We start from the raw sequence: 144179 nt of genomic DNA on the forward strand, positions 1-144179 counted from the left end.
TTACATCTGGATTCTCAATTCTATTCCATTTGTCTATGTATCTGTTATTGTACAGGTACCAGGCTGCTTTGACTACCGCGGTGGTATAATAGGTTCTAAAATCAAGCAGCGTAAGGCCTCCCACTTTGTTCTTCTTCACTGATGCTTTGTTTATCTGGGGCCTCTTCCCTTTCCATTTAAAGTTGGTGATTTGTTTCTTCATCTCAGTAAAAAATGTCATTGGAATTTGCATTTGAGATTGCATTGTATCTGTAGATCGCTTTGGGTAGAATTGACATTTGCACAATATTGAGTCTTCCTATCCATGAGCAAGGTACATTTTTCCATTTATGTAGGTCTCTTTTGGTTTCTTGCAGTAGTTTTCTTTGTGTAAGTCTTTTACGTCTCTGGTTAGATTTATTCCTAAGTATTTTATTTTCTTGGGGGCTATTTTTATTGTAAATGGTATTGATTTGGTGAATTTTCTTTCGAAGTTCCCTTTGTTGGTGTATGTTTTTGTATGTTTATCGTGAATCCTGATATTTTGCTGAAATTTTTTGTGAGTTCCAGTAGTTTTCTTGTGGATTCTTTGGGGTTTTCTGTGTGTAAGATAGTTTCATCTGCAAATAGAGATACTTTTACTTCTTCCTTACCAATTTGGATGCCCTTTATTTCTTTTTTCTAGCCTAACTGCTCTGGCTAGGACCTCCAGCACAATGTTGAATAAGAGTGGTGATAAAGGGCATCCTTGTCTGGTTCTTGTTCTCAAAGGGAATGCTTTCAGACTCTCTCCATTTAGGATGATGTTAGCTGTTGGCTTTGTATAAATGCCTTTATTATGTTGAGGAATTTCCCTTCTATTTCTATATTGCTGAGGGTTTTTATCGTGAATGGGTGTTGGACCTTGTCAAGTGCCTTTTCTGCATCAATTGATAAGATCATGTGGTTCTTGTCTTTTGTTTTATTTATGTGATGGATTATATTGATTGTTTTTCTAATGTTGAACCATCCCTGCATTCCTGGTATGACTCCTACTTTGTCGTGGTGAATTATTTTTTTTGATATGTTGTTGAATTCTATTGACTAGAATTTTGTTGAGGATTTTTGCATCAATGTTCATGAGGGATATTGGTCTGTAATTTTCTTTTTTTGTGGTGTCTTTACCTGATTTGGGTATCAGGGATATGCTGGCTTCATAGAACAAGTTTGGGAGTATTCCATCGTTTTCTATGCTCTGAAATACCTTTAGTAGTAGTGGTGTTAACTCTTCTCTGAAAGTTTGGTAGAATTCCCCAATGAAGCTGTCAGGACCAGGGCTTTTTTTTTGTTGAGAGTTTTTTTAATTACCTTTTCAATCTCTTGTTATGGGTGTATTTAGGTTTTCCACTTCTGTCTGTGTTACTTTAGGTGTAGATAGTGTGTTTCTAGAAATTTGTCCATTTCCTCTAGGTTTTCAAATTTGTTAGAGTACAATTTTTCATAGTATTCTGTTATGATTCTTTTAATTTCAGTTGGGTCTGTTGTGATATCGCCCAACTCATTTCTTATTCAGGTTATTTGCTTCCTCTCCTGTTTTTCTTTTGTCAGTTTGGCCAGTGGTTTATCGATTTTTTTGGTCTTTTCCAAGAACTAGCTTTTGGTCTTCTTAACTCTTTCAATTGTTTTTCTATTTCATTTCATTCTGCTCTGATTTTTATTATTTGCTTTCTTCTGGTGGCTGAGGGCTTCTTTTGCTGCTCTCTTTCTACTTGTTCAAGTCAATGTTTTGATTTTGGCCCTTCTTTTTGGATGTGTGCATTTATTTCTGTAAACCGACCTCTGAGCACTGCTTTTGCTGTATCCGAAAGGTTCTGGTAGAAAGTGTTTTCATTCTCATTTGAGTCTGTGAATTTCTTTATTCCATCCTTAATTTTTTCTGTAACTTAGTAGTTTTTGAGCAAGGTGTTTTTCAGTTTCCATGTGTTCGATTTATTTTTCCTTCGTCTGTTATTGATTTCTACTTTTGTGGCTTTATGGTCAGAAAAGATGCTTTGTAATATTTCAGTGTTTTGGATTTTGCTAAGGGTTGCTCTGTGGCCTAATATGTGGTCTATTCTGAAGAATGTTCCATGTGCGTTGGAAAAGAAAGTATTCTTGGCTGTGGTTGGATGGAGTGGTCTGTGTATGTCTGTGAGATCAAGCAGGTTGATTGTTTCATTTAGATCTTCTGTGCCTTTACTGAGCTTCTTTCTGGATGTTCTGTCCTTCACAGAAAATGGTGTGTTAAAATCTCCTACTATTATTGTGGCGCTATTTCTCTTTTCAATGATGTTAGAGTTTGTTTTATGTATTTTGGAGCCCTGTCGTTGGATGTATAAATATTTATTATGGTTATGTCCTCCTAGTGTATTGACCCTTTAGTGATAATATAGTGTCCTTCCTTATCCTTTGTGGTGGGTTTTGCTTTAAAGTCTATTTTGTCAGAGATTAATATTGCCACTCCTGCTCTTTTTTGATTGCTGTTTACTTGATATATTTTTTTCCATCCTTTGTGTTTTAGTTTGTTTGTGTCTTTAAGTCTAAGGTCTGTCTCTTGTAGGTAGCATATAGACGGATCATGTTTTTTTTTATCCATTCTGCCACTCTCTGTCTCTTTATTGGTGCATTTTCTCCATTAACATTCAGCATAAAAAAAATTTTTTTTTTTTTTTTATGAGTTTAGTGCTGTCATTTTGATGGCTATTTTTTTGTGTTGTTGACAGTTTCTTTGTTTCACTTAATTTTCTGTGCTGAGTCATTTTTGTTTATGTATTTTCTCTTCATTGTTGTTGCTTTTGTATTTCCTGAATCTTTATATGTTTTTCTTGTTTTTTATTTTGATGTGTAGGATTTTTATTTCCTTTGTGGTTACCTTAATATTTTCCCCTATTTTTCTAAGCTTAAGTTTCTATATTGCCTTGACTTTCTCTCCAGATGAAAGATCTATGACTATGTTTTTTAGTCCCTCTTTTTTGTTTTACTGTTGTCATCTTTTACATATTGACATCTCTGTTTCCCTATTTTCAGTGTCTTAACTTTGATTTATTTTTGTAACTTCCCTATCTGGGTTGATATCTGGTTGCTCTGTCCTGTGTTCTAGTTCTGGATTGTTATCTCATGTTATTGATTTTCTAATCAGAGGACTCCCTTTAGTATTTCTTGTAATTTTGGTTTGGTTTTTACAAATTCCCTAAACTTCTGTTTATCTGGAAATGCCCTAATTTTGACATCATGTTTGAGAGACAGTTTTGGTGGATATGTAGTTCTTGGCTGGCAATTTTTTTTTCCTTCAAGGCTTTGTATATGCCATCCCATTGCCTTCTTGCTAGCATGGTTTCTGCTGAATAGTCAGAGCTTAGTCTTATTGACTGTCCTTTGTAGGTGACTTTTTGTTTATCCCTAGCTGCTCTTAAAATTCTCTCTTTATCTTTGGTTTTGGTAAGTTTGATTATAATATGTCTTGGTGACTTTCTTTTGAGATCTTCCTTGTGTGGGGTTCAATGAGCTTTTTGGATAGACATCTTTTCATCTTTCACAGTATCAGGGAAGTTTTCTGCCAACAAATCTTCCACAATTCTCTCTGTATCCTCTGTTATCTCCCCTGTTCTGGTACTCCAATCACTCATAGGTTATTCCTCGTCCCTCATAATTCTTAAGGTTTCTTCTTTTTTTTTTTTAATTCTTTTATCTGATTTTCCTCAAATAAGTTGGTGTCAAGTGCTTTATCTTCAATCTCACTAATTCTGACTTCCATTGCCTCAATTCTGCTCCTATGACTTTCTATTAAGTTGTCTAATTCTGAAATTTTATTGTTAATCTTTGGATTTCTGTTCGCTGTCTCTATAGATTCTTGCAGCCTGTTAAATTTGTCATTATGCTCTTGTATAACCTTCTTAAGTTCCTTTATTGCTTTGTGTGTTTCTTGGCTTGTTCTGTGTATTGCCTCATCTCCTTCCTGATCTCTTGAGGAGTTGTGTATAGTAGTCTTTTGAACTCTACCTCCAGTAATACCAAGAAGTTATCTTCCTCTGGAAGGTTTCTTGATTCTTTGTTTTGGTGGCTCATTGGAGCCATCATGGCCTGCCTCTGTATGTGATTTGGTATTGACTGTTGTCTCCAAGCCATCAATAAGTTATTATATTTATTTATCTTATGTTTGCTTACTGTGTCCTAGCTTCTTGTTTAATTTTGTTTTGATATGCCCAAAGAGGCTGGTCATGTGAGCAAGTTTGATTATTGGCATCTTTGAAGCTCTCACATCCTGCCTCCAGGTGGCTAGAGCTGTTACTGGGTATCTGAGCCCAGGAGTCCATTTACTTTCCTTCTGTGGATTCAGTTCAGGTGTCCAGGTCATCGGTAACTGAGTGTGTGATCTACGGTCCTAGATGGGAAGGGGTGATTGAAGTAGGCACAGATATATGGCTGCATTAGGGGGTCATGTGCTCATCAAGGCAAGGGGCTGATGGCTGTCCCTGAGTGTCTGGGTGGAAGGGATATCCCGGTTCCCTAGAGCACGTTGGTAGGTGGATTTTGCAGCCGGACTGTGGGGACCTAATACTGTTGGTTGTAAGGACTGGGAGTGACCACTTATTCCTGGACCCCTGTCGTGGGTGGCAGGTTTGATTATATGTCTTGGTGACTTTCTTTTGGATCTACCTTGTGTGGGGTTCAATGAGCTTCTTGGATAGATATCTTCTCATCTTTCACAATATCAGGGAAGTTTTCTGCAAACAAATCTTCAACAATTGGAGTGGAGTGGAGTGGAGCCACCAGTCCTCAGGCCCGTGATGTGGGAAGGTGAAGACTCTGCTTAATGGGCGCAGTGGTGTCAAATGTCATGAATCTGCCACTCTCCCTTATAGCAGATACAGACGTAAATAGGCTTCAGGTATTTACCCTGTTATACTGTGTTAATGAAGGCCTATGCTGTTGAAATGGGCACCCACAGGTCTATGCATGGGTGAAAGGCATTCAGAGTCCGTGGACCCCTTATGCCTGTGCCTAGGTCAAGGGGCTATGTCTGCCCTTAGTTCCCAGCATAGGGGAGCTGGTAGATTATTTTTTCCTGTTTGTTAATTTTTTCCATCTCCACAGCTGATGGAGAATGGCTCAGAGCACATGATGGGTCCTACTTCCAGCTCAGGGAGTGCAGCAATCGCTGAAGCAGACCAGGACCCTGAGCAAAGCTGGGAAGGGACATGTAAATGGGAAAGACGTACTTCCCAAAAGGGTTTTTTTTTAATCTACACGGTAGATTAGACACTTGTACTTATCTTTTGCTGATTGAGTGCTGTTTCTCGCTCATTCTGGAGGTTTGAGCAGACTCTCTGCTACTCAGTCTCTTCCAATATGGAAAACCTGTCCTGAGTGCCACTGCTTGCCTCACCACTCACGCCAGCCGGTCCAGCCTACAGGGTGTCAGTGCTGGCCAGGTAAGGTCTGGCAACTCCTCGCCACTCCTGAACTGTCTCTCCCTAGCCCAGGTGCTCAGTCCAATTCCTCAACTTTGATATTTGGGGCTCCTAGATTGTGATATATAATAGATTCACTTGTTTGGGGGGGCCTTTGTTATAAGAGGGAACACAGGAAGCATCTGACTACTCTGTTGTCTTGGTCCTATCTCCAGAGAATATGAAATGTTAGCGCATGTTTAAAGGAGATGAAAAAGTGGTCTGGGCAGAAGAAACAGCCAGTGCAAAGTACCTAAGGCAGGTGTGTGCCTGATGTGTTTGAAGAACAATAGGGAGACAAATGCAGCTGGAGTGAGGGGGAGAATGGGAGGAGATTAGGTTAAAGAAGTAATGGATAATGGTGAGAGTGGGGGGTGTCACATCTTCTGGGGCCTTGAAGACTATTATGAGGACTTTGATGTTTACTCAAAACCACTGGAGAGTTTTAAGCAGGTGGCATAATCTAACAGACATTTTATAGAATCACGGTGACTACTGTACTGTGAATCAATTGTAGGGAGGCAAGGGTAATAGACCAGTGACAGTTTGTTGCAATAATCCAGGCAAGAGAAAATGATTGCTCACCCCAGGGTGTAGCAGTAGAGGTGATAAGAAGCAGCTGGATTCTGGATACATTTTGAAAGTAGAACCAACAGGATCTGCTGGTGTGTCTGATGTGCGGTGTGATAGTTGGAGAGGAGACAGGAATAACTGCTGGGTTTTTGGCTGAGCGCCTGAAGGATGGGGTTGCCATCAACTGAGAAGGGAAAGGCTGCAGGTGGGGCAGGTTTGGGGGGGGAGGGATATCTGGAGCTCAGTGTTTGACAAGCTAATTTTGAAATATGCATTAAATAAATGTAGATATTGAATATACAGTCTGCAGTTAGGTAAGAAGTCTGATCTGGAGATCTAAATTAAGGAATTGTCAGCATATTGGTGCCATGAAACTGGATGGGATCACTAAGGGACTGAGTGTAGGAGAGAAGGGATGAGCCCTAAGGCCCTCCAACACTAAGAGGTGGGGAGAAGAGTAGCAATCTGCATGGGAGACTGAAAAGGAACAACCAGTGAGATAGGAAGAAGCCCAAGAATGTGGCAAATGACCAAGGGTATCAAGGAGGGAGTGATCCGCTCTGTTAAATGCTGTTAATAGGCCCTGGTAACGCAGTGGTTAACAGTTTGGCTGCTAACCAAAAGGTAGACAGTTTGAGTCAACTTGATGGCAATGGGTTTGGTTTTTGGTTTTTCTAATAGCCAAGTAAGATACCTATGGCCATGGAGTCAATTTCAACTCATAGCAACCCTTTAGAACAGAGTAGAACTGCCCCCATAGGGTTTCCAAGGCTGTAATCTTTACAGAGCAGATCGCCACGTATTTCTCTCAAGGAGCAGCTGGTAGATTCAAACCGCCAGGCTTTCAGATAGCAGCCCAGTGCTTAAGCATTTGCCCCAAAATAAGGTTGGGCAAACCACTCAAAACCTATCCAACTTTACAACCTGTCACTAATAAGAACACCAATTTTAATAAAAATACTAGCACAGTTAAAAAGTTCTGTTACTCTCCTAAAATAAATACATATGTCAGTAAATAAAGGACTTCACCTAACAAAAAAAAAAAAAAAGGGTAAATATACCTTAGTAAAATTGGGTATACCGAAGGGTAGAAGCTGCTGAGGTGTACAATAAGCACTTCTAAGACAGAAACTGGCCAAACGGGACAGAGAGGAAGAATATGTGGTGAACAGGCAACATGGAAATGGTGAACAGGCAACAAGGAAAGTACCTGATTCTGCAGCTTGCTCACTCAGCCCATTTCATTGGTGTTCTTTGTGTTCATCTGCTCTTATCTGGTATACTAGGGGAAAACAGTATATTAGGGGAAAATAATCACTTATAAACCAATCCTATTTCCACATTACAGTGACATCATCCCCCTACTTAGCAGTGATATTTGAGCTAATACCCATTACCCAAAAAAAATTACAGATACACATTTTGTGGGAGAACAGCCTGGAAGTGGGAGCAGTTGCTGGAAGGTAGGCAGATGTGGTGGTGGTAGACTGTGGAGGCTCTCTTCTGATTGCTTCACTTTTCTCAGTGAAAAGTTTAAGGTAATTTCTCCGGTTCCTGCGTCTAGTTGTAATAGCTACCCTCAGGAACTTGCAGCATCCCCACAATGGCTTTCTGACCAATGGGAGTAAAGGCCTGTATTATCAGAAGGGCCAAATTCACACTCCTGGTGCTCCCTGTCCTACTGAATTAGTAAAACAAAAGCAATACCCTGTCTTTGTAGGGCCTGCAGAGATTAGTACCGCTAATAAGAAAGGGGCACAGATGCTTGATGGAACTCTTTGATGCCTGAAGGCAACATATGTCGTGCCAGGCTCTGCTGCTCTGACTCATATACTTTTAATAGAGGCTGGGCAAGAGAGGGCTCTCCTGCTGGTCCAGGCCCCACTGGAAGCAGCTCTGTGTTTTTGTCCTTATGGCCCTGGAGATGTAGTGGTGCTCAGAGTGTCTGGCAGATCTGGGTGCTGTGTGCAGCCTGTGCCAAGTCCCAGCAGGAGAAGCACAGCTGTAGTCCCTCAGCTATTGGAGCAAAGCCAAGCTCTCTTGTGCAAATAATTATTCTACTTTTTGAAAATAACTTTTGGCTTTCTACTGAAGGCTTACCCATGAGACACTAGGTGACCATGTGACCTAAACTGCCCATGATGAACTGGGGTTCATTTGATCCACCAGGTCAAAAGGCCAAGTGCGGGTAGCCCAGCGCAGGCCATCATCTGGTAGAAGTGGTAGCACAGCACTGAGCTCCAGCGCAGCTAACGGCGCAGGAGCAGTGGACGCCTTATCCTCACAGTGTGCCTCCACCACTCTTCTACCTCTCCCGCCCCTCTATGGCTTTCTGGGGAATTCTCAGTGAGCAGTTCACTAAGGAAGAAAAAACTCAAACCTGGTTTACAGATCGCTCCGCAAGCTTTCCCGGCACCTGCTAGAACCGTACCGCTGGACCCACTGTGAACAATATCACATGATGTGATGAAACCCATGTGAAATTTTTCACTACAGATTAGTAGGTAAGCACGAGTAAGCCCACGTTTTGCTTATTGGGCCATCTGACCCTGTCAGGGATTGTAAATTTGAAAAGAGGCTTCGATTCTGTCGCAAGGTGCTGTGGGGTTGGGAGAGAGACAAATGCGAGCCATACGTCAAAGCAGAATCTTTGATGTGCTGGAAAAACATGTGGAATTGTTCACTACAGATGATCTGGTAAGCAGGGTAAGCACAGTGCTTACCTTGCCCGTTGGGTAGTCTGCCCCCGTGCCTTTCCCCAGCTCCCGTGGTACTTGCTCAGTGGACTTAGTGGCTGCAGTCACAGGGATGGAGAGAATGCAGTGACCCAAAAAGGACTGCTTCTACCAAGGCTGATACATTTTCAGCAGCAGTGACCAACCCTGAGCCCTGTTCAGACACCACATCCAGGAGGGGGACTGTATTGGAGACCCTTCCTGTACAGAGAGGCCAATAATGTGTTCTCAGTAGAATACTCACCATACTCTGGATTTGGATTACCAATAATACCTTCCGTGGGATTACCAAATTGCCTTATTCACTATCAAGTATTTCCATGCAACAGTGCTCTGACCCAAGAGTTCATTTTACAGTGAAATGAGCAAGACAATGGACCGGCATTATAGGACTTCTCATCTGACCACTTCAAAAGAAGGCTGACAGACAGCACAGGGAATGGCCAAATGACACTCAGTTACTGTGCTGGCAGGAGATAACTCCCGAGGGGGTGAGGTGCCTTCCTACAGGATGCTGTGCGTGCTATGAAGCAGTGACCAGTAGATGGTGCTGTTTCTCCCACAGTCAGAATACAGGGACCAAGGGGTGGACGTGGGAGCAGTACCTATTGGATATCACCACTAATAACCTTATTAAAATTTTATCACTGTGACTCTGGGATCTGCTGGGTTAGAGGCTTCAAAGCCTCTTGTGCCAGATGGTACCTTCAGTGCTGTCATCTACTGCACAAAGGGTAGGACATATTCCACAACTTTCCCTGGTCTCCCCATCATCTCATGGAGAAATTGGCACATTCCAGTCAATAACCACACCACCAACCACCACCACCACCACTCCTGCCATGGGGCTCCTTTCTTATAGAACAAGCATATGGAAGGAGCCTTTTTATTGGGGAAATACACAAACTTCCTGGTACCAAGAAGTCTGGATTTGGGGTGCCAGCTCTTTACAGGAATTGTCTGGAAAGCCATCTGCTCTGTATTTGGAATATGGGGGTACTTGGGGATCTTGGGCATCCACATTATGTTACAGCCCTCTGCCAGAGTGAGGGTGAGAGAGGGGTATGGAGAAATCCACAGGTCTATGAGTTTGATTGCAGACAACCACTCTTTCTGGGAATAGGGATGCCCCCAAATTTCTAGCTTCTCATATTCTATGTAATCTATGCTGAGCATCAAGGGTCATTCATTGATAATCTGGTCATTCCGGGTCCCTGAACCCTGATGGCATAATGGTTAAGTGCTAGGGCTGCTAACTAAAAGGGCAGCAGTTTGAATCCACCAGGTGCTCCTTGGGAACTCTAGGAGGCAATTCTATTGAGGAGGAAATAGGGCAGGGCAAGGAATGTGTAGAACCCAGGTGTCTACCTAGGTTCCTGCCAAAACCAGAGCTGAGACAAGGATTTTCATGCATATAGCTTATTTGGGGGGTATGGCACTGGAGAAGTGAAATAGAGAAAGAGGGAAAGCAAGCAAGGCTGTGTCACTGAGCTTATCACCACTGTGAGAAGCTGGGATTTGATCCTGTGGGTCGCTCTGAAGGGTCATGTAGAATGCAGCTCAGAATTGTCCACCCGAGGGGCAGAAATTCCCACACTGGTCAAGGGTAGAGAACTGTTTAACTCCCTCCCACTTTCAGGGTTTCACCCCCACAATTTAATCCATAATGTACAGCATATCAAATGGAACTAGAGGAGGAATGGAAACCACCCAGACACTTATTCTTGAAATGGATGCGTTGTCCTTGTCAAAACGAGAAAGGATGGGCATGCTCTTGTTTGTGTGAAGGATAACTGCGTTATGTTACACGAGAACATTAGTTGTTAGGGTAAGTTTCAAAGTGGAATAGGATGAAGGTTGACGTTGGGCATCCAAAGAGTGCATTAAAATTGTAAATTATTAGGTTTTCAGGCTACCCAGCACCCCTACTTTTCTAACGTTTGGGGGATTCTCCACCTTTAAGACCTGCCTCTCTAGGTAGAAACCAGAACACTAGCTCTCCCGGCCTATCTTGTAGGTAGAGTGTAGGTCAGACACTGCTACGTGATCATTTCATTTAGACATGAGTTTTGTAAGGAATCAGGCACCATAATGAAACCCACTGTCTGGGAGGTGCTAGCATCTGGCTTCCGGGGCCTGCGGAGGCAGAGGGTGCGTTCTGGTTTCAGCATCAGTGAGTCTCTGAGCACCACAGTGGGTTTCTGCTGCAAAAGTCCTGTCCTATTGTTTGGATGTTGTTCCTGGTTTGTATAGGCCCCATGGAAGGGAGCAGTCTGAGCATAGCCTGCCACCTTTCCCTGTGACTTACAAATGAACCTTGTGCTTAGGACCAGATGTCTGAGCCTGGTGTCTTGGGTGGGATAAAAATGTGGGCTGACACCATTTTACTGGGGCACCCTGACCCAAAACGCATCCCGCAGCAGCTGCTGGGCTCTCAACTCATCCTTCCCCTCTTGTCCTGACTACATGTCAACATTTTCAAAAACTGCTTAGATAGGTGTGTGTGCTACATGGCCAATCAATCCCACTTCTATATCTGTTCCCAACAGGGAGAAAACAAAATCTCTCTCTTCTTTAGCACAGGATGGTATGAGCAGAACATTACCCCTGTGACAGCTGCTCTGGGGAGAGACTTCCTGGCCATGGCAGACCACTGCTCACTATTGAAACTCACCTTGCTCTGTCTCCTCTGTGTGAATGAAGTGTAGTTCCACCCACCGCCTGTGTGCAAGTCATTTCTCTATTGGCAATGTGACACCTGCAAGCCATGGGATAGGTTGACATCCTAGGGTTACTGTTCCTGATGGTAGGCATTGCTGTGTTCTTTACTACTCAACATGTGCTATCCTTTGTGGGGTGGTATTACCACCTCCTCTCTGGAGGTGTCACTTGGTCAACACCCCCCCCCAGACTAATTTTATGGCCCTCTTTAACACCCTCATATATATTTTAATAAATTATGCTAAACATAATTTATAGACTGTCAAATGGGTATATAGAGTGGATTCTGCTGATTGCGACTGAGAACCCTGACGAACACACCTAGGTTACTGAAAAATACTCTTGTGGTACAGGCACTGCATATCTCACTCCCATGGGACTACTTCCCTATCTTTTGCTTTTTCCTTTTATCATATTTTCCAGGTGTCAATTTTTATAATTCTTTGCTATCCCTCCAAAATTATTTTTAATGTTTCTGCCTCTCAAAGATTTTCATCAATACAGCCTTTTGTGTTTAAGCTCTACTTGCATTTTAGAAGGGAGAAAAAAAGTGTGTGGGTGGACATCTGTATATATCTAACCAAGATGCAGTAAACAGTAGGTGTAAAAAAATCTGTCTCTTCAATGACTTTACTGTCAATGGTGTAGATCATAAGAGGCAGCATCAGGGTTCTAATTATCTTAGTGTGCTTCTCAGAACTAACTCACATTTTAAGCTTCTGTTAAAATTTCCTTACCATCAAATGCATAAGACAATAAAGCCTTTTGAGACTTTTCTAAAATTTGAGGATTACAGTACTTTTCCTTCAGCACAGGACACACGGCATGGCACACAAAAACTGCTAACATTTCTTGAGCTGAATTGAGCTGGCTCCTGTTAAAGGGAACGAATGCCTGTGGATGTGAGAACAGTCAATCCAAGGGATGCTCAGAGAGCCGTGCGAAAGGCGCCAGCTGCCAAGGCAGAGCCCTACTTCCCTAGAAACCTAGCAAGCTGAGTCTTGTCAGGGATTCCATAGATACTGATGCCTGAGGAATCGCTCACTTAGACATCAGGTAAATATGGTGGTTCAGGGAGCTGTGCAAGAAAGCCTTTGGACTAAAATTAGGTGAGATGCAGATCTTCATGGGGAAATCCTGGAAAATAAGGCTTCTCAGCTGAGTGTATTTGTGCATTCTTCTATTTTCTCTTAGTTTTGAAGCCTTTTTGATTCTCTTACCCATTCATTCACTCTTTTTATAAGAGATGGGAACATCCCAGACCTCTGGAATGGAGGGATAAAACCACTCTTAAGAAAACCTTGACAGGGAAAGAAAGATGAATAGCCCGGGAACACATTTGAGAAAAGTAATGCGAGTTTAAAGAAGCAAATGAAATATGCTTAGGTGAATGAAGAGCTCAGCTTTATCTTTTCATTAAATTCTGTAAATTTATTATTCTCAAGAGAGTCAGGAGACGTGAAGTATGTTTTGCCATCTGAATGCCACAATCATTTAATATTGTCGGTTTTCATCAAGTTCCTTAATCGAGCCACTGCCTTCTCATGAGTGTAACAAATGAGAGTGTTTACTCTACTCCACTCCCACCTCCTGTGTCTCTCTTAACATAACATTTTGTGGTCACCCTTTGTTATGAGTTAAATTGTCTCCCCTCAAAAGATATGTTGAAGTCCTACACCCCAGTACCTATGAATGTGACTGTAGTTGGAAATAGAGTCTTTGCAGATATAATTAGTTAACATAAGGTCATAATTAGGGGATAGACCTTAATTCAATACACCTGGTGTCCTTATGGAGTCCTGGTAGTGTGGTGGTTAAGAGCTCAGCTACTAACCAAAAAGTCAGCAGTTCAAATCCACCAGCCACTCCTTGGAAACCGTATGGGGCAGTTCTGCTCTGTCCTGTAGAGTCACTATGAGTAGGAATTGACCCAACAGCAATAGTTTGGGTTTTTTTTCTTTTCTTTTTTTTTTTGTGTCCTTATAAAAAGAGAAGAAGAGACACAGAGGATAAAGCCACGTGAAGACAGGCAAAGATTAGAGTTATGCTGCTGTTACCAATTGCCAGTCTGACACAAAGGGTCCTTGTCATTTCCTGAGTAAGAATACATGCAAAAGACAAACTTTATCTTCATCAAGCTTTATTTTGCTTGAATCAAGCAAAAGGAGTCAGCAGGGGACTGAGCCTCTCCAAAAGGCTGACTTGAAAAGGGAAGCAAGGCTAGGGCTTATATGAATTCATTGGAGACAATGATGAATATTTAGTGGGTTTCTCTCCAGGGGCAGGTACTTCTTAGAATGGCGGAGCATGTTAATTATGTTGCACACACATCTGTAATCCAAGATGGAACCCACTGATATTCAAGATGGAGTCCTCTCGGCAGCCCTGGCATCACTTATTATGGGATATAGCACAAGCACACTGATCTTTGGCACTACATCGCCATTTTTGGAGGGCTAAGGAAGGTTAAACAGCAGTCACACTTTGTTCTTCCGCACACGCGGGAGCCTGTAAAGGGCGAAGGGACTAGAAAAACACTAAGAAGGAAATAGTAATTCAACCTTATCTCATGTTGACAGGGTGTGGTTCCTGTTTACCCAACTTCTAAATGGTAATCTTTTAACAGCTCTTTTTTCCACCAGCGTAGTTAACCCTATCTCTCTCACCTCCATAAACCAACGATTGCCTGGGGTTACCAGAAGCTGGAAGATACAAGGAAGGATTGCCCGCTAGACTTTGGAGGGTACATGACCCTGCCAGTATCCTAACTTCAGACTCCTAGCCTCCAGAACTGTGAGAGACAACCAGTTTCTATTGTTTTAAGCCACCTACTTTGTGGTAATCTGTGGCCACAGCCCTAGGAAATGATACTCTCTTTTAGCTGTCCTTTTGTGACTCCTGCCTTTGACATCCCTACAACCTTGGATACTGATTCCACCTTGGATGGGTGGACATATTAGCCAAGAAGCCCCTAGAAAACTTACATGGAAACCAAGGAAATTTAATTGACTCAACCAGAGTTTTTGTTACATTTTTGTTTTTATGTAAGGCAGATTGTATCACTCATTTATTCAAAACCCTACAATGACTTCTCATTTTACCCAGAATAAAATCTAAAGCCTTGATCTGGTCCCTGTACCCTAACATATTCCCTTTCATCTCACCCAGTCACACTGGACCCTTATTGTTTCCAGAATGTGCCAAGCTCAGTCACATCTCAGGCTTTTGTATTTGCTGTTTCTCTCCCTGGGATATTTCCCCCAGATTCGTGCATTGCTCAGGCTGTCTTCTCAAATATCCCCTTATCTGAGAGGCCTTCTCTGGCCTCGCTATCTAAACTAGCCAGCAGATCGCCTGGCACACTCTATTCTCCTAGCTGCCTCCATATTTCTTATAGCTATATACCACCACCGCATATAACATATGACATGTTTGCTTACTGGCCGTCTCCCCACCATTACAATAGTAGCTCCTGGAGGGCAGCCGCCTTGTTTGTTCACTGTATACCCCATGCAGTTAAATCAGTTTCTGGCACATGAGAGGTACTCAATAAAGATTTGATGAATGAACACACAAATGAATGAGCAAATGAAGAGAGTTGGTCATTCAATGACCACCATGTTCCATGGTGTTGGACATCAGCTTAGTTTCTTAGGACTGCCATAACAAAAATACCACAAAGTGGGTGGCTTTAAAGAATAGAAATTTTCTTTCTCACAGTTCTGGAGGCTAGAATTCCAAATTCAGGGTGTTGGCCGGGCTGTGATCTCCCTGAAAGCTCTAAAGGAAGACCCTTCCCTGTCTCCTTTGGTTTCTGGTCGCCCCAGGCATTTCTTGGCATTCCTTGGCAGGCAGAGCCTCACATGCTTCTTCCCCTGTGTGTGTGACTCTATTTCCCTACCTGTCCTTCTCTTTTATAAGATGCCACTCGGAAGGGGTTGTTAGGGTTAGGAGACTCCTTACTCCAGTACGACTTCTTTTACATAACTGATAACATCTGCAAAGAAAAACCTTAGTTCCCCAAATAAAGTCACATTCACAGGTACCAAGGGTTAGGACTTCAATGCGTCTTTGTGGGGACACAATTCAGTCCACAACAGGAGGTCTCTGTTTTCTCTGAGGCCCGAGAACCATTTTTACAACTGTGGGCCTGTTCTTCAAGAGACCACACAGAGTTCTGGTCTGGAATCACACATGGAGCTTCTGGATAACAAAAGAAAAGTTACTTGGGAAATACAGGTTATGAGGTAGCAAGTCACAAAGTCAGGGAACCCCTTCTCTATGGTGCTTCATTTATTTATTCCCTCTCTCCTTGAACAGGCATTTATTGACATGACTCCACATCCCACTGACCCCCACATAACATAAAAAAAAAAAAAACATAGGGCACCTTAATTTAATTTCATGGCCATCTGCCAGCCATTGGAACAGAGCTAGAAAGGTCCTGGATGCTAATGGTCCCCCCACCCCCCATTTAACCAAATCCATGCATTCCAATGTCACAACGGTACACACAAAATCGTCAGCTGTTATTGCTGAGGGAAGATACTCGTTTCCCTTTCTGATGTTGAGATATATGGAATCACGCAGCACAGAACCAGCTGCTCAGTCGTTAACTAGGGTAAAAGCTCGACATTTTCTGTGGCAACCTTCTGAATTATGTAGGCGTATCACAGACCCACAGGCTGATGCTTTAAAAACAGGCTGATGCTTTAAAAATATGAATTTGTACTCAATTTCATATTAACCCATCGCATTCTTCACTCTGGCTTGCCAGAGTCTCTGATGTTTCTGACAGGCTGTAAAAGGCTGCTCACATGTCCCTGTCTTTGTGGCTCCACAGAGCTCTTTGCCCCTCACCCCACCTAACTACCAACTTCCTGTCTTCTCTCCTCACCTTCACTTCATTTCTCTTGAAAACAGTTCCCTACTCCTGTGAACCCTATTTAAACTGTTACTTTATTTTGAAAAGTTCCTTGTTTAAGGACTGGCTCACCCATTGAATCAATACTGCATTAATCACTGTGTTATCTCCCCTAGATTACCTTTCACAGTTGGTTTAGTTTCAATTCCCAAGCCCATTTTATTTTAGAAACGTGTTGGCTTGATAGCGATTTACTGTAGTCACAGCAGAGGCATAAAGAGCAGAGGCTGGCTCTTCATTGACATGTTTGCAGGAAAACAGATACTTACTCAAATATGTTGACCTCACAGTCTACTTAGCTCATTTTCTGGGGAGTTAGACACCCTGCTAGGAGTCAGCTGAGGGAATCTTGGGTTAATGCCTGGGGTCTCTGTTTCCTACACTGTCATTGTCATTGGGGATGACAATTACAGTCTCCCTCTGAGGTTGTTTTTATTTTTATTTTTTTTTAAGTTGCTCCACAGTAATCCACCTCTCAAAGAGAAAATATAAAATGAAGGACTCTCTTTGCTACTTAATAAAAAGCTTCGAAGTTATCCTTGTGTTAACTCATCATTAGTTGGCTTTATTTCATTGTTTGTGAAATTTAACATGCTATGATTTTAAATTAGTTCACATTCAACTTGAACAAAGGAAATAAAAGTTTATAGAGGTGTTCAAAGTGCTTCGTGGGCTTTGTAAATGTGTGATTCTTGCCAACTTCCCTGGAAAGTGCATCAGTTCTGTGGCATCTCCAGTTCAGAAAGGATGTCTGAGAGGGCCCCTTGAAAGTCATGACTGAGATGACTTTTCAAAGTCACACATCCAGACAGTCACAAAGCAATGAGTCACATTCATGAGTTTCTGAGCTCCTATTCCACCCTCTAACCTAACAAGGCTATATAGCCTCCTTTTTTGAATAATTGCTTTCATTTAATAATTTTTTAAAAAGCCATCGGGGATGCTTTCACAGGACAAAGTAAGGAGGGCCTACCCACTTAAATATTAATCTTTGAGCACCTCTAATGACATGGGAATTTCTCAAAATGTTCTGTGGGGGAGTGCGAAGAAAGTAATTAAAATTGCTGTCATGCCTTTAGGCTACCTCAGACTACAGGGTCTCCTGAAGGTCAGTCATGTAAGGAGAGGTGCTGTGCTTATAAAAACAGGTCTGGCATTCTTTACAGAATTGCAAAGGGCAGTGTGTGCACTCTGGAAATGCAGCTGCTTGACTGAGAACTGCAGAACGGTAACTTCCAAGGGAAACCATGAAAAAATGGGGGAGAATGTGGCCCTATCTAGAAGAGATAAGCTCAGATATGGTTAGAGATGCACTATGGGTGTTTGTGCTGGTTGGCATGGACACTGTACGGGAATGTGGAAAAAGCAGTGACTTTGGAGTGAGCAGACTGGAAACCAAATCCTCCCGTTGAGTTGTTACATGACGCATGGCAGCCCCATGCACGATGGAATGAAACACTACCCAGTCCTGCACCATCCGCATCATAGGTTGCTGATAGGACCATTGTGATCCATAGGGTTTTCAATCGCTGATTTTCAGTAGGCCTTTCTTCCTAGTCCGTTTTAGTCTGGAAGCTCCACTGGAAACTGTTTAGCGTCATGCAACACAGAAGCCTCCTCTAACGAACGGGTGGTGGCAGTGCTTGAAGTGCATTGACTGGGAATCAAACCCCGGTCTCCCACATGGAAGGTGAGAATTTTACTACTGAACCACCACTGCCCCCATTACTTAGCACCTTAGGAAAGGTTATTGAACCTCCATGAGCCTTAGTTTCTCCATCCATAATGGAGGGTAGTAATAACAAGATAAAGAATGTAAAGGACATGGCCTGAAATAGTCACTGGGGACATGTCGGTTCTGTCCCTTTGACATCTCATCAATGCCAAGTGACAGATTGTAGAGGACTTTGAGAATCAGAGCTTCTTCCCACGTCTTATTGATATCTAACATTTACAAGAGTAAAGGAGACTAAGGAATTGACAGGAAGGTGACTCCAGTGCCGTTCTCTTTTGAGCAAGTGCTTTAAAACAGAGAAGTGGTTCATTTTGTTTTGTTTTGATGAGTATTCAGTATAGAAAACCCATTGCTGTCGAGTTGATTCTGACTCATAGCAACCCTATAGGGCAGAGTAGAACTGTTCCATATCCATAGGGTTTCCAAAGAGCAGCTGGTGTATTTGAACTGCCAACCTTTTGGTTAGCAGATGAGCTCTTGAACCACTGCTCCACCATAGAGTCCAGAAGTACTAAATGAAAAACTAGGGCTTAGGGGAGAAATGAGGAAACCTCAATAATTTATTCAGGTTCTTTGACTTGTTTTGAGTTCTTATGTTTAACAGGTTCCACGAGCATGATGAGGTTTGAAGTGCCGTATGTGCGGGGAATGATTTTGGAACCCATTAAACCTCCAGCTGAATGGAATTCAGTTCAGGCATGGCCACGTGTCCAAGGTGAGTATTTATGTGTTCATCACAGTCAGTTTGACTGACAGGCACAGTCATGATGAGAGAAATTAAAGGTGTTTTATAAATCAAGAATGAGATGCTCTGAGCATGAGATCTGGCTCTCTCTATGACCGACCTGGGACAGGATCTAGGGGAGCCTCCAAGAACTTGTGCCATAGTAAGCCTTCTGCACACTTTTCAGAATCTCCAGAGGATGCAGCACGACATATATGCAGATACCAGGGGAATTTACCTCTTAGGCCATGTGTATATTTTGAACACTTCCTGAAGAGCCTGAGGGTAGAGTTCATTTGTCCTCACAACCCACACTCAAGTCAGTAGCCTCCTCAATTTCTTGAACATCCAAGATGAGCAGATCATTGGGGCAGTGGTCTGTGTATTTGGTGCATGTCACTGTGCCATAAGACATCATGGGGGCTTGTTCTCAAAACAAGGTATCTGATAGGCACAAACGGTTTGCTCTCGGCTACTAACTGAAAGGTTTGTGGTTCAAATCCACCCAGCAGTGCTGCAAAAGAAAGGCCTGGCAATCTGCTGCTGTAAGATTATAGCCAAGAAAACCCTATGGAGTGCAGTTCTATTCTGAAGCACATAGAGTTGCCATGAGTCAGAATTGACTCAATGGCAGTAGGTTTAGTTTTGGTTCTCAAAACAACTCAGCACTCCCCAGAAAAAGGAAATGTTTAAGTAAACCAGACCAATAGTCTATCAGGCTTGATGTGGGCTAGGGGTGGCCCATGTGACATCTGCTTCTCCCATTCATTCACAATCACTCCGTTGTTTCCCCTCGTGCCTGGACTGAAATATTCTGTCACCACTAATTGATCAAGTTGGCACTCAACCCGAATCCTATTTGCCAACTCTGGTATAGATAGCTTCTGGAGAACAATCAGAAATCAAAGAGGAATAGGCTAGCAATTGGATCAACTAGAGAGGAGTATGGGGGTCATTGAACCACATTTTCAGCTACAACTCTTTAATACCAGCCTCTCCTCGTTTAAGGAGAAGTGCCATTATGTGTAACACTGAGTTTACTACGAACTTAGTGAATTTTTTTGTTCTTTTTCCCTCTTTCCAAATTATTTCATCCCTTTCTTGGTACCACAAGACCCATGGTTTCCTTAGGAAATGACCTAACTCGAAAATTAACTTGAGTGTTTTTTTAAATAATGTCCCTTCCTTCTCCTGCATCTTCCAATTTACCAGCAAGTCTTGTCAATTTCACCTCTAAAATATATCTGCCCACTTTTCTCCATCTTTATTGTCATTCTCTTGGTTCAGACTCCCATCACGTCTCCTGGATTCCTGCAACATCCTCCTTCCCCATTGGCTTCTGTACCTCCAGTCTTGCCCTCCTCCAATTCGTTCTCCATCCAGCAACAACGTTGATATTCTTAAAGTAAAAGTCAGATCACATCATTGGTCTTCTTTAAACTCCGTAATTGTTTGTAGTCCCAGAAGAAAACCCACACTCCTTACAGTGGCTCGTAAGGCTCTGCCCATCTGGGCAGCCTCATCAATATCCCTGCCCCCTTGCTCCTTCCACTCCAGCCACAATGCTTTCTGCAAAACATTTGCTCAGGGACCCGAGAGAGGGCAATGTGTAGCCCAAGGCCTTACACGTAGCTGGCAATAAATATTTATAGTGAACACTGAAGGGGAGAGAAAACAGAGAAAAGTATCTTCTTTTATAGCCAGCCAGTTTGTTTTCCCCCTTCTGCAGGCTCCAGGCAGACATTTTCTAATAGGTCTTAGAACAATCAGAAATCTTCCTTTGAAGTCAGGCAAAATATAGGTTGTGTGTTGAGAGGAAATCTACTGGATAGCCAAATTTCCAGGATGCAGAGAACTTCCTCTGAACAACTGAGTGCCCTGAGCATCTTCAAGCATTTGTAGTTGCCTAGCTGCAAGAACTTTCTAGTCAAAAGACTGGACTCTCTGGAAAAATTCAAATGCAAAGGGTTCTTGGTCAGTGTAGGTATTTGCATTCAAAGGAAGTCATTTCTGAAGCATTCCTTTCAGAATTCCAATTAGAGATTTAAAACACACCCACACATAAATGGGAAGGCTTTAAATTGAGGTGTCGAACCATACTGAGGTTACTAACTTAATACTTTTTCAGCCATCAAATAAATGTTCCATAGTATTTAGCTCATAACACATTTCAAGTTATGTCTGGGTTAGTTTGGGTTAATAGTCCCTTTAATTATTCTAATGATGCTTACTTGCTTGCCAAGCTATATTCTCATTCCATTTAGCCTCCTCATACTACTGTATATTTTTTATGGCTCCCTAAAATTGGTGGTAAGGGAGTCGGTTCTGTCCAGGGAAGATGAGAGTTTATCTCTAGCTCTCAATTCATTCATTCATTTACCCCACAAATATTTAAGAGCACCGACTGTGTTCCAGGCACTGGATTAAGCACTATTTAAGAGCACCTACTGTATGCCAGGCACTGGACTAAGCCCTGGAGGCAAAGCACGAACAAGATAGTGTCTAACTTGCAAGAGTATATGATCCAGTTAGGGGTGAACAGTCAATTAGCATGTGGCATGTAACTTGGTCAGGAAAGGGGTTAAAGAAGTGTAGTATGTTCAAAAGAAGGAGCCTTAGTGGTGGAATGGTTAAGTGCTCGGCTATTTAAGCTACTAACCAAAAGAAAAGGTCAGTGGTTTCAATGCACCAGCAGCTCCAAGGGAGAAAAGGCCCAGTGATCTGTTCTACAGCATACAAAACACTATGGGGCAGTTCTGTCTTATAGGGTTGCTGTGAGTTGGAATGGAGCACTGGGGGCGTACAGGTTAAGAGCTCAGGCTACTAACCAAAAGGTTAACAGTTCGAATTCACCAGCTTCTTAGAAACCCTATGTGACAGTTCTACTCTGTCCTATAGCGTCACTATGAGTCAGAGTCGACTCAAAGGCAATGGTTTTTGGGTTTTTTTTTTTTTTTTTGGTATGAGTTGGAATAGTTTTAACAGCACTCGACAACGATAACATGTTCAGAAAAGTCAGATCAGAGTGAGCCAGGTGGAGGAGGAGTGGGTGTTCTGTCCTGGAGGCAGGGACCAGGAGGCATTAATATCCTAGATGCGCTCACCTCCATTAGGTAGCTTACCTCGAATTGGCATGCTTTCCTTTATTTATCTGAGTCTCCAGGATGCTGGTTCCTCTTCAGTCTCCCTTAGCTCAGATAACTAAGGCTTACCTGTATTGTTGTTGTTAGTTGTCATCAAGTTAGCTCTGACTCATGGTGACCTTATAACAGAATGAAATGTTGCTGGGTCCTGTGCCATCTTCATGATCATCGGTATATATGAGTCTGTTGTTTGGGTTATTGTGCGAATCCATGTCATTGAGGGTTTTTGCTGTCCCTCTATTTAACCAATCATGATGTCTTTTTCTAGCAATTGGTCCTTCCTGATGACATGTTCAAAGCAAGTGAGATCACGTTTCGCCACCCTGGCTTCTAAAACTGATCGATTCGTTCTTCTGGCAGTCCACAGTGTATTCAGCATTCTTTGCTACCAACACAGTTCTGATATAACACATTTATCATTCTCAGATTTAAATTTGAAATGAGGAATCTTCCAGAGGCAAGCTCCCCACCCCACTCCAAAAGCTAATAACATAGGCTTTTTATTTTGCAAGGATAAATTCAAATAATGAGTTATGATAAAATGCCCAACCAATGGAAATTAATTCAAAAGAAACTAACTTTAATAACTGTATGAGTTATGTTAATCCTGTAATTATGAAATCAGTGAGGTTCTAGCAGGGTGACTCTAACTTTTTACTTGTACTTTACTAGAATGTAAGCCATACATGCGATCACCATGAATGGGTGTCAACTACAGCCATGGGCCTGGGCTTGGACAGGCTTCACAAGAGCAGGAATGTCTATTTCGTTTCATTGATGTTTCCCTAGTGCCTGGCACATAGTAGGCATTCAGTAAACATTTGTTGAATGATATAATGAATTTTCATGGGGAAAATTATATTCTATGGTGGCTTCCCACATTCTGGACTCTTCACTATCTGTAGTGCTCCAGAGAAGTCGGGGGAAGGCTCCCCTCAGAAGAATCTTAGCAGTTCTGATACAGCAAATAAACCCAGATAATGAGAGACAACAATTCCAAGCTGCTGAGGACAAGGCTGGTAAAAGGAAAATAAAAAAAAAAAAAGGGCCTGGTTATTTCATTGAGGTTTTGAGCAAACGTGTAGGATTTTTTCAGGGGGGATAAATGTTGTCTATATATGGCAGATGTGCATCATTCTTAGTCTACAATCCATGTGTTCAAGAAATATACATTTAGACATTTTCCTGTAAATCTGCTTACTTTCTATTCAGAGCCTTATCTTGCAGGACTCAAGGACTTTCCTCTCAGTCTTTATTGAGGACACACACACACAGTTTTGCCAAAGTCCCCTGGGCCTCTGAAGGGTCAGACTGGGTACCACTGAGAAGCCCACTGTCCCAAGGCTTGGTGTCTTCCAGCCCATTGGTTCTGCTACTTTGGAACCATGATTGGGCATGAGAGCCACTGTATCAAGGGCCCCAGAATCCAGGTGCCCCCACAGCCATCCTCTCTGAGGTCTTGAACACTTCAGGGAGTGTGTAGCCATGCCAACCATGAGGTCTCCATCCTCATCTCCATTTCTGGACTGCCCCTGAGCACTTCTAAGCCGTGAAGTCCCTTCTCTGGCCTGTCCTCCTGGACATGCTGGACAGTCACTTCGATGAACTCAGCCACCTCTGCTTTATCCCTGAGGCAAAGAAATACAAAGTCTGGCTGCATGCATGCAACTAGGATGGGGACAGAGAGAACACGGGGAAAACAAACGAATTATCTCAATAAATTATTCTGCCCCTACAGTACAGTGCAACTATTTCAATCACTGCTTATTCCAAGTCAAATAAGAGAATATCCTTAAGAGAAGCCCAAGGATCAGAGGCCAAATATCCAGTGCTGGCAACATTTGCTCATTCTTCAGTGACAATAAATAGCAAGCAAGGACCTGGGGCACATCCCTCCTTGCTCCAGGTTCCTTGCTGTGGCTGGAAAGCCGGGGAGGCTCAGTTGTTGCCAGCAGACATTTGAATCCCAAGGGAACTCCCCTGGCTTCTGGGCAAATCTTTCCCGGTGTGTGAACCATTCAACCTTCTGTTACTGCAAGGCTTTCTTCCATTCTCACCTCAAACCCCCAAGAAGCTTTTCCAAAACTTCAAAAGTCGCTCACTCAGATACTGCTTCGGTGGTTGGAATATAAATGTTTAAGACTCTTGACATTTTCTGTGGGGAATCTTTAAAGAAGACTTTAAAAAAGCACTCTCCTGCTTTGAGAATTTCCCACATAAATAATAAATGAAAATAATTGCTCCTTTATGTGTGTTTGTGATCTCGTCTAAAGGGATTGGTTTATTAAACAGGCCTGGGAGACTGCCAGTGAGCGTACCCACAAGTCTCGGCTGTGCCTGGACCCACAGGGTAAGTGCTTGTGTGGCCACCGGGATCATCAAGGCTCCTCCAAAGGCCTACCTGACAATACCTGGGCACTGTCGCTGGGAAATCAGACATCATCCTTTGGGATCAATTATCATTACCCATTATGACTAGCAAATCCATTTTTCATAAAGAAGAAAGAAAAGAAAGTACCCTTTACTAAATTAAAATCTGAAACACTGTCTTACTTCTGGAATGGCATTTTCCCCAATTTTACAGAGGCTCTTTATCACACGTGTAGAATAAAGGGTAATGGTGGAGTTAAAAGGGAAGGCATGCAGGTCAGCTAGTGGCCGCCCTTCCACTTACAGAGACATGATGGGAGTATTTTAACTTTTGTCCTATATGCATTCATAGAAAAGGACTGAGAAGAAATGAAGCAAGTATTTCAAGTACTTTCTTTGATGACCAAAAAAAAAAAAAATATTGTGGTAATTTTCTCTTCTTCCTTTCCTCTCTTCCTGCTTTCCTCCCTTCCTCCCTTCCTTTCTTCTTTCCTTCCTTTCTGGAAAGATCCCATCTATGCAAACTCCCCAGTGTAAACAGAACGCAGCTCTATTATTACACTTATGTCTGGTCCTCAGTTTCCTTAACAATAAAAGCAATATCTACCTCATAAAGCTTTTGAGAGGATGAAATGAAATAACACCTGGAAAAAATTCAGTCCAGTTCCTGGCACATTTGTTATTGTTGTTGTTAGCTGCCATCGAGTCGGTCTTCAACTCATCCTGTACCACCCAATGGGTTGTGACCCATAGGGTTTTCACTGGCTGATTTCTGAAAGTAGATTGCCAGGTTTTCCTTCCTAGTCCATCTTAGTCTGCAAGCTCTGCTGACACCCGTTCAGCATCATAGCTTCCACTGACAGGTGGTAGCAGCGCATGAGGGAGGAATAGAAGTGGGTTTCCTGATGGAACGCGAGAATTCTACCACCGAACCACCACTGCCCCCTCCTAGCACATACCACAAAATCAAATCCTTTGCCGTCAAGTTGATTCTGACTCACTGTGAGTGACCCTCCAGGACAAAGTAGAGCTGCACCATAGGGTTTCCAAGGAGCAGCTGGTGGATTCGAACTGCCGACCTTTTGGTCACCAGCTAAGCTCCTAACCAGTGCACCACCAGGGCTCTTCCTGGCACATAACCAAAAAAACCAAACCCATTGCCGTCGAGTTGATTCCAACTCATAGCAACCCTTTAGGACAGCGTAGAACTGCCCCATAGAGTTTCCAGGGGGTGCCTGGCAGATTTGAACTGGCGACCTTTAGGTTAGCAGCCGTAGCACCTAACCACTACGCCACCAGGGTTTCCCATAAAAAAAAAATGCTAAATAAGTGTTAGCTTTTACTAAGGAAATGAACGAGCTTGGCTGCTAACAAAAAGGTTGGCAGTTCAAATCCACCAGCCACTCCTTGGAAACCCTATGAGGCAGTTCTACTTTGTCTTATAGGGACACTATGAGTCAGAATCAACTTGATGGCATTGGGTTTTGTTTTGTTTTTTGGTACTAAGGAAATGAAGGAGCCCTGGTGGCACAGTGGTTGAAGTGATCATGTGCTAACCAAAAGTTTGGTGGTTGGAACTCACCAGTCACTCTGTGGGAGGAAGATGTGGCTGGCAGCCTGCTTCCATAAAGATTTTACAGCCTTGGAAACCCTATGGGGCAGTTCTACCCTGTCCTGTAAGGTTGCTATGAGAACAACTTGAAGGCAGTAGGTTTTTTTTTTTTTTTTTTTTTACTAAGGAAACAACCACAGCTCTGGGCCAATCACAGCGCTCTACCCTGACTGCACAGCAGAATCACCTGGTAAGTTTTCCCCGGAAGTATTCAAGCCCAAATGCAGCCGCAGAGACTCTGAGTTAATTGGTCTGGGGTAGGGCCTAGCTCAGGCATGGTTGAAAAATTTCTCAGGCAATCCTAATGTGTAGCCAAGATTGAAAACCACAGCCTAGGAGAACCAGAAACCATGTATCCTTATCACTGGATAAATGCCAGGCAGATGGTAAAGAAAAACAAAAAGAGGGAAAAGAAAATTTAGAATATTATACTGAAGTTTAAGGAGAAAGATGAAAACTACATCTTTTATCAGTAGCAAGTGTGTGGTTGCTGGAAAAGAGAAATGCTAACAACCAACCTAATTGAAATAAAGCAATCAGTAAATCTGATTAAGAGTCTTATTAAAACAGTGGCATTCTCATCTGTTAGTATAGCTAAGGAGACCTGTGGACACAGCTAAAGACCTAGGAAAACACACCCAGACTAACAAGGGGGCAGTCATTTAATGCAGAAGTCCAGTTAACATAAAGAGACAGAAGTGGCAGGACAGACACGACCTCCAACAATACTGCAGAGCGTCACGGAATAACTCTTATACACAGTGGGTCTGTTTCATCTTGTGTTTTGAGTCCAGTACAAAGACAGAGAAGAGACTTCAGTTAAAAATAATAATAAGGCAACAGAAGAAGAATCTTCCTGTGACAAGGAACAGCCACAAATAATGCACAAGTATTTGGTGCTGATGCAACAAGACGCCATCAGGACAAGTTCTGAAGATGCGTTCAAATTGAACAAGCATGGTACAAAGACAAGCAAATTGTACTCGCTTTGTTAGGAATCATTCTGCAAATAAAAATGACTCTCAGGTGATTGTTATATACAAACTTGCTGAAATTAATGGAAAACAAAGTTTTCCATTGCTGTCTCCTCTTTCCTGAACCTAGAGATATTCCATGGCACTGCTCCCCACTTCACACAGTCAAAGCGTAAATAGTCATTAAAGCACTTGAATCCACAGTATTCTTGTCCTTAGAAAGGTCGAGAGGTTTTGCATGATTTTATATCAGTCATCCAGGAAGGGTTGGCAGGCAACAGGCTGGAATGTTTTGATCGCTTTGTGCTTGGGATCCTGACGTGATCTCCGGCTCCCTCCCCTCAGGAGTCATCTGCACTGTGGCTGGGCCACAGAGCAGTGAACCGGTCGGCGGACAGTCAGACAGTGGAGTCCCGGCCAGACTTTAGGTGTGCAATCTTGGTCCGGCTAATAAATGGATAAGCGATGCAGAGACCTCCAGCTGCCACAATAAAGCCTAAACTGCACCAGGCGCAAAAGATAGACCAGCTGTAGCCGTGGTCCACATCATCAGGCAGGCTATAAATCAGCTTCGGGAGCCGGTTCAGATCATAGGAGATACTGGCGGCGTAAGTGCAGAGGGAAATGGTGCAAAATATGCCTGTAAATAATACAAAGAGAACAGAATGAAAGGTTACAGTTTTGCCTGCTTCAAGGCAAATGTCAGACTGGCCTTTGTGAACATCAGATCGGCCAATAAGGAGATCACTTTAACGTAATAAAGAATCCATATGTCTTTTACTTGAATTCATTCGTTCAACATTGACAAAGCTTCTAAGTACCAAATACTACCCTAAGTACTGGAGTGAAAAAGATCCAAAAAAAAAAAAAAAAAAATCTGAACCCATTGCCATCAGTTGATTCCAATTCATGGAGACCCTATACGACAGAGGAAAACTACCCCACAGGGTTTCCAAGGCTGTAATCTTTATGGAAGCAGACTGCCACATCTTTCTCCTGCAGAGTGGCTGGTGGGTTCCAACTGCCGACCTTTGAGTTAGCAGCTGAGCGCTTAACCACTGCACCACCAGGGCTCCTTGTGAAAAAGATAGGGCAAAATTCTGGTAACCTTAATTATTCAGAATTATCTTCCCGAAGTGGTATTTATATCTGAATTTATTTTTGCTTTCATTCTTTAGAACAATGCTGTCGTTGTTGGGTACCATCAAGTCAGCTCTGACTCATAGCTACCTCATGTGACAGAGTAGAAACGCCCCATGAGGTTTTCTTGGCCTAATCTTCATGGAAGCAGATTGCCACGTCTTTCTCCTGCAAAGCCGCTGGGTGGATTCAAATCGCCAACATTTATAGCAGCTGAGTGCATAATATTGTGCCACCAGGGCTCCATTAAAGCAATGCTTAATATTTTTAAAGGAGAAAGTCCTCCTCAAGCCTGCTGCAAATTAGTTTTCATTTCTCTTTGTTCTGTATTTAATTCGACACATTTTCATACAGTTGCAATCACCAAGGTTTGCTTTGTTTTCAATTAACATTATCATGGTATGTATCATGTTGCCTGTTGGTGGTTTACACCCAACCAGAGGCACCTCAGAACAAAGGCCTGGTGATCTACTTCCAAAAGGACACAGCCTTGAAAACCCAACGGAGCACAGTTCTCCTCTGAAAGACATAGGGTCATCATGGGTCAGAGTCAATTCGACAACAACTAGTTTTATAAATATTTTAAATGAGTTTTTACAAATGGCTACATCAGTTTTTAAGGCACAAAGACTGGCACATATTAGGCCCTCAGATCGTTTTTTGAACCAATGAATTAATAAAAGGAAAAGAATCACTGCCATAGAGTTGATTCCAACTCACAGCGACCCCATCCAGTTTCCAAGGCTGTAAATCTCTCAGGAAGCAGACTGCCACATCTTCCTCCCGAGGGGCTGCTGGTGGTTTCAAACCACCGGCCTTTGGGTTTTTTCAACCACTGTACCACCAGAGCTCCTTAAACAAATGAAAAAATGCTTTTAAATAATATAAATTGAATCCAGGAATTTGGAATTGATGTAAAATAGCTGAAGAGATCATTTATTTCATCCATTCCGAATAAGGGCAATTAAATTTTACTTTTTTATACCAACTCATGCATGAGTAATTGTCCTTCCAGACTCAGAAATCAGGACTCTGATAAAAATGCTACCTGAGCCCAAAACACAGGATTTTGAGTGATTCAAGTGATGCTCCAAGAATGTAGCTGCTTCTGTTCCACCATTACAGACCCCCCAGGAGGCTCTTTTTGCAGAGACCTGGGGTCAGAACGAGGCAACTGCTGAGCTGAAGGTGGGTGACGAAAACAGAAATGGCCATACAATCCAGTATCAGAATGCCCACTTGTGTTCCGAGTCCTACACAGACGGTGCATCTCGTCTTTATACTCTGGTTTACCCTGTGTACAATGTGTCCATCTGTTTGCTGGAAAATTGCTTTGGTATCCTTAGGGATGTATGCAGATCTCTGTAGGAAACAGACACAGATTTGGGAACTGGAGGGAAAGGGCTGAAAGTAACAAATCCCATATATTTTTTTTTTTTTTTTAATAAATAACTTTGAGGATCAGAAGTGATAGAAAAAAACAAGATTTGAGAAGATTGCAATTCAGAGGAAATAAAGACCCCCTTATCGCCATTTTAATGGCTAGAATTCTGCCTTCGTCTAGCCACGTCAGGGCACATTGCTTGAATCTTTTTCCAAATGTGCATTTAGAAAGAAAAAAAGAATGTTCTAAATTAAAAGGACACTTGATCTCAGACAATTTGATATTTCCTATTTGCTTAAGTCTGTTTTTAAGCTCTAAAGTGAGTCTGTTTTTTTTAGAAAGAATAAAATCTTATCTTCCTACTCCTTACTCCAGGTTACTACAACATCACTTTGAGTTCTCCAAACGAAAGGTCAAGATGGAACTATCATAAAGAAATGAACCATTCAAAAAAGAATACTTTGCTGTTTTTAAACCTCATGAAGAGCAAACGTTCTTATCCACATCAATATTTTCAGGGCACCAACACAAAGACAATGTTTATACATAACAAGGTCCTTTCCACAAATGCTGGTAATGGAACAATAAGGCAGTTAGAAAAAAAATCTATTTCTGGAGTATCAACAGGTAAAATATAATAGACCTGTTCATGGAAAAAAAAAAAAAAAAAAGCTCTAGTCTGCATTCAATTGTCTCACAGAGCTGAATCTAAAAGCAAGGATTTTTACAAGTAACATGGTTTTAATGACTGCTGAAAGCTTGAGTTCATACTTAGACTTTTTCAACGGCAACAGGTTTGGGTTTTTTTTTTTTTTTTTTGGTTTGATGTCTAAATGCATTGGGCTGGGATCCAGGAAACATGTATCCCAGTCTGTAGCTCTACTCTGACTCACTAGTACAACCTTGAAATCACCTAACCTCTCTGAGCCTTAGTTCCTTCATCTAGGAAAACAAGAAATGCAGGCTTGGTTACTGAAGTCCCACAAAGCAACAAATTTCTGTGATTCTGTTCCAAAATATGGCATGCACTAAGAACATTTCCCAAAACTTCCAGTGAATCTAGGACTTGGTGTTATGCAACTTAGTAAAAAATGGAATGTCATCCATATTTTTCCTTCTGCATAAACTCCCTTTAATTTTACTCTAAGCATTGATGTTATTAGCACCTCTGGCCTACCACTGGTTCACACTGAGCAGGAAAGCACTATAAGAAACCATCTAGGTCTCAAGGAACATCTAGTTCAATTGGCATAACATAGTTTGTAAAGAAAATGCTCTATATTCTACTTTGGTGAGTAGCGTCTGGAGTCTTAAAAGCCTGTGAGCAGCCATCTAAGATGCTTCACTGGTCTCACCCCTTCGGGAGCAAGGGAGAATGAAGAAAACTAAAGATATAACAGAAAGATTAGTCCAAAGGGCTAATGGACCACATCTACCCTGGCCTCCACCAGACTGAGTCCAGTACAACTAGATGGTGCCTGGCTACCACCACCAACTGCTCTAACAGGGATCACAATAGAGGGTCCCAGACAGAGCTGGAGAAAAACATAAAACAAAATTCTAACTCACAAAACAAGACCAGACTTACTGGCCTGACAGAGTCTGGAGAAACCCCAAGAGAATGGCCCCAAGACACCCTTTTAGCTCAGTAATGAAGTCACTCTTAAGTTTCACCCTTCATCTAAAGATAAGACAGGCCCGTAAAACAAAATGAGACTAAAGGGGCACACCAGTCCAGGGGCAAAGACTAGAAGGCATGAGGGGACAGGAAAGCTGGTAATAGGGAACCCGAGTTCGAGAAGGGAGAGTGTTGATGTGTTGTGGGGTTGTTAACCAATGTCATAAAACAATATGTGTACTAACTGTTTAATGAGAAGCTAGTTTGTTTTGTAAACCTTCATCTAAAGTACAATAAAAAAAGGAAAGAAAAGAAACCATCGAGCCTGAGGACATCAGCAGAAGGAAGACTTCCCTCTGCCCTTAGTCATGAAGGGTTGTGCTTCTCCCAGCACTTGGTGTGTGCTTACCTCACGGACACTGCAAACAATGTCAGCAATAGAATTTCTTCCTTTGCCCAAGAGCCAGAGAGAGTCAACGCTCCCCAAAGCTAAATCTGTGGTCGACCACAAGCAAAAGTATGGGACTTCGTGGCATGCTTTTTGCTACTAATCCCACCTTGGATCCATCCTACCTTGCAGACCTGATTGTTCCTTTGTCTTATTACTTATTTTGCATTTATTTTACCTTGAAATATGCATCTCTGTGCCACTGAAGTCCTTTCTGGAATAGGGCCCTCATCAAAACTTCTTGGCCAACACTTGCTTTATTTCCTGGCGCCTTTATTCACACAGCTAAGGGTGGTGAAAAACACTATTGGCCCACAACCATACCCTCCTTGCCTTTTCCCCTCCCCACAAATGCCCCTACAGGCTGCTCATCAGGGACATCTTTTCTCCTTCCAAGTTGCTCCTGAAGTTGTTCTGAGTAAGAGAAGAGCAAAGGAGAAAAAGTTTAACAAGAAGAGCGTACCTGAGAAGCCCCTGCTTTGCAGACCCTCACATCTCTAAAAAAGTTTGCAAATGTGTAGCAGCCACACTGGTATTTGGGGGATGGCAGCACTGTTTCCACTTTCTACAGAGAAAGGTGCTGAAAGGAGACAATCATTTTCAACTTTTCCAACAAGATTTTAAAAAACAAACAAAAAAGCCTAGTCCACTCAAAGTGTTTTTTAGAAAAAACCTTTCTAAATTCTAAGACATGAGGAAAAGGTATCATTTTAAATGATGAAAGCATGCTTGTTATAGCTGGACTATTAGCTTTAAGTCAGTTCTGATACTTGTGGAGCTCTATTTTAGGCTCTATGCCCACATCTTACAGTATGTATGATGTATGAAGGGTATTTCTATCCCTTTTATAAGTTTTGGCAAGATTTTACTATTTTAAATGTTATTTAATCTTTTATCCAACAATTATTTATTATCTACTACGTTCTAGACCCAATTCTGATTATCTTATAGGTAGTTTAGTTTAATGAGTTATTGTTGGTCACAGCCATAATTGGTTTGATGTCAATGATCAGGAAACCAAAGTGTTCTTTCCACCCTACTTCCCAGCACACAGCTCAGAGAAAGGTAGTAGGGACCTCCTGGACTTCCTGTAAATTCCTCACACTGTCTAACAGAGCTGAGCACATAAAACCTGCTGTCGAGTTGATTCTGACTCACAGCTGCCCTATAGGACAGAGTAGAACTGCCCCCAAAGGATTTCCAAGGAGCAGCTGGTGGACTCGAACTGCTGACCTTTTTGGTTAGCAGCTTCAGCTCTTGGGCTCCGGCCCAACAGCCAGTTCCTCCCAAATTAGTTCCTGGTACAAAAAAAAAACTTCCTTATTCATTGTCCAGGTTTCCCATCTATATAAGGTGATTAGTTCTCAAGGCAACATCTTTGCTTTTTAATACTTTTAAAAAGAATAAGGAAGACCAAAGAAGAATTGATGCCTTTAAATTATGGTGTTGGCAAAGACTATTGCCAGAAGAACGAACAAACCTGTCTTTGAAGAAGTACAGCCAGAATGCTCCTTAGAAGCGAGGATGGTGAGACTTCGTCTCACATACTTTGGACGTATTATCAGGAGGGACATCGTGCTTGGTAAAGTAGAGGGTCAGTGAAAAAGAGGAATACCCTCAACAAGATGGACTGACTCAGTGGCTACAACAACGGGCGCAAACATAGCAACAGTTGAGAGGAGACGAAGGACTGGGCAGTGTTTTGTTAAGCTGTACATGGGGTTGCTATATATGTCATAACTGACTGGACAGGACCTAAAAACAACAACAACACAATACCACTTAAATGCCTTGTAGGACTTACCTATGCAGCAAGTTATTTCAGATAATACTGCATTTTCATCAGTAGTCTTCGAATTAGCACGCATTAGCCCTGGTGGTGCCACGGTTAAGTGCTCAGCTGCTAACTAAAAGGCTGGTGGTTCAAGTCCATCAGCCACTCCAGGGGAGAAAAGACCTGGCGATCTGCTCCTATAAAGATTACAGCCTAGGAAACCCTATGCAGCATATAGACTCACTATGAGTAGGAATCGACTTGATGGCACCCAACAACAACATGTGAAAGGGGTATATTTAGAAAGATAAATAACGTACACCTTGCATTCAAAAAGCTAAGAATCTAATGGTCCTTTCTGAAGATTCATGGGAAGAGAGGTTGCCTCTCCTCCACTCTTCTGTTAGGCTTGCCCTTCCTTTTGCTTCTCCCCTGACTGGCCTGGAGTTACCAGCGGCTCATCTAGGATACTCAGCCTAGCTGGTAGCCCTGGGGGACAGAGAAGTTCCTGAGTCCAAGGAGGATCCTAGCTATTGTTGGTAGCATCTTCAAAAGAGGGACTAATTACTGGTTCCCTGAAAAGCCTGTATGCTTCTACTTTTCTTATGAAATATTCAAAGGTTTTCTGCCAATATTCTTAATTAGAAGGTACTATAAAATTCCAGAATTATAGGGCTAGAAGGGATATTTTCAGGCCAGAACAAAAGTAAATTTATACTACCATCCCAGATCATCATCCTAATTTCCATCCCTAGAATCTCCACGGTGCCTGTGGCCAGCTGATGAGCTGTAATTAGGGTAACTGGCTCACTCTTTGGGCCACCATCCTTTGATGAGCTTAAAAGGCTAAAAGAAGTGGAAGCTGCTTCACCCTGGTTAGCCTGCTTGACAAATAATATAACAGCTACACCCGAAGGCGTAAACATTGATTTCTTTTTTCACTCCTTCAAAAGATGGTTCCTGCCCATCATTCTGATCCCTTTGCTCGCTCAACAAAAATGCCTCGTGCTACTTTTCACACAGATTGCTCAAAAAACCATTCCTGGATTGTCTTAACTAAATAACTGGGCAAGACTAATGGAGACAGAAAAAATTTTTTTAAAAATCACAGATCTACAAGCTACAATTCCTAAATCCAAAACACATCAGATCTTTTCCTGAAAGATTGCTGCAATCTCATCTCGGGTGCCGTCTGATCCGACATGACCTAAGGCTATGTATAGTCTTTATTGATCCACTTAGTGTGAATATTCATATGCTTTGCTGTAGAAATGTCTATGTATTGGATTTCAAGCTGCCGCCCCAGATCTTACTGAGGGTGTTAGATAACGCAGGGTGGCTGCACCATGTTACCTTTCTAAAATGAAAATTTTTAAATCCTGAATTTCACAACTGTCTGGCTCCAAGGGTTTCAGATAAGGCATTACGGACCTGTATTTTTAGGTTATAATCAACGGATAGCCTAGATACTTCAATAGGCCTACTATAACCAAGGGAACCCTGGTGGCGTAGTGGTTAAGTAAGCAGCTAACCAAAAGGTCGGCAGTTCAAATCCACCAGGCATTCCTTGGAAACCCTATAGGGGCAGTTCTACTCTGTCCTATAGGGTTGCTATGAGTCAGAATCAACTCGATGGCAATGGGTTACTACAGAGGAGTCTCTCTCTCTCTCTCTTTTCTTTAATTCAACTGCATTGAAGCAAAGGACTGGATAACCCAATGCAGGTATTAACTGCCCCTGAAGCTTTGCTGGGGCTGCCTGGACAATGTCCCTTCTTGGTCTTCTGCCACCACACTCACTGGATGGCCCTGCCTCGGGAGTGTGGCTTGTTCTATGTTCTCTTCCAAATGGGCAGCAGCAGCTCATGGCACAGCCCGTGAAAGGGAATGGGTCCCATGGGCAGTGAAGCCCCCTTCAAGGGAGGCCCATGCTCAACCCATTTCTTCAGGCTCCAGGATATTAAAAGAAATTTACATTCTAAAACAGAAACTTAAAAATTGTATTTTAAAATGTTTGCAATGAATAACCCTTTTTAAAATATTTATCTTTATAATTTAAAGTACACTAAGTAGTGCAATCTAACAGACTGCTTGGAAACCCTGGTGGTATAGCGGTTAAATGCTACAGCTGCTAACCAAAAGGTCAGCAGTTCAAGACTGCCAAGTGCTCCTTTGAAACTCTATGGGGCAGTTCTACTCTGTCCTATAGGTTCGCTATGAGTCGGAATCGACTCGACAGCACTGTGTTTGGTTTTTTGGATTAACAGCCTGCTTAATAAAAAAAAAAAAAATTTTTTTTTTGTTTTTTATTAAGTTAAGCTTTATGAAAATGTGTGTTCACAGCACCCTGAAAGCAGTGTGGTCTACAAATGGGCAGAAGCTTAAAGCTGCAGGATGAGCAGCTCATTCCCTCGATCCTCTGGGTTGGCCTCCGTGGCTGTCTGTGTAACCTCACAGGCTGGTGCTGTTGTTAGTTACAACATTATGTGTGCAGAGTAGAACTGCTCCATAGGGTTTTCGAGACTGTGACCTTCCCGAAGCAGATCGTCAGGCACTTCTGGGTGGGTTTGAACTGCCAACCTTTTGGCTAATAGTTGACCGCTTAACTGTTAGCACCACTCAAGTCGAAATTTGAGGTCTTTGGCGAATGTGAGGCCTGCCCATGGCCCTGCTGAAGGACCCCTTCAAAGGCCCAGGAAGAGGGAGGGGTGCGAAGCTGGCTCCCAGATGTGAACTGACAGTCGGCAACACTGCAGTCCCACATGTGGGTGATCAAGAGCTGTCTGTATGCAACAAGGCAGCAGGAGGAAGGTTGTTTCAAAGTTTCCATTTTAACATCTCAGACTCACATCACTGATGTTCTGCATTGAAGGTTTGGCTAATAAGTTCAGGCAGAGAATGAAGATGCCGGCACATCAGAAGGGGCTAAGTTTAGCATCAAAAATCTGGGGGAGTGAGACTGACTGGAGCTACTGAGCAGACGCTTGTGTTTAATTAAAATCAATTCCTTTAACCCTGATTTGTGCTCCCCGCCTGCTATGCTTGTGAACACGTTACAGCTAATTCATTGCATGAGACGGATTAATGAAGTTATCTCTGTGGCTATGAAGGGAATTTGAATGTTGTTTGTAGTAGCAATAATAAAACCAAATTCCCTAAGTCCCAGTAAGGGAACAGAGGAAAACACAGTGTATCTGCTCCATGTGAGAACGTGTAGCTATTGAACCCTGTGAGCAGAAGAACAACGTAGTGACACGGGGAATACTCAAGAGATGATAAGTGGACGTGCAGAAGACTGTTTTCTATGCAATGGTCTATAGGGTCACACTGCAAGGCGCTTGGTCAAATCTTTTTCCTTTTTTGTTTTATTTTGTTTCTGTTTTTAATGAGGCAAGCACGTAGATAAGATTTGATCAAGAATAAGGAAAGACTTTTAAATAGCCCTATTTTTCAGGTAGTAGGACCATAAGCGGACTTTCCCTTTATTCCAATAACGTGGTTTTGGGTAACCAAAAATAAAAACAAGGTTATGTTGTGTCTGTCATTTCTCAGGACTGTGTGGTCAAAGTTGATACTTTTGAAGTATATTCTTTTTTGGTTGCTGTGGGGTTTTGTTGCTGTGGTTGTTGTTTCTCTTATTTGTTTTGTTTTTGTTCGTTTAACAATGGCATAGCTGCTTTCAATGATGAATCCTGAGGGCCGCTAAGCTGGGAGTTACGGCCCACATACGGATCAGAAACGAGGACTGAGAGCAAGGAAAGGTGGAAGTGGCCCTGGAAACAAGGCCCCTGGCTCTCTTCTGCGCCTCCCCAACGCCTTACATGTGGCTTCCGAAAGGAACTTCCACGTACTTTCATTTAAAACCAAACCAGCACCTCTGCCTCCCAAGAAATGCTTTGTAGGCCTGGCTTTTATGGCCCTGTGATTTATTTTAATACTAACAATTGTTTTATATGCTAAGAGCATGCTAAATTATTTCTGCATTATCTATATGAAAAGCAGAAACCCTGGTGGTGTAGTGGTTAAGTGCGATGGCTGCTAACCAAAGGGTCGGCAGTTCAAATCCGCCAGGCGCTCCTTGGAAACTCTATGGGACAGTTCCTCTCTGTCCTATAGGGTTGTTATGAGTCGGAATTGACTCAACGGCACTGGGTTTGGTTTTTTTTTGTTTTGTTTTGTTTTTTATATTAAAAGTGTCCTTTAAAGAGGTACTCCTGAAGCTTTGGTCCAGCTGCCCTCATTTTTCACCACAAAGGAATGTGATGTCGGGACCTTTGGGGCTGGGTGAATCTGGGACACTCTGCACTGGATTGATGTTTATGGGGATAAGGGCCAGGGAAATGGGGCTCGGCTAATAAAGAGAAGGAAGAAAAAGAGGGAAGAAACCTTTCCTTCCTCTCCCCCTTCACAAAAATTAATGGTTTCATTATTAGTAAGGAGGGCCCTGGTGGCTCAGGGGTTGAATTCTCACCTTCCGTGCGGGAGACCCAGGTTCCATTCCCAGCCAAGGCACCGCATGTGCAGCCGCCACCTGTCAGTGGGGGCTTCTGTGTTGCTCTGATGCTGAACAGACTAAGACAGACCAGGCAGAAGTTTAATGGGGAGACTCTGAATGGCCATCAGTCCTCAGCAGAGGTTTAAATGAACCCTCTGGGCAGCACCATCCTCTCTGATTCCTTGCTACTAAGCGCTCCTCTTTCACCTGCTTATGTAATTAATACCTTGGATTATAAATGAATCCTCTAGGCAGGCACCCAGTGTCTGGTCTTGAGGGTTCAAATCCTCCTCCCAAAACTCGGGAACTAGTATTTTAGCCTCCCTGTGCTCATGTTTTGTGCTCATAGGGTCGCTGTGAGTCAAAATCAACTTGGTGGAGATGGGTTTTTTGGTTTTTGTGCTACGCAGCCACTCTGTCTTCACCAGAATCTAGAAACCGAAATTGGTTTTCTGCCCAGGGCCATTCAGGCTCCATTTCTGAATTTTCTTTAGGGATGCTTGCGATGATGACCCACCTTCTGGATCACAGCCTCTAACGGTCATTTCATGGACCTGAGAGACAGACAGTAAACTGTGTCGGCCACATAGGGTCCTGCTGTTGTTCTTGTGTGCCATTGAGTGGACCCCATATGACAGAGTAGAACTGCCCCACGGGGTTTCCTAGGCTGTAATTTTTACAGAAGCAGATTGCCAGGCCTTTCTCCCAAGGAAATGCTGGGTGGGTTCAAACAGCAAACCTTCTGGTTAGCAGCCAAGTTTTTGACCATTGTGCCACTAGGGCTCCTGCTGCCATTGAAATCCAGTCCTGGCCACTTAAGTATCAGAACTCCAGTGGGAATCAGCTTATTAAAATGGTCACATATCTGGGGTAATATTAGTTCTGGTATCAGGTATACTGTTTGAAACTGTTAGTCTGGCATTCAGTAATCGTTGTTGTTAGCTGCCATCCAGTCAGGCCCCGACTCATGGCTACCCCATGTACAACAGAATGAAAAGTTGCCAGGTTCCGTGTCAAGCCTGTTGCCAGTTGGACCATTGTGATCCATACGGTTTTCACTGGCTGATTTTCAGAAGTAGATCGCAAAGCCTTTCTTCCTAGTCTGTTTTAGTCTGGAAGCTCCGCTGAAACCTATTCAGCATCGTAGCAACAAGAAACCTTCCACTGATAGAAGGACGGTAGCTGTACGTGAAATGAACTGGCCACAAATCAAACCGCAGTCTCCCGCATGGAAGGTGAGAATTCTACCACGGAACCACCACTGCCCTCATCACTAATCATTAAAGCATTAACTTTTTGTGAAGCGGGAGAGGAAAGAAAGATTGCCTCCCTATCCTGCCCTTTAGTCAGCGTTAGCTGTCAACTCAGCTCCTGACTCCTATTTAGGTAAAAATATCCTTTATCTGTTAATCAAAAAGACTCCACACAATGCTCCCAACGTCCAGCTTTCAGATCAAATCACTCCTCTGCTTAAAGACTTCCAGTGACTTCCATCACCCTTAGATCAAGACCCAACCTGCTCACCATGACCAAGAAGGCCTAACAAAGTGGGCTCTGCACGCTTCTCCCACCTCCTGTGATGCCATCCTTTCCTTCCCTCCCCAACAGCCACACTGGTCTTCTTCCTATGGCTCAAATGCCACACCCAGGCTGCCTTAGGGCTCAGCACGTGTGCCTGCAGCACACCTCCAAGGACCGGCTACTTCTCAGAGTTTAGCTAGAAGCCTCTGTCTCAGCAACGGCTTCCCTGAGTCTCTCATTCCACCCTCTGTATTTTCTTCATATCTTTTGTCACTATCACAACTTATTGTTTGTTTATATCTCCCCATAATAGAATAGACAAGGATTTTGTCTGCCCTGTTCATTGTGTGTCTCTAGTACCTAGAGGGAGCCCTGGTGGTGCAGTGGTTAAAAGCTCGGTGGCGAACCAAAAGGTTGGCAGTTCAAATCTACCAGCCCCTTCTTGGAAGCCCTATGGGGCAGTTCTACTCTGTCCAATAGGATTGTTATGAGTCAGAATCTACTCAACGGCAACGGGTTTAGTTTGGGTTTAGCACCTAGAGAGGAATCCCTGGGTGGTGCAAACAGTTAAGCATTCAGCTGCTAATCAAAAGGTTGGAGGTTCAAGTCCACCCAGAAGTGCCTTGGAAGAAAGGCCTGGCAATCTACTTCAAAAAATCAGCCCTTGAAAACGCTAATGGAGCACAGTTCTACTTTGACAAGCACAGGGTCGTCAGGAGTCGGAGTGGACTCAACGGCTACTGGTAGAACCAAGAGCGTGCCTGAGACATAGTAGGTCCAATAAATATCTGTGGAGTGAAGGAATGAATGTTTCATGTGTAAAAATGAGACCATCACTAAGGCATGCCCTTTGAGTTGACTCTCCAGCATGGCGGATGGGTTGTGCAGATCTAGCACCCTCTTTCTCCTTGAGGAATCCTGAGTCCAGGCCAAGGTTAGGGGTGCATTCTGAAAGACCAGGACAGAGCAAATGATCTTGGCTCATACGTAGGTCACACCCAAGGCATTTCCATCTAACCTTCTAACAGGCCACAGCAGGGAAATCAGGGCTGCATTTTTAGCATTGTTTTTTCCTTTAAATTCTATATTATCCACCAAAACCTAATGGTCTTCTGGTTTCTGTTGTCACAAGTGAAACCAAACTTAACCGGGAAATGACAAAGTGAAGCTGCCCACAGGAGAGCAGCATGCGCCGTGGCAGGGGAAGCCTGAGGTGTCCGGCCTACCTGTCATGAGGAAGAGGAGCCCAGCCACATGCTGGGTCAGGCTCTCCTCCCAGAAGAAACTGACCATGGCCACGATGCAGCCACAGAGCAGGACAGCTACGGCCATGCCCAGGAAGCCGGCAGTGATTCTTCTTAAATCTAGTCTCGAAACAGAAACAGACATGGAAAAGAAGAAGAAAAGTTATTGAAAATTAGAGAGCAATTGGCTCTGTATACATTTGTAAAAATTAATAAGCTACATGGGGAGGCTTAGGGCCTACAGGAACAAGGTGGTTTAGAGAATTCACTTCCCAGGTATTTCCTAAGAGGGCGGATGGAATGTAACAAATCAAGGGGTCATAGTCTGCCCACTCTGAGTCCACCAAGAAGGCTATAGCAAGTAGAAAATGGACTAGAGGACAGCCCTAGGGTGAACTTACGCAATAAATAGCTGGTTATTTAGTAAACTGAGCGTGAGGTAGTATTTGAGAAATACTTTTATTATCCAAAAAAAAGTGGTGCAAATGCAGGCTAAGCTGGCTTTGTGAGCTATGCTGAAATATGGTTTGACAGGAGCACCACAGATGCCAATTATTCTATTTTTAATTTACATATACGCCTACCTATTTTCAGGAGTCCCTGGGTGGCATGAATGGTTAAGGGCATGGCTATGTAAACCGAAAGGGTGGTGTTTTGAATCTACCCAGATGCACCTCAGAAGAAAGGCCTGGCAATCTACTTCCAAAGAAAAAAGAACCAGCCACCGAAAACCCTATGGAACAGTTCTACTCTGAAACACATGGGGTCACCATGAGTCAGAATTGACTCCACCACAACTTGTTTGGTTTTCTACCTATTTTCAAAGGAATCCTGGTGGCACAGAGGTTAAATGCTTGGCTGCTAACTGAGAAGTCAGTGGTTTGAAAGGAGAAAGATGTGGCAGTCTGCTTCTGTAAAGATTACAGCCTTGGAAACCCTACCAGGCAGTTCTAGCCTGACCTATGGGGTTGCCATGAGTCAGAATTGACTTAACAACAACAGGTACCTATTTCCACAAGGCTCTGGGAAACCGAAGGCGATCACCATGACTCAGATAGTGGCCCAGCATCCAGATATGAGGTACCTGCTTATAAATACCCTCTCCCCCAAAACACAGGCCCCACAACCGAGCACCATTTACCCAGGGTAAGGAGGGACTATTTCCATGGGTCGAGTCACCACGGTATTCCCAATTACCAAGTTGCATCTATCCCAAAAACAAAATAGTGTTTGCTGAGCCAGGAGCTCAGTCTCTACCCCACTTCTAGGCAAGACCAAGGATGGACTGATTACATGTGCCTGGACTTACTTCCACTCTGATTGCTGCCCTAAAGCCAGGTCCTACACCCTCTGCTACCTTCTTTTCTTTCTATTTCCTTCCTACCTTTTTTTTTTTTTTTTTAAACAAAACTAAACTTTAAAAAGTTATTTTCTAAATGTCTATGGTCTTTCTTAAAGAGATTCCAAATACGTATCTGCTGACCTGGCCAGTCAGCAGGTGTGGGCAAATGCCCGAGGATCATGCACCCCTGTGAGTACATGGAAGCAAGACAAAGGCCTCTCACCCCGCTGTAGGAGGAAGTGCCCAGGCAGCTGCCACTGCAAGGTGTTTCTGTGGCTCCTGGCCATCACAGGGGTGCTGCAGAGAGGGCAGGTGACTGTAGCTTCCTTAGCATCTTAGTCTCACAGGCACCATCCCTTTTTAAAGGGAGGTTTCTCATTTCTGGCTCAGAGCATCCAGACTCAAGTGGTGCACCTCTGCCATTTGTGCCTAGAAGAGGGCGTGCAGACAGTACAGAGCAAGGGGCCAGGGGCAGGGGTAATTTAGAGAGGCTGGGTTTAAGGTTAAGGGTGTAAGTAGTTTTGAGACATCTACATCTGAGCAGGGAAAACATGATAACAGCTCAGCCACTATTATTTCACAGCCTCTCAAATTCCCTGTGGTTCAAGTGATAGTTCTATTTTCTGGTACCATTAAAAGGCACAGGCTCAGCTACAATCCACATGGGATTCGCATTAGTACCAGCCGTCAGGCTCACCTAGTAGACATAGTACAGATCACCAAGTGTGGCTTTCTTAGAAAAAGCCATGCCTGAGGCTGCTGAAAGTGTCTTTCCAGCAGAACTCCAAAAAAGGAATAAGAAGAAGAAAGAAAAAAAAAAAACTCATTGCCGTCAAGTCAGTCCTGACTCATGGCAACCCCACACGTTACAGAGCAGAACTGTTCCATAGTATTTTCTTGGCTGTAGCCTTCATGGAAGCAGATTGCCAGGGCTTTCTTTCATGGTACCGCTAAGTGGGCCTGAACCACTTGTCTTGAAGTCAAGCGGAAAATATTTGTACCACCCAAATATCGTCTTCCTGGACAATTACAGTGTCCAAGTCTTGGAATAAAGAAATAAGGTTCTTTCTCATGATCCTGTGATCAGCTTTTCCCACCTCACCAAAGTCAGTAAGTATGTGGCCCTCTCGACAAATGATTAAGGCAAAGAACTCCAAACATGCTCATAAAGAATTAAGACATAAGAACACTTACATAAGAATCTGATTCAGACCTGCTGAGAAATGATCGTTAAATTCAGCCAGCGAGAAAGAACTTTCAGGAAGTTGGGCTATTAAGAAATAAACCACATTTTACGCTAATGACTTTTAAGTCCAAAATTTTGCCAGTCATAATATTTATAAATATTAGGGCATTGCTGATGCAATATCGCAAGAGCTTTTTGTTTATGTGTTTGAGATACAAAACAGAGCCTTTTCCGTTGGTCTGCTGAAGGGTTTACTTACAGACCAAGACTCTGCTTGGATTTCTGCAGCGGCCTTGGTTGCCAGACAAGATCTTTGAAGTCTTTGCTGCTTATTTCATTGGAAAATGACAAGGTCAACTTCCGATTAGGGTAAACATGGAAAATAATTCAGTGTAGCCTTTTGCTTTCATGAGCTATCACTAAAAAAAAAAAAATCACTAGGCAGCTTAAATCAACAGTTTTCAGGTAAACATTGGCCTTCTTTAGTTTCACATTGTGTGACTCTTTCCAGAGCTTCATATTTTCCTGACAGTGAAAAAGAGCAGTTCCTGCCTCTGAGACATGCAGGTAAGAGACTGCCTCTGAGAAAATTACGACATACACTCATAAAGATATTCTAGCAGAAACACCAGGGTCTGAGATAGACACAGTAGCTAAAATAAATATTGTGTAAACAAAACAAAAGTAAGAGCACCTGAGGAATAATCTCCTTGGTTTTCTAAGACTATGGGGTAGACCAGGCCCTTGTACCCAACGACTCGGTTAAAAAAAAAAAAGTTTCAGTAGGTTGCCTGCATCCAGGCAGCACCAGTGTGGACACGGACACTGCACCAAATCACGAAGCCTCCTACCTGATTTCCACACATTTGGTTTGCAAACAAGTTGTATCCACATCACAGTGAAATGATCCTCTCAGTGTCTTACCAAGTTTGAGTGGGCCCAGGGGCCCCATGTGATAGCACAGCATCTTCCATTCAAACCTGAAAGAACTGGTGGGAATATGTTTTTGTTCAGAAAGGCACCATTTCCTCTCTAACCCTGTCCCAAAATACTTACGAAGCAGGTGCCATTCATCTTGCTGTATTGTCTTGGTCAAATTGAAAGGAATGTTTCGTAGGCGGATTGGCTGAGAAAAGTGGTACTTGATGGCTGTGCATCGCTGTGCGATACCTTGAAAGAAATGAAAAACACAGTTCACTAGTCTGTTCATTTGTAGTAGAATTCTGGAGAGCTAAAACAGAAGAATGAACAAATCTGTCTTGGAAGCAGTACAGCCAGAATGCTCCTTAGAAGCGAGGGTGGCGAGACTTTGTTATCAGGAGGGAGCAGTCCATGGAAAAGGATATCATGCTTGGTAAAATAGAGGGTCGTGAAAAGGAGAGAGGTCCTCAACCAGATGGACTGACACAGTGGCTGCAACAGTGGGCTCAAACATAGTAATGACTGTGAGGATGGCGCAGGACTGGGCAGTGTTTCGTTCAGTTGTACACAGGATAGCTATGAGTTGGAACCAACTCGATGGCACCTAACAACAACAACAAGACAGAATAATGTATGCTAAACTGGGTTAAATGGGATGTGGAGGGGAACAGTCTCTTGACTACCCTCATGAATATAGGCAAACCAGAGCAGTAAAAAGCTAAAATAGCGAATAGTTTTTAAAATCACATTTCATTTTTGAATGCATTAAATTTTATATGGACCGAAACCCTGGTGGCGTAGTGGTTAAGAACTATGCCTGCTAACCAAAAGGTCAGCAGTTCGAATCCACCAGGCACTCCTTGGAAACTGTATGGAGGCAGTTCTACTCTGTCCTATAGGGTCGCTATGAGTCGGAACCAACTCCACAGAAAAGGGCTTTTTTTTTTTTTTTTCTCCTTATGGTCCCCTAATTGTTTTTCAACACTGAGTTTGTATTACCTAAACACAAAGCTCATCGTGGAGAAAGGTCCTAAAAGTATACAGATGGTTGGGAGTAATTAGCTTCAAATTTTAAGTTAACACAGATAAATTACACATGTCTAGCTAATATTTGACCAACTCTCAAATGAGTTTTATCCAACAGTTCGTCAGGAAGTTGATTATTTGAACACCAGAAGACATTTTTCCATAAAGACAATCTTCTACATGGCGGTTTTGGTAGTGATAATCTCTCTAGAATACCCACAAAAGCCTACGTAACCCATTGTTGCTGTTAGCTGCCCCTGAGTCAGCACTCCCTTGTGGCAACTCCGTGTACAATGGAACAAAATGTGCCCAGTCTCGAGGCATCCTTATGATCAGTTGCAGACTGGACTGTTGTCATTCACAGGGTTTTCACTGGCTGATTGTCAGGAGTATATGGCCAGGCCTTTCAGCATCAAAGCAACACCCAGACCTCCACTGCCAGATGAGTGGTGGCTGCGCACAAGGTGCATTGGCCGGGAGATCGAACCCAGATGGAAGATGAGACTCCTACCGCTGAATCACCAGTGCCCCCCATTTAACCCTAGAACACCTGCATGTACTTCCTTAACACTAATTGTCCTGGCCTGAATTCTGTATCCTGAGAAAAAAAAGGTAATATTAAAAAACAAAAGGGAAAAAAATACCTCCGCAATTCTGGTCACAGAGCCAGCCCAGAAACAATATTGTGAAATAGGCAAGTGTGCCCATTGATTTTTCCAATGCCACCTTCCCCCTAGGCTTTTATTGCAGCAACTCACATGGACCCAGGGGCAGATTATCCAATAGGCAAGGTAAGCACAGTGCTTACCTTGCTTACTAGATCACCTGTAATGAACAATTTCACATTTTTCACCACATCAAAGATTCTGCTTCTAGGTATGGTTTGCATTTGTCTCTCTCTCAACCCCACAGTACCTTCCTCCAGAATCAAAGTCTTTTTTCAAATTTACAGTCCCTGACGGTGGATGACCCAGTAAACAAGGTACCCCACTGCTGTCAAGTCAGTTCCAACTTCATAGCAGCCCTGTAGGGTTTCCAAGGCTGTAAATCTTTATGGAAGCAGACTGCCAAATCTTTCTCCTGTGAAGTGAGTTGGGGGATTTGAACCACTAATCTTTTGGCAGCCAAGTGCTTTAACCACTGCACCACTAGCACAGGCTTCCTTACTAATCTGTAGTGAACAATTTCAAACGGGCTTCACCACGAAACCCATGTGAAATTGTTCACTACAGATTAGTAAATAAGCACAAGTAAGCCTGTGCTCACCTTGCCTATAGGATAATCCACCCCTGCATGGACCTGTTCTCCCAAAGCCTTCCAAATCTCATGAAAAGTACCTACTTCCTCTTCAAATTAAAAAAAATAAAACAAACAAAAATTCTTCCTTGTCTCAATGCAAATGATCTTGGCCAGTTGTTAGGAAAAATGCAATCTGATTAAACTAATTTTTAAAAAGGTGTCAGTGAATGTTAGTCTTTTAACTCTGATGCGATTTTTAAAAAATCATCTAGACAAATGAATCTCTAAGTAGTGGAATTTGAATGTTAAAAAAAAGTGAAATAAAAACAAGTCAGGCATTGAAAGTGGTAGATTAATATTTGAGCAAAGTTTGCATCATGGTCAGATGCCCGTCCTATAAATGCACCTATAGGATCATCTTCCCTAAAGAGTCTCTCTTATGTACACACTAGTATGCATAAGAATCACTTGCTTGTTTACTATGTAGATTCCTGGACCTAATCACAGAGATTCTAAATCAAAATGTCTGGGTTGCCACCTAGGAACCTAAATTTTAACAAATTTTAACACCCAAATAATTCTGATCTAGATAGTCCTTGAACCTCACTTTGAGAAAAAAAATTGCCCAACTAAGCTCTGATTTTTGGAGGCTTCTTTTTCCTTCTGAAACCACAGTTTCTCTAAAAGCTCAAAGCTATTTTATACCTCTCTTTGTTCGGCATGGGCTCATGGCAGTGGTTGTAAGGTCTAAGGCACTGGGAGTGAGGGACTGTCAAGACAGTGACAGCACAAATAGTCTGCATATGAATTAGGTCTTTGTGAGTCAGGAAACAACTGGATTTGAAACAAACAAACAATCTGGTGTGAGAAGAATAACAGATGAAAGTTGCCAAATGTATTAATTGCTTCCATTTTGTTTTTAAAAACATAAGGAGTCCCAGTGGCACAGTGGTTGAGCACTTAGTGCTGAAAGGTCAGCGGTTCAAACTCACCAGCCACTCCATGGGAGAAAGATGTGGCAGTCTGCCTCCATAAAGATTTGTAGCCTTGGAAACCCTATGGGGCAGTTCTACTCCGTCGTATGGGGTTGCTATGAATCGGAATCAACTCAACAGCAATGTTTTTTTTTTTGCTTATCATTCCATTTTTTCCTCATCCACTGGCTAACGTTGAGGATCTGTGCAAGCAGGAAGTAAGCTAAAACAGAGTTGAAGGTGTACCCCAACACACACACAGAGCCCCTCAGCGAAGGCTGGGAGACTTACTGATCCCAGGTGGTTGAGGAAACCTCTATCCAATCATTTGCTGACCACTAAGCTAACTGAGCAGAGGCTTCAGTGGCTGCATATGACAAAGAATACAGATTTTACAGAATTAGTTCAGGAAAGTCACTAAAGAAACAAGCAGCTAAAACAGGACAAACAAACCCTGGGGATGGGAGAGAATCTAATTTCCAGAGTTGCCACATAATATTTATAATGTCCAGTTTTCAACCAAAAATTATTATGAGACATGCAAAGAAATGAGAAAGTATGGCCTATACACAGTGGGAATCAGTCAATAGAAATTGTCCCAGAGGTGACCCAGACATTGGACTTAACTAAGATTTAAATCAGTTATTTTAAATATGTTCAAAGAACCAAAGGAAACTATGTTCAAAGAACTTTAAAAAAAAAAAAAAAGGAGAACATCTTACTAAATAGAGAATGACAATAAAGTGATACAAATTATTTTTTAAAAAATGGAAATTCTGGAGTTGAAAAGTAAAATAGCTGAAATAAAAAATTCACTATAGGGGCTCAAAAGAAGATTTGAGCAAGCAGAAGAATCAGCAAACTTGAATATAGGTCAATTGAGATTATCCAGTCTAAGAAACATAAAGAAAAAAGAATGATGGAAACTAAACAGAGCATCAGAGACCTGATGGTAGGACACCAACAAGCATACCAACGTATGTATAATAAGAATCCCCAAAAGAGAGAAAGAGGCAAAAAGAATATTTGAAGAAATGATGGTCAAGAACTTTCTGACTTTGATGAAAAACACAAATCTACACATGCAAGAAACTCAAAGAATTCTGAGTAGGATAAACTTATAGAGACCCATACCTAGACACATTATAATCAAACTGGTGAAAGCCAAAGGCAAAGAGAGAATCTTCAAAGGAGCAAAAGAGAAGTGACTTATGACATACAAGGAATCCTCAATAAGATTAACAGCTGATTTCTCATCAGACACCATGGAGGCCAAAAGGAAGTAGGATGACATGTTCAAACCACTGAGAAAAAAACTGTCAACAAAGAATTCTATACACAGCAAAGTTACCATTAAAAAATGAAGACTAAATTAAGACATTCCCAGATAAACGAAAACTGAGATCTGTCACTAGCTGACCTGCCCTACAAGAAATACTAAAGGAAGTCTTTCAGATTGAAATGAAAGAACACTAGACAGTAATTCAAATCCACGTGAAATAAAGAGTACCTGTAAAGGTAACTAGATATGTAAACATAAATAACATTGTAAATATACTTTTAACTTTTTTCCCCCTATTTAATTTAGAAGACAACTGCATAAAGTAATAATTGTAAATCCATGCTGAAGGGCATACAATGTATAAAGATATAATTTGTATGATAATAATAACAGTAACAGCAAAGGACAGGAGAGGGAATGGAGCTATATAAGAGCAAAGTTTTTGTATACTATTGAAATTAAGTTGTATTAATCTAAACTAGATTGTTATAAATTAATATGTTAATTGTAATCCCCAGTAAAACCACTAAGAAAATAACCAGTAAATGCACCTATAGGATCATCAAGAAGAACTGGATAGATCACAGCTTCTATTATGGAACATTTTGATTAAAAATTCCACAGAAGAATCCTGATCAAAAGGGGGAAAATACAGAACGAGATTTCAAATCCTTATGGACTCTAGACTTTCTGGAGCCATGGAAGGTGGATAAACACCTGAAACTATTACCCTGAGATAATCTTTGAACCTTGAACCAAAAATATCCCCTAAAGTCTTCTTAAAACCAAACAATAGTTTAGCTTAACTAGTAAAAAAGGCCCACTCTGAGCATTGTGCTCTTATAAGAACTATCTACATGGATCAAATTGACAACATCAACTCAAAAGATTGGATGGAAACCTTAGGGGGGAGTGAGTTTATGAAAATGAGGGAAGAATAACTCAGAAAAAGAGAGAATGGTTGCACAGCATGAAGAATGTAACCAATGTCACTAAACGTTACATGTAGAAACTGTTGAACTGGTTTATGTTTTGCTGTGTATATTCTCAATAACAACAACAAAATAAATAAAATTTAAAGAAAAAATACAGTAAATGAAACAAGGGAATTAAAATGGCATACTAGAAAACATCTATTTAACACAAAAAGGGGTAAGAGTGGAGGAATAGAGGAACAAAAAAAAACATAAAGCATATAGAAAACAAATAGCATAATGGCAGGAATAAATTCTTCCTTATCATCTATTACATTAAATATAAATACATTAAACACTCCAATTAAAAGGTAGAGATTGAAAGAATGGATTTAAAAAAGCATGATCCAACTTTATGCTATCTATAAGAGACACACATTATATTCAAAGACAAATAGGTTAAAAGTAAGAGGATTAAAAATTATATATACCATGCCAACAGTAACCAAAGAAGAGCTAAAGTGGGTATGTTAATAATGGAAAAATTTAGGGCAAAATTTTTTTAAGAGACAAAGAAAGGCATTTTATAATAATAAAAGGGTCAAGCCACTGACAAGCTATAACAATTATAAACCTAACACAGGGCCCCAAAATACATAAAGCAAACTAACAAAACTGAAAGGAGAAATAGACAATTAAAAAATAATAGGTGGGGGAGGGCCCAAGATGGCGGACTAGGCAGATGCTACCTCGGATCCCTCTTGCAACAAAGACACGGAAAAACAAGTGAATCGATCACATACATAACAACCTACCAACCCTGAACAACAAACACAGATTTAGAGACGGAGAACAAACTAATAAGGGGAAGCAGCGATTGTTTTCAGAGCCTAGAGCCAGCATACCAGTCAGGTACGGCACAAGCACAGAGAGCTGCTCCACCCCCCTGAACTAACCCCGGGAGGGGGCCCAGCCGGTTCGCATGGGCGGTGTGGGACGCAGCCGGTAGGAGAAGTCCCCGGGAGGCAGCAACTAGTACTGGAGCAGGGAGAGCAGCGTCCCAGTCGGGACACTCGGTCACGGCACAAGCACGGGGAGCTGCTCAACTCACCTGAACTAACCCCGGGAGGGGGCCGAGCCGGGTCGCGGGGGCAGCACAGCGACGCTTCTGGCAGGGCGAGAAGTCCCCGGGAGGCAGCGACTGATTTTGGAGTCGAGAGTGCACCATCCCAGCAGGGGAGCCTTGACCCTGGGCATGGGGCTGGAAGCGGAAGATCTGACCGTGACTCCAGCGGGCCAGACCCCCCGGGGGCAATCTCCACACAGCCGGCATACATAGGCAACGCGCCCCGCGGGAATCTCAGATATAATAGTCATTCCAAGCAAGACAAGCAACTCTGGCTATATTCTGAGGTGCTACTCTCCTATCTCTCTGTTCCCTCCCCCACCCTCCCCAGGCAGCTTCATTAACATCCGAATAGCCTAAGCCAGAGGGAGAACTCTGATAGGGATCTGACTGAATTTTTTTTTTTAGCAGATTTTCTGGAAAAACTAGTTTCCCAGTGATGGCTCGGAGACAGCAATCCATATCAAACCACTTAAAGAAGCAGACCATGACAGCTTCTCCAACCCCTCAAACAAAAGAATCAAAATCTTTCCCAAATGAAGATACAATCCTGGAATTATCAGATACAGAATATAAAAAACTAACTTACAGAATGCTTCCAGACATCACAAATGAAATAAGGCAAACTGCAGAAAAAGCCAAGGAACACACTGGTAAAACTGTTGAAGAACTCAAAAAGATTATTCAAGAACATAGTGGAAAAATTAATAAGTTGCAAGAATCCATAGAGAGACAGCATGTAGAAATCCAAAAGATTAACAATAAAATTACAGAATTAGACAACGCAATAGGAAGTCAGAGGAGCAGACTCGAGCAATTAGAATGCAGACTGGGACATCTGGAGGACCAGGGAATCAACACCAACATAGCTGAAAAAAAATCAGATAAAAGAATTAAAAAAAAAAAATGAAGAAACCCTAAGAATCATGTGGGACTCTATCAAGAAGGATAACCTGCGGGTGATTGGAGTCCCAGAACAGGGAGGGGGGACAGAAAACACAGAGAAAATAGTTGAAGAACTCCTGACACAAAACTTCCCTGACATCATGAAAGATGAAAGGATATCTATCCAAGATGCTCATTGAACCCCATTTAAGATTGATCCAAAAAGAAAAACACCAAGACATATTATCATCAAACTCACCAAAACCAAAGATAAACAGAAAATTTTAAAAGCAGCCAGGGAGAAAAGAAAGGTTTCCTTCAAGGGAGAATCAATAAGAATAAGTTCAGACTACTCAGCAGAAACCATGCAGGCAAGAAGGGAATGGGACGACATATACAGAACACTGAAGGAGAAAAACTGCCAGCCAAGGATCATATATCCAGCAAAACTCTCTCTGAAATATGAAGGCGAAATTAAGATATTTACAGATAAACACAAGTTTAGAGAATTTGTAAAAAACAAACCAAAGCTACAAGAAATACTTAAGGATATTGTTTGGTCAGAAAACCAATAATATCAGATATCAGCACAACACAAGGACACAAAACAGAACGTCCTGATATCAACTCAAATAGGGAAATCACAAAAACAAATTAAGATTAATTAAAAAAAAAAAATACACATAACAGGGAATCATGGAAGTCAATAGGTAAAAGATCACAATAATCAAAAAGAGGGACTAAATACAGGAGGCATTGAACTGCCATATGGAGAGTGATACAAGGCGATATAGAACAATACAAGTTAGGTTTTTACTTAGAAAAATAGGGGAAAATAATAAGGTAACCACAAAAAGGTATAACAACTCTATAACTCAAGATAAACGCCAAGAAAAACGTAACGACTCAACTAACATAAAGTCAAACACTATGAAAATGAGGATCTCACAATATACTAAGAAAAACGTCTCAGCACAAAAAAGTATGTGGAAAAATGAAATTGTCAACAACACACATAAAAAGGCATCAAAATGACAGCACTAAAAACTTATTTATCTATAATTACCCTGAATGTAAATGGACTAAATGCACCAATAAAGAGACAGAGAGTCACAGACTAGATAAAGAAACACGATCCATCTATATGCTGCCTACAAGAGACACACCTTAGACTTAGAGACACAAACAAACTAAAACTCAAAGGATGGAAAAAAATATATCAAGCAAACAATAAGCAAAAAGGAAGAGGAGTAGCAATATTAATTTCTGACAAAATAGACTTTAGACTTAAATCCGCCACAAAGGATAAAGAAGGACACTATATAATGATAAAAGGGACAATTGATCAGGAAGACATAACCATATTAAATATTTATGCATCCAATGACAGGGCTGCAAGATACATAAATCAAATTTTAACAGAATTGAAAAGTGAGATAGATACCTCCACAATTATAGCAGGAGACTTCAACACACCACTTTCGGAAAAGGACAGGACATCCAGTAAGAAGCTCAATAGAGACACGGAAGACCTACTTACAACAATCAACCAACTTGACCTCATTGACTTATACAGAACTCTCCACCCAACTACTGCAAAGTATACTTTTTTTTCTAGTGCACATGGAACATTCTCTAGAATAGACCACATATTAGATCATAAAACAAACCTTTGCAGAGTCCAAAACATCGAAATATTACAAAGCATTCTTCTCAGACCACAAGGCAATAAAACCAGAAATCAATAACAGAAAAACTAGGGAAAAGAAATCTAATACTTGGAAACTGAACAATACCCTCCTGAAAAAAGACTGGGTTATAGAAGACATCAAGGAGGGAATAAGGAAATCCATAGAAAGCAATGAGAATGAAAATACTTCCTATCAAAACCTCTGGGACACAGCAAAAGCAGTGCTCAGAGGCCAATTTATATCGATAAATGCACACATACAAAAAGAAGAAAGAGCCAAAAGCAGAGAACTGTCCCTACAACTTGAACAAATAGAAACTGAGCAACAAAAGAATCCATCAGGCACCAGAAGAAAACAAATAATAAAAATTAGAGCTGAACTAAATGAATTAGAGAACAGAAAAACAATTGAAAGAATTAACAAAGCCAAAAGCTGGTTCTTTGAAAAAATTAACAAAATTGATAAACCATTGGCTAGACTGACTAAAGAAATACAGGAAAGGAAACAAATAACCCGAATAAGAAACGAGAAGGACCACATCACAACAGAACCAAATGAAATTAAAAGAATCATTTCAGATTATTATGAAAAATTGTACTCTAACAAATTTGAAAACCTAGAAGAAATGGATGAATTCCTGGAAAAACACTACCTACCTAAACTAACACATTCAGAAGTACAACAACTAAATAGACCCATAACAAAAAAAGAGATTGAAACGGTAATCAAAAAACTCCCAACAAAAAAAAGCCTTGGCCCGGACGGCTTCACTGCAGAGTTCTACCAAACTTTCAGAGAAGAGTTAACACCACTACTTCTGAAGGTATTCCAAAGCATAGAAAATGACGGAATACGACCCAACTCATTCTATGAAGCCACCATCTCCCTGATACCAAAACCAGGCAAAGACATTACAAAAAAAGAAAATTATAGACCTATATCCCTCATGAACATAGATGCAAAAATCCTCAACAAAATTCTAGCCAATAGAATCCAACAACACATCAAAAAAATAATTCACCATGATCAAGTGGGATTTATACCAGGTATGCAAGGCTGGTTTAATATCAGAAAAACCATTAATGTAATCCATCACATAAATAAAACAAAAGACAAAAACCACATGATCTTATCAATTGATGCAGAAAAGGCATTTGACAAAGTCCAACACCCATTTATGATAAAAACTCTTACCAAAATAGGAATTGAAGGAAAATTCCTCAACATAATAAAGGGCATCTATGCAAAGCCAACGGGCAATATCACTCTAAATGGAGAGAACCTGAAAGCATTTCCCTTGAGAACGGGAACCAGACAAGGATGCCCTTTATCACCGCTCTTATTCAACATCATGCTGGAAGTCCGAGCCAGGGCAATTAGGCTAGACAAAGAAATAAAAGGTATCGGGATTGGCAAGGAAGAAGTAAAGTTATCACTATTTGCAGATGACATGATTATATACACAGAAAACCCTAAGGAATCCTCCAGAAAACTACTGAAACTAATAGAAGAGTTTGGCAGAGTCTCAGGTTATAAGATAAACATACAAAAATCACTTGGATTCCTCTACATCAACAAAAAGAACACCGAAGAGGAAATAACCAAATCAATACCATTCACAGTAGCCCCCAAGAAGATAAGATACTTAGGAATAAATCTTACCAAGGATGTAAAAGACCTATACAAAGAAAACTACAAAGCTCTACTACAAGAAATTCAAAAGGACATACTTAAGTGGAAAAACATACCTTGCTCATGGATAGGAAGACTTAACATAGTAAAAATGTCTATTCTACCAAAAGCCATCTATACATACAATGCACTTCCGATCCAAATTCCAATGTCATTTTTTAATGTGTTGGAGAAACAAAGCACCAACTTCATATGGAAGGGAAAGAAGCCTCGGATAAGTAAAGCATTACTGAAAAAGAAGAAGAAAGTGGGAGGTCTCACTCTACCTGATTTCAGAAGCTATTATACAGCCACAGTAGTCAAAACAGCCTGGTACTGGTACAACAACAGGCACATAGACCAATGGAACAGAATTGAGAACCCAGATATAGATCCATCCACGTATGAGCAGCTGATATTTGACAAAGGACCAGAGTCAGTTAATTGGGGAAAAGACACCCTTTTTAACAAATGGTGCTGGCATAACTGGATATCCATTTGCAAAAAAATGAAACAGGACCCATACCTTACACCATGCACAAAAACTAACTCCAAGTGGATCAAAGACCTAAACACAAAGACTAAAACGATAAAGATCATGGAAGAAAAAATAGGGACAACCCTAGGAGCCCTAATACAAGGCATAAACAGAATACAAAACATTACCAAAAATGATGAAGAGAAACCTGATAACTGGAGCTCCTAAAAATCAAACACCTATGCTCATCTAAAGACTTCACCAAAAGAGTAAAAAGACCACCTACAGATTGGGAAAGAATTTTCAGCTATGACATCTCCGACCAGCGCCTGATCTCTAAAATGTACATGATTCGGTCAAAACTCAACCACAAAAAGACAAACAACCCAATCAAAAAGTGGGCAAAGGATATGAACACACATTTCACTAAAGAAGATATTCAGGCAGCCAACAGATACATGAGAAAATGCTCTCGATCATTAGCCATTAGAGAAATGCAAATTAAAACTACAATGAGATTCCATCTCACACCAACAAGGCTGGCATTAATCCAAAAAACACAAAATAATAAATGTTGGAGAGGCTGCGGAGAGATTGGAACTCTTATACACTGCTGGTGGGAATGTAAAATGGTACAAGCACTTTGGAAATCTATCTGGCGTTATCTTAAACAGTTAGAAATAGAACTAACTTACAACCCAGAAATCCCACTCCTCGGAATATACCCTAGAGATACAAGAGTCTTCACACAAACAGATACATGCACACCCATGTTTATTGCAGCTCTGTTTACAATAGCAAAAAGTTGGAAGCAACCAAGGTGTCCATCAACGGATGAATGGGTAAATAAATTGTGGTATATTCACACAATGGAATACTACGCATCGATAAAGAACAGTGACGAATCTGTGAAACATTTCATAACATGGAGGAACCTGGAAGGCATTATGCTGAGCGAAATTAGTCAGAGGCAAAAGGACAAATATTGTATAAGACCACTATTATAAGATCTTGAGAAATAGTAAACCTGAGAAGAACACATACTTTTGTGGTTACTTGGCGGGGAGGGAGGGAGGGTAGGAGAGGGTTTTTTATTGAATAATCAGTAGATAAGAACTGCTTTAGGTGAAGGGAAAGACAACACTCAATACATGGAAGGTCAGCTCAATTGGACTGGACCAAAAGCAAAGAAGTTTCCGGGATAAAATGAATGCCGCAAAGGTCAGCGGAGCAGGGGCGGGGGTCTGGGGAACATGGTTTGCGGGGACTTCTAAGTCAATTGGCAAAATAATTCTATTATGAAATCATTCTGCATCCCACTTTGAAATGTGGCGTCTGGGGTCTTAAATGCTAACAAGCGGCCATCTAAGATGCATCAATCAGTCTCAACCCACCTGGAGCAAAGGAAAATGAAGAACACCAAGGCCACACGACAACTAAGAGCCCAAGAGACAGAAAGGGCCACGTGAACCAGCGACCTACATCACCCTGAGACCAGAAGAACTAGTTGGTGCCCGGCCACAATCGATGACTGCCCTGACAGGGAGCACAGCAGAGGACCACTGAGGGAGCAGGAGATCAGTGGGATACAGACCCCAAATTCTCATAAAAAGACCAAACTTAATGGTCTGACTGAGACTGGAGGAATCCCCGCGGCCATGGTCCCCAGACCTTCTGTTGGCACAGGACAGGAACCATCCCCGAAGACAACTCATCAGACATGAAAGGGACTGGTCAGCGGGTGGGAGAGAGACGCTGATGAAGAGTGAGCTAATTATATCAGGTGGACACTTGAGATTGTGTTGGCAACTCTTGTCTGGAGGGGGGATGGGAGGATAGAGAGAGAGGGAAGCCGGCAAAATTGTCAAGAAAGGAGAGACTGAAAGGGCTGACTCAAGAGGGGGAGAGCAAGTGGGAGTAGGGAGTGAGATGTATGTAAACTTATATGTGACAGACTGATTGGATTTGTAAACGTTCACTTGAAGCTTAATAAAAGTTAATAAAAAAATAAAAAATAATAGGTGTACACTTCAATACCTCGTTTTCAATAATAGTAGAACAGCTACTGTATTTTTACACAAATAATGTGTGCCTTCTCTGTTTGTTTGCCAACTGCTCCCTCCCTCCCCGAGGTATTTTCATAAGCACAGCTATGCCAATTTTTTTTACATTTTGCTGTAAAAAAATTAGCATAGTGTGCTTACGAAAATACCTTGCAGGAGGAGGGCGCAGTTGGCAAACAAATATAGATGGTACACGTTATTCAAGTAAAATATGGTAGATAGAAGATCAAGTAAATAGAAGATTTGAACAACACTATGAACCAACTGTGGAAACCCTGGTGGTGTAGTGGTTAAGTGCTACAGCTGCTAACCAAAGGATCAGCAGTTCGGATCCACCAGGCGCTCCTTGGAAACTCTATGGGGCAGTTCTACTCTGTCCTATAGGGTCGCTATGAGTTGGAATCGATTCAACGGCACTGGGGTTTTTTATGAACCAGCTAGAATTCACAGACATCTATAGAAACTCCACCCAAAAACAGCAGAATACACATTCTTCTCAGATGTACATGGAACATTCTCCAGGATAAACTGTATGTTAGGCCATAAAACAAATCTTAATAAGTTTAAAGATATAAAATCATACAGAATATGTTCTCTGACCACAAGGGAACACAATTAGATATCAATAAAAAAAAAATAACAGAAGGAAATTTGGGGTATTCACAAATTTGCGGAAATTAAACAACATAAGGTGTCTTAGTCAAGGTTCTTTAGAGAAACAGAACCAGTAATAAATAAATAAATACACACACACATACAGAGAGAGAAAGATGCGTTCTATATAGAACATATTTGTATCTATCGAGGAGGACAGGAGGAGAGATTTATTTTAAGGAACTGGCTTATGCAACTGTAGGGGGCTGGCAAGTCTAAAATCTGTAGGTCAGGTTATAGGCTGGAGATTCCTAAAGTTTTGTGTCCCAAAATCTGTAGGTCAGGCAACAGGCCGGAGATTCCTGTAGTCTCAAGTCCCAAAATTTGTGAGTCCGGAGATAGGAAGAGTGAAGAATTCTGGAAACATGTCTATTTATAGTCCAGGGGCAGAATACACCCTAAAGAAAACTCTCTTTTTTGTTCTTAAGGCCTTCAACTGATTGGTTGAGATCCACCCACATTATGGAAGGTAATTGGCTTTATTTAATGCCAACCAGCTTAATCACATGTAACTGTTTCATAACAGCAATAAGACTTGTGTTTGACCAAACAACTAGGTACATTAGCCTAGCCAAGTTGACACGTAAAATTAAATGTCATACAAGGGGCATTAGAAAATACTTTGAGATGAATGAAAGTGAAACCACCACATACCAAAACTTGGGGGATGCAGTTAACGCAGTGCTGAGGGGAAAATTTATAGATGTACCTGTCTATATTAAAAAAAAAAGAAAGATCTCAAATCAGTAACCTAACTTTCCGACTTAAAAAAACTAGAAAAAGAAAAGCAAACTAAATTCAAAGCAAGCTGGGGAAGGGAATTATAAGATTAGAGGTGGAGATAAATGAAATACAGAAGGGAAAAACTGAGAAAATAAAAAATCTTTTTTCATTGAAAAGATCAGTGAAGTTGACAAACCTTTGGCTTGACTGACGAGACAGAGAAGACTCAAGTTACTAAAATCAGGAATGATAGAGGGCACATAACTACCAATCTTACAAAAATAGAAAAAATTATAAGGGATTACCATGAAAAATCTTATTCCAACAAATTAGATAGCGCAGATGGAATGGACAAATTCCTAGAAAGACACAAACTTCCAAAACCGACTCAAGAAGAAATAGGAAATTTGATTAGACCTATAACAAGTTATGAGATTGAGTTTAAAAAAAAAAAGCTCAGAAAGAAAAGGCCAGAACCAGATGGCTTCACTGGTGATTTCTGTCAAATGTTTGAAGAAGAAGAAATCTCTCACGAACGTCAAAAAATAGAAGAGGAGGGAGCACTTTCCAACTCATTCTCTGAGACCAGTATTTTCCTGATACCAAAACTAGAAAAAGGCATTGCAAGAAAAGAAAATTACAAACCAACATCCCTTATGAATACAGGCACAAAAATCTTCAAGAAAATACTAGCAAACTGAATCCAGCAGCCAATAAAAGATTATACACAATGACCAGGTGGAATTTATCCCAGGAGTGCAAGACTGGCTCAATGTGAAAATCAAACAATGTAATTCTCAGTATCAATGGAATAAAAGACAAAAATGATATGATCATCCTATAGATACAGAAAAAGCCTTTGACAAAATCCATTTAATCTTCCACCCTGTGTGTTATATATGAAAGGTATTACTAGCTCTACTAGATAGAAAAATCTGAAGCTTGGAGAGGGTAAATAACTAGCCCAAGGCCATGGTGCAAGAGATTAACCAAGCTCTAATACATACACTGTTACCCCAACTTTGTACAGTACTCACCCAGGAAAATCGAAATCCTAATGTTTTAGAAATGCATCTTAAGTCTGTGAGTGGTTAAACTGTAGTTATTAAATGTACTGTGAAATTAAGGTGGAAACAGGTAGCAGTTTAGTACCAATACATGCTCTTTTGGAAACAGAACTGATACCTAGTTAAGAGTTCTGTCTGTATATTATTCATACTGTTTAATACATGTTATTTGGAGACTGGATTTGCTACATGGATGACTCAATGGCTTCATCATCACACCTGCATCTCACGGAAGCTGCTCAGTGCTAGAGATGGAGGATGGCCTAGGCAGAAACTGTTCCCTCAGACTCAGAGGAGCTTGTGTTTAGAACAACTTCTGCAAGAAGGAAATATGTGGGTTTTTTTTTAAATCACTGCAAGTATCTTTAGAGCCCATCTCCTCCTCTGCCCCTTGCTGGGAACAGGCGTGATCCCAGCTGGCAGGGAGAGTGGCAGGAAGGAGATGGGCAGCCAGCCCAATGCTCTCCTCCTTCCCCAGGGGTGTCTGGCGTGTGCCAGGAATGAGGTAAGCAGTGCATACTTCTCTGAATTACCTTTCCTCTCCCACTGGGCTCCCAGGCTAAATTTAAACTACCAAGAACTCTGACATGAGGATAGAAAGGAGGTGGGGAGAGTGAAGAGGTCTGGGCTGGACAGTAACAAGCAGTACTCAATGATTCCAAAGATCAGGGTCTGATAGTGCACTCAGAGCCCCTCAGCTGAGTTTGCAAGAAAATGTTGTGCAGGCCTGGCATGCCACTCTGTTGGATTAGAGGCTTCAGGCTAGAATTAGAAAAGAAAGTGGGAGTGAAGGACAGATCAGCAGCAGTGTCAGAGCCCTGCCATTAGCTGTTTTATTTCCTCTCCTTAAACACTTGTTCCACTGTCGTAGCAGAAAGTCAAATAGAGTTGAAGAGGAAAGCGTATGATCAAGCTTTGGTTTCCTACAGCACACACGCATAAAACTGACAAAAGCAAATGTGACAAAAATCAGACAGGAAAAAACCTGCAGTCACTTGATGGCTTGCCAGGGACAAATGAGGTCTTTTTGATGAAAAGACAATTATACATATATGCATATATGGTGATAAAGACAGGAGTTCCATGCGTTATGTGAAGGAGTGATACTAGGAAAATCCACAAGGAGGCGTTAGATTCAAATTTTTTTCAAAGTCATGCATGCAACTTTGAAATGAACCGGCTTTTTGGGTTTGGAGAGCAATGGGTCTGGTTTTCTGGAAAGGAACACAAAAAGTGCAAGTCCACAGTACCAGATGGCACCACACAATGGGGGGAAGAAACATGCAGAGGGTTGAAAAGAACGAGTTGTGGTCTATATTTGTAATTAATTAGTTTCTTCAAGGGCCAAGCAGAGGCACTGTTACTATGACGTAAACCACAGAGTAAGATATAGAAATAATGTCGCACAGAATAAGATCTAGAAATACGTTGCACAGGGGTCAGTAATGGGGCTTACGGTGTGATGAACTTCTGTTGTTTCCAATGTTACTACAGATGACTCCAGCTCCAAGCTAAATCATAGAACACCACACTCCAAGTTAAATGAGGGAGAATGTGAGATAGAGCAGAAGACCTTAAAAAGTCATTAGTATCTGCCAATAGTAAGGCAATATGGTGGTAAAATGCCTTACAGTCAGACAGACTTGCTTTTGAATCCCAGCTGTGTGGCTTCTGACAAATTACTTAACCTCTCTGAGCCTTAATTCCCTCATCTGTAACAGAGCGGGAATTATAGCAGAAACCTCATGGGGTTATTGTGAGAATGAAAGAGGTGATTTAAGGGTTTAGCACAGGGTGTGGCTCATTGTAAGCACTCAATAAATCTCAGCGTTCTGACTGAGTTATCTCTTGTCACCTGCTCACATTAGCTGTACAGAACCATTGCCACACTAGGAGTCTGCACCCTAAACGGGCATTACAGATTAACGCAAGTGTACAGAGAGGTAAACAGACACACAAACAACCACCCAAACAATGGCCGAACCAATGGCTCCCCCATTTCCTGTCCATTCTCACCACCTCAGTGCAGACTCCACCATCTGACTCCTCCAGAGTTTGCTAACTCGCCTCTCTGCCACTATTCTCTCTGTGTTCCAACCGACCCTGCATACTAGATAAATTTGCTGTGTGAAGATTTGGCACCTCTAGAGTCTCAGTTACCCATCTGTAAAATGGAATACGAAAACCTTTACCATTTTTGCTATACCCACCTGCCTCTTAATATGTTTCTTTAAATTGATTACTGTAAGTGTGAAACAGTTTTACCTGCCATGATGCAATTATATATTCTTTTAATTATGTATTTATTTAAAAATAAATACAATGAAAAAACGATGTTCTTAAGTTCTAACTACATACTATGGCTTAGTAGAGTACCTGGCACATAGTAAGAGCTATGTGGTCTGTGTTGTTGTTGCTGTTAGGTGTCATCAAGTCGATCCCAACTTACGGCAACCTTATATGTAGAACTCCATAGGATTTCCTAGGCTGTAATCTTTACGGGAGTAGATGGCCAGGTCTTTTTCTCCTGTGGAGCCAATGGGTGGGTTTGAACCACCAACCTTTTGGTCAGCAGCCGAGAGCTTAACCATTGTGTCACCAGGACTCTTCATGCGCTGTTTAACCCAGTGCTGTCGAATCAATTCCGACTCAAATGTGCTGTTTATTGTTTATTAAATAACGAAAATGCTGTGCCAATGTTCTTGACAAAGGACAAGAAAACCTCTCATGGTCCTTTAGAGCAATAAGAAAGGTTTTCATTGTCTGGCTCTGCCACACCCTGTCCAAGAATATACAATTGACAACCCCTTGAATCAAGCCCAGACACTAGACCCCGTCACCTGTAGCCCTTGCCTTACTTATGCACACGGACCTGTGACTGTTCCCAGGGAATACCTCCACCCCTCCCAGATCTGTCCCCTCAAAGTCATGACCTTTCCTCACCAACAGTCAATACCTTCTGACAATCTAGAACCTACTAAGCCCTCGAGGCCCACCATCTTCAAACAGCCTGCCCCAAACACAACAGCCCAGACAGGCCAGTCCCTTCTTCAGCTTTATGTTGAAGGCATAGGCCAAGCCACACAAGTTGGGTCTTGATCTCTCAGACTTTGTCATTCTCTCATAGTTCAGAAAGTTGGCCTTCCTATTAAGGTCCCAGGTTCCCTAAGAGCGGAAGCTGGATCTTCCTTCTGGGTACGTGACGTTTCAGGGATAAGGGGAGCAGGAGCTGACAACCAGCAGTATAACTGATGCTTAAGGTTCCCTAGCACAAGACAGAGTCCGTGAGCAGTCTGCATTGTTTTCTAACACATTTTAAACGCAACTTGGAATTCCGTAACTGGCCCATGGACAGAAAAATAAAGAACTCTTTTCTACCACCTTTACCTGAATGCATCCCATTTTGAAAGGACAGATCACTGAGTCACAAGGGCAGGGTAGCAGCCGTGTTCTTGTCAGAAAGATTTAATTTCAGAGGGAATCAGGTGCTAAGCAGACAAAAGAAAGCACTTTCCTTATTACCTCCTTTGCCAGGTATAAACAGCCCTCGCTTAGATAGATAAACCAAGAGCAGCAAATTTAGTGGCTTACCACTGACTTTTAGAGCCTCAAATTCCCAAAGCCAGCCCTAACTGTGAAGCGTTTGGGAGCCAAACCCATCATCAAGTCTCCAGAACTAAAAAAGAGGAAAGAGGTGCACAATTAGTTAAGTTTACACGGGGCAGTTCTACTCTGTCCTATAGGGTCACTATGAGTCAGTATTGACTCAAGGGCACTGGGTCTCGGTGGGTACAGCAGTGCTATCCATTAAAAAATAATAATAAAAAACAGGTGAGATTAATTTTAATATTTTTATTTAGTATGCAATCAATATTTTGAAAATTATTAATGAGATATTTTACTTTCTTTTTTTTCATACTAACTCTTCAGAATCTGGTAGGTTTTTCCACTTACAGCACGTCTTCATTCAGACCAGCCTTATTTCAAATGTTCATTTATCACATGTGGCTGGTGGCTACTATATTGGAGAGAGGAGAGTTCTAGATGAATGTGAACAAGACTCCAATTAAAGTAAAAGCAACTAAGCAAGAGTGCTTCATGTAAGAAAACAAAAAAAGAAGTGCCTGAAAATTGTGAAGGCTATTCTTTGTTTAAACTCTTTCTCCACAACATACTATCTTGTTCTGCTGTCTAATTGTTTCTTATTACAAACGGAGAATCAACTTCTTAGTAGTTGTGGAATTATATCTTTGTTCACGCTAACTTCTCTTTGGAGCAAGACATCCTGGATTTCTAATTCTGGCTTCACCGCTCACTAGCCGTGTGTCCCAGGAGAGTTAGTTAACCTCTCTGTGCATCAGTTTCCTCAGCTGTAATATGTGGGCAATGATTGTACATCTATCTCATAAGGCTGATTAAATGAGGCAATCAGTTGATAGCATTAGTGTTAGCTCTCGTTATTATTACTACCACCGCTGTTTGATTTACAAGTACAGACTCAGGTGATATCTTAGTCATCTAGTACTGCTGTAACAGAAATATCATGAGCAGATGGCTTTAACAAAGAGAAATTTATTCTCTCACTGTCTAGTAGGCTACAAGTCCAAATTCAGGGTGTCAGCTCCAGCGGAAGGCTTTCTCTCTCTGTCGGCTCTGGAGGAAGGTCTTTGCCGCTTTCTTGGTGGTATGAGGTCCCCATGTCTCCCTGCTCACTTCTCTCTCTTTTATATCTCAAGAGCCTGGCTTAAGACGCTACCTAATCTCGTAGACCTCATCAATATAACTGCCACTAATCCATCGTATTACGTCATAGTCATGGGATTTACGACACAAAGGGAAATCACATCAGATGATAGAATGGTAGACAATCATATAAGGGAATCATGACCTAGCCAAGTTGACAGATATTTTGGGGGGGACACAATTCAATCCATGACAGGTGACTTCCTCAAACTGAAAGCACATGATCCCTAGGGGCCAACAAAGGAAGGTTCAATGACAAGTCAGGTTCAACCTGTTTCAGAGATAGTAAACATCATCCCAGAAAGTTAAAAAAAAAAAAAAGTGACAGTGGAGCAAACCAGAAGTAACAAAGCTCAAACAGGCATGATCCTGTCCCACAAAAATGGAGACTGTCATGGGGTAGGGTGGTAGATGAGTATTGGTTTATATTAATTTTTAAATCTCCTTTAATGTAGTCATTGTGCTGTTTCTGCAGTACAAAGTCCTAAAATATTTTAAAAGTTAAAACCAAGGATTCTCAGCTTCCCAGAACCATCCTGGCATAGAGTCAGGGACTTAGCTGGTGTGATAGGTATTTAGGATTTGATGCTAAGCAGAAGATGTGATTTTTTTGTGGCTTACCATGAATCTCAGCCCCAGCTGAGTACCCTCCGTTTCCCTCTCCTTCCTGTTTCCCCCTTGCCCTTTCCTTTGTCTTTCCTTTGTCTTTCCTTTCTAGCAAGAGTCAGGAGAACCACAATGTGGAGACAGTTCCTAGTCTTCTTTTTCCATCGCAGGGTTGGGAAAAGGAGACGTGACTATACCATAGGAGAGGAGGTAGACACAGGCAAGAACAGATACCCCATCCCATACGGTGTTCCCTGAGCCACTGTCTTATGTGACACTGAATCCAGCCATCGACTCTGTGGATGTTCAACCATGACACGCTCTGGTGTTTTCCTTTCCACGGAGGACACTATGTTACGACGAGAGGCCATTGTTCGTTGCTGATTATTCTTGCTCTGGTCACAACATGCTGACCTCAGAGAGATCAATATAGTCGGAACAATAGCTGTCTTCATAGCACCTGGGTCAAAAGCTGTTGTTTATACAACTTGAAGTTAAAATCTCCCGGATTCCAGAAGGCGTCCAAATAGTCGTTGTGAGAAGCAAATCTAATAGAGAAGCAATAGGGCTTTTTCAATTAGTGTGAACATCAATGAATTTTTTTTTTAATAGGAAGATTAATCTTGTGTTCCCAAATATTGGGATTAACTTGGGGATATGCTTTTTTCTGTATTTAATATGTGTGTATAAGAAGCTGCATGCTAGAGTGTAAATTAGAATATTGGCTTCGGAGCCAGCTGTGTGATTTAAAACAACAAACTCGATCACTCTGAGCCTGTATTTCCTCATTTGTACAACAGGAGGTAATACTATCTCACGGAAGTGTCCTGTGGTTCTGGTGAGATTACGTACACGTGTATAATGTCCTAACACAGTGCCTCGCTTGTAGTAGAGTTTTAATAAAGGTTCAGGTCCATCCACACCCCCTCCACTCCCCTTTATGGGCAGGACCAGTAAAGTGCAAGTCCTGACTCGAGAGCCTATAATACTTCTTGTGATTTTCATCCTCATCTCCAGCATCTGAGGAGAAATAAATAGCCAAGTATCAATCAATACCTTTTGGCATCAAAAGTCAATCATCTTATCATTTATTCTTTCCTTCACTCACTCATTCCTTTGATAAGCATTTATTTAGCAAGTGCCTCTAAGACTGAGGCACTACTTTGTGAATCCAGATACGGCACCACGAAACTAAAAAATAACAAAATGAAACTAAACCAGAACTCTGAAATGGCGAGGGGAGGCGGAAGAGGGCACTCCCACCTGCCTCGGGATGACCTATAAACACTAACGCCTTTAGCAATTTCCCAAATACTCAGACAGGAGCAACTTACTGGAGAAAGGCTGCCCATTTAGAATGGGTTGGCGGTGTTCCAGGGCAAATTATCCATAAAAACAATGTACTGTCAGCCCCTTCCAGGTGTCTTGTTAGGATTTTTCAAATTAACTATGGTTCCAGAAGTTTCTTTCCTTATGAAAATGAATCCTGGATCAAGCTGAATTGACTAAATTACTATTTTTTTATGGAGATTAGGAGAGCAATGTTTGGTACAGCTAATTTATGAAAATACAGGCAAGGGCAATAGCTCTACTCAGACTGTGAAAAACATTTAAACATATTTGCTACTCTGAACAATGTTCTCGTGTCCCGTTCACCAGATAGGCTGCTGGATTTATGACGAGATGTGTCACAGACACGTATCAAGATAAATGGAAACAAGGAGCCCCTTTAAAGCCAGCCTCTAGGATCTAAAGAGCCCACCCACTGCCTTCGAGTCCACTATGACTCACAGCAGCCTTATAGGACAGAGTAGAACTGCCCCATAGGGTTTCCAAGGCCCTAAATCTTTATGGAAGCAGATTGCCACATCTTTTTCCTATGGAACAGTGGGTGGGTTTGAACTGCCAAACTTTGGGTTAGCAGTCAAGAGGTTTAATCACTGCACCACCAGGCCTCCTTGATCTAAAGAGAGTCTGCTATGCAGTCGGCTCAATAATTTATAGAGTTGTACTCCTGGGTGTTTATGGATTATTGAAATCAATTTCAAAAAATAATATTTTAACTAATTGAACTGATCTTAACCAATATTTTCAACTTTTTCTAAGCAGTGATTAAGGTTAAGTAATGATCAAGCAAAACTGACAAGTTCAAATTTCATTTCCTTAGACTTTTTCAGCCACCCTCTGGTAGTCAGATGGCCTAGTCGTGCCAGAGAGAAAGAAGTAAAGGGGCGATAAAGCCTACAAATTGGATGAGTTATCAAGGCTTCATTCCAACCAGAGCTGAGGATGGCAGCCCTTCTAGTGGCAAGAATCTAACGGTAGGAAGAAGCCAAATCTCAAAGCCATTTGCGTCAGCGGCAGGAAGATGGCGGTCGGGGCAGGGGCCTATCTTTGGCAGCCTCTGTCACCATTTTCCACATACTCTTCCTCTGACTGCTCCGCCACTCGCCCTCGAGTCAACTCTGACTTAGACAGCTCGTGTGTTTCGGAGCAGAACTTCTCCATAGGGTTTTCACAGCTATCACCTTTTGGGAGCAGATTGCCAGGTCTCGTTTCTAAGGCACCTCCTGGTGGGTTTGAACCACCGTCCTCTTGGCTAGTAGCCAAGTGCTTAACCGTCTGCACTACCCAGGGACTCCTGACAGCTTCACATACATCTCTAATAAGTACATGAGTCTGCAGCCACGTAAGCACAGTTTTGAGACCACCAGAATGGCTTTAGTGTTGTTTTAGGAAAACAATAATCGCACTTTTATTTATTATATAGCATGTTAAGCTTTGTCGAAAGTGCCTTCTGACACATCCCTGTAAGTTACATAGAGTGAACATTCCTCCCAGTTTACAAATAAGGAGAACAAGGCACAGAGCAGTTAAGCTGCCTGCCCAAGGCCACATAACTAAATAACCAAAAAAAAAAAAAACCCACTGCTGTTGAGTCGGTTGCAACTCATAGCAACCCTACAGGAAGGAGTAGAACTGCCCCACAGAGTTTCCAAGGAGCACCTGGTGGATTTGAACTGCTGAACTCTTGGTTCGTAGCCATAGCACTTAACTACTACACCACCAGGGTTTCCACACATAACTAAATAGGGCTTACTATTTCTCTGTGAGATGGGTTCTATCATTATCTCTGTCTTACAGAGGAGGAAACTGAGGCTCTGCCTAAAATCCCTCAGCTAGTAAGTGACAGAGCTGGGATTATATTTGAGTCTGTCTCCAAAGCCAATTCTTAGATATCCTAACAGACTTTTTCAGATAAGAATCATTATGACCAACCTGATCATGCCCAATTAATCCCTGTAAATTGACAAGGACAGTGCAGGCAGGCACGGACCGACACATGGCATTGCTTTTATCACAGTATTAATCTGTGTATTTCTGTCCCCTCTGCTCTCTGATACATTGAGGCTGCCCCTGTCCACACTGATGCAGAGACAAAGACTCAAAGAAACCACTCTCCTATGATCTGCCTGGGGAGATTCCTTTGCCTGCTTACAGAGCAGGCTTTCAGGTACCTATAGATCTGTTAAGGTTGGTGCTGAGGAAAAAACAGGGGAAGGGCTAGAGGAATGAGGGCAAGAAGGACCACGGAGGAAGGCATGCTGCCTTTCTGTCACCTCAGAGCCCTAGACACATGTGAGTCTGCTGATCAGGGGTGGGGAGCTTCAACAGCTAATGTGAGGATGGGAAAGGAAACCCTTACCCTGGACCGAAGTGGAACTGACATCTCTATACTTGGGGGAAAGGAGTTGCACGTTTGAAGCTGAATTCACCATTCTTCCTCCTACCAGAATTCATCCATTTACCCACATAGTTCAAATAGCCCAAATAACCATCAAGTGTTGGGGCCTGAGACAGAAACATACTTCTGGTCCAGTTTCAATGACAGCTTGCAGGAGAGCTGTAATTCTCTGTTTGCCACCTGTCCTCATCACATCTAGTCCTAACACAGGACAAACAGACTGCCTAGTTGGAGGACAAGATAACATGCAAATAGCCCAGACCTGTACTTTATTAAGGAGTCCTGGTGGCACAGTGGTTAAAGAGCTCACCTGCTAACCAAAAGGTCAGTGGTTCGAACCCACCAACTGCTCCACAGAAGATGCCCATAAAGATTTATAGTTTTGGAAACTCTATGAGGCAGTTCTACCCTGTCCTATAGGGTCAACTATGAGCTGAAATGGACTCATTAGCAGCGGGTTTGGTTTTGTTTGGGTACCTTGCTAGCCTTCTTACTGTAGTTCATAATACACACACACACACACACAACACGCACACATATTACGTCCGCATATACCTACACTCTTCCATATATCAGCACACATCTCATTGGAACATGGTCACAAAATGGTTCCAGCCCTAATTTTATGTCAAACAGCATGGATGACATAGACAACGGGGCAAAAAAAAAAAAAAAGTGCCAACAGGCAGTTTTGCTAAGCATCACTTCTACAAGTGAATCAGCTATTTGCGGATTCGGCTGCTAAGAAGTGGTGAGTAGGCAGAGCTTACCAGGATCACAAAAATGAAAGGTGCCACCAGCCCCCATGCACTGGGTCGGTTCAGCAGCTCTGTCCCCGCTGCCCCTGGTGCAGGGCAGGGCCGTCAGCCTCTCCTCACGGCCACCCTGCCCCCAGGCACTGTGCTCAGGCGGCTTCTCCTTCAGCCACCAGCGTCATGGGCCCAGAGCTGAGCACAGTGGCATTCCTGTCACTCCCTGCAGCCCAAGGGGGAACAATTCCAGCTGCCTCTTGCTTCAGCATCACCCTCGGGCGCTGTAAGCCTGGGCCTGTGCAGAATTGACAAGGAATATGTTGATAAGGAATGGGACTGTTCCAAGCTTCTGAAGGATAACTAGGCAATTAAAAGAAAAACCTAATTTAAAAAAATTCTTGAAGAAATTAAAAAAAAAAAAAACTCTCTGGCAACATCCTTCATGGATTATCCTCTTTTACCAGAAGACTCTTGTTTTGCCTTTGTTTGGTTTCCAAAGCCTGGGGCTGGATGACCAAGTTTCCACGCATCCCACAGGCCCAATGCCTCCTCCGGGGGGAACTTAAAATGCCTTGTGCTGGGAGTGAAACGTTCCACTCCCTCCTGCTGTTTCCCCACAGGTCTCAAATGTACCTGAGTTTTCCAAGTCTGAGCACCTGGTGACTTCGTGCTCTGGGCTCAACACAATTCTCTTTGAATATGCTGCTGCCCCGCTTGTGTAAGGCAAGGTGGAAGGTCTCAGACAGCACCATTCATTACCAGGAGCACCAATGTGCAGAGATGAGATCAGCCTCTGCAGGAGTCCCTGCGTGGCTTGTTCGAGACCACGCAATAAGCCAGCGGGCTGCCAAGACTACTCCTGAGACACACACACAAACATGTGGCGTTCTACAAACCCCACACCAGGAGTTCTTTCGCTTCCCAGTAGATTACCATGTTCTTTGTTCCGCATCACCTCCTTACCCCAGAGGTTGGCTTGGCATTGAATTACGTAGCCTTACTACCTGTTAGCTCTAGGAGTCTCTGGGTGGTGCGAACAGTTAATGTCATTGGCTGCCAACTTAAAGACCTGTGATTCAAGTCCAACCCACCCAGAGAAGTGCCTTGGAAGAAAATCCTGGTGGTCTGCTTCTTAAAAATCAGCCACTGAAAACCCTATGGAGCACAGTTCTACTCTGACACACATGGGGTCGCCATGAGTTAGAGCTGATTCAACGACAACTGGTCCTGGTACCTACTAGCTATATGATCTTCAGCAAGTAAATTCTCTGAGTCTCAGTTAATTTGTAAAATGGGGCTGATAATACTCAGCTCTTGCAGAGGGTCAGTGAAAGAGAGGAAAACCCTCAATGAGATGGACTGACACAGTGGCTGCGACTACAAGTTCGTGCATAGCAACGATTGTGAGGATGGTGCAAGACCAGGCAGTGTTTCATACAAAGGGCTGCTGTGAGTCGAAGCTGACTCAGAGGCACCTAACAACAACCGTACTTATCCCATAGGGTCTTCTGAGGACTAGAAAAGACCAGGCACATTTGATGCACGAGCTCCTTTAATCCACATTTCCTGCCTCTCCCCACTTAGTCACATCTAACGTAACTGATCTTATCTATCCTGATTTGCTGAAGAGCTTGCTTAATTAACCTCAGGCAATGGACCTTGTGATTTTTTCCCCAATCCAAATCTACCTATGTTGTTGTTGTTGAGTGCTGTCGACGTGATTTTCGACTCATATTGACCCCATGGGACACAGCAGAACTGCCCCATAGGGTTTTCTAGCTTGTATTTTTTATGGGAGCAGATCACCAGGTTTTTCTCCTACAAAGCCACTGGGTGGGTTTGAACCAACCTTTCAGTTGGTAGCCAAGCACTTAACCATTACACCACCAGGGTTCCTTATAAATAGAGCAAAAACTAACACAGGCCCTACCCTCACAGAGCTTAGAGGCTAGTGAACAACAGGGGCATTATTGAAATAATAGCATAAACAGATGTGAAATCACAACACCAACATGAAGGAGAGGTACACAGTGTTCTGTGCTCACAGGACAGGGTGGCTGACCTGGGGACAGGGGGAGGCAGTCGGAGAAGGCTGGCCTATCAAGGATGAGCAGGAAGACCATGGAAGAGGGCCCTGAGGGAGACAGCAGCTCTTTCCAGAAACAAGGCGGCCTGTGGACTGGGGTGCAGAGTGAGGAGAGCATCATGGAAGACGTTACCGGCATTGAAGGTGAATGCCACACCACAGAGGGCCTGAAGGCTGGGTTCAGATTTGGTCTCTATTGTGAGCCTCTATGGAGTCACCACAGATTTTAAACAAGGAAAAGACATGGTCAGAATTAATTTTTGAAGTCAAAGAAGCAAAAAAAAAAAAAAATCCCTCTGGCCATAGAGTGGAGATGGACCAGAGGGGCCAATGGTAATTGAAGTGATACTAATACAAACAGACCGCTACAAAGATGTCAAGAGAATAAGGTTGCCAGTAAGCAGAGGTCAGAGAAGTCCTCCTGGAATGAATTTTCAAACTGAGTCAGTCGGCCAAGTGAAAGGGCAGTGTGTTGGTGGCACTGGGGACAGGAATGGCATTCCTGACAAAAGACCAGCAAAGCAAAGGTTTAGAGATGAGCCTAAAGTTGTTTGTGGGGATTGGCAGTAGGTTCAGTATTGCAGGAGCATAAAGTATGAGGTGGAGGGTGGTAAGAAATAAAGAGCCAGGAGGGAAGGTCGGCAGAGACCTGAGGGGAAGAACTCTTTCCCCACACGGCAGGGCTTCTGGATCCAGTAAGTTCTCAGGTGCCACAGTGGGATTTAAGCAGGGGAGTCATATGATCTGGTGTCATTTCAGATAGATGATTCTGTTAGTTGGGCAAACAAGGAATACGAGGGGGATACAGGACTCAGAAAGATTTAGAAGGCTTTGCATCCATACAATAAAATACTTTGCAGATACTAAAAATGATTAAAATTGGAAAATTCTTGTGGCTTAAGGCTGCACACAACATATCGTGTGATTTCAAATATGTTTATGTATGTATCTGCATAAAAATAAAGACTGGGTGGAAATAAACTTTTCATAGGGTTCTACAACTAAGTTGCAGGGTTATAGATTATTTTTGTTTTCTTCCTTACAGATTTTTTGCCTTTTTTACAATAACCAAAAGATCAGTTTTCATAATCAGAAAAAAAAAAAGATTTAAATGACATGAAGCCAAGAGGGCCTATCAAACTGATAGCAACAGTTTACATTTTGATAGTGCCTGATATTTAGTGACCCTAAATCTCAAGCCACAAGATAAATATCATTCGGTCTGTGTTCACAGCGAGGGAAATGAAAAATGGGAAAAAATGATTCATTTAACATAACACAAAGCCTAGAGGCAGGAGCAGATAGGAAGGAGGTAGATGTGGGCACTCTTGAGCTGGCTCAATTATTTGTGCTGAGAAATGATTTGAATAGAACAGATCGTGCACAATCCAATAATTAAGATCGCCAAAATAATTAGAATCAGCCCAGCAGACTGCGTGATTATCAGCCCAAATCAATAAAGAAGAAGACAATCCAATGCCTTGGATACATAAGGCCGCAGGCTGCACTGCTCCAACCACAAGAACTGTAATTCCAGAATCCTCTGCCCAATTATGACAGTATCTTTGTAGAAGTGAGGAAGGGCCAGCATTAGAAGAGACACACCATTGTGACCATCCCTGACCATACTGATAGTGTTTCAAGACAGGAAACAAGCCACACACAATCGTGGCATGCCAAACTTCCATGCGGAGGGAGAGGTGATACAGCCTTGTTTCCCTAACTGCTGATCACCTCTCAGCTTCTTCCCACACCTCCTCTTTGCCCACAAAACCCAAGCCAAGCCCAGTGCCGTCGAGTCAATTCTGACTCGTAGCGACCCTATACGACAGAGTAGAACTGCCCCATAGAGTTTCCAAGAAGCACCTGGCGGATTCGAGCTGCCGACCCTTTGGTTACCAGCCAATGCACTTAACCACTACGCCACCAGAGTTTCCCCTTTGCCCACAGGAGCTACAAAAACACAATGCTAGATGAAGATGGTGGAGCGGGTTAACCGGTAAGCACATATGCACTAGCCTACAGTAGGGCTTAAGTGTATTTACTTACTAATCTCTAGTGAACAACTTCACATGAGTTTCACCAAACCTTTGCTGGGGTAAAAACCAGATGAAATAGTGCACTACAGATTAGTAACTAGGCACAATTAAGTCTGTCCATACCTTGATTATTGGGCAATCTGTCCCTGAGCTTCAGCGACAGACATTAGACACTCCTGGCTCTCTCTTGCCGGGGATGTACTCCCATCCACCTCCTGGGCAGGTGGGGGAGCTGTGATCCCCAGTTGAGCACTACGCCTGACCGCAGGCAGGGCACACAGCTTCTCTCTCACATATGCCCAGAAGATGCAGCAAAGAAAGCCCCGTGCAAGACTTGCCTTTATGAAGCTTATTTTTCATTATTTCTATTAAAACTTCAGAGACGCTTAGAGAAACCCAGTGGCATTTTTAATACGGCTTCCACAGCCTGAAATAACATTCTTGGCATTGCTGGATGGATGAGGAGAGGCTAAAGGGAGGGAGGATGAAGGAGGTAGGAGGCTGCCCGAAATTGCCAAGTTTACAGGTTAACTAAGTGCAAATTAGTCAGTGTCCAAATTTATGCTGAAATGGACAATGCTGTATTTTGCAAGCTAATAAATTGGCATTCACTTGTAAATACCTGGAAAATGAATAACCAATTTACATTTTCTTAATCTACTGCAAGTAATCTTGAGGATCAATAGAATAACAATTAACTAGACATTCAGCATCCTTGGGTCCTAATCCAACCTTTGCCACCACCAGCAGCCCTGTATCTGCTTTATCTTAGGAGGTGGTAATGGGCCGTCTTGGTAGGGAGAGGCTGGTCCAGTAAAGGCTGGGGACAGGATGGTTGCTCGGGATGCCCTACAGATGAGATCTGGCCGCTCCTGTCAATCATCTGGGCACCCTCAGGGACTCTGCAGTTCTGCCCTCTCAGTGACCCCATTACATTTCCGAGCCTTCTAGTGGTTTCCTGGCTCTGTCATTCTTGCCTCTCACCCTCATTTTCTCCTCCAGGAAGAATGGTCACAAACTTTACATCATCTTGTAAATGGGAAGGGCCATACCTCCTGACACTGTACTTATTATCCAAGGGTCACTTACTGCAACACAGAAGAATGTCCCAAAGGCCTCAAAAAACAAAAAAGCCCAGCGCCATCGAGTCAATTCCTACTCATAGTGTCCCTATAGGCCAGGGCAGAACTGCCAAGGAGCGCCTGGGGGATTTGAACTGACGACATTTTAGTTAGCTGCTGTAGCGCTTATCCACTACACCACCAGGGTTTCCCCCAAAGGCCTCAGGCAGTGACAATAAAGTCCCAAAGTCAACACACTTCACTCACAGGAGCACTCCCTAAACCCTCACCTGGGGACCACACACCCTAATTTCAGACCTCATTCAAACCTGCTTATCTATGGCTCCCTGTTCTTAGCCCATTAGAAGCAGCAAAGTGGAATATGAAAAGGGAGACAATGGATAGCAGAAGGAAGTGATAATGAGCAAAGAAACAAGCGTAAGAAAATTCAGAGCAAACACAGTCATTGTTTTTAAAGGACTGCATTGGAAACCCTGGTGGCGTAGTGGTTAAGTGCTACAGCTGCTAACCAAATGGTTGGCAGTTTGAATCCACCAGATGCTCCCTGGAAACCCTATAGAGCAGTTCTACTCTGTCCTATAGGATCGATATAGGGTTGCTATGAGTTGGAATCAATGTGATGGCAACGGTTTTTGGTTTTTTAGTAGACTGCATTATTTAGTTCTGAGGCAAATAGTTCTACCCACATCTATATTCCCTAAGGGCACCTAAGTATTATATCATAGCTCATAATGATCACCTTGAGTCGTTAAGCAAAAGTTAAATTTAGTGCTCTTGGTTTCAGGAGACAGGAATGTGCACAATGTGTTGAATAAATATATGTATACAGTTAAGACAAAAACAAGTTGGACACACAGAGAGGTAGGTGTAGCTATCTGGAAAATGTGTCCTTTATTTCTAGGTGTCTAAATAAATCACAGACTATAACAATTTGAAAAACTCTTAGAAATCATAAAGTTTAACCTTTCTCTTTACAAATGAAAAACTGAGGACTACAGAAGTTTAAATGACTTGCCCAAGGTTAAGTGGTCCTATCAAGCATCCGGGGCAGAGCAGCAGATCTGTGGCTATAATCTTTGCCATGTATGATTAAAGAGGTGTGCCATGGATATGTCCTTTCAGCTACACAAAGGAGGAAATCTGAGAGGTCAAGGAAAGTCAGATCATGTTTGAATTTTTTGAATAGGGCATTTAGTGAAATTAGCTATTATGCCAATTACAATACATGGCAAGACACCTAGAAATATCGTTTGAGTGGGGGGAAAATTGAAATGAATAATCAACATTCATAATAAGAATTAAAGTGGTCAGAAATAACTTCTAGGTATTTAACACAGTGGATTATTAAATTCAAAAAGCATATCTCTAAAACTGTCAAACAAAATGAAGCATAATACTAATTGTAGATGGTCCTTTGACTTCATGTGTATACGATTATTAAAAATTCTCCTGAAGCCAAGAAGGAATAAACCTAGAATTTTTTCCTGGAGTAACTAAAAATACATACATGATTTTTTTTTCTTTCATCAAAATCTTTTCAAAACTTCTTCAAGAAATTTAAAATGAGTAAGACAAAATTTAAATTGTACTGTGTCATTTCCTAAAGGGTATTCCCTTTTTGCTCTCCATTATAAACTCTAACTCCAGTTTCTGAAACCAGATATAAGTTATTATTGCCAGCCAATTCCCTATGAAACCGTCTAAGAAGAAAAACATTATACAGCGGAGTCCTTCAGACCAAGTGGCAACCACTACTCCTATAGAACAGAATTCCTGGAACAATATAGAAAGTCCTGATGTCTTCTTTGAAACCTTCAGGAAATGAAAAAGAGAATTAGTAATAAGAAAGCATGTCACATTCAAAAGAGCAAAGGGAAGATATGTGGCTGGACAACCTGAAAACAGGGAAAGGCCCTCAATTGTCCTCATGCTTGCCCTACTTGAAGAGAGACCTGACCTGCTTCTATTCTTACACTTTGCTGAGTTAATTAAGCTGCTCTTTGCTAAGCATCCTATAATTACAGCCAGTTAACGCTGCAAGAGACCCGCAGGTTACACTGATCCAACCTCTACATTTACAAATGAGAAAATCAAGATTCAGAGAGGCAAGGTGACTTACCCAAGGTCACACAGCTAGTTCATAGCAGAGTGAAGAAGATGCCCCAAGCCTCCTGACCCGTCACCTCAATAAACTGCAAAATAAGCTTGCTAGGAGGGAGAGCACTTCAGAGTGCTGGCAAAGCCACTGGTCTCTTGAAGAGCCAATTCTGCCTGACGATCTACAAGTGCCTCTGAAACCCCATGTGCTTTTCCGGGCCTTTTTCAGCATACAGGAGCCTCCATAGACACAAGCCTGACATCGTGGCAGAACAGCTCAGTTAAGAACCTGATGAAGGGCAGTAACCAAGAGCCTTTCAGCAATTCATTTCCACTGTTCTGCTTCCTGATCAAGGGTATATGTAATTGGACTTGCAACTTTTTTTATGTGTGGTAAGTATATAGGTAACAGAACATTTGCCGTTTCTACAATCTTCACGACATTAATTACAGTCATCATGTTGTTCAGCCATCACCATTAACGCTTCCCAAATTTTTCCATCACCCTTAACAGAAAGAAGCTCAGTGTTCCCTAAGCATTGTGTCTTCCTTTCCCCTCCTTCCCTCCCACCCCTGGTAACCGCTAATGAACTTTGGTCTCTATACACTTGTCTATTCTAGATATTTTGCATAATTGGAATGGGCTTTCAACATTTTATTGAAAAAAGACTAAATAATAAGCCAAAACCGTACAAGTAAATAGATAGAAGGAACTAGTTTCTATTATTTGAAAAGCATCCTGCTAGGCCCTGTGAGAGAACAAAGACAAATAGTCCCTTGAAGGTAGGGACATACTATGAAGATAGGCAGAAAGACAAGAGGAAAACCTAAATGATATAACCCTTCAGTTAAGGATTAAGGACATTTTATGGAAAAATTCCTCAAAAAGTAGCACTATTTTTTACTGTTACACTGATTTTTTGAATACTTAGAAAATAAAAACATATCATAATTTTTTTCACACCTAATATCATTATTACCTTTTTTTTACTTTACAAACAGAAATTTATTTTCTCACAGTTTAGGAGGCTAAGGGTTGGAATTCAGGGCGCCAGTTCTTGGTGCCAGTTCTCTCTGTGTCGGCTCTGGGGGAAGGTCCTTGTCTCCTTTCAGCTTCTATTCCTAGGTTCCTTGGTGATCACGTAGTGTGTATCTTCCCTCTGTCTGTACTTACTTGCTCGCTTGCTTAATCTGCTCTTTTATATCTCAAGACATTGATTTAAGATACTGCCTTATTAAGTCATCAAAAATTTCGTTTTACTTGGATCCACAATCAACCTCCATGGAAAGCAGCAGTGGAGAACTCAAACAATGTATTGCACTGGGCAAATCTGCTGTAAACGACCTCTTAAAAGTATTAAAAAGCTGTCACTTTGAAGACTACGATACACCTAACACAAGCCATGGTATTTTCTTGTATTCATATATATATATATATATATATAAAACTTTATTTTGTTGCTGCTGAGACTATACACAGCAAAACATGCAGCAAATTCAACAGTTTCTACACGTACTATTTAGTGACATTGATTACATTCTTCTAGTTGTGCAACCATTGTCACAATCTTTTTCTGAGTTGTTCTTCCCCCATTAACAATTTCACTGCCCCATAAGGTTCCTATCCAATCTTCCAAGTTGCTGTTATCAATTGATCCCATATAGATAGTTCTTAAGAGAGCATAATGTTCAAGGCAGATATTTTTTACTAGTTAAGCTAAACTATTGTTCAATTTTAAGAAGACTTCAGGGGATATTTTTGGTTTCATGTTTAAAGATTATCTCAGGACAATAGTTTCAGTGGTTCATCTAACCTTCATGGTTCCAGAAAGTCCAGAGTCCATGAGAATCTGAAATTCTGTTCTGCATATCTCCCCCCTTTAATCGGGATTCTTCTGTGGAATCTTTGATCAAAATGATCAGTAATGGTAGCCGGGCACCATCCAGTTCTTCTGGGCTCCTGGCAAAGGAGGCAGTTGTTCATGAAGGCAATTAGCCACACATTCTACATCCCCCGCTTATTCCTGCCTCTCCTTCTTCCCATGTTGTTCCAGGAGAATAGAGACCAATTGTTGTGCCTTGGATGGTTGCTTGCAAGCTTTTAAGACCCTGGGCACTACACAAGGAACTAGGAGATAGAACAGAAGTGCTAAACTTGTTATTAGGCCAATTAACTGGAATGTCCCATGAAACCATGACCCTAAATCTCCAAACCGAGAAACCAAATCGCATGAGATTTTTCATTATACATAAGCAGCTTCAGAAGCTACTCTTTTTTTTTGTCTTTGTTGTAAATATATCACACAACTTTTGCCAATTCAACTTTTTACAGGTGTACAATTTATTGACAGCAATTGCAATAACCTGCTCTGCAACCCTACCCTTAATCAATGTGAGATTTCCATTACATTTTTTAATGCCAAGTATTTTGTCTTTTTTGAATTAAGTTATTAGTGTCCAAGTCTTTGAAACTGTGAATAATTTTCCCTTCTTGTCCTTCAATTGAGTGAAAAATACTGGGGTAGGTGAGAAGAATAGGGATCAGATGTGATTGTGATTTGAATCAATCTCATTCAATTTTTTTCACCAGCCATTATATGGAAAGATCACCAGATGCCAGATACTGAGCTGGGTGACATCTGTCCCTGGCCTTACAGAGTCCATGGTAGAGAGCAAAATAGACAAGAAAACAAACCATAATACAATGTAACCCACAATACAATGTAACAGTACTATGATGGAAGTATACACAGAACACATTGGGTTTTCAGATAATAGAGTGATTAATTCTGCAGAAAATGAGGGTAGAGTCAGGAGAGGCTAGAGAGGAAATAACAATAACACTAAACTTTCAAGGAAGAGTAGACACTGCCCAGATGGACAAGAAGGAATAGTAATTCCTTCAGAGGAAACAGGATCTGCAATGACACAGAGATGTGAAAGGCTATGTTATCATCAAGAGACTAGCAAATGGTCTGATATAGTCTGGTCCTAGATTTCATGGACAAGTTGCTGGCCATGTAAGCAGAAAAGTAATTGGGACCAAATGGTGATGGCTTTTTTTATGGCCTGTTAAAGTTTTTTGTTGTTGTTGTTAAAGTTTTGACACAGCTGTGGGCAATGGAAAACCATTCTTTTTTTTTTTAACCGTTTTAACCACTTCAAAGTGTGAAATTCAGTAGCATTTAATGTATTCACAATGCTGTGTACCCCTCACCACTATCTGTTTCCAGAACATTTTCACCACTCCAAAAGGAAACCTGGTATCCATTAAGCAGTCACTCTCCTTCCCCGTCTCTGCTTACTCTCTCTGTGGATCTGCCTATTCTGGGTATTTCACATAAATGGAATCATACATTATGTTGCCTTTTGTCATTGGCTTCTTTCACTGAGTGTAATATTTCCAAGCTCCATTCGTGTTGTCACATGTATTGGTATTCCATTCCTTCTTAAGGCTAAATAATATTCCATTGCATGGATATACCACATTTTATTTAACCATTTGTCAGTTTCTGGACATTTGGGTTGTTTCCACCTTTCGGCTATCGTGAATAGTGCTGCTATGAACAGTTGTGTACAAGTTTTTGTTTGAACACCTGTTTTCGATTCTTTTGGATACACACCTAGGAGTAGAATTGCTGGGTCATATGCTACTTCTACGTTTAAGTTTTTGAGAGACCCATCAGAAAGTTTTCATGCAAGGAAAGACATTAGATTTATTCTGGAAAGATAAGTGTACCTAAGAGATATTTAAGGGAACGAGATCCTACAGAAATGGTTCCCCAAATATCCACCAAATATTTGTGCATTTGCTCCTTCTTGATGTCTTTCCTCCCTGCTTTCTTTTCTTTCCTGCCTGCTTGCTTGCTTTTTGTGTTTTTTTTTTTTTTTTTTTGAATCTACAAATTGGCATGCAATCTGGTAGGCCAAATATATGCCCACCCACATACCTTGTGGCTCTATACCATCTTCTGAGGCTTCTGTGCTAAAATCCTGCTAGCTCAGCCTAACTGCAGCAGTTCGGATTGTTTTCTTGTTCTGTTCTGTAATTCCTGCTCTGAGGAGGTATCAAGCTTTGTTAAATAGTCCTCTCGGCTTCAAATGAGAGGTACAAGAAGAGCAAAGCAGTTCTGTCAGGAAATGTGAGGTTCACTGGAGTGGTTTGATTCAGACATTCCTGCCAAGATGACTGGAGTTCATCTTAAGGCACCCTTCCTCCATTCCCAGGGCTTCAATCCAGTTCGTCCCAGTTCAGTCAGGGCGGAGGAAGCGACGCCAGAACAAATCTTAATTTTTAGAAGTTGGGTGAACCAGAATGTTAACCAGACAAATTACAGGTCGAAGCCCTGCTAGAAACTTAATCTACTCTTATAAAATTAGGGCAGCATACCCATTGCACAGCAACCAAATCTCTCGCCCATCGGATTTTGTGCAGAGTTGAAAACAGCTCTGCCCTGCTCAAAGATGGCGGCTGATCACATCGCTTTGAGTATGTATCGCTCTCTACAGGGCTGCCAGTAATTCAATCTCACGCATCTGGCTCCTGAAAGGGCTTATTACGCCCCTTTAGGGTCTCCCATTCTAGGGCTTCAACCCATAATTTTTCCCATCCTGGGTCACCCAGATTAAAAAAAAAAATCTGTTCTGGTTTCACTTCGTTGGCCATGACTGAACCGGTTCAAATCGGTTCGGAGCCTGCTCCAAACACACAGCCAAATTCTTTGAAACATGGCTTCCTCAGGTGGCCTAGCAGTTTGTAATTTAAAAAGCCAAAGATTGTTTATAGAAATTTCAAGGATGATCTAATCCCATTACAGACAGGAGTAATATGGCTCTTCAAATTAGAATTGCGTAGCTTCTCTACTTTTGAACTTGTGCCTCTATCAACAGGACACAAGCAATAACAAAGAGTGACTTGCTAACTGATTTTCTCAAAGTTGTTACAGTTACAGGTGCACCTGAAGTGGTAATGATGGCCACTCACAGTACCAGTCGAAACCAAAGCCCAAACCTGTTGCCATCAAGTTGAGTCTGACTCATAGCGACCCTGTGTGTTACAAAGTAGAATTGTTCCCTAGGATTTTTCTTGAAGATTACCTTTACAAAAGCAGATTGCCAGGCCTTTACTCTGCAGTGCTGTTAGATGGGTTCAAATCACCAACCTTTCTGTTAGTAGTTGAGGACAAACTGCTTGCACTACCAAGGGACCTTTACCAGTCAATGGATCTAAATGAAATGCGTTGCTGTCACTGTTTCCCTCCAAGAAATTAAAACAAGTCATATTATGGCTTGAACAGATTTTATAAACTGGCTAGGGGAAGGGGGAGGTGGATAATGCTCAGAATAACCTCAGGAAGCTCTTCTTTGAAGAGCACACTGAACTATGCATGGGGTGGAGTGGCAAAGGCTCTACGGCCAAGAAATGCAAAAGCACCGAGTTCACCAATTCAGTGTGTATTAAATTTATAGCAGTTGCACCATCTGATCTGGGAGTATATTGATATCCCTTAAAATGAATACTTTAGAACATTTTAAATTCCATTTTTTAAAGTGCAGTTATAAATAAGCCTCCCTGGAATCAACTGTGCAGTTTGCTGGGTCACTAGAGGTTAAAGAGTTGCAAACAGCACTTCAAGAAGAAAAGCACAGGGCTTTGTAGGGCTTTCAGGGCACTTGAATGTGCCCATCAGGGCAGGCTGCATGAGAAAGTGGTAAGTCTGGACGAGCTAGCAGGAAATCTGGGTCCTCTCTCCGTCCTGTCCTGCCTGTGAAATGACTGTAGGAATGGTGTGTATTCACGCCATGCCTCTTGAACTTCCCAGCCGTGGCAGGCACTGTGGTTGCCTACACAACAGTCACTCGTCCTTGGCTAAAACAAGCCTGATTCTGTTCAGGTGTCAGGCAGCCCAGTGTTTCCTGGGGAGAACTGGTGGTGCTCAGCCCCAGGAGATACAGCTTGATTGGTCTATAGGCATCAGTGGAATTCCATTCCACTTGTCAGGGATTGATTTAGGAATGGTCATGTGACCTAACTTTGACCAATGAGGCCTGTAGGGAAGTCTGCTGGGTGACTTCTGGGAAATTACATTATTGGAAAAAAGGGACACAAAAAGGGGTGTGGCCTTTCCTGCTTCCTAGTCTTTGGACTGTTGCTAAGTGAGGTGTGTCACCAAATGCTATGACCAGGAAGAAACAAGCCTGTAGGCAAAATCCACAGTGCTCCTTAGAGGCAAGGATGGCGAGACTGCGTCTCACATACGTTGGACATGTTGTCAGGAGGGATCAGTCCCTGGAGAAGGACATCATGCTTGGCAAAGTACGGGGTCAGCGGAAAACAGGAAAACCCTCAACGAGGTAGATTGACGCAGTGGCTGCAACAATGGGCTGAAGCATAACAATGATTGTTAAGGATGGCACAGGACTGGGCAGTGTTTTGTTCTGTTGTGCACAGGGTTGCTATGAGTCGGAACCGACTCGACGGCACCTAACAACAACAGCAGACAAAATCACCCATGTTGGGGTTACTAAGGCTGAACGGCATTGAGCCTCTTTAATTAACCACCTCCAGACTTCTTATTATGTGAGATTATCCATTTTCCTTGTGGGTTACACTATTTTTGTTTGGGTTTTCTGTTACTTGGCATTAAAAAAAAACCTTAAGTGATAAAACCCGCCTTAAGTGAAAGGATGTTTATCAAGAACTTTCTTCATTGAATTTAAAAGAAAATTAGACCCACAACCCAAATTACAATGTTTCATACCTCATAAGAAATACTAACGTACCTGACCTTGGTGGAAATAAAAACATCCACAGAAAACTACATGTGTGGGAGAATACCTGGTCAGGAAAAAGAGCAGGTCTGCCATTTTAGCCTGCAAACTAGAAGAGTGCTGAAACAAGAACTGTGTGGTGATTTAGAAATGAAAGGATGCTCTAAAAAACGCCCATGCCACAAATTTCCAAAATGAAAATCTGGGTCCTATTAGTAAGAAGCACTCAATTTCCCCCATGGCATAATCAAAATATTACTGCGGAATCACCTGTATGTGCAGTTAAGGGAACAGGGAACTGCTCTGTTTAATGACTCTCAGTGGCTCCCAGACATTTTTATTTCAATAACTGTGTCACATTTGGAGGGCATACAAAACTGTGCCGTTTTATGATTTCTCTTGTCATTCTTTTAACTTCCCCAAGTCAGGCATGCTGGCACGTGTTCAGAAGACTAACAGGTCTTTTTTTTTAAAAAAAAAAAAAAAAAAAAATTTTTTCTTGTGATTTTGGAGAAAATTGCTTCGTAAATTAGTTTCTCTTTTTACAATTTCTACACATATTATTGGGTGATATTGGTTACACTTTTCACAATGCAGCAGCATTCTCATTATTTCCCCTCTGGTTGTTCTCTTTCCATTAGTCTACCTTCCTTGTCCCCCTTACCCTCTCATCTTCGGTCCAGGGTAAATGTTGACCGTTAGGCCTTATTTAGATGATCGTTTCGGGGAGCACAGGGCTCACGGGTGATACTTATTTTATGAGCAACTCTGTCTTTCAGCTGATAGGTGACTACTGGGAATGGTTTGAGTTCCAAGTTTAAAGGGTATCCCAGTGCAACAGTCTCTAGTCTCTACCAGTCCAGTAAGTCTGGCCTTTTTTAGGTTATTTGACTTTTGTTCTACATTTTTCTCCCATCCTATCTGGGGCCATCTATTGTGCTCCTGGTTGGAATGGTTGGTAGTGGTAGCCAGGCACTGCCTAGTTCTTCTGATCTCAAGGTAGGTGAGGCTGTGGTTCATGTAGACTATTAGTCCTGTAGACAAGCTGCTTCTTTGAGTCTTTGGTTTCCTTCTTTATCTTTTGCTACAGATGTGTAATGACCAATAATTGTATCTTAGATGGCCGCTCACAAGCTTTTAAGACCCCAGATGCTACTCACCAAACTAGGAACATTATCTTCATGAGCTATATTATGCCAATTCAAGTTGCCCCTGACACTATGGTCCTAAGTCCTCAAACCCAGGAACCCAATCTGCAAGGTATTTGGTTATGTCGAGGAAGTATCCATAACTGGCCCTCATGTGCTTTATTTTATATATGAATATATACGCAGCAGACACAAATATGTATGTACATTTACCTATAGAAACACCTATACGTACACACCCATACATTCATATGTACTTACCTATATAAGCATATATATCTACCTATGTAACCAGACATATTTTCTGGTTATTATTACTGTTGTTGCAAAATTGTACATGTTGTGGTTTTTACCAAAATCATCCCTTATTCTTGTATACTTCTTAGTATCATCTTTTACCTTGGTTATAGCTGTGCTGACTTTACCCTTACTTGGTATTGCCTTACTCATCACCAAAACTAACAAGAGTCTCCTATTTAGAAAGTGATTCCCCCTCCCTCTCTCTCCCATCGTCCCTGGTAACCACCGAAGAATGTTGCTTTCTATATGTACACCTATTCTTGTCATTTTATAATAGTGAAATCATACAGCATTTGTCCTTTTGAGATTGACTCATTTCACTCAGCATAATACCCACAAGATTCATCCACATTATGGTATATTTTTGAGAACTCATCATTATTCTTTATGGCTGCATAGTATTCCATTGTGTGTACATGCCACAGTTTGTTTATCCAGTCATCTGTTAATGGGCAGTTACGTTGTTTCCATCTTTTTGCTATTTCGAACAATGCTGCAATGAACATAGATATGCATATATCTGTTCGTGTCAGTAGATTTAGTTCTCTGTAGCCCTGGTGGTTCAGTGTTAAGAGCTTGGCTGCTAACTAAAAGGTTGGCAATTCAAATCCACCGGCCACTCCTTGGAAACCCTATGGGGCAGCTCTACTCTGTTCTGTAAGGTTGCTATGAGTCGGAAGCAACTTGATGGCAACGGGTTTGGCTTTTTTTTTTTTTTTGGTTTAGGGTATACACCTAGGAGTGGAATTGCTGTATCATAGGGTAGTTCTATTTCTAGCTTTTTGAGGAAGCACCGTACCATTTTCCAGAGTGATTGAACCAATTTACAATCTTACCAGCACTGGAGCAGGTTTCCAATCTCCCCGCAACCTCGCCAACATTTGTTGTTTTCTGTTTTTTTGACCAAAGCTATTTTTGCAGGGGTGAACTGGTATCTCACCGTAGTTTGGATTTGCATCTTTTTGATGGCTAATGATCATGAGCATTGGTGTCTAACGTGTTTGTTGGCCACTAACACTCTTTGGTGAAGTGTTTGTTCATGTCTTTTGCTCATTTTTAATTGGGTTATTTATCTTTTTGTTGTTGAATTGTTGAAGTGTTCTATATATTTTAAAGATAAGATCCTTATTTTTTTCCCAATCTGTAGGTTCTCTTTTTACTCTTTTGATAAAGTTTTTGATGACTTAAGTATTTAATTTTTAGGAGGTTCCAGTTATCTAACTTGTCTTCTGTTGTTCATTCATTTGTAGTTGTGTTTGGCAATCTATTACTGAAAAAAATTAGGTCCCATGGTTTTATTCCTATATTATCTTCCAAGAACTTTATAGTTTTGGCTTTAACATTTAGGTCTTTGATCCATTTTGAGTTAGTTTTTGTATATAGTGTTAGGTATGGATCCTATCTCATTTTTTCTGCAAATAAATATCCAGTTTTGCCCGCACCATTTGTTAAACAGACATTGAATGTACTTTGAGCCCTGGTTGAAAATCAGCTGTCCATAGATGGATGGACTTATTTGTGGGTTCTCGACTCTATTCCATTGGTCTATGCCCTGACATTGAACCACTACCAAGCTGTTTTGATTACTGTGGCTGTAGAGTATGTTTTCAGATTGGGGAATGTGAAGTCACCTACTTTGTTGTTCTTCTTCCATATTGCTTTGGCTACTCACGGTCTACTTCCTTGCCATAAAAAAGTCAGGTAATGCATTATTTAATACAGATCCCAATTTTCCAAATCAATGATGGTGCTTAAGGATGACTTCAGGGGACTTAAGCACCAATACCCATAATCTCCATCTGCTCACCAAACAACCTCCACCACTAAAATGTACACAATCTGGATAACACAACACTTACTGTGCAACCCCCACCCCCACTGCCAATAAGACTGCCATGTCTAAGCCTCTCCTATACAAAATTGAAGGGCCTCGTCTGGTCCAAATGAAATACTCTTGTTTTATAAATTAAAACTGAGTCAAGATTATGCTGATAATAGCATCCCCTGCCCAGGCATTCCAATGATATGCTTTCAGAGAGAAAGGGAGGAAGCTAGAGCTGGTATACCAGGGATTGCTCATAACTGACAGGAGTTTACAGCACAAGTGAAAATCACCTATTGCGAGCATCCTAGGGTAAAAACCAGATAAGAATCACTGCTCAAACTTCTTTTCAACTCTATGAATCTTTGATTCTATGTGTGCTTACCTATTTTCCTCCTACCAATTTGTGTTTCTTTCAGAAAGAAAAGGTAACCCTTGAGAAAAAAGAGAAAAAAATACAACATGACTTTCATGCTTCTTCAGCAGACATCTTCTGGCTGGGTTTTATCTTTTACTGCTGAATAGTAAACGATTTCTTCGTGTCCTCTGTTTTGTTTGTTCCAAACACCTGAACAAAACAACAGCATTTTTCGGGAATGTATGTGTTAGCAGTCACCATCGCTTTGCCTGCCACTCTTTAGTTCAGCCTATTTCTCTATTTTTTCAATATTTGTTAGTTTTAGCTTCCTTCAACCAATACTCTCATTATCTGACAACCAAGCAAAGTTTTCCTATAATCTGTGAGATGCCAAAAAGGATTAAATCAATAATTCTTAAGTATCAGTGACATAGAACAAATACTGAACTCCAACTGGCCTAGGCTCAATTATGCTATGACTGGCCATTACACATTATATTTTTGGTTTTCTCCCCCCATGCAATTTATCTTCTGCTAGGTGACTTTGATGATCCGTTTCATAATTTTTCAACTATATGACAGGAGACCAATTCTGTTATTTTTCGGGATAATCTCATTGAATACCACCTAACAGGATGCACACACTGAAAAATTCTGTGACAATTGTAAACATAACTGCAAGCAGTTAACAAACAGCCCAGGCCCACCTAGTCAGGCCCACTCCTTCACTGCTTTGGATGTAGGTAGGGAAAGCACACCCCTACAGGGACTTGGCACCCAATGTTTTTCACTAAGCAAACACTTATTTTCAAAAACATTTCTTTTCCAACACTCAATAACATTTGTTGACTGATTGTTGATTGAAACAGATGCTCACATCCCCCACACCAAAGAAAAATTCCTTTAAAATGTAGACAAAAGAGAGCCAAGCCAAATATAGCCTCCCACCCTGGCTTCTTCTGCGATTGCAGACCCTAACTATGCAGGCCAGTGCTCATTTGCATGGCAGATGGAAGTATCAATGTCCATTTGCAGCGGAGTGACCTGTTGTAAAGGGACAATTAAGCCTTCTGGAATTATCTATACATTCAGCATTCCCCACTTGTATTCCTTAAATCTCTTCCCTTTCTACCTGTATAGTGTCCAGCAGTTTGAAGCAATCAGAAGGAAACATATTACATCCTTTAGGTCCTTAGGGGAACAAATGAGTTGATTGATTTTACCTATAAACAAAATATTTAAAAGTCCAAACACTGGGAGGGGTGCGGGGGACATCCAGCAAGTTAGAGAAAATAATTCAGGGTATCCTCAGAAATTCACCATAATGGAAACTAAAATATGGTTTGTATTGTTCCCCTTTTTTCAATTGCTAATGCATTCCCTGATGGGTGCCCCCAGGACATTATTATTTGGTTTGCAATCCGCTTATCTGGCTTAGTTACAAGAAAGACGGAGTGCTGTATGTAGTTTCCCGTTAACTCTGCAGCAAACAAAGGCTGTCAGCCTCATGCCGGCCGCCACCGACTCTCCTGCTCCAAGAAGTTCGGTTACATCTTTTTAGTTAAAACTTGCAATAAAACAGATTAATCCCTGCAATCACTTGCAACCACAGGGAGACACTATGGGAATGTGTGGGGGTGGGGGGGGGGGATAAACTGCGGTAAATTTTACCAGGTGTGGAAGATAAAGTCTACTTTCTATTTACAAATGACTTTATGTTGATTTAAAAAAAATCTTTACAACCAGCTGCACCAAGCTTTAGACAACATCAGTGGTATGGTGGGTTTTTAAAAATAGTCACTGTAGAAAAGCCAAATTTTTTAACCTAAAGCAAGGCAACATAGTTAAAACGATCTTCTCTGAATTACCCCAAAAATATTGAGCAGATGTTTTACTCCAGAGGAGACACATTTGCTAGTTGTACTATCAGGCCTCCTGCTCGGTTGTTTCCAACTTTTTTCTTCAGTCACACCAGTTACTTTTGTATGAGAAGCAGAGAAATGAAGAATATGGCCAAATCTGGTCATTTTTATTCTTTTAACCAGAAAAAAATCAAAGAAAATGGGCTCTGGGTGTTCACACAATTGAGCATCAAAGCACAGAGGATTTTCCTGAAAGACAGGTGGACCCAAGAAAGGGTTTGAGGGAATGAGACTGCCAATCTGGGGTCACAGCATGCTTGTCAGAGGTCAGAGATGTATAACTTGGGGCACACTGCCTTGCAGGAAAACCCTGGACCTGCCTGTTACAGATTGAAATGTGTCCCCCCAAAATATATATTGGAATCCTAACCCTTATATATGTGGATGTAACCCTATTTAGAAATAAAGAAAAAAAATAGGGGGTTCTTTATTATGTTAATGAAGGCATATCAGTGTAGGGTGTGTCCTAAACCTAATCACTTCTGAATGATACAAAAAGAGCAGATTAGACAGTGACAAGCACAAATAGGGGAAGAGAGGCCATGGGAAGATCTCCAAGGAATTGAGGAATGCCAGAGCTAAGGAAGCTGAGGCGGGTACCTTCCCCCAGAGCCAACAGAGAAGAATCCCCTAGAACCGGGGCCCTGATCTTGGACTTGGAGCCTCCTGAATGGTGAGAACATAACTTTCTGTTCTTTAGAGTCGCCCACTTGTGGTATTTGTGTTATAGCAGAATTAAGAAACTAAGACACAACCTAAGTGCCTTCTAAGTCCCCACTCCTCAGGTTCATGGCCTCACACTTAGTGTTGGTACTGGGAGTCTCCCTGTCGCCCTCAACGGAGTATAAAGTCCAGATGCTCCCCCAACAAAAGCTGATCTTCTATGGCAATCAAGAACACTTGTAATTATGAACAGTCTGCCTGACGGCGTTTGAGGGCTCTTTTTTGAGCTCTGGAGAAGAAAAATCAGTAACTAAGGAAAAATCACAGCAATTGGGGTATAATTGGCTGTGAACTTTCTACGACATAGCAAAAACTCTTCTTTTTTTCCCCTCAAGGCCATTGGTAAACGTTATCCATGAGACACGGTGAATGGGAAATGCCAATGATTCTGGCCATTTTGATCACAAACCACTTAAAGTGCCGTTGACTTTTATATTTATAAAATACTTTTAGAAGACAATTCCTGTGTGCAGATGGTACAAATGGAAGCAAGTATCTCTTTTTGCCAGCAGAATGGCAAGTGAGAGTTTAATTCCTGTTCAAGATAGCCTTTGTGAGTGTTGGTAATAGAATGCGTTGAAACACAGAGTACCATACTTGCATATGATCAGCCTCAAGACACTGTGGGACAAGACAAAACTACAAATCTAGTCATTAAGAGTTGTGTAGTATGAGCTGGCAGTTGTTCAAATAGGACGCATTTAGTACTGTGCCTAATGACATACACGGTACAGAAATAACATGCATCTTCTCTCCCCTGCACAGGATGAAGGTGTACGATGTGATGGTGCACTGGGAGACCCAGCATTAATTTCAACCATGATAGGAAAAGTCACTCCCTCCTCTGCCCAGATGTGAAACTGGGCTCTAACAAGCTGGAGAGACACAGGATCTAAAGAGGAGTATGTACATGCCAGAGGTACACAAGCAACCTCTGGCAAGCAGGAGGAATATAGTTGAAATTCTATGTATTTCTACTTACTATCACATCCCTTCATAATTTGCTTTTGCCTATGTTTTATGATGTATATAATAGTACAGTAGTCCCTGAATAAATATAAATTAAGTAGGATGATGCTAAAAAAATGTTTGGAGACCACCAAAGAATGGAAGGCTTAGTCACACATCCCCCAAAAATCAGTTGCCGTCGAGACGACTCATGACAACCCCATGTGTGTCAGAGTAGAACTGTGCTCCATGGGGTTTTCAATGGCTGGTTTTTTGGAAGGAGATTGCCAGGCCTTTCTTCTGAGGTACTCTGGGTAGACTCAAACCTCTAACCTCCTGGTTAGGAGCCAGGCACGTTAACCATTTGCACCACCCAGGAAATCCAGTCACATCCCCGGCATTCTCAAAATGGAGGAATCCCCTTTGCCAGGAACATCTTCTGGCCCAAGAGAAGGTCTGAGAACAATATGTAAACTATTAGACAGGGGAGGAGAAACAATGTTACCCTCTCTGCTTCCCTAGATATATCTGCTCTTGGGAGACAATTATTCTAACACAAATGATACTTTGGTCTACAAATGAGCTGAAGAAAATCATCAATCTATTTCTGTGTCAGGTGGAACTTGGTGGGTTCTGTACAGACTATTAATTTCATGGAGAATAAGCAACAGGGGAAGCAGATAAATCATTAACAGAGTGAAGAGCAGACCCAATGAATTCCTACCAATTCTCCCACTTTCTTTCTCTAGCAGACAGCAAAATGACAAAGCAGTTATGTCCCACTGGCTTTGATATCTCTGTTTATCTCATGAGGGGAAAAATGCTTCTGAAACCACAAGGACATGTTTTATTTCAAGTTTCAAGAATTCAATTCCAAATGATTTATACAAGTTGGAAGATTTCACATACAGAACTATAATCTTCACACTTCTGAAACTCTTACCATTTTTGATTTCAAAAAAATAAGAATCACTACAAAATTGATTTGCCTTTTGTTTATTGCATATAATATATAATATTAGAATTTGATTTACATAAACAAGGTACATAGATTTGAACATCACCGTTTATTGTCTTTAACGGGAAATTTTAATTAAGAAATAAATTCGAGTTAAGGCAAGTAGAAAAGCATTTGGAACTTTGAATATAATTCCAATGACTTAAATTCCTATTCAAAATGAATTTCTCCAAAGTTCTTCATAATGTATTCACAAGTCCCAGAAATGTTTACTTATTAAAGTCAGTGTTTTCATAACTGAAAGAAGCATTATATAATGTTTCCAACTGAGCCTCCTTCCATCTGGCCTCCTATCTTAGTGTTTATCCATTAGTTTAAACATAAGAATTGGGCGTGGAAAAAAATGGCCAGGAATTCCCCGAGGATACAGCACTCCATAACTTTTCACCGTATTTTCTGTCATTTACCTACCAATGCTAGCAGCCTTTCCAAAGTGCACTGGGGCGTAGTCCGGAAATCTTCCCATAATCTAATAAGAGTAGTTGCTACATAACCCACTAGAAAATATCAACTTGACTGCTTGATGTGAACTCTGTGAGGATAGAGATTTTATCCATTTAGTTCATCACAGTATCTTCTGTACCCAGAAGAGTGCCTGGCACTTAAAATATTTTTGTTGAATGAATGAATGGATGGATAAGTGAATGAAGAAACTGCCTTTGCATTACCTCCCATCATTTCCTGTACCCCTTATGTAATCCCATGTTGAAAGGCTTCCCCACCGTGCCTACCTCCTTTATTGGCTTTCTAGGGTTTTTACATCTACAGACTTCTTTTGAAACCACTGATATCCTCAGTCACAAGAAGGGCTTGAAACCCTAAGCTTCATGCCCATGCTGCTAAAGTTCCTACCCAAGGCTTATTCCGCTATTCCCAGCCCTTGTATTGCTGGATGTTGAAGGATGGCTTTGCTTACATATTTATCAGAGCCACGTCCTTACTTTGACCAGCAAAGCTTCCTTAGCATCAAAAGTTACCCGGTGCTGCAAAAAGCATATATGTTAAAGAATATGAGTTGATTCAGAGTCAACTGACCAACTCGTATTCAAAAGAACCCTTAGATTTGTAGCCAAATCTTCTTAATATTATCTTGAATGTAATACACCTTCAATGGGATTTATTGAATTGAATAGTAAGCTATGGAAACATACTGTGAACCTACTACCTTTAAAGCATTTGATAAGTTCTCATGTTATCTCTGCTGGCAAGAGGGTGAAATGTGGTCAATATAGCACTCTTAAAAAGACTTGCTGCTTTCCGATCAACTGCAGTCAAACTATGCTGGTGAATCATTCTTTATTGGCCTGTAAGGAAGTCTCTGGTAGAGCAGCGTATGGTTCTGGTCTTGGTTCGTAATGAGTTTATTAGTTACTTTACTCCCATCCCTCCACGGCTTAGGAGGTCCAACCTAGACCTTCCAGGGTCACTCTGGGCTACAAGTGAACTAGAACCATAATGAAGGGTGAGAATCAGAATTTGATGCTTCCCCCAAATATCTGTCCCATTGGTATCAATGTTTTTCTGGCTCTTGAGATTTCTCTGAAGTAGATCAATATTACAGAGAAAAAGATATATGTGTGTATATATGTAAAATATATATGTATCACACACAGATGACGTATTCTATACATGTCATTTCTGAGCCAATTGCCCATTTTATGCTTGTTTCTATCACCTCTACGACTCTCAGAAGTACTTGACCGCCCCCAGTAATAGGAAATGCAAAGAATTCCAATTGTTAGAATGTTTTCCATATTATCAATTCTACATTTTCCTCCAAGCGACTTTCACCTAGCTCCTGGCTTTGCCTTTTAGACCTACATAAATGAAAAAAAAGATTGAACTCTTCTTCTCTTGATAGCCCACTAAATATCCTAGGCTATTCCTGTGCCTCTTTCCACTCCGCCCCACCTAAATCTACTATTCTTCATTTTCTGTATGTTGGTGACATTTTCCTTTCTCAGATTATTCACAAAATCATTGATTTTTAAAGCTGTTAGGAACCAACCCACTGATTTCACAGGTGATGAAACTGAGACCTAGAAGAGTTATATAATCAGCCCAAGGTAGGTTAATAATAATGTTGAAAATACTGGATGCATTTTTGATCATCCCCCAAGCAACAAATTATGATCTTATAATGTACCAGTACAGGCACTGGTGGTTCAGTGGTAGAATTCTTGCCTTGCATTCAGGAGACGCAGGTTCGATTCTCAGTCAATGCACCTTATGTGCAGCTACCACCTGTGTGTCAACAAAGGCTTGCGTGTTGCTACGAGGCCGATTTCAGAGGGCTTCCAGACTAAGATGGACTCAGAAGAAAGACCTGGCTATCTACTTTAGAAAATCAGCCAATGAAAAGACTCTGTGGGTCACAGTGGTCCAGTCCACAACTGATCATGGGGACAGCACAGAACCAGGCAGCATTTTATTCCATTATGCATCGGGTTGCCATAAATTAGGGGCCAACTTGATGGCAGCTGACAACAACACAATGTACAAGTGTCTGTCCTTTCCCCCAAACTTCTCATTTCTTAATAGTGTCAGCTCATTAACTTCCCAAGAACCTAAATTGACATTGTTATTATTACAACAATGATAGATTTTAGAGCTAGAAAAAGAATAATCAGGCCTTCCTGATGCTACAGAAAAGAAAACTGAAGGCCAAGGAGGCCTGGACACTTGTTGAAGGGGCACACTGTCAGTCAGCAGCAAAGCCGGTAATGGAGCCCACATCTCCTGATTACAGCCTTCAACTCTCCAGTTTTCCACACAAAGGATTAGCTAAACATCATGAACATTACCAATCTGAAATTGTTTTAATCTAAAAAACCATCTGAAATATGCACTCATGACTAGAAAAATCTAGTTCTTTTTTTACTAGTATATGAGTTCTGTCTTCTGGAAGTACTGTGCTGGACAATCAGAAAGATTGGGATTTGAGCAATGGATGAGAGGTTAGATTCAATGACCTCTAGTCTCTTGCACCTCTGAGATGGTTTGATGCTGGACTGCCCAGGAGTCATACCCCTCAGCCAGCCATGGTACTTCCAAAGGTGGGATAGGTGCCAGATTTTGTGGGGGTCTCTCTCCTGCTGTTGGGTCGGATGTTGCCCTGCTCATATCAGATATTACTTTATATCCAATTTACCTGCAATCAAATACTCTAGGATAGAAAGAGGATAAGGAAATGCAGCTGTATCATTTCCAAAGACAGACTACCCTGCTTAGCTTTCAAAATTGCCTTGCCTAAAAGAGCATTACAGAACTGAGCCTCCAAATTCTGCTTTTACAGTGTGTTCATGTACTACGCTACTATCAGAATTAATTATGCAGTATCTTCTTGAGGAGAAATCAGATTTGGAAGAGAGTTAGAAGAGGAAAGAAAAGGATGCACTTCCCAAAGGAAGATTACTGTATCCGATTCCCCCCAAAAGCGCTGGAGTCCTTCCCTGAACGGACAGATTTCAGATGGCAGTCCCCAACTGAGCTAGCCATGGGAAGGAGGAAGTTGACATGTTTGACACACAAGGAATATGCCAACTAACAAGACTCTGAAGGCCAACACATTATTAACTCCTCCTTCCTGTGTAATTTCATTCCAAGTGGAATTCAACACAAATCTGTCCATTTGCTTTTGAGCTCCCAAACACTACTAAATATTAAAATGCACTGATTTTGGACTATTACTTCTTTGCAATAATGATCCATGGGAAAGGAGCTTAATTTTTTTATCTCAGAGAAAAAATATATATATATACATATATATTTTTATATATTAAAGGTTGAGTTCTGGAAGTTAGAAGGAAGCCTCATGAACAGGATTGTCACATGGGACATTTTTACATGAAGGGGATTACAAAAAAAAAAATGTTCGAACTATCTGATTACATACACGGGAGCCAGGTGTTGCCTAAATTTCAGAGAGCAAATAGATGCTCCACAACTCTGTGCCAAACAACAAGCAAAACAAAACAATGACAAAAACAACCGTAAAAGGTTTCAGAACCGTAAGAGAAAATGGTTATGTAGACTTCATGTGCAAATCTGGGACGCTCTGCTTTAAAAGACTTGGGCAGATTCTCTCCTCAGCTCCCCCCGTTGTGCCTAGACACTGCGGTTGGTGCGCAGAGAGCAATCCGAAAGATTGAAAAACTCGGTGTCCTGTCTGCATTGAGCTGCCTCCACCCATGACTTAAGGGCACCTGAAGGCACTGGGATTGGTGTTTTTTTTTTTTTTTTGGAGGTCTTAAGCCACACAAACCCTGCACCTTGGGCGCTGGAAGGGAGGTTCCTCTGACCTCCTTAGCTCCCCATTAGCAATACCCATTCCCCTCATTTGAGATTTGCACCGCTTTCCTCCCAAGGAATATTTCCCCCCAAGGAAAGCACAACTCGAGGGAAGGAGCCCGATTGGGAAAAACTGAGTCTTTTTGACTGTTTCTCTCATGGGGAGCGGTGTCAAGAAAACACACACACACATGCGTTCCAAGTCTGGCAGGTGTACAAAGGACAGAAAAGGACGAGAGGAGAGCAAGGACGGGATACAGGGGCTAAGGCACAGACAGGAGAGTCACGGAAAGAAAGAAGTGAAAGAGAGCGAAGAAGGAAGAAACGGGAAAAAGAAAGGAAGAGGGATAAGGGAAGCGGCAGGCAAGGATGAAAGAATGTACCCAGAGCGCAGAGCCGGGCCGCGGCAGGGAGGTGGCCGCGGGGACCGTCGCGCCCCTGGGGAGTCGCGGGCTGCGCTCCACGCGCGGGCGCCAGGGGCGCAGGACGCGCCGGCCGCTCACCTTTCAGGATGAGGGTGTCGATGTCCCGGTCGATGCCCAGGAAGTAGCACTTCCTCCAGAGGCCGGAGTAGGTGGCGAAGAGCGGCCGCCCGCATTCGGCGTCCAGCCCGCCGAGCCCCAGCAGCGAGCGCCAGGACTCGGGGTCGGCGCGCCCGGGGCCGCCCGGGAGCAGCCGGCGCCCCAAAGGAGGCGAGTCCCGCAGCGGCAGGTGCGACAGCGGCATCAGGCGGTTCTTCTGGTCCGGGGGGTCGGCGCCGGCGCGGCTGCGCTCGCAGCTCTCCTTGTGGCGCCGGGGGTCGGTCTCGTACCAGTGGTCGGTGAAGATGGCCGTGACGAGCAGCCCCAGGGAGCAGAGGCTGAGGCCGAGGCTGAGCGCCGTGACGAGCGCCCGCAGCTCCATGGCTTCCCGCCCCGCCGCAGCCGCCGGTGGGCTCGCGCGCCGCCGCCAGACACAATGCACTTGGCCTCGGCTCTCCGCCGCGCTCCCGCCCTCTTCCCCCTAGCCGCCCCCACCTCCCTCCCACGGCCTCCCCGCCCCCCGCGCGGCGCCCCGCTCGCTGCCTCCGCCGGCCTGATCTCTCTTCCCACCGGCCGCCCGGCCGCCCCCACAGCGGCCCTTAGTCACCCCAGGCCCCCGCGCCGCTCTCACTTTCTTGCCCTCTTCCTGGTCCAGGCCCCTTTCCTCACTCCCTGCGCCCCTCTCCCCACCTCCAGATCTGCCCTTCTCTCCAGCGATCCCCGTTCTCCTTTTAATCCTTCCTCGCTGTCCTCACCTTTCCCCTTTTTTATCCTCCTCTCTCCCCCAACCCTCTCCCTACTTTCCTCGTACTTTTCTTCAACTCGTTTTCCTCTTATTTTGTCCCTCTGCTTGCGCGCTGCGTGTCCCTTTACATCCCTGCCAGGACTCAATGCTTCTCCCCACCAACCGTGGAGCACACCACCTCGCCTCCCATCCTATCCCCTCCAACGACCTTAAAAGACATCCACAAACGTCAGACTCAGTTTTGTCACTTGTCCAAGTTCATGTTGATCAGTGTCCCGTTTTGTACCCAGGAGCAAATCCCATCCAGGTCGAGCTGCGGGTTTTTTTTAACTCTTGGGAATCTGAATCTGGAACTGAAGAAAGATATCTCCTGCCGCCTGAAGCATGCAGCCTGTTAGACCCCTTGGCAGCTCTCGCAGTGCTGCTTTCCCTCTCTCCCACCCAGTGCAACCTCTACGCGTTCTTTCTGCTCCAGCCCCTCTTCTGAAAGAAAAGACATCGAGTGTCTCTGGAGCTATAGAACGACGGCCAGAGATGTGCTCCTACTTCATTTCAGGAGGCTCTGAGATGGGCTTCCTCGTGACCACCTCCATCTGCCCCAGGTTGACTGCCCCCCTTGAATTTCTAGAAGAGCATAGGATCAATAAACCCTTGCAGTAGCACCTGCTCTGTGAGGTGATCTTTGCCTTTGAATAAAGAAAGCCCCCAGTAATAAACCAAAGTAATGATTTTCTTCTGCACAAGTTTCTGCGTGGGCTGGGAGGGCCCACGGCCCAGCAGTGCTGCACACAACCCTCAACATTTCAGCTTGGCTCTGCTCTTCCATGGCACTCAGCAGTTACGAATGTTAACTCTGAGAATGGCAAACAGATTCACATTCTAAAACGAGGAAATGTGAGGACCCAAGGTACTGAAAGAGTTCATTGCTTATGTTGTGTGGTCTTTACCACAGAGATGCAATACCTTGTGCAGGGGCAGATTACCCAATAAGCAAGGTAAGCATGGGTTTACTTGTGCTTACTTACTCATTTGTAGTGAACAATTTCACCTTGTTTCATCACTACAGATGAGTGAGTAAGCACAAGTAAGGCCATGCTCACCTTGCTTACTAGGTCATCTGTCCCTATCAGGGACTGTCAATTTGATTCTGTAGGAAGGCGCTCTGGGGTTAGGAGAGAGACAGATGCCAGCCATACCTAGAAGCAGAATCTTTGACCTGGTGAAAAAATGTGAAATTGTTCACTACAGATGATCTGGTACACAAGGTAAGCACCATGCTTATCTTGCCTATTGGATAATCCGCCCCTGCCCTTTGGCCACTTGGTCCCCTTGGCACCACTGTCTAAGACAGAAAACCATGTTGGATGAACCCAGGAATGGCAATTCTTGTATTCTTATGTTATGAAATATTAATGATCAAGAGATTATAAGGCATTCATTAGATGCTAAATGTCATTACTCCATGATTTGATGGGACTTATTAATTGGTGCCCCACATCAATTGGCATTAATGTGATTTATATATTTCCTCTGGAACAACATCGGAAAAGGTGGTATAAGAATCTTGCTGGGATTTATTTTTATTGCTATTTGTGTTTCACATCTTCAGAGAGGTTTCCGGTGAAGACTATGTACCTCTTCTGAGTTGTTCAGTTCACGGCAAGATCACTTAAGCAAATCTTTCAGTCCTGGTGGACCCCCGTGCCCATTTCTGCTGACGTGACAATGTGAATTATTGCTTAGATTTTCTCGCAGCTTCAGCAAAATCTGTGGTGAGCTCTGGTCTAATTAAGGAAGACGAAGAATTATAATTTTAGTTTCCTATCACCTATAAGCTTTTCCTTAACAGGAAACACTAATCTCATCAACGCAGTCTTATCTGGATTTATACCAAAATGATGAGACTTAGAAGCTTTCTTTTTTGTATACTCTAAAATATGTGTAAAATCCTAGATCTTCATGGGTACCCAGAGAAAATCACTTTAACCCTGAGCCCACAGTGGACATCTGAAATTCACTCAAGTTGCCATATGTCCTTTTATTTAAAAAAAAAAAATGCCTTTTGAGATAAAGTTATTACAAAATTTGCAGGTCCCAGAGGTTGTCAAACCTTTAGCCAGTCTTCGCCCTCTTTTCAAAGACTGATGCATTACAGGAAGTAGATATTCAGCCACATTTCAGAGTCATCTGATTATCTTCATACAATAACCCTGTACCCAACTGGAGCTAGACAGAAAGAAACCTCTTTTTCAGGCACTTCTGTTTAACTTAAAAGAACGTAATGTACTGCCTCGTTTTTCAAGCCAGAACTCTTTGATCATACCCTTCTTAGAAAAATAGCATTATCCTTGAAGCTCATTTATTTCTATGTTTAAGACCAGTCTCAGCATATAATCTAAAGGTTACTATATGATGGATTACTCTTGACAGTATTTCATAAAAAAAAGAGTCACACATTACAAATACGGGCCAGCAGTATGTAATGAGAGCGCTGCCTCTGCTGGTCAGCACTAACAACGTTGGCAGTGATGTGACATGTGACCTGTACCCCGTCTACGCTACAGCAACTGCGCATTGCTCCATCATGTTTTCAGATTTCTTCTTTTGGATATTTGCAACGACAGAATAACAGCCCCCTAACAGCCACAATGTTAGGGGAATTGGGATATCAAGCTGAACAAGTGGCACCCGTCTTCAAGATACCCCTAGTCCGGTAGTAAGATACAGACACGTAGACAGAATGAGAGGCAAATGCTGTGGTAGAAATGAGAACAAAGCATTACGGGAACATTCACGTGAAGAGATGAACCGCCTGAGGGAGCCAGGAAGGTGACTTCGAGGCAGTAATTTTTGAGTTCCTTCCTAAAGGATGGGCTAAACTTTGCCAAGAGGGTAATATCAGAGATATTGGCACTACAGTCGGAATGTGTATTTGTTTTATATTTCTACAAATATTTGTATTTGTACTTCTTTGGTTTGTATTTCTACCTCACACATTTGGAGGCATCAACATTTTGGACCACTGTAAAATAAGTATTTTTTCTACATTTTTTAATCACAAAGTTGACATGCTCTAATGACTGACTACAAGCTAGATACTTCCAGATGAGTGGAAGCAGAAGTCTAAGCCAGTATACAGTCAGCATATGCGGGCATTTAGCCTGGCAGGGAGTCAAGATGACAGGAGATCAAATATCCAGCCAGAACACTGTGGCATGTCTCAGCATTGGCTGTGCTCTGACCTCAGTGTTTTCAAACTTTTCCTTTTCTTCCCTCATCTTAAATTTCTCTCTGCCATCGCTAGACCTGATATCCCCAGTGCATCCCTCAGACAACATCAGTGTTCTAAAATGACAGAGCTAGGGCCAGAGAATTGCCATCCGGGTATCTCACTGTATTACTGAACTCAACATGCGCAAAACTAAATGCTCAGATTTCCCTAAGGTCTATCTGCCCCTCCTGACTTCTCTCTCTCTGGTGTGACAAGTCACTCAGACTCAATATTGTAGAATTATCTATCTCCTATTCCCAATGTCATAGGGATTTTCCCTTTGAAATATCTTTCATATCCATTCCTTCCTCTACATTTCTGCCACTTGCTGTTGCCATGCCTTTATCACCTTAAATCTGGATTACTATAACAGCTTCCTCCATGATCCCTATGATTCCAAGATCAACCCTCCCCGCGGTTATGCTGGATACTGTTGCCAAATGGATCTTCCTCAAATGCTACTTTGATTATGTCATTCTCCAGTTTTCGACTCCCCTTTCTAAGCTAGACAGAATGTTCCACTGTATAGCTCTAGAAATGGTCTTTGTTCTTGTCAGTATTCCCACTGCATTTAAACATCCCAATGGACTTCTTGGCCAAGTTTAAATATTTAGAAAACAACACATTTGCCTTCTCCAAACACACTTACCATTATATCTAGGTGGTTTGTAACATCCATTATATTTCTCTTTACAGTCAGGAAGTTCCTTAAATAAATATATTTCTTATAAAAATGTCCTTGTATATACTCACACATGGGCACAAATACACACACACACATCTCCAATTATCACAGAGCTATGGTAATGATTTATTGACATACCTATGCTAAGCTATATTCTTAAAGGGTTTCCTTTCACCCTTTTGTCCCAGTATTGAGACCAAAAGCAGCATCCTTCCTTATTCAAAATATTTGCATTCCACGGAATTTAGATTATGCAGTTTAACCAAAACCATACCACTAGCTTTCATAAAGAGTGATTTTTTTTGTAATAGCAGAGATTTTTTCAGTATTTAATATAAAGATATAGTCAATTACACTGTTGGTCTACAAAATGTCATTTTTACAAATACTTGAAATAGCTCATATTAAAGTCGTCACTCTACACTTCACCAAAGAAGACATCCAGGCAGCTAACAGATACATGAAGAAATGCTCCCAATCATTAGCTATAGAGAAGTGCAAATCAAAACTACAATGAGATTCCATCTCACGCCAACAAAGCCGGCATTAATCCAAAAAACACAAATAGTAAATGTTGGAGAGGTTGTGAAGAGACTGGAACACTTATACACTGCTGGTGGGAATATAAAATGGTACAACCACTTTGGAAATTGATTTGGCACTTCCTTAAAGAGCTAGAAATAGGACTACCATACAATCCAGCAATCTCACTTCTCAGAATATATCGTAGAGAAATAAGAGCCTTCACACAAACAGATATATGCACACCCATGTTCATTGCAGCACAATGGATGAATGGATAAATAAATTATGGTATACTACACAACGATAAAGAACAATGATGAATCCGTGAAACATTTCGTAACATGGAGGAACCTGCAAGGCATTACGCTGAGTGAAATCAGTCAGTTGCAAAAGGACAAATATTGTATGAGGCCACTATATATAAGAATTCAAGAATTAGTTAAACACAGAAGAAAATATTCTTTGATGGTTACGAGGGTGGGCAGGGAGGGAGGGTGAGGGGTATTCACTAATTAGATAGTAGACAAGAATTATTCTAGGTGAAGGGAACAACAACACACAGTACAGGAGAGGTGAGCACAACTGGACTCAACCAAAAGCAAAGAAGTTTCCTGAATAAACCGAACGCTTCAAAGGCCAGAGTAGCAGGGGCAGGGGTCTGGGGACCATGGTTTCAGGGAACATCTAGGTCAATTGGCATAACAAAATGTATTAAGAGAATATTCTGCATCCCACTTTGGAGAGTGGTGTCTGGGGTCTTAAACGCTAGCAAGCAGCCATCTAAGATGCATCAACTGGTCTCAACCCACCTGGAACAAAGGAGAATGAAGAACACCAAAGACACAAGGTAATTATGAGCCCAAGAGACAGAAAGGGCCACATAAATCAGAGACTACATCAGCCTGAGACCAGAAGAACTAGATGGTGCCTGGCTACTATCGATGACGGCCCTGACAGGGAACACAACAGAGAACCCCTGATGGAGCAGGAGAACAGTGGGATGCAAACCTCAACTTCTCATAAAAAGACCAGGCATAATGGTCTGACTGAGACTAGAAGGTCCCCAGAGGTCATGGTCCCCAGACCTTCTGTTAGCCCAAGACTGGAACCATTCCCAAAGCCAACTCTTCATAAAGGGATTGGACTGGACTATAAGATAGAAAATGATACTGGTGAGGAGTGAGCTTCTTGGCTCAAGTAGACACAAGACTATGTGGGCAGATCCTGTCTGGAGGTGAGATAAGAAGGCAGAGGGGGACAGGAGTTGGCTGAATGGACACAGGGAACACAGAGAGGAGGAGCATGCTGTCTCATTAGTGGGAGAGCAACTAGGAGTACATAGCAAGGTGTATATAAATTTTTGTATGAGAGACTGACTTGATTTGTAAACTTTCACTTAAAGCACAATTAAAAAAAAAGTTGTCGCTCTAAATTATTGTTCTAAAATAATTTCATTTTAGTTCAACAACATATTTGAGCATCTCCAACATAAAAGTCCAGAAGGGCCAAAGTACGACCTTGAGTATATCCCACCTAAATTTGGAGACCATCTCAAGGATAGATTTGATGCACTGAACACTAATGACTGAAAACTAGATAAGTAGTGGGATGTCACCAAGGAAATCTTACATGAAGAAAGCAAAAGGTCATTAAAAAGACAAGAAAGAAAGGACAAAATGGATGTCAGATGAGATTCTGAAACTTGCTCTTGAACTTAGAGTAGCTAAAGCAAATGGAAAAAAATGATGAATTAAAAGAGTTGAACAGAAGATTTCAAAGGGTGGCTTGAGAAGGCAAAGTAAACTATTATCATAATGAAATGTGCATTGACCTGGAGTTGGAAAACCAAAAGGGAAGAAACACGCTTGGTATTCTTCAAGCTGAAAGAACTGAAGAGAAAATTCAAACCTCAAGTTTCAATATTTAAGGATTCTATGGGCAAAATATTGAAAGATGCAGGAAGCACCAAAAGACGATGGAAGGAATACACAGAGACACTGTACCAAAAAGAATTGGTTGACATTCAACCATTTTCAGGAGGTAGCATGTGATCAAGAACCAATGGTATTGAAGGAAGAAGCCCAAACTACACTGAAGGGATTGGTGAAAAACAAGGCTCTGGGAATGGACAGAAAACCAACTGAGGTATTTCAACAAATGGATGTAGCACTGGAGGTGCTCACTGATCTGTGACAAGAAATTTGGAAGACGGCTACCTGGCCAACTGACTGGAAGAGATCCGTTTTTCTGTCCATTACAAAGAAAGGTGATCCAACAGAACCCAGAAATTATTGAACAATATCATCAATGTCACACACAAGTAAAATTTTGCTGAAGATAATTCAAAATGGTTGCAGCAGCATATCAACAGGGAACTGCCAGAAATTCAAGCAGGATTCCGAAGAAGACATGGAATGAGGAATATCATTTTTGATGTCAGGTGGATCCTAGCTGAAAGTAGAGAATACCAGAAAGGTGTGCGTCAGGGTTGTATTCTTTCACCATACTTATTCCATCTGTATGCTGAGCAAATAATTCGAGAAGCTGGACTATATGAAGAAGAACATGACACCAGGATTGGAGGAAGACTCATTAACAACCTACGATACACAGATGGCACAACTTGCTTGCTGAAATTTAAGGGGACTTGAAGCACTTATTGATGAGGATCAAAGAATACATCCTTCAGTATGGACTACACAACATAAAGAAAACAAAAATCCTCACAGCTGCACCAATAAACAACATTGTGATAAGCTGTGAAAATATTTAAGATGATTGCATTTTACTTGGATTCACAATCAATGCCCATGGAAGCAGCAGTCAAGAAATCAAACAACATATTGCACTGGGAAAACCTGTTACACACCTCTTTAAAGTGTTGAAAAATAAAATTGTCCCTTTGAGGACGAAGGTGCACCTGACTCAAGCCATGATATTTTCAATCACCTCTCATGCATGGGAACGCTGGACAATGAATAAGGAAGACCAAAGAAAAGTTGATGCCTTTGAATTATCTTGTTGGTGAAGAATATAAATATATCATGGACTGTCAGGAGAACAAACAAAACTGTCTTGGAAGAAGTACAGCCAGAATGCTCCTTAGAAGCGAGGATGGTGAGACTTCATCTTTCATACTTTGGACATATTATCAGCAGGGAGCAATCCCTGGAGAAGTAAGAACATCATGTTTGGTAAAGTTGAGGGTCAGTGAAAAAGAGGAAGACCCTCAACAAGATGGATCAACACAGTGGCTGCAACAATGGGTTCAAACATAGCAAAAACTGTGAGGATGGCGCAGGACCAGGCAGTGTTTCATTCTGTTGTACCTAGGGTTGCTGTGAGTCAGAACTAACTCAACGGCACCTAACAACAACAACAACATTGTAAAAGTTATTTGCTAAATCCCACTGCATTAAGCAAAGATGAATAAGATAAACTGTGCCCTCAGGGAGTTTTAGGTTAACAGAGGAGGAACACACAATTGTAAGAGACCACAGAAGGGTGGCCTGTGATGAGTGCTATCACAGAGGTACAAACAAAATGCAACAGGGAAGCCTTGTGCAGAGAGATTAATTTCCATTGGAAAGAATATGGCTAACCCAAGGAGAATAGATACTATCTGAGTTAGGTTTGGGAAGAAGACGGGTATGTTCTGTATGTGCATCAATTTAGTCCAAGGCAAAGCCAAAAGTAAATTTCAGAAGTAGCACCTACCACGGTGCTCTTCCATACCCCACACGTGTGGTAAGGCACCTTGGTAGTGCCATTTTGTCACTGACTGGAAGTCTGGAACCACAAAATACCACAACATGCCCAAAATAGACAGTGCCTGATAAGTTTCTCATTTCACTGACACACCACAGAATGTCACCATTCTTTTTCACATTCCTGGGTTAAGCTGTTTCCTTTTTGGAGCCTTCAAGCACATATGGTGAAAAAGAAAACCGTTCAAAGAAACCCATAATCATGTTAGTCCCACTCAGAGTGTGATGTTTTAGCAGATGGTGGCTCATTAATTGCCATACCTACTGTATTCCTCACCTTATCTGTGTGTATGGATACTGGGTTTTCATTTGGGGTCTAATTCAGCTCATTCAGGCAGGCCATGTTTGACAACCAAGGCACAGTCAGATGTAATATACTCAGTCTCTCCAATTCACAGCAGCCTGTGATGGTGGTCCTATGAACAGAAAGCTAGTATTTCCAGGTGTCTTCCCTTCTGTTTACCTTCAAGCCTCCTCCCTCAGATGTGTCTGCTCACAGGCACCGTGCTCTGGGGAATGCACATGGGCACTGGAGTCAGGTCACAGGTGAATTCCAGACCCACTGCTTCCTTCCTGAGTACACTTAGCAAGGTACCTAACCTCTCCTAGTCGCCTAAGTTCTGAAAAACAGGGTTATAAATGTCTTCCTAACTGGACTGATGATTCATGATTACACAAAGATTATCACATGATAAATAATACACTTCTGCCCACTCCCACCTCAACCTCATCCTCCTCCTCCCTGCAAACACAAAACGTGCTTCAGAAAACTCATAGCCCTGGTTATATTAAGGCCGTAAATTTAAATGGCTAAATTACAAATGGTTAAATAATTTCTTAATAATACATGATTCTTTTCCATATTATTATTTTATATTATTTAAACCAGAGAGGCTATCTACTATTCTCATTTTTTCAATTAACCTTTATTGAGCACCTATCAGACAAGCATGGTGCTAAGTACTGGGGACACTGAGATGAACAGGAAAATATCCCTGCCCTTATGTAACATACATTCTAGTGACAAGGGACGGTCAATAAACAATTAAACAAACAAAACAGTTGCATATTATAATAAGTGCTATGAATGAAATAGACAGGGTGATGACACAGGCAATAATTTAGGGGGTGGGCCTACTTTAGGTAGGATAGTCAGGAAAAGGCCCCCCAAAAGAGAATTTTGAGATGAGACCTGAAGAAACGAGCCTGTCTTGTGAATAGCCAGGGAAAGAACATTCCAGGCAGAAGGAACAGCCAGTTCAAGATTCTGAGGCATGAAAGACCCTTGTATCACTAAGGAATTGAAAACAGATGACTGTAGATAGACAGTAGTTGTGATGGTTATGTTTGTGTGTCAATTTGGCTAAGCCATGATTTTCAGTGATTTGGCAGTTATATAATGATGTAGTCATCCTCCATGATGTGATCTGATGTGATCAGCCAATCAGTTGTAAGGAAAGTTTCCTTGGGGGTGTGGACTGCATCCAATATATATATGGACATTCTGGCAAAGCTCGCTTGCTTGTTCTGGATCTTGCATCCAGCTTGTCATCATCTGACCTCCAGTCCTTGGGACTTGAGCCAGTGGCCTTCCATATTTACTGCCTATCTTGGGATGTGTCAGCCTCTGCAGCCTGTGAGCCAGCAGCCTGCCATCTGATCTTCAGATCTTAGGTTCATCATCCCCTGAGCTACAGAGCTACATGAGTCAGGAGAAGCCTCCAGCCTGATGCCTCACCCATGGACTTGGGACTTGCTAGGCTTTGCAACTATGTGAGCCATTCCCTTGAGATAAATCTCTCTCTACATGTATGTGTATGTATATAACCCCAAAACAAAAACCCACTGCTGTCGAGTTGATTCCGACTCATAGTGACCCTATAGGACAGAGTAGAACTGCCCCATAGAGTTTCCAAGGAGCGCCTGGTGGATTCGAACTGCCAACCTCTTGGTTAGCAGCCATACCACTTAACCACTATGCCACCAGGGTTTCCTCGTGTGTGTATCTATCTACCTACCTACCTACCTACCTACCTACCTACCTATCTATCTATCTATCTATCTATCTATCTATCTATATGCATCACTGGTTTTGCTTCTCTAGAGAACTCAGCCTAAGACAATAGTGAATGAGGAGGAGAGCTGTATGAGATGAAGTTGCAGTTAGTCAACTACCAGATCATGCATACCCTTAAGATTGTACTATGGAGTTTGGACTTTAGTCAAAAGAAAACCTTTGAAAAATGGACTGAGGGTAGAGCAGCAAGTAAGAAAGCAGGGAAGTCAGTCAGAGGCTATTGCACTAAATCTGATAAGTAGTAATAGTAGTTTAGACCAAGAAGCAGTAGTAGAGACAGAGAGAAGAAGATGGCCCAGACTTCAGGGAGTTTAACTCATAAGAGTACTCTGAGTACAGATGAGGGAAAGGAGGAATCAAGAATCATGCCTACATTTCTGGTTGGAGTGTTTGGATGGTGGTACCCAGTACTGGGATGGGGAAGATGAGGAGAAAAGTATACTTGGAAGAGAAGTAAAACAATCTGTTTTGGATGTGTTAACTTTGAGATGCCATTTAGAAATCTCACTTGGATAAGCAGTTAAATATGCAAATCTGAGAGCCAGGGAAGTAGCCTGGACTGGAGATTTAGATTTTGACACTCTCAGCATATAGGTGATATTTAAGCTAATGGGACTAGGTGAGGTTTCCTAAGGAAACGTGTACCTAGTAAGACTAAGATGTCCAGAGCCAGGCTCTGAGGCACTCAAGCATTAGAGCCCTATTGGAGAAGGAGGTGCCACGAAGGAGATTGAGAAGAAAAGTAGAAGGGAAACCAGGAAATGTGTGTTGCCAAATCCAAGACCAGCCTGTTCTCGTCAAGTCAATTCCAACTCCAAGCAAACCTGTAGAACAGAATAGAACTGCCCCACAGGGTGTCCCAAGAGCAGCTGGTGGATTCCAACAACTGACCTTTTGGTTAGCAGCCGAGCTCTTAACCACTGAACCAACAAGGCTCCAAAGCCAACACAGGGGAGTCTAATAATACACTATGGTGACATAATGACAGGGCACTACAGAATATGGGATGTGGAGTCAGAGAGACTTGCATTCAGATTCTAATGTGGATATCTAGAGAGCAGGGGAAAGATGGTGGACTAGTCAGATGCTTCCAGCGATCCCTCTTACAGCAAACGATTATATTTATTACAAGCTAGGAGCCCTCAACATCAAAGGCAAAGTTAGAAAACGGACTGAGCTCCAGGGGGAGGGAGAGATGGTTCAGAAGCAGAGAGGAGCTGCTGGACCTGGATCTCTGGGAACCCTCAGGCACCATTCCTGGGAGTGACTGAGACAGGCCAGTGGTAGCACTCGGCCGCAGTTTCCTCAGGGAGAAACAGCCAGCCGCACAGCCTACTCACACCTCCAGAACCAGAAAGGAATGGCGCCCTCTGCAAAAGCTAAGTACTTGCCTATATTTTACTCCTCCCCCAGGCCCCAAGCCAGCTTCAGTGGCTGTCAATCTCCCTGGACCTGAGATAACGCCCTACTGAATGCTCTGAGCCATTCTCCAGGCCTTAGAGAAGGAATAAATTCACAACTGGGGGAAAAGATAATCTGCCATCTCCACTAAACTGGGGAGCTCAGGACAGAAGTCGCTCCTGTCCAGGCATAAACAGTCTGTGGACTTTGAATATCTTTCCCCCCTGCAGGGGACTGTGTGGGCCTACTTCAGGAGAATAGGCCCTTATTAGCAGACTGCAACTGTTTCAGCTGTGCAGTGGAGAGGTGGGTGTTTGGTATTTGACACCACTTTGCTTATTAAACAGGGTCCTCACCTACCCACATCAGGGGCCTAAGGACTGTTGGCTCCACTCACATCACCCAGCCACCTGTAACAGGGGTCCAAGAATAACTGGTATGTCCCAGTCCTTACAACCAAAAGCAATGGGTGCCCATGGTCCATCTGCAGGACCCACCCACCTGTGTGCTCTAGGGAACAAGGAGCACTTTCCTCACAGAAACTTGGGGGATGGTTGTCAGCCCCCTGCCATGTTCAGAGTGTGACCCCCTGCTGCAACCAGATACCTGTACCTACACCTATCACCCCTGCCCCTCTAAGACTGTAGGACACATCCCATACCACACACTTGATGATCAACTACCTGTACACCTGACCTGAATCCATACAAGAAAAGTGAATGGACTTCTAGGCTCATATACCTGATAACAGCTCTAGCCATCTGGTAACAGGATGTCAGAGCTTCAAAGGCAAAAATAATCAAGCTAGCTCACTCAAGCAACCTGTTCGGGCAAATCAAAACAAAACAAAGCAAGAAGCTAGGATACAGTAAGCAAACATAAAATAAACTAATACAATAATTTATACATGGCTCAGAGACAACAGACAATATCAAATCACATAAAGAAGCAGACCATGATCGTTTCAACAAGCTCTCAAAACAAAGAATCAAGGGATTTTCCAGATGAAGGTGTCTTCCTGGAATTACCAGATGCAGAATACGAATGATTAATATACAGAAGTTTTCAAGACTTCAGGAAGGAGATCAGGCACTATGCAGAGCAAGTCAAGGAACACAAAGATAAAGCAGTTGAAGAAATTAAAAAGGTTATTCAAGAGCATAAAGAAAATTTAATCAGCTGCAAAAATCCATAGACAGACAGAAATTCAGAAGATTAACAATAAAATTACAGAATAAGAAAACTCAATAGAAAGTCAGAGGAACAGAATTGTGGAAGTAAAAAGGCAGAATTAGTGTGATAGAAGTTAAACCACTTGGCACCAATATATTTGAAGAAAAATCAGACAAAAAAATTTTTTAAAATGAAGAAACCCTAAGAATCATGGGGGACTCTATAAAGAGAAATAACTTATGAGTGATTGGAGTACCAGAACAGAGATGGATAACAGAAAATACAGACAGAATTGTTGAAGATTTGTTGGCAGAAAACTTCCCTGATATTGTGAAAGATGAGAAGATATCTATACAAGATGCTCATCGAACTTGACATGAGGTAGATCTCAAAAGAAAGTCACGAAGACATGTTATAATCATACGTGCCAAGACCAAAGATAAAGAGAGAATTTTAAAAGCAACTAGGGATAAACAAAAACTCACCTACAAAGGAGAGTCAATAAGAATAAGCTCAGACTACTCGGCAGAAATCATGCAGGCAAGAAGGCAATGGGATGACTTATATAAAGCATTGAAGGAAAAAAATTACCAGCTAAAAAAAAAAAAGAATCATATATCCAGCAAAACTGTCTCTCAAATATGAAAGCAAAATTAGGACGTTTCCAGATAAAAAGAAGTTTAGGGAATTCATAAAAAACAAACAAAAAGTACAAGAAATATTAAAGGGAGTTCCTTGGTTAGGAAATCAATAATACCAGATATCATCCGAGGACGAGAACACAGGACAGAGCAATCAGATGTCAACACAGATAGGGAAATAAAATTAATTAATTAATTAAGACAAAAGCTCAAAACAGGGAAACAGTGATGTAGTTATGTAAAAGCAGACAACGTTAAAACAATAAAGAGAGACTAAGAAATGTAGTCAGATCTTTCGTAAGGAGAAGAAAACAAGGCTATATAAAGAAACAAAAGTTAGGTTTAAACTTAGAAAAATAGGTATAACAATCCTACTCATCAAAATAAAATACAAGAAAAAAATAGACACTCAGCAGAAACAAAATCAACAACAACGAATAAAGGGAAAAGACAACATATAAACTACTCAGCACAAAAATTAAGTGGGAAAAAGAAACTGTCAACAATACACAAAAAAAGACATCAAAATGGCAGCACTGAACTCATACCTATCCATAATTATGCTGAATGTAAATGGACTAAGTGCCCTAATAGACACACAGTGGCAGAACAGATGAAAAACCACGACCCGTCTATGTGCCACCTACAAGATACACACCTTAAACTTAGAGACACAAACAAACTAAAACTCAAAGGATGGAAAAGATACATCAAGTAAACAACAATCACAAAAGAGCAGGAGTGGCAATATTAATTTCTGACAAAATAGACTTTAAAGTTAAATCTACCACAAAAGATAAGGAAGGACACTATATAATTACTAAGGGGACAATATACTAGGAGGATAGAACTGTATTAAATATTTATGCACCCAATGACAGGGCTGCAAGATACACAAAACAAACTCTAACAGCATTGAAAATTTAGATAGCTCCACAGTTATAGTAGGAGACTTCAACACACCACTTTCGGTGAAGGACACAACATCCAGAAAGAAGCTCAAGAAAGACACGGAAGATCTAAATGTCACAATCAACCAACTTGACCTCATAGACATGTACACAACACTCCACCCAACAGGAGCCAAGTATACTTTCTTTTCTAGTGCACGTGGAACAGTCTCTAGAGCAAGCCTCAGCAGAATCCAAAACATCAAAATATTACAAAGCATATTCTCTGACCATAAGGCCATAAAAGTAGAAATCAATAACAGAAAAGGCAGGGAAAAGAAATCAAACACTTGGAAACTGAACAATACCTTGCTCAAAAACGACTGGGTTATACAAGACATTAAGGATGGAATAAAGAAATTCATAGAACCTAGTGAGAACGAAAACAGAACCTTTGGGACACAGCAAAAGCAGTGCTCAGAGGTCAATCTATATCAATAAATGCACACACAAAAAAAGAAGAAAGGGCCAAAATCAAAGACTTATCCCTATAACTTGAACAAATAGCAACAAAAGAAACCCTCAGGCACCAGAAGAAAGCAAATAATAAAAATTAAATGAAATAGAGAACAGAAAAACAATTGAAAGATTTAACAAGACCAAAAGATAGTTCTTGGAAACACTTAACAAAATTGATAAACCATTGGCCAAACAGACAAAAGAAAAACAGGAGAGGAAGCAAATAACCCTTATAAGAAATGAGATGGGTGATATTACAATAGACCCAACTGAAATTAAAAGAATCATATCAAATTACTATGAAAAACTATACTCTAACAAATTTGAAAACCTAGAAGAAATAGATGAATTTCTAGAAACACACTGCCTACCTAAACTAAAACAAACAGAGGTAGAACAACTAAATAAACCCATAACAAAAGAAAAGATGGAAAACCTAATTTAAGAACTCCCAACAACAACAACAACAAAAAAAGCCCTAGCTAGGACGGCTGCACTGCAGAGTTCTACCAAACTTTCAGAGAAGAGTTAACACCACTAATACTCAAGGTATTTCAGAGCACAGAAAAGGATGGAATACTCCCAAACCCATTCTATGAAGCCAGCATACCCCTGATACCAAAACCAGGTAAAGACACCACAAGAAAAGAAAATAACAGACCTATATCCCTCATGAACTTAGGTGTAAAAATCCCCAACAAAATTCTAGCCAATAGAATTCAACAACATATCAAAAAAATAATTCACCATGACCAAGTGGGATTCATACCAGGTGAAATTTTTTTTTTTTTTAATGCAGGGATGGTTTGACATTAGAAAAACAATTCATGTAATCCATCATATAAATAAAACAAAAGACAAGAGCCACATGATCTTATCAATTGATGCAGAAAAGGCATTTGAAAAAGTCCAATACCCATTCATGATAAAAATCTCAGCAAAATAGGAACAGAAGGGAAATTCCTCAACATAATAAAGGGCATTTATACAAAGCCAATAGCCAACATCATCCTAAATGGAGAGAGTCGGAAAGCATTCCCCTTGAGATCAGGAACCAGACAAGGATGCCCTTTACCACCACTGTTATTTAACATTGTGCTGGGGGTCCTAGCCAGAGCAATTAGGCTAGATAAAGAAATAAAGTTCATCCAGATTGGTAAGGAAGAAATAAAAGTATCTCTACTTGCAGATGACATGATTTGGTACACAGAAAACCCTAAGGAATCCTCCAGAAAACTACTGAAACTAATAGAAGAGTTCAGCTGAGTATCAGGATACGAGATAAACATACAAAAATCAGTTGGATTCCCCTGCACCAACAAAAAGAACATCGAAGAGGAAATCACCAAATCAATACCATTTACAGTAGCCCCCAAGAAGATAAAATACTTAGGAATAAATCTTACCAGAGATGTAAATGACCTATACAAAGAAAACCACAAGACACTACTGCAAGAAACCAAGCAACCTACATAAGTGGAAAAACATACCTTGCTCATGGATAGGGAGACTTAACATTGTAAAAATGTCCATTGTACCCAAAGCTATCTATAGATGCAATGCAATTTTGATCCAAATTCCATTTTTAATGAGATGGAGAAACAAATCACCAACTTCATATTGAAGGGAAAGAGGCCCTGGATAAGTAAAGAATCACTGAAAAAGAAGGACAAAGTGGGAGTCCTCACTCTACCTGATTTTAGAACCTATCATACTGCCACCATAGTCAAAACAGCCTGGTACTGGTACAAAAATAGACACATAGACCAACGGAACAGAATTGAGAATCCAGACATAAACCCATCCACATATAAGCAGCTGATATTTGACAAAGGCCCAAAGTCAGTTAAATGGGGAAAAGGCAGTCTCTTTAACAAATGGTGCTGGCATAACTGGATATCTATCTGCAAAAAAATGAAACAAGACCCATACCTCTCACCATGCACAAAAACTAACTCAAAATGGATTAAAGACCTAAATATAAAATCTAAAATGATAAAGATCACGGGAGAAAAAATAGGGACCATGCCAGGAGCCCTAATACATGGCGTAAACAGTATACAAAACATTGCTAACAATGCACAAACACCAGAAGAGAAAGTAGATAGCTGGATGCTCCTAAAAATCAAACACCTATGCTCATCCAAAGATTTCATCAAAAGAGTAAAAAGAGTACCTACGGACTGGGGAAAAGTTTTTAGCTATGACATTTCCGATCAGCACCTGATCTCTAAAATCTGTATGATACTGCAAAAACTCACTACAAAAAGACAAATAACCCAATTAAAAAATGGGCAAAGGATATGAACAGGCACTTCCCTAAAGAAGATATGCAGGTAAGAAACAGATACATGAGGAAATGCTCAGGATCGTCAGCGACTAGACAAATGCAAATCAAAACTACAACGAGATTCCATCTCCCTCCAACAAGGCTGGCATTAATCCAAAAAACACAAAATAATAAATGTTGGAGAGGCTGCAGAGAGACTGGAATACTTACACACTGGTAGTGGGAATGTAAAACGGTACAATCACTTTGGAAATCAATTTGGTGCTTCCTTTAAAAGCTAGAAATAGAACTACCATACAATCCAGCAATTCCACTCCTTGGAATATATCCTAGAGAAATAAGAGCCTTTACACAAACAGATATATGCACATCTATGTTCATTGCAGCACTGTTGACAATAGTAAAAAGATGGAAGCAACCAAGGTGCCCATGAACAGATAAATGGATACATAAATTATGGTATAGTCACACAAAGGAATACTACACAATGATAAAGAACAACGATGGATCTGTGAAACGTTTCATAACATGGAGGAATCTGGAAGGCATTATGCTGAGTGAAATCAGTCAGTTGCAAAAGGACAAATGTTGTATGAGACCACTACTGTAAGAATTCGAGAAATAGTTTAAACAGAAGAAAATATTCTTCAACGGTTACGAGGGTGGGGAGGGAGGGAGGGAGAGGGGTATTCACAAATTAGATAGTAGAGAAGAACTATTTTAGGTGAAGGGGCAGACACACAGTATAGGAGAGATCAGCACAACTGGACTCAACCAAAAGCAAAGAAGTTTCCTGAATAAACTGAACACTTCGAAGGCCAGAGTAGGAGGGGAGGGAGTTTGAGGACCATGGTTTCAGGGGACTTCTAGGTCAACTGGCATAGTAAAATCTATTAAGAAAACATTCTACATCCCACTTTGGAGAGTGGCGTCTAGGGTCTTAAAGGCTAGCAAGCAGCCATCTAAGATGCGTCAACTGGTCTCAACCCATCTGGAGCAAAGAAGAATGAAGAACACCAAAGACACAAGGTAATTATGAGCCCAAGAGACAAAAAGGGCCACATAAACCAGAGACTATGTCAGCCTGAGACCAGAAGAAATAGATGGTGCCTGGCTACAACCAATGGCTGCCCCGACAGGGAACACAACAGAGAATCCCTGTAGGAGCAGGAGAGCAGTGGGATGCAGACTTCAAATTCTAGAAAAAAAGATCAGACTTAATGGTCTGACTGAGGCTAGAAGGACTCTAGAGGTCATAGTCCCAGACCTTCTGTTAGCCCAAGACTGGAACCATTCCCAAAGCCAACTCTTCGGACAGGGATTGGACTGGACTGTGGGATAGAAAGTGATACTGGTGAAGAGTGAGCTTCTTGGCTCAGGTAGACACATGATATTATGTGGGCAGCTCCTGTCTGGAGGAGAGATGAGAGGGCAGGGAAGGGCAGGAGCTGGCTGAATGCAAACAAAAATAGAAAGTGGAGAGAAAGAGCGTGCTGTCTCATTGGGGGAGAGCAACTAGGACTATATAATAAGGTGTATACAAATTTTTGTATGAGAGATTGACTTGTTTTATAAACTTTCACTTAAAGCACAATAAAACTTAAAAAAAAAAAACTCCAATGTGATTTTTTGGGTGATTACTTAGACTCTCCAAGCCTCTTGTCTGTGAAATGGGGATAAGAGTAATAATATCTTTTTGGAGTTGTTATGAGAATTAATAAATACTATACAATGAATTGAGATGTTTCAACAAATGCATACAATGCTGGAAGTACTCACTTGCCCATGCCAAGAAATTTGGAAGAGAACTACCTTGTCAGCTGACTGAAAAAGATCCATATTTGTGCCTGCACCAAAGAAAAACTATGTAACAGAATGTGGAAATCATCAAGTAATATCAATAATACACCCAAGTAAAATTTTGCTGAAGATAATTCAAAATGGTTGCAGCAGTACATCAACAGGGAACTGCCAGAATTTCGAGCCAGATTCAGAAGAGGAGGTAGAATGAGGGACATCATTACTGATGTCAGATGGATCTTGGTTGAAAGCAGAGAATACCAGAAAGATGTTTACCTCTGTGTTATTGACTATGCAAAGGCATTTCACTGTACGGATCATAACAAATTATGGATAAAATCGGGAAGAATGGGAATTCCAGAACACTTAATTGTCCTCATAAGGAACCTGTACATATACAAAAAGACAGTCATTTGAACAGAACGAGGGGATACCGTGTGGTTTAAAATCGGGAAAGATGTATGTCAGGGTTGTATCCTTTCACCATGCTTACTCAATCTGTATGCTGAGCAAATAATCCAAGAAACTGGACTATATGAAGAAGAACGCAGCATCAGGATTGGAGGAAGACTCATGAACAGTCTATGATATGCAGATGACACAACCTTGCTTGCCAAAAGCAAAGAGGACTTTAAATTCTTGCTGATGAAGATCAAAGACTACAGACTTCAGTATGTATTACAACTCAACATAAAGAAAACAAAGATCCTCAAAACTAGACCCATAAACAACATCATGATAAACAAAGAGAATATTGAAGTTGTCAAGGATTTCATTTTACTTGGATCCGCAATCAACACTCATAGAAACAGCAGTCGAGACATTAAGCAACTGTATTGCACTGGGCAAATCTGCTGCAAAAGACCTTTCTAAAATGTTAAAAAGCAAACATGTCCCTTTGAGGACTAAGGTGCACCTGACCCAAGCCATGATATTTTCATTTACCTCATATGTACGCAGAAGCTGGACAATGAATATTAGGAAGATCGAAGAAGAATTGATGCCTTAGAATTATGGTGTTGGTAAAGAATATTGAATATACCATGGACTGCCAGAAGAATAAAGAAACCTGTGTTGGAAGAAGTACAGCCAGAATGCTCCTTAGAAGCGAGAATGGAGAGACTTAATCTTATGTACCTTGGATATGTTCTCAGGAGGGACCGGTCCCTGGAGAAGGGCATCATGCTTGGCAAAGTAGAGGGTCAATGAAAAAGAGGAAGACCTTCAAGGAGATGGATTGACACAGTGGCTGCAACAATGGGCTCAAACATAGCAACAATTGTGAGGATGACACAGGACTTTGAAGTGTTTCATTCTCTTGTACGTAGGGTTGCTACCTAATAATAACAGTGGATAAAATGAATATAAAGCACTTATCAATATAAAAAAAAATCAATATAAAGGTTGACATATTTCAGTAAGTGTTCAATATATAAATGGCAGCTGTTGTTGCTCTCATTATTTATCATCTCCAGCAATAATATTTGGTGACTGCTTATATTTGCAGGCCATGATCCTAGGTACAGTAGAGAATATTACTCTCCCAAGGATTGTGCCCTAATGAAAAGCATGGAGGCCTACCATAAGGCCCTTAAAAGCATAAATCATCTGTTGTATTGGTGCAATAATGGGCATTCAAAAGTAGGAGAAACCATTATGTTCTTTCAATGGCTATTTTGTTATAAGCCCATAAAAGGGGTTTAATGCTGTTTTGTGAATAGTTGAAATGAGCTGCCAGAGTGTGATAAGGTATGTCCATTTCTCAAGGTCTTTAAAATAGACTAGATAGAAAGGCCTCTGTACAAAATGACTCCCCACAGCTACTGCATTTTACAAGTACAAATCATGTTAGGGGAACAAAGGGAATGACTGGACCTTTCCTCCTCGAACAAGGGGCTGGGGAAGCCCAAAGAGGACAAGGGGACATGAAGCCAGCTGTGGACAGCATCTGGACGAGAGGAGAAAAATAGACAGGCTTCCTCTAAGAACAGCAGGGAGAAAAGGACAAAATCTCGGGAAGGACTCAAGACTCAACAAAGATGCAGCTGCTAGAAGCCAGAAAGAATCTTTGCACCAGAGGTGAGGAACCCAAACTTTGCTTACGTGAGGTAAGTGGACGTTCCAGATTCACCCTCTCAAGACCAGTAGACAAAGAGTGAGTCAGATGTCCCTGAAAACACTGAATCCAGTACAGACCAGTGGGCATTCATCCCCACCTCAGAGAACAAGGCCACCACCCTGGGCAACTCTGTTTTTGTCTTCAATTCTTGATTCGGATGAACCCCTTGAAAAATTTTCTGAGTTCAGGAAATCATCAGCCAGTATGCGAAGGGCTATTGTGAACCAGACACTCAGAAGAATAGATAACAATTTGTTGTGTTCTTTACAGCCCTCTGCATGCCAGGATTTCATCAGGCGCCGTGGAGCATAATCATCTGATGTTCACAGTGCTTGGAGAGCCATCCTGTTCTTTTGGAAGGAGTAGCCAGTTTGGCAGGGCTTGGCACACGTCTCCCAGAGCTGCACCTGAGCCCCGGTGATGAATGGGTGCCATGTGGCACTGACGGTCACTCAAGTGGGAAGCAAATGAAAGCTTGGGGACAAATTACCATCTCACCTCCAACTATTGGTATGGAGAGGCAGGACCTTGTCAGGGTCAGATTTATGAGGCTGATTAAAAAGGAGAGAGAGAGGAAATGTACCAATGGCCAAAAAGGAATCCAAGTAGGTAGCTTTGATGTATGAGTTCCATCTGCCTAATTTATTTGGTGTCTAAGATCTGCATGTGATGGAGAGCCTTGGACTATGTAAGTGGCAAGTCAGGGAGGGTTAGCAGTAGGGAAGAGGTCTCTTAGTGTTTTCCAGCTAGGTCGCCATGTGTCCTTATGAACCCCGCTGAAATCAACATACAGCAGAAAGGGATTCTCTCCTAAGGATGCCTTAGCCAGAAGAAATTTTGCTAGAAGAATTTCCTGGAGTTACAAGCACTGAAGTTTAATCTCAACTCCAGAAGGTTACTTTCTGGGTATTTAGGGGAATTCTTTAATTTCTCACTTGCCTTTTCTGAAAGATGCCTGGATGTTTTGGTCCTGAATTTTGTGGGAGTGGTTTTATTTCCTTGCTTTTTCCATTCTCAATCAACAGTTTGTTTTCCTTTTTCCATATTAGTCTCTTTTGCCGAGAAGCTCAGGTACTTTACGTCAATAAAATGAGAGCTTGAAATGGCTCTCACAGCGGTATTGTTAACTGGCTTTATAGAGTGCTTTTTTTGGTGGTAAAAATATATTTACCAAAACACCTGCCATTTCAACAATTCAATGACATTAATTACATTCCTTATGTTGTGAAACTATCACCGCTGTTGCCAAATTTTTCCATCACCTTTCAGTGTCCTCTGAGCAATGACCTCCTTCCCCCCAACCTTTTCACCCCTGGTAACCACTAATGAACTTTGGTCCCTATATGTTTGCCTATCCTAGATATTTCATATAAGTGGGATCTTATAATAGCTGTCGTTTTATGACCGACTTCTTTTACATTTATAATTGGTAGCAGTTACAGCCAACAAGAAGACATGGAATTTTGAAAGGAGGAGCTCATCCCAGAAGAGGGCCAGAGTCAGGGAAAAGGCTATCTGAGGTCCCTAGAATCTGAAAGGAGATTTGGAGAAGAGAAGCTGTAGAAGCTACTCTCAAGACAAAGGAAAAGAGAGACAATGGGAAATAGAGCATGATCAAGAAATGTTAGCTATAAATCTACAGGAGAAACTCCACAAAATAAGCTACATACTAAGGAGTAGGCACAGACCAAAGTGAGTTGGTATAACAGTTTCCCAGCCTGGCTCAGTGTAGGGTTGGCCATTCGAAGATTTGGAAGGCTTAAGCATAGGAGAATGGCCATGTCCACAATTTCCCTGATCTTGCCTACTACTTTCCACCTAAGCTTTTTCTGCAGCTTTTATCTATAGATTTATAGAATAATAGTATATAGCTAATACTTGCTGATCACATACTATTTCCTAGGTACTATTCTAAGCAGCTTATATGATTTTCTCATTTAATCTTGTAATAATAATAACAATTATTACTATCCCTAGTTTACAAATGAGGAAACTGAAGCACAGAGAGGGTAAATAATTTGCTCAGGGCGGTACTCTTTGTAAGTGACAGAGCCAGGAATCAAACCTGCCCGGTGTGACTCCAGGGCCTTCACTCTTGACTGTTATTTGTATAGTTATAGAGAGATGACAGTGTTTGGGACCAAAAATGACTGGATTCTGAATAGATATTGAAATTAAAGCTATTGTACACATGTACAATGTGTGGTGAGAGAGAAAGAAAGGGACTGGATGGAGTTGTCATGAAGGGAAAGCTATAGGACGTGCAGGTCAGGGCATGCACCGTGTCAGGAGGTCAGTTTTGGACACTCTAGGTTTGAGATACCTATTAGTCATCCATTGAGTGACCAGTTGGACACATAAATCTGGAGTTCAGGGGAGAGGTTCTGGCTAAAGACATAAATTCAGGAGCCAACAGGACCCACATATAGGTGGGACTTAAGCCTTGACTATGGATGATGTCACCAGGGAGTGAGTATTGATAGAAAAGAAGAGCAGTTCAGGAATTGAGACATGAAGAACGCCTATATTTTGAGGTCCAGGAGGTGAGTAGGAACTAGCATATGAGACTGAGGGGGAATAGGCAGAGGGGTGGAGGAAGGAGAGTGTGGAGCCCTAGAAGCCTAGTGAAGAAAATGTTTTTTCCAGGAGATAATGATCAACTGTCTTTAAAGTTTCTGATAGGTCAAGAGTAAGTCTTTTGAAGGCAGAGAAACTCAGATAGATTTGAAGAAATGAAGAGGAGAGACCAAAGTTAGCCTTAAAACTGAAATTAAAGTAATAATTTAAATAAGAGCAATTGTGAATCATTAATAATATTATTATTGCTTGCCTAAAATAAAATTTCATTTGTCATAGACTGATGTGAAGTCAAGTGGAGAATTAAAAAAAAAAAAAAATCTATGAATATCCCATTAAATCTAAGTGAAAAGAAAATTATGTCCAAATTAGAAGCTTCTCTTTTGTACTTCTGTGAGGGTATCAACTTTATTGTTGTGGTAGGTAAGATAATGACCCTGCATGTCCTAATTCCTGGAACCTGTGAATATATTACCTTAGATGGCAATAAAGGACTTTGCAGATGTGATGAAGGTTAAGAACCTTGAGATGGGGAAATTATTCTAGATTACCCAGTGGATCTAATCTAATCACAAATACAAGCCTGAGTGCAAATTCTTTGCGTCTGTTGCAGTCACAGAAAAGATGCACCCAATGAGTTCCTCAGGGTCATCCAGAACCGCCATGAACTGTTTCCTGTATCAAACAGCTGTGAAGATTTATTATTTTTCTTTCAACTTCACTTTGAATTCATTCAGAACGGATTTCCACCTGGCATTTAACAGAACAAAGTCTATGTGACTATAGTCCTAATTATTTAAACCCCAGTTATTCAGACCTCAGAAGTTTAATATGGACCCTGAAAAAAGGGCCCATGTCTTTTGAGAGTTACTTATAAGGCAGGTAAAGTACTGAGTGAGCAATATTGATCAGAGAAGGAATACATTGTGCAGAAGGAAGGAAAGACATCAAGGTTAACTAACAGAAATAAAAGGAGCTAAGTTAACAAATCTAGGGAAATATGTACAGTTCATGAAGACTTTATGGAGAAACAGTCACAAAAAGGGGGAAGGAGAGAGAAACTGAAAAATGTTCACATTCTTGTGATCATAAAAGTGAATGTGACGAGAACAGAGTTGGGGTTTGGGCATATAGAGCAGATGGTTCAACTGAAGCTGAGCTATGCCTGGCCCGGTCTTTGTTGCCCAGGCAATGGGACATCTTTTCCTTGTTATAGATGTTATGAAAAGAAAAAAGTACATTAATAAGTTATTAGAAGTTAAGCTTCATGTGATCTAGTTAGCACCATCTTGAGAGATCTGAAGAGGGGTTTGGAGGAATGAGGGGTTGTGCACCAACAAATGAGGTCATGACATGAGGTTGTTGTTGTTAGTTGTTACAGAGTCATCTCCAACTCACGGTGACTCTGTGTATACCAGAATGAAACGTTGCTCCATCCTGCACCTTCTTCACAATCATTGGCATATTTGACTCCATTGTTGTGGTCACTGTGTATTTTGAGTGCCTTCCAACCTAGGGGGCTCATCTTTCATCACTATAACAAGCAATGTTTTGTTGTGATCCATAAGGTTTTCATTCACTAATTTTCTGAAATAGATTGCCAGCAAGGCCTTTCTTCCTAATCTTAGTCTGGAAGTTCCACTGAAACCTGGCCACCATGAGTGACCCTGCTGGTATTTGAAATGCTCTGTGGCATAGCTTCCTCCAATCATAGCAACATGCAAGCCACTATAGTATGACAGGCTGAGTGTAGGGTAATACTATTCAGCTATATACATCTCCTGCTAATGAAGTCAGCTTTGCTCTTCCCCATGCTAGGGATGAACTTGGGATGGACTCGGGCTAAGGTGCAAGGCCGGGAGTGGCATGACTGGGCCCGTGGCTAAGGCCAAGGAATGCCTTAGCAACAAGAAGAAAAACATCTGGGCCTGGACATGAAGTCCCTGGGAATGCTGGCTGCCCAAGGACTTGGGAGAAAAACAGTAAGCCTTGGTCCCAGCTGGAATGGTATATAAGCTTGTGTCCCCTGCTAGGCATGGTGGAGCACTAAACTGGTTCAGCCGCTGCCCTGGGCTATCGTCCCGTAAGTAAGCTTCCCAGTAAACCACATGTCATGATCACTGGTTCTGGAGTCTTTCTTTGTGTCTTAGAGATGCGGCCGACAGTGGGTTCAGGTGCTGCTGGGTTGTTACACAACAGTGACAGACGGATGGTGGAAAGGAAGAAGTTAATTATGTTAAAAGGGGGTATATTGGAATATTTCCTTTGGAGAGAGCTTCTAGCCCTGAGACTTGTTGCTTCTCTGGCTAACCTGGCAAGTGGGTGTGTGTATTAAACCATGTGTTTCTGTATAATCATTGTCTTGCTAGCCATGCTTGGAAGGAAATTCCTGGCATATAGGCCAGGAGCAGTTCAATCCCCCGGTGCTCTGTGTAAGCTGGCCTTAGAACAAAGCACTGGTGGCAAGCTGTTGCTTTCCTTGCCTCACTGGTGTTCAGGATGGTTGTGCCTGCCCTGGTGCCAGCCTCAAAAGCATTCATTGCCCACTGTAAGAACAATGTCAATGTTAACTCATACATGTGATAAGTGTTTTTAAGGTAAGAAAATTTAAGGATACTGGAAGTTAGAGCAAACAAAACTTTTGATCGTTGTGATGTCTTTATTTTATGTAACTCATTCCTGAAAAAAAGAATGTGTGCTTATTTGCACATTTTTCAGGAAATTTTTCTCTAGCTAGACAAGGGAAGGGACACGTGCTGGGGGTGGAGGGGTAAAGAATGAGAAAAATCTTTTTCAAATTTAAAATATATTAGTGTTGACATTTGATGGCACTTATATTGTTGTTGTTTTTTTTCTGTTCCTTGACAAAAAGTGGGTAATGAAAGGTGTGTATATATATCTACTTTCATATACTCAGACACGTTTGTAAATGTATGCTACCTAACAACTTGACAAGGGAGTTAATATATGTGTGTTTGTATAAATGAATAATTTCTTTTATATGGATCAGCACAAAGCTGGTTCCTATGAGGCAGAGGTTAAGGATGTCCCAAGTGCCCAACTTTTCCAAGCTGCTGTACCACTCCATTGTTTCTAACATCAGCTACTCCCTCTCCCCTCAGTACTCTCCCTCCCATCTTTGGGTTCCCTAATTCACTGCAACATCTCACAGAACTCACGAACACTAAAAAGGAAATGGCTCACGCAGTTGTGCAAGCTGGCAAGTCCCAAATTCGTGCGTCAGGCGTAGACTTCTCCCAACCTATCTGGCTGCAGGAACTGACGAACCCAAACCGGCAGTTCAGACTACAGGTTGCTGGCTCACAAGGCTGTGGGAGCTGGCAAATCAGGTCACAGGATAAACCACCGGCTCAAGGGGCTGCGGAGGGTGGCAAACCCCAGAATCAGCAGGCCAGACAGCAGGCACCTGGGGAGGTCAATCGCTCACGAACTGGATGTGGAGTCCAGATGCAGAGAGAGACATACCAGAATACATACATATATCTGAGATCAAGGCCACACTGCAGGGAAGGGCTTAACTTTTGTAAGGGTGGAGTTTGAGTCATGCCTTCCTACAAGGCTGTGACACAAGACACACCTGACACACCTTACACCAATCCTGCATCATCAACACGTAGAGGTCAGGATCCATAACATATGAAATGGAGGGTAACCACACAATACCGAGAGCCATGGCCCAGCCAAGTCAACACATAACCTCAACAATCACAGGTTTCATATGACTTATTTGCATAGTCCCACTAAATCATTGTGTGTGAGTCACAAAGACCATGGCTAGAAAGGCCATACCAAAAAAAAAAAAAACCTGTTGCCATGGAGTCAATTCCAACTCATAGCGATCCCACAGGACAGAGTAGAACTGCCCCATATGGTTTCCAAGGAGAAAGTGGTGAATTCCAACTGTTGACCTTTTGGTTAGCAGCCATAGCTCTTAACCACTATGCCAACAGGGTTTCCAGAAGGGCCATATTAAGCGATTAATTACACCACCGTGTGTATACAAGGGAGGGAGTAGGAGGGGCTAGAAAACCCCCTGATTAAGAACCCACTGCCACCTAGTGACTGTTAGCTTAATTGCAGGAAAATTGTCTGAAGAAATAAACTGTCTCAAATGACAGTTCTACTCTGTCCTGTAGGGTCACTATGAGTCGGAATCTACTCAAGGGCAACAGGTTTGGGTTTTCTTTAAGGCTATGAGTGTAAACCAAAAACCAAACCCATTGACATCAAGTCAACTGCGACTCATAGCGACCCTATAGGACATAGTAGAACTACCCTATGCGGTTGCCGAGGACCAGCTGGTGGATTCAAACTGCCAACCTTTTGATTAGCAGCCTGAGCTCTTAACCATTGCACTACCAGGGCTCCCCTATGGGTGTAGGCACACGAAAATTTCCTTAATTAGCAAAAGATTAGGATTCAATTGTTTGGAAGATGGTGCTAGAGACAAAGGTGACTGCCAGTTCAGTCACAGGAAAGGTCAACGCGTTTTACTCTGACCCGTTGTGAAACATTTATACTGCAATTCAATTATTTAACAAATATTTATTTAGAGCTACAATGTACCAACTAGATCTGTATAAAACCATCTCTCTACTTGCAATCCTTATGCAAGCATCTGAAATTGCCAAGGTCAGGGGAGAAGAATCATAACCAGTGGGCCATGACCACCTCAGTTAGTACAGCTGCATGGTGTCAGAGTAGCTTTCTGATTTCCCATCTGTGCCACCTGGAGAGGAGGGCCATGGCAGGGATGAAGCGACAATGTCACCTCCAATTCTTTCCAACTAGCTTCTGCAGTCATAGAATTTGTCCTTTAAATCACTTCACAAATACACAGCTTTTTTTTTTACCTTACTCCTAAACATGCTGATGGAAAGGTCTGCCATGTCCACACAACGTAAGTATCCTTAAACACGTCCCAGTAATTGTCCGAAAGTTATTGTGGTTGGTGGTAGGGGTGTTTGTGGGCTGCTCAGTTTCATTTAAACAATTGTATACATTTATACTTAGAAAGGAAACGCTGGTGGCGTAGTGGGTAAGTGCTGTGGCTGCTAACTGAAGGGTCAGCAGTTCGAATCCGCCAGGCGCTCCTTGGAAACTCTATGGAGCAGTTCTACTCTGTCCCATAGGGTCGCTATGAGTCAGAATCAACTCGATGGCACTGGGTTTGGTTTTTTCTTTTTTTGGTATACTTAGAAAAGGAGCCCTAGTGGCATTGTGGTTAAACATTCAGCTGCTAACCAAAAGGTAGGCAGTTCGAATACACAAGCCACTCCTTGGAATCCATGTGGGGCAGTTTTACTCTGTTCTATAGGGTCGCTATGAGTCAGAATTGACTCAACGGCAACAGGTTTGGTTTTTCTTTCTTTCTTTGTATACTTAGAAAACTGCCTTCTCCTAGTTGAGGAACCTGAGGCCTAGAAAAATAGTGATTGATCTAGAATTAGGAAGGCCTAGCTGGAGATCCCTGGGTGGCGCAAACATTTAAGCACTTGGCTATTAGCTGAAAGGTTTGTGGTTCAAATCCACCCAGTGGTACCTTGGAGGAAAGCCCTGATGATCTGATTCCGAAAGGTCACAGCCATGAAAGCCCTGTGGAGTGCAATTCTACTCGGCAACAAATGGAGTCACCATGAGTCGGACTCAACGGCAACTGATGACGATGGTGGTAGCTGGGTCTAGAATCCCTATCTGACTCCTACTTCAGTTCTGCCCCAAGTAGCTGTGTGATTTTTGAACATGTCCGCTAACTTCCCTATGCCTCACTTGCTTCTTCTGAAATGGGGATAGTAGTACCCCTTCACAGGTTTATTGTATTATTCAAGATGTGAAAACTTCTTGGTAAACTGTAAGATAAGAATAATGAATGATGTATATTATTGGTAGTATTATTGGGCTGATAGAATAAAGGGTCCAGATGAATAAACAATTTGGACTCATAGTCCCACCTTCTCTCAGGGTAGAACACGTATCCTAGAAACCCACTTTCTACTGAAATGCTCCATCCAGTAGCCTAGAGCCACCGTAGACCCTCTGTTTATAATTATGAATTTGTTCTTTTTGGCTACTGCATAATCCCAGGATTACTCTAGGAATCTTGACTGAAACATTTTTCTTTCATTTCTTTTTCAAATATATATTTAGTTACAGAAGTAATACATGTTAATTGCAAACCTGCCAGTTGTACGGAAGTCTACCAGGCCAAGGAGATTGATCTTCCCTCACCTTCCGCGTTCCATTCCCCAAAGGCAGTCCTGTTACACACATCATTTTTTAAAACACAGAAATGGGATCATATTATATGTATATTTTGACAATTTGATGTTCTTTTCTTTTTCCCCTGTGGTGAATATCTTTGTCTGCCCTTCTGGAGCTGCCTGGCCTTAGTTGTAATATTCCATTGCATAAAATAAATGTATTATAATTTAGAGAATAAGCCCCTTCCTCCCCTTGGCACCCCGTTTAGGTTGTTTTCAATTTGTCGTTCCATACATGGTGCTATAATTAACTTCCTCGTGCAGGTATTTGTGGACACTTGCTTCAGTACTTCTGCAGAATTGATTCCTAGAGGTGAAATCGCTGACTCAAAGGGTATGCACCTCTGGGAGGACGAAGAGAACCCTGGCTTTTGTGTTTTCAACTTTAGCTGACCAGATATTCATCATCCTTTTATCAACAACTATGCCTCCTGGCAGACAACTGTGCAGAAAGAAGCCCAAGGCTGACAGTCTCCATGGCACAGAGTCGGAAAGGCACTAGGACAGAGCCCAAAGCACAGGTTAGGGAGGGGTTAACTGGCATGCTTGGCAGGGTGGCTCAGGCCCCACATCACTGGCCTCTCACCCTGACTCCACGCTCCGCTCTGGCTGACGAGCAGCATCTGTGCGCACACGAAACTTTTGACAACACCAGGCTAGATTTGCTTTAAATATACTGAGGAGGGCACGTTGCAGTTAGTGAACATTCATCGATAACTTCCTAAGGAATAAAAACAAGAGGGAGCCCCAACTCCCACTCTGCAGGAAAGTCAGCATCTCTCCTAGCCTCGTTTTGGTCTCTACTTGGAGGCAGGGAACGTCTATCCCTCAGCAGCCAGGGGGCCCTTACGTCCCCAAGGCTCAATTCTACCCAGCGGGCTGCTCACAACTCCAGCCTCTCTTGGCTCCCACAGTCCCAGCCTATTCATCTGAACTCCAACTCCTGGGAAAATGCTGGAACAAATCCCACCTTTCAGAGTTGTCTGTAGCTTCGAGGAAATATTTTCAGTGGTCTGGTGTATTTACTGAACATTCATGGACCGATTCCTAATGCATCCAATTTTCTAGAGTAACTGTAATTCACCTGTAACATTTGGACTTTTGGTTTTCCTAAATGAAACATTTCTTATGCTCATAGATCTTCCTGGTGTTCAGAAGCAAAATTGGTTCCCCATAAAAACTTTGCATCGCTATCCTTAATTAACAGAAAGGAGAAGACCTGTGTGTTTACCTTCACAAAGTGTATCTATGCAATGCATTTCTTTCCCAAAGGCACGGTTCATTCCTATAGACCAGACATTAAGACTGTACTAAAAAGAAGTGCAGGTCTTTCACCAGCAGGGAAGTTTTGAGAAGTAGCCTACTGCATTTCATGAGAGGACACCAGACATGGGGTGTGACAATTAAATAGGGCGTCTCACTAAGAGAAAGTAAGTTATGTTAAATTGTACAATTTATCTGAGACTTTGTTTTTCTGTGGTTTGATCCAATTTGCTGAACAATGTATGGGCTGACCACCCAGCCATTCATTAGGCATCCGTTTGCCAGTTTGATGGATGATCTGACTTGGTGGTAAACGCAAGTAGATTGTAAGGAGTGGGGGAGGCTTGGGGGATGTTTGGTTATTACTATAAGGGAAGATATCACTTTCATAGAAATTTAAAGTGAGAATTCTTTTAAAGACTAGTGCTGGCAAGGAGGACTAATACAAATATTTTTGATGTGGTTTCCATTCAGTTGGCGTGATCTTAGCTACGGTATAGCCATAGCCATGAACCAGGTTGTAATTAGGTACCGTTCTATATGCCTCAGATGATTTTAAATGATAATGGCTTCTGGGTACACCCTTGAAGTCTGGAGCCACATTTTATTTTTGCCTCCTCTGTGGCTGAATAATACTGATAAACACTAAAACACTAGACATTTGATAAATGCTTGCTGACACTAATTATAGAGACCATCTCATCCCCTCACTATTTATGTTCTATGACAGACAACATAAAAGGAAATAGTTTAATTTTAAAATCCTACTCAGAATCCTTCAGGCTTGTCACTTATAAGAAGCAGGGGGCACGCTGGGACTTAGAGTTGAAGGCAGTGGCCTTGTTGGCAATCCTCTTTTCTTTTTCCCTTCTGTTGAAATCAGGGCCAGAGCCAAGCAGAGCAATGCTATGCATCCTGGGAGGCCTGAAGAACAACGGTTCTATTAAACCGAAAATGGGACAGAGCCCAGACTCACACAGGCAGGAGGCTTGCTGGGGCTATGGCAGCAAGGGACAGGCAGAGAACGGCCATAGTAAGCCAGAGTACCAGCTGGCCAGCTGCAAACCTTACGGTCCTGGGCCAGTCTGACAGGTGACCACTTGCCACCATATAAAAGAACCATGAAGCCTGCAAGGTCCCATCCCCCACAGCCCCCCATCTCACTTGCCCCCCACCTCTCTCTCTCTCTCACACACACACACACACACACGTGCATGCATGCGCATGTGCGCATGCACACACAAATATCTACCCCCTGCTCCATGCCTGAGTGTTCTCTGTGCTGACCAATCATTGACTTCACCCCTAGCTTCAACCCGGGCACCTTTGTCCACCTGTTCCTTCAGGCAGTAGTGACTCACCACTTAATTCCTAGGCTCCTGATGTTTCCTCTTCTTCCTACCTTGCTGATGCTTCAACTGCTTTTCTAGAATCTCAAGCTTCATGGTCCCTTTAGCCTGTCTTCAGGAGTTGCTATTGTAACTGCCCCCCAGGCAGCCAGAGCAATCAGCCCAACATTCCAGCTTACACTTTCCCTTGGCTCAGGCACAGAGGATTGGGTATCAGAACCCAAGGGCCTAGTGAGGTCAGACATAGTCCAGAGGTCAGAGTTTGTGGGTTAGAGGAGCTTCAGCCCAAAGGGAAGAACACAGTGACAAGAGATTTTTTTTAACACTGCTTCTTGCTTTGTCTGTTTTTTTGTTGTGTTGTGTTTTGTTAGCTTTGTTTTTGCTTTTTTTTTTATTATGGTAAAATATAGGTATATGGAGCTCTTGTGGTACAGTGGTTAAGAGCTCAGCTGCTAACCTAAAAGGTCAGCAGTTCAAATCTACCTTGGAAACCCTATGGGACAGTTCTATTCTGTCTTATAGGGCCACTGTGAGAATCAACTAGACAGTAACAGGTATGTGCATATTTTTTTTTCCATTTTAAGTATTTTTCAGTAGCATTATGTTTACAATGTTGTACAAAACCATTACCTCTATTTGTCTCCAAAGCTTTTTCATCACCCCAAACAAAAACTCTATACCCATTAAACATTAACAAGTGATTCTTAGGGCAGCCTCAATTATGCCGTCCAGCAGAAGGTGGCTGGTCGGTATTATGAACTGAATTGTGTCCCCCAAAAATATGTGTTGGGATCCAACCCCTATACCTGTGGATATGATCTCATTTGGGAATAAAGTTTTCTTTGCTGTGTTAATGAGACCATATCAGTATACAGTATGTCTTAAACCTACTCGCTTTTGAGATATAAAAAGAGCAGATTAGGCTCAGGAGAAGCAAGCACAAATGGAGGGAAAGATATGTGCCACATGGAGATCTCCAAGGAACCCAGGAATGCCGGGTCTACAGAAACTGAAAGAGATCTTTCCCCACAGCCAACATAGAGAGAGCCTTAGGCCAGTGCCCTGAATTTGGACTCCTAGCCTTTTAAGCTGAGAGAAAATAAATTTCTCTTTTTAAAAAACTACCCACTTGTGGTACTTTTGTTACAGCAGCACTAGGAAACTAAGACAGTTGGCACTGAGTGAAGAAGGCCTGGCAGTGAAGGGCTCAAAGCCAACTTGGGAGCCCAGTGCTATGACAGTGTCACTGGACACCAGGCCTGGGAATGTGAACTCATTCCAAGGGTAAGGAAAAGATACTTCCAGCAGGATAGATTTTGTAACTGAGCTGGACATGAGGTTTAATTGGGATCATTATAAATTCAGGTTTAAGGAGTTAGAGAGGACACTGTCAGAAAAAGACGGAAAGGCACAAGACGTATGTGGTGTGGATGATTTGGGGAGGAGGCACAGACTTAAAAGATGCCTATTTTGAGTATAATAAGCAAACAGAAAAAGATCTTATTTGGGGGAGAGCTTTTAGGAGGAAATAAAGTTGGAGTGGTTAGCAATTTGAAGCTTTCCAAACTAACCAGGAAGTGGTTATGATATTAGCTATAAATTCACTCACAAATCAAAAACACTTATTGATAGTAGGTGTGCACCTTGCTGAAGGAAAAGGAAACTACATTTCCCTTTTGGAACTTCCAAGTTCCAAGTTCAATGACAACTCTTTTAACCGAGCAGGTAGTTTAAAGGAAATACTCAGGCTAGACAGATGATCTGCTGCTATGAAGTAACATTTGAACTAACACACCAATACCAAAAGGTGTCCTCCCAAAAGTGTACGTCAGTGATTTAATTCTCTTCACTGTGTAATCTGATTTTCCACTATAAATCAGCACAATAATTATAGCAGCAGATACTTAAATACATGCTTCAAACCTGGATAATTGCCCAGAAGTAAAATGCATCCAAGAATCCAATATTCTGGCATTTAATAAAAGTTTGAATTGCATTTGCAGTCAACTGTGATTTGATTTTCTTGAGTACAATATTTAATAAAACAATAGAAAAATATTAACAAGTATCTTAGAGACTACTGGATATGAGCCTGGTCCTGAGGTCAGACTGCCACAGATCAAATTCCAGATTAGCATTTACTAGTTTTCTGATTAGCAAATTAGTCAACCTATCTGTCCTTACTTGTGATGGTTAAGACTGTGTTTCAACTTGGCTGGGCCATGATTCTCACTGTTTATATGTGATCACCCCCATCATGGGATCTGCTGTGAGTAGCCAATCAGTCAAAAGGGAGTTTTCTTGGGTGTGTAGCCTGCATCAGAATATAAGTGGACGTTCTGGCTTTTGCCCTCTCTGGATCCTGCAGCTGCCTCTTGTTCATCTGACCTCTGGTTCTTGGGACTTGAGCTAGCAGCTTACCTGTCGATCTTGGGATTTGTCAGTCTTCGCAGCCTGTGAACAAGAGTCCTGCTCTCCAACCTGCCGATCTTGGATTCGCCAGCCCATGCAGCTATGTGAATCAGCAGAATACTTTCAGTCTTGCCTGCCAATCTCAGGATTCATTGACCTTCACAGCCTGTGAACAAGAGCCCTGCTCTCTGACATGCCAATCTTGGGTTCGCCAGCCCCCGAGGCTCTGTGAATCAGGAGAAGCCTCTATCCTGATCCATAGACTTAGGACGTTGCAGCCTCTATGATCGCATGAGCTGTTTTCTTGATATAAATCTCTCTCTAGCTCTCTCTCTCTGTGTATATATGTATTACTGCAGCTTTACTGGTTTTGCTTTTCTAGAGAGCCCAGCCTAAGACACTACTTAACATAGCTGTTGTGAGGATTAGCAAATTATTACACAGAAATAGCTTAAACAACTACCTGGCTCATAATGAGTAGTTGGTATAACTACAATTATTATTTTTTTTTAACTGGGACCAGGCTGTCCCTTTTGGTTTGTTTGTTTGCTTGTTTCAAAACAACTGTAGAAACATCTGTACATTTTCTCAGTTTGTTTCAAATACTCTTTCAAATTAACTCTTTTTGGGAAAAGAAGAATTCTACCAGTTGCAGACTTCAACATGGAGAATCTGAGGTTATGTGGGCAGAAAACATAAGCAGTAATGGATCTGAACCAAAGACCATCACAGAGAAATCTGACTTCAGGGCAATCCTGAAAATGGGCACAGCCCTCTGAATTCCAAATCTGTGTAGATTTTCCACAAAGCACAAAGACAGAGTGACCTGGTAAACAACATAATTGTGGATGTCTTTCTTGCCCTCTCAGTTACAAGCCCCTTAAGAGCAAGAAAGATGTCACATGTGCTTTTTTGTCCTCAGAGCTTAGTAGGAGGCCAAAAACCTAGAAGACGTTCAATGGGTACCAGTTGGCTGGTTAAATGAATGGGATTGGAAATGAACCATCGACTTGGTACGGAGGTAATGATGCATTCTCTCTCCACATATGCTAGCACCGTATCAGAGCAAAGTACTGGTGAACATAATGCTGCTAGAGACAAACGTTTTGCATAATTTTTCTGTAAAAGTCTATTGAGGGCTTCATTTTTCTTCCTGGGTCTCTGACTATTTAGTTAGAATATGGTGTAAAGGTGAACAAGAACGTATAACAATAAAAAACCAAAAAAAAAAAAACAAAACAAACCCATTGCCATTGAGTCAATTCCGACTCATAGCGACCCTATATGATGAGTTTGATTACAATAATAGCTCCCATTTATTGAGAATTTAAATTGTGCCAGGCACTATGCTAAGCACAGTATACTTAATCTTTATAACAACTCTGGGCTGGATCTTATTACTGTTGTGCCAATTTTATTGTTATTGTTGTTAGGTGCTATCAAATCGGTTCTGACTCATAGCAAGCCTATGTACAAGAGAATGAAACACTGCCCAGTCCTGTGCCATCCTCACAATCATTGCTATGATTGAGCTCATTGTTGCACCCACTGTGTCAATCCATCTCCTTGAGGGTCTTCCTCTTTTTTGCTGACCCTCTGCTTTACTAAGCATGATGTCCTTCTCTAGCGACTGCTGCCTTCTGATACCATGTCCACAGTATGTAAATCAAAGTCTTGCCATCCTTGCTTCAAAGCAGCATTCTGGCTGTACTTCATCCAAGACAGATTTGTTCATTATCCATGGTATATTCAGTGTTCTTCACCAACACCATAATTCAAAGGCATTCGTTCTTCTTCTTCAGTTTTCCTTATTCATTGTCCAGCGTTCACATGCATATGAGGTAATTGAAAATACAGTGGTTTGGGTCAGGCACACCTTAGTCCTCAAAGTGACATCTTGTTTATTAACACTTTAAAGACATCTCTTGCAGCAGATTTGCCCAACACAATGCATCATTTGATTTCTTGTTTACTGCTTCCATGGGTGTTGATTATAGATCCAAGTAAAATGAAATCCTTGACAACTTCAATCTTTTCTCCATTTATCATGCCATTGTTTATTAGTTCAGTTGTGAGGATTTTTGTTGTCTTTATGTTGAGATGTAATCCATACTGAAGGCTGTAGTCTTTGATCTTCATCAGTAAGTGCTTCAAGTCCTCTTCAGTTTCAGCAAGCAAGGTATCATTTGCATATCGCAGGTTGTTAAGAAGTCTTCCTCCAATCCTGGTGTCCCTGTTCTTCGCATAGTACAGTTTCCCAGGTTATTTGTTCAGCATACAGATTGAATAAGTACAGTGAAAGGATACAAGCCTGACACATACATTTCCTGATTTTAAACCACACAGTGTCCCCTTGTTCTGTTCAAATAACTGCCTCTTGGTCCATGTACAAGTTTCTGCAGGAATATAATTAAGTGTTCCAGAATTCCCATTCTTTGCAATGTTATCCATAATTTGTTATGATCCACACAGTTCAATGCTTTTGCATAATCAATAAAACACAGGTAAACATCTGGTATATCTACTTTCAGCCAAGATCCATCTGGCATAAGCAAACAATATCCCTCATTCCATGTCCTCTTCTGAATCCAGCTTGAATTTCTGGCAGTTACCTGTCGATATACTGCTGCAACTATTTTTGAATTATCTTCAGCAAAATTTACTTGCATGTAATATTAATGATATTGTTCGATAATTTCCGCATTCTGTTGGATCGGCTTTCTTTGGAATGGGCACAAATATGGGTCTCTTCCTGTCAGTTGGCCAGGTAGCTGTCTTCCAGATCTCTTGGCATAGATGAGTGAGGGCTTCCAGCATTGCATCCATTTGTTGAAACATCTCAATTGGTATTCAATCAATTCCTGGAGCCTTGTTTTTTGTCAATGCCTTCAGTGCATCTTGGACTTCTTCCTTAAATACCATTGGTTCTTAATCATATGCTACCTTCTGAAATGGTTGAATGTCAACCAGTTCTTTTTGGTACAGTGACTCTATGTATTCTTTCCATCTTCTTTTGACACTTCCTGCATCATTCAATATTTTGCCTATAGAATCCTTCAGCATTGCAACTCGAAGCTTGAATTTTTTCTTCATTTCTTTCAGCTTGAGAAGTGTTCTTCGTTTTTGGTTTTCTAACTCCATAACAAGTCCACAAGAGCCAAAATATAACCTTGAGTATATCCCACCTAAAGTTAGAGACTATCTCAAGAATAGATTTAATGCATTGAACACTGATGACCAAAGACCAGATGAGTCATGGAATGACATCAAGAACATCATATGTGAAGAAAGGAAACATTGAAAAGACAGGAAAGAAAGAAAAAAGCAAAATGGGTGCCAAAAGAGACTCTGAAACTTGCCCTTGAATGTAGAGTAGCTAAAGCAAACAGAAAAAATGATGGCGGAACAGAAGATTTCAAAGAGCAGCTCAAGAAGACAAAGTATTACAATGAAGTGAACAAAGACCAATTCTGTAGATGATGGAAATGGAGCACAGAAGGGTTTAGTGAGCTTTTCAAGATCACACAACTCTCAAGCAGCTAAAATTGGCCTGTCACCCAGTTTTATCTTATTCCAAAAGGCCATGCTCTTAACCACTATGCTGTAAAAACCCATTGCTGTCATATTTATTCTGACTCATAGTGACCCTATAGGACAGACTAAAACAGCTTTATAGGGTTTCCAAGGCTGTAATCTTTATAGAAGCTGACTGCCATATCTTTCTCTCATAGAGCATTTGGTGAGCTCAAACTGCTGACTTTTTGGTTGGTGGGTACGAACGGCTGACCTTTCTTTTAGCAGCCAAGCACTTAACCATTGCTCTACCATACTACGGAAAGCCCTCTTAAAATCACACACACACGCACACACACACACAAAAAGAGATTAAAACCTCTAACTGCAGTAATAGATTGGAGAGTTGGCATATTTTACAGGTAAGGAAACTGAGACTCAACTACGAGGTACCTTACAGAATATCGCTTGGCTCATTAAAGGCAGAAGCTCATCAAACTTGAACTTAAAACTCGTGCCTGACAATCCAAAGTGCTTTCTCCTATACCTAAGGACTTCACTTTTAACAAAAGCAGCACTATTCTAACTTTGGTAAACGTCAGTCAGTCTTTTGACTGAATGCTAAAAAGGATTTCCCTTCCAGAAATGACTTACTCTTGTTTCATAAGCTCAATCAATTCTTTTGTAACCTAAAAAATACACCAAGAAATCATTTTCATGGGTTAGTAGTCTAAGCACTCAGTTTTTTCTTTTTCCTGCCTTCACAATCGCCACTCAGGGTCTGCTGCCTGACACAGGCTCCTTTCCGTGGACAGGAGCTGATGAAGCGAAAGGAGAAAAAAAGAAAAGACAAAGTCCAAATCTGTTTTCACAATCAGATCTACCATTCACTAGATGATTGCCCAGTAAAAGATGTGGGTGACAACAGTTACCTGATGAGGTCCAGCATCTTAACAATGAGGCCCATTGTGTCGTTTGTTAAAGATGCCTATGCTACATCAACCACGTGATGATTAAGACATTGTTCACCAAACCAGTCATTAAAACCGATGTCAAAAAAAAAAATAGCCATATATGCCGAATGCATACCTGATTACAGCGACAATGATGCTTTCTGCAGTTTAAAAGGAGGCTGCCACTCCAGCATGTGTGTGGGGCTGTTTTATTGCTCCCATGTTAGAAACGTGAATGCCTTCACAATGGAGGAAGGGGAGAGGATCCAGTTTACACAAATAGGACAAGGAGAAATGAGCATGGGATCTATCTAGTCCTTCCACAGAATTGCCCTATTAAAAGTTCTGTTTTCACTTAAAGGAAACTTGTGTGGCAAAATGTCACTAATTGTCAAATCCGAGGGGTGGGGATATTGGGCTATTTTCTCTATTTTTGTGAATTTTGGAACTTTCACAATAAAATGCTAAAAGAAAAAGAAAAAAGTAATCCTTTTCTTGGGACCAGCCTTCCCAGAGCCTTGTCTTAGTAATGTTCATGTAGGCAGCAGGGACTGGGGGAGGGCTTGGACTTGAACTCAGAAGCCCATGGCTTTTAGCAGTTCAGTAACCTTTCTGTCACATGCCTTGAAGATTCAGCCTTCCCTAATTCCCAGTCTGTTTTATATTCTTCTCCTCATTGCTCCCATTATTGTCGTTGTTAGGTGCCATCAAGTCAGTTCCAACTCCTAGTGACCCTATAAGACAGAGTAGAACTGTCCCATAGGGTTTCCAAAGAGCACCTGGTGCATCTGAACTGCCAACCTTTTGGTTAGCAGCTGAACTCTTAAGCATTATGCCACCAGGCCTCCAATAATAACCTTGATAACCCTTGTCATGCTGTCTTTCATTTGTCCACTTCCTTGACCCCCCAGAAATACAATAACTGCTTGAGAGCAGGGATCATAACCTATCTGACATTGAGTCACCAGCACCTAGCACAATGTCTGCAGGTAACAGAGAGGGCAGTCTTTCTTCAGTCAAGGAAGAAAGCAACTGACATTGATTAACTATACATTCATTAGTTGTTGCTGTTAGTTGCCATCAAGTCAACTTCAACTCTTGGTAACCTTATGTGTACCAGAACAAAATAGTGCCCAATCCTGTGCCATCTTCATGATCGTTGGTATGTTCGAGTCCATTGTTGCCTCTATTGTGTCAACCTGTCTCACTGAAGGTTTCTCTTGCTTTCAATGACCCTCTACTTTATCAAACATGATGTTCTTTTCTAGCAGTTGGCCTTTCCTGATGGCACGTCCAAAGTAAGCAAGCTGAAGTCTCACCATCCTCACTTTTAAGGAGCATTCTGGTTGTATTTCTCCTAAGGCTGATTTGTTTATTCTTCTGAAAGTCCACAGTATATTCAATACTCTTAGCCAACACCAGAGTTTGAATGCATGTTGTAAAAATTAAATGAGATAATATATTGTGACACTATGCACAGTGAGTGGTGTGTAGTACACATTCATTTAATGGTAGCTTCTTTAATAATTACCGTTATTACTATTATCGTTATTATTACCTACCTACGTGTGCTGTTTAATCATCCCCTGTAAGATTTCCTTAGAGACTTCTCAATCACACTATTACTAAGTTACAGAATTAGAACCTAAGACCATTTGTCTCCAAAGTTCGTGCCCTTAGCTGTGCATCATTCTGCTTCATTTCAAATGTCATTGCCAACTCTAGCATAAATCAGTCTACAAAAGGGCTACCAGTTATGGATTGTTATCCTCACCTGGCAGGTCCATGGCTGAAAGGATGAGTCATCACCTTGTTCCAGGCTGCTTGAACTCAATTTAATCCCTGAGCAGACAAAAAGAAACAAGTAGCAGTCTTTGCAGTTCGTGTGGTTGAAATAAATGTATATTTTCTTTAAGGCTGCAGTTTTCCCACCAAATATACATTAGTTTCCATGTACATATATATTTTCTTTAGACTTCATTTGATCATGATTATATTAAATCACGTGGGTGCTGCTAGTCCAATAGCACAAGCTTGGACTAAATGTTAAGATGCTAGGCTGAAACAATTTCCTTTTCTTTGATTTGCATTTGAATTCCCCCTTTTTCGCAAGAAACTGTAAACAGCAACTGTAGTGGAAGAGTGGGTAAGGTAGGCTGACTGGCAAGGAGTGCAGTAAGGGATAATCAGTCCATTAGCTTTCTCTGCTTCACTTACTTGGTGATCTTGGGCAAGGCATTGCGCCTCCTTCTGCTTCTGTTTGCCCAGTCATAAATGAGGAAAGTAATGCACAGATGTAGTGAGAGTTAAGAGCTTACACTTGGAACCACCCTGAAAACCCACATACTAAAAAAAAACCCTTTGCCGTTGAGTTGATTCTGACTCATAGTGACCCGATAGGACAGAGTAGAACTGCCACATAGGGTTTCCAAGGAACAGCTGGTGGATTCAAACTGCTGACCTTTTGGTTAGCAGCCGAACTCTTAACCACTGCGGCACCAGTGCTCCCAAAAACCTACCCAAGACATAATAAAAGGAAGTTTATTATACATGCAAACCACATGTACACACATGCAAACACACATCATGTCACACCCAACCTTAAGAAGGTATCAAGAAAGACACATTTTTTAAGCTTCATTCTCATATGGCTTTAATGTTCATAGCTGAAGAATCACATTGAAGGCCATAGCCAGCAACTCCCAGGCCAAAGGCAGCCTTGGGCTCCTTTTGGCTCTCAGAGATTGGATATATGTCACCCTTGCAATGCAGTTTCCCTGTGAACTCAACCAGGGATCCAGGGTTGGACTTCCAGGACCAGCCCTCAGATACCTCTTTTATAAATGTGCTTGGATACAATTTTAATTGTTCCAAACAACCTAGACTAAGCCCACAATTTTTACTTTCTGAAGACCTTATAATGTGTTATGAATTGAATTGTGTTCCCCTAAAAATGTTGGAATCCTAACGCTTATACCTGTGGATATAAAATAATATAATGTAATCACTTTCCATAATGCAATCTAATGTTATGTTAACAAGACCAAACCAATGTAGGATGTGTCCTAAACCTAATCACTTCTGAGTGATAAAAAGAGAAGATTAGACAGCTGGGGAAGACAGCTGCCATGTGAGGATCTCACCAAGAACCAAGGAACACCGAAGGCTCCCAGACGAGGAAGGAACTGACATAGAGAAGACACTGATTTGGAATTTTCGCCTCCAAAACTGTGAGAAAATAAATTTCTATTCTTTATAGCCACCCACATATTGGTATTTGTGTTACAGCAGTACTAGGAAAATAAGACACAGTGAAATTCAAAGTTACCTACCCGGCAAAGGACAGAAATCCCTTATAAACAATGAAATAAATCATTGTTGTGGTAATAAAGGGTTAAAGGCAGGAGTGCAATAGATCCTAAAATATTTGCCAACATCTTCAAAGTTCCATGGTCTCACCCCCTTCCCAGAGGTTGGGACTTCCTTTAAAGAAGATCAACAAAGATAACCTTAAAGAGGTCCTGGGAGTGTTTTGGGGGGTTAGACAGGGCCGGGATGGATAGGGTCTTACTGCTGGCCAGGAAGTCAGATATCTCCCTCTTCAACAATAAGATTTCCTGGGAGATAATAAACAGTCTCTCCTCCCACACAACACTACACAAGAAATAATAAATAGGTAAATAGTGGGAGAAACAGGAGATAGTAGAATCAAAGAGGGCCGAGAACATGGCGCTTTTTGCTAAATGTTCAGAAAGCAAGAGAGAAATTTCAAGAACCAGAAAGTGAGTTTTTAAGAACCTGCTGACTTCATTGGAGAGTTTAGAAACTGTGATGATAAATAACACTGAAATTACTTCTGAGGGAATCCATGAGCCCTTGAAACATGAACAAAAGGGAACAATGGATCAAGAAATCCTGGAGACATGGACTCAGCCCCAAGAGCTACAGAATCATTGCCAAATCTTTGTTGAGGAAGACTTTGTCTCATCCTTGTATGCTAAGGAAGTACCATATATAATTACTTGTGTAATGAGTGACTAAGAAGCCCTGGTGGCGCAGTGGTTAAAGAGCTAGTCTGCTAACTGAAAAGTTAACAGTACAAAGCCACCAGCCACTCTGCAGGTGAAAAGATGGGGCAGTCTTCTTTGGTAAAGATTATAGCCTTGGAAACCCTAGTTGAATGAACAAAAGACCAATGACAGTATTTTTATGCAAATAATGTGAGTTCTACTTTTTTTTTTTTTGGCAACGTGCCCTCCCATGTATTTTCATAAGCTAATTATTTTACATGTTACTGTGAAAAATAATTAGCATAGCAGGCTTAGGAAAATACCTTGAGGGGGAGAGCATGATTGACAAAAAAAATTGACCATGTGTGGTTTGCACATAAGTATGGTATATTGAGCACACTGAATTATTTTCAAATAACTCATTCATGTTTTAAAACCTCAATTCAAGAATTGTAACCAGGATAATATTATGAAGAATGGGAATTCCAGAACACTTAAATGAGCTCATGAGATCAAGATGCAGTCATTCAAACAGTGCATGGGTTAAAGTCAGGATAGGTGTGTGTTAGCGTTGTATCTTTTCCCCATACTTATTCAGTCTGTATGTTGAGCAAATAATGCAAGAAGCTGGACTATATGAAGAAGTATGTGGCATCAAGATTGGAGGAAGACTGGTTGTTATGCAGATGACACAACCTTGCTTGCAGAAAGTGAAGAGGACCTGAAGCACTTACTGATGAAGATCAAAGACCACAGCCTTCAGTATGGATTACACCTCAACATAAAGAAAACAAAAAACCTCACAACTGGACCAATAAACAACATCATGATAAACAGAGAAAAGATTCATGTTATCAAGGATTTCATTTTACTTGGCTCTACAATCAGTGCCCATGGAAGCAGCAGTCAAGAAATCAAAAGATGCATTACATTGGGCAAATCTGCTGCAAAGGACCTCTTTAAAGTCTTAAAAAGCAAAGATGTTGCTTTAAGGACTAAAGTGTGCCTGACCCAAGCTGCTGTGTTTTCAATTGCCTCATGTGCATGCAAAAGCTGGACCATGAATAAGGAAAACTGAAGAATTAATTGATGCCTTTGAATTATAGCATTGATGAAAAATATTGAATATACCACGGACTGCCAAAAGAATGAACAAATCTCTTTTGGAGGAAGTACAGCCAGAATGCTCCTTAGAAGTGAGGATGGCAAGACTTTGTCTTGCATACTTTGTGCATGTTATCAGGAGGGACCAGTCCCTGAAGAAGGACATCATGCTTGGGAAAGTATAAAAAGAGGAAGACCCTCAATGAGATGGATTGACACAATGGATATAACAATGGGCTTAACCATAACACCAATCAAGAGGATGGTGCAGGTCCAGGCCGTGTTTCATTCTGTTGTACAAAGAGGGTCGCTATGAGTTGTCACTGACTCAATGGCACCTAATAACAACCACAACAACAATAACAATGACAACAACAACTTGATGGCAGCTAATAACAGTAATAAAACTGAACTTGACAGAACCTAAATGCCCTCTATGTGATCACACTATGTCACAGATGGGAACCAACCCCAAAACCATACCAGTTGTTACCAAGTCTATTCTGACTCACGGCAATTCTATGTTTTTCAGAGCAGAGTTGTATCCTTCTGGCTTCCAATGGCTATGATCTTTTGGAAGTAGAACACCAGGCCTTCTTTTGAGGTACTTCGGGGTGGATTTGAACCACCAGCCTTTCAGTTAGTAGCCAAGAACTTAACTGTTTGCACCACCCAGGGATTCCTACAGATGGGCACAGGTCAGCCTAAATTGCAAATAACTGCACCCTTTCCACCACAAAGAAAAAATGTGTAAATTCCACATAGAAATGATTACATTCAGCTTTCGTGCTGCCCTGCTGGTCTCTAAAACCCCAGTCTTCACCCATTCTGCCCTCTTCTATGTCACCCTCATTGCCTATTCCCTGCCCTTTTCCCTACAAATAACACTTCTCTTCCCTCAATTTTCAGTAATCTGAATTAAAGTAATTTATACTAAATTACTAAATTTATAATAAATTACAAATGTGGAGTAACCTTAATCTTTCCACAAGAATTTGAATTTTAAAATAGAAAACTCATTAGCCCTAGCTGATCTTCAACTTTAAGGTTTTAGTGATGTGTAGGTGTTATCGACTTGACAGCAGTGGGTTGGGTTTTAAGATGTAAGTTATAAGAAGCAAAAAAGGGAACTTGTATCTGTTTCATTCCTCTCTCTCCCTATAGATCATTTTAACTGCTTTTTCACCCACATGGCAGAATAGATTGCCCTACTGTTCTTGAGATTCCATGTTGCAGTTCTGGAAACAGCCTGGCTGTCTCTAAATACCATTTCTAATTTCAGAGAGAGAGTCTGACTGGTATAGCCAGGCTCCCTTCATGGTTAGGGATGTGGAGATGACAGGTCAGACATGAATGGAGATTTGTGCGGGTGAGTGGACATCCTAAAAGGTATCTCCTACAAGGGGCCTTTCCTCAGGCCTTTTAAATTGGAGTTTTCCAAACTTCACTGATGGTAGGAATTCTCAGGCCCTCACCTGAAGAGTCTGAATCAGAGGGTTTGGGATTTGGCCTGGGAATGCCTATTTTTCGTAAATGCCTTCAGTGGTTTTTATCATGAGGGAGGTTTGGGAAAACCTGTGCACTCAAACCACACAGGTTACTGCCCTCATGTAGGCTATCTTTGAGTTATGTAGCCAAGCACCCACCTCTTGCACCCATCAAAATTTCTTGGCCTATGAGTCGACTCTGTCCTCGATTGGATATCTTAGGGGTCTTCTACCCTGAGCCATTTCAAGTTCTTGAAAAGTAATTGTGAGGAGACTCAAAATTACCTATACTTCAGCTCTAATAAGAGGTGGGGGGGGGGGTCTACCCTTTTTTTTTATTATTGTATTTTAAGTGAAAGTTTACAAATCAAGTCAGTCTCTCATACAAAAATTTATATACACCTTGCTATATACTCCTAGTTGCTCTCCCTAATGAGACAGCACACTCCTCCTTTCTACCCTGTATTTCCCGCGTCCATTTTTAATTCAGCCAGCTTCTGTCCCCCTCTGCCTTCTCACCTTCTTTCCAGACA

General features: G+C 41.7%; 1 protein-coding gene across 1 annotated transcript; it reads right to left on the reverse strand.

The window, feature by feature from the left end:
• Nucleotides 1–26960: 26960 nt before the first annotated feature.
• Nucleotides 26961–97176, reverse strand: TMEM178A (transmembrane protein 178A). The gene is made up of 4 exons (XM_003416094.3): nt 96777–97176; nt 44166–44279; nt 40564–40701; nt 26961–27598 (listed from the first exon to the last, which is right to left on the reverse strand). Exons 1-4 carry the CDS (start codon nt 97174–97176, stop codon nt 27357–27359), a joined length of 894 nt encoding a protein of 297 aa, XP_003416142.2. The 3' UTR covers nt 26961–27356.
• Between the last annotated feature and the right edge of the window lie 47003 nt (nt 97177–144179).

The sequence above is a fragment of the Loxodonta africana genome, chromosome 26 (genome assembly GCF_030014295.1).
Source record: "Loxodonta africana isolate mLoxAfr1 chromosome 26, mLoxAfr1.hap2, whole genome shotgun sequence".
Classification (NCBI taxonomy): Eukaryota; Metazoa; Chordata; class Mammalia; order Proboscidea; family Elephantidae; genus Loxodonta; species Loxodonta africana.

What these genes read in the sequence shown, in the direction of transcription:
- TMEM178A (XM_003416094.3), bottom strand. Translation starts at nt 97,176, where the DNA reads ATGGAGCTGCGGGCGCTCGTCACGGCGCTCAGCCTCGGCCTCAGCCTC. An exon ending in AGATGAATGGCACCTGCTTC is followed by an intron (nt 40,702 to 44,165) that starts GTAAGTATTTTG and finishes TTTCGAGACTAG; the next exon opens with ATTTAAGAAGAATCACTGCC. An exon ending in GCTCCTCTTCCTCATGACAG is followed by an intron (nt 27,599 to 40,563) that starts GTAGGCCGGACA and finishes TATTATTTACAG; the next exon opens with GCATATTTTGCACCATTTCC.